Source organism: Neoarius graeffei, chromosome 15, assembly GCF_027579695.1.
Source record: "Neoarius graeffei isolate fNeoGra1 chromosome 15, fNeoGra1.pri, whole genome shotgun sequence".
Taxonomy (NCBI): Eukaryota; Metazoa; Chordata; class Actinopteri; order Siluriformes; family Ariidae; genus Neoarius; species Neoarius graeffei.
Genome location: NC_083583.1, coordinates 47,293,956 through 47,418,532, shown reverse-complemented (window position 1 = coordinate 47,418,532; position 124,577 = coordinate 47,293,956). Strand labels below are relative to the sequence as shown.

General features: G+C 41.3%; 1 protein-coding gene across 2 annotated transcripts; it reads right to left on the bottom strand.

Moving 5' to 3' along the window:
- Positions 1-29,757: 29,757 nt before the first annotated feature.
- Positions 29,758-123,210, bottom strand: kcnh1b (potassium voltage-gated channel, subfamily H (eag-related), member 1b). 2 transcript variants are annotated; one of them, XM_060940551.1, is made up of 12 exons: positions 123,048-123,210; positions 120,167-120,193; positions 115,750-115,873; positions 115,075-115,181; positions 113,662-113,790; positions 112,903-113,021; positions 107,395-107,787; positions 96,390-96,819; positions 59,492-59,691; positions 58,851-59,103; positions 51,315-51,511; positions 29,758-30,693 (listed from the first exon to the last, which is right to left on the bottom strand). In XM_060940551.1, the coding sequence occupies exons 1-12, from the start codon at positions 123,118-123,120 to the stop codon at positions 29,836-29,838; spliced, it is 2,910 nt and encodes a 969-aa protein (XP_060796534.1). In that variant the 5' UTR covers positions 123,121-123,210; the 3' UTR covers positions 29,758-29,835. The 2 variants fall into 2 exon arrangements, with proteins under 2 accessions (XP_060796534.1, XP_060796535.1); XM_060940552.1 differs by lacking the exon at positions 120,167-120,193.
- Positions 123,211-124,577: the final 1,367 nt, after the last annotated feature.

Here is a 124,577-nt window from a genome sequence, read left to right as displayed (position 1 = left end):
ATCCTGATCAAGTTTGATTACCCGTTCTACTTCTTGATAAACTTCGGAACCAGTCAGAACCAGAAACGAAATAAGAGAAACCTCGTTATAACTTTGTAGTATTGGAAGATAATTGGCAGATAAAAAGATAAACGAAATTCACCTCATGGATCGCCAAGGCTACTGATTCGATATCAAGTAAGTGGTGTTTATTTTAAGAAAATTTACCTTTTGATTACCACAGCTTTTGTTTGGTCCTTTTGAAAGGTGAAATGAAAGGTTTTGTAAGGTTTTTTTTTTTTAGCTTAAAATTTAAGATATTTACGCCAAGAATTCCAGCCATTCAACAAAAACTCAAGAAGGCAGCGAAGACAACGTTGGAATCTTTTGAGCGATCCGTTCGGTTTGCAATTACAAAAGTCCCATGTGGGAATAAATCAGCTCCTTCGTGAAAACTAAGAGTAAAAGTATAATTGGTCAAACTTCTGCTATTCGCTTTAATTTTTAAATTTTGTTTTAGAGTCTTTACACTACACTTGTGAAACAAAATGCGCTCATTAGTACTAAATAATGCTTCTAAGACAATTCGTGAACAAGTGCTTTCTTACTAATTTGAAAATAGATAGTTCACAGCACTGCATTTTGAACAAAACACAATAAACAAAATTGGTAACCAAAATACTACAAGACCTGATGCTGCTCACAGCTTGGTGATGCTTGCAAGAGATGAGGCGAGTATAACTGATAGCATGCTATATTTACTGTATGGACATGGTATCAGAAAACAATTTTATTTATAAGCAGTAGCCACATGTACCCATAGGGTACCTCCATCTATCCATCCATCATCTGTAGCCGCTTATCCTGTTCTACAGGGTTGCAGGCAAGCTGGAGCCTATCCCAGCTGACTATGGGCGAAAGGCGGGGTACACCCTGGACAAGTTGCCAGGTCATCACAGGGCTCCATAGGGTACCTATTTTTTTTTTTTTAAATGTGTCCAGTTATTGATTTGATGTGAGATCCATGTTTAAGCATTTTAAGAAGGAGAGCATAGACACAATAAATTCTTCAGGAGTCTTGTTAATTTCAAGACAGACATGAGGGAACAGTGCTTTACAGCTCATATACGTACAGTAAGTTATAACAGGGACGAAGTTGTTTTGTTGACATGCCAAAACATTAAATGTAACTATAATTTGCTGTACTTTAGGAGGATTAAAACACTTTGGAACATGACAGCGTGTACTGTTATAGGAAAATAATCAACTTTGAGAAGGTAATAGTAATTCTGCCTCACATTCATAACATCACATTGTTGATGAATTTCCCTACACCAGCAACCCTCCCAAATTTAGGTTGTCCATCACGGTTGGGGACACCAACCATGTGGTTTTCCATGCCTCCTCCTTTTCTTGTTTAAACCGATCTTAAAATTGACCATTTTTTGTTCTTCTGTCTTTCTTTCCTGTAATTCATCAGTCCTAATGTGCTTGTATTACTTTTTGTGACTATTCTTTTTTTTTTTTTTGCGCTATTCTGTGTTCAGACTATAAAAATTAAACAGATTAATTTATTAATTACATAAATTGCCTGTACTTATTGTCCTTGCAGGAATACTTGACATCATACAATGTTGTACACTATCCTAACAGACCCATCATACAAAAAAAGATTTGTATTGAACAGTACCTCAACCAGCAACACTCCCCACCTGAAGCGCCATAACAATAGTTTTAGACTCCTGAAAACAAGCACCTTCAGACCACAAGTTCTTTCCCTTTCTTTGCAAATAGCAGCCTTGTAGATGGTTTAGCACATTGAATAATGTCACTACATTTATATACGTGTTTGCTGTCCCAGCTCCATCAAGTTCTGACTGCTGAACAGGAAGGAAAACATAAAACTTCCAATTGTTCAACTTTTGCTGGTCATGCATGGTTCAACTAGCCAGAGAGATCTAGCAATGTTTAGATGTGCTACGGCCTTGCTGGAGCCATTGTTGTGACCCTCACAGGCTTGGTGGTAAATATTGTGACAGAAACATTGTATAGCAGCCATGTTGGGTTTTTTTTTTCCCTTGCCTGGGTCTACCTTTCAGGAGATGGTCTATCGTGAGAAAGCGGGTCAGGATGAGGTCAGGGAAGTTTATGGAGAATATTTCACTATTTGAGGAGATGTCAGGGGCGTGTATGTTGGATAATGAAAATGTCTTGACTATATTTAGCCATCTGGCTTCCTTTTAATTCCAATAAGTGTTTCAAACCCAACTAAGAATGCATGATGACATCCTTTCAAATCCATCTAAATTGACTTGAACAGTTAAGACGCTCTAAGCCAACACCTTTTTTTGGATCTGGTCCTGTCAGGACACATACATGCCCCCACCACCCCATTGCCCAAATGTAATGCCCAATTATTTGCCATAAATAATCTTATATCCTTAAGAAACGTATTACTTTTAATTATTTAGATCCCAGTAATATTGTTGTCTCTGCCTCTGTATATCACGTCTCCTTTGGAACATCTGAACACAAAACTGGTGCCAACATTTTTCAACCATACTGCCACGATGAGTCCTAAAATCTCTTCCATCTGGTAAGCAAGATAACTTAATTTCCTTGTTCTTATTGCTTTTTTTTTTAACAGTTTGCTCATTTATTAGCAGTTGCTTAGCAAAAGTATAGACCTGTCTACTCTTGGGGAAAAAAATAAATTAAGATGATATAAAGATATTATATGTCATGTTCATACTGCAAAACTGAATCTTCATATGCAAATTATTAAAAACAAAGATCAGGTCAATTGAAACAAACATGAAGCATTTCATGTAGCACCTCAAGCATTAAAAAAAAAAAAAACTTGGTTTCATATTTTTAGCAATCAGCAACTCAAACAGGATGATTCCATTCACTCAGATTGCATTCACACCTAATTTGAATTCACACTTTGTCACTTAATCAATATATACATATATTTGCAAATACATTGTATAAGAAACAGAAAATGGAAAGTAGTACATACCAATTGACCCCACACATTTGTTAGGTTATGCCCCCTGCGTCCCTGCTATGGCACATGTATGATCCTAATGGAGGTTTTTTTTTACTCTGTCACTAGAAAGTTCAACCAGGATGGAAAAAACAAATCTGCTGGATAATAGGAGGCCATGAAGTCCATGGGGTACAGTGGGGTGGATGTGGATGAGGGAGGGGGTGTCTTTGAAAAAGGAGGGTCCACTCAGCACTTCTCCCTGTGGGCGACAACAGATGATCCCTATCTCTCTACCAATCAGGCTGCTCAGCCCACCTGTTTCTATGACATCCAATATGGCACCAGTATAAAAATGCCTCTCTGTTCTGGCAGTGCAGAGAGGGGTTAGCCAAACTCCCAGAGTTCTACACAGGAAAACAAATTCCTATACGTACAGTGGGGAAAACAAGTATTTGATCCCTTGCTGATTTTGTTGGTTTGGCCACTAATAAAGACTCGATCAGTCTGTAATATTAATGGTAGGTGTAGTCTAACATGCTGAGACAGAATATCACAAAGAAAATCAAGAAATCGACTTTAAAGAATTTGTATTAATTTATTTGCATTTTATTGAGGAAAATAAGTATTTGAACCCTCTTGCCAAAAGGACTTAGTACTTTGTGGCAAACCCCTTATTAGCAAGCACAGAGGTCAGACGTTTTTTGTAGTTGATGACCAGGTTTCTGCACATATTAGGAGGAATTTTGGTCCACTCTTCTTTGCAAATGACCTCTAAATCATCAAGATTCCATGGCTGTCGCTTGGCAACTCTGAGCTTCAGCTCTCTCCATAGATTTTCTATAGGATTCAGGTCCGGAGACTGGCTGGGCCACTCCATGACCTTGATATGTTTCTTCTTCAGCCTTTCCTTGGTTGCCTTGGCTGTATGCTTTGGGTCATTATCCTGCTGGAAGACCCATCCACGACCCATTTTAAGCTTCCTGGCAGAGAGAAGGTTTTCACTTAGGATTTTACGGTACATGGCTCCGTCCATCCTCCCATTGATATGGTGAAGTAGCCCTGTGCCCTGTGCAGAAAAACACCCCCAAAGCATAACGTTACCACCTCCATGCTTGACAGTGGGGATGGTGTCTTTGGGGTCATAAGCAGCATGTCTCTCCCTCCAGACATGACGGGTTGAATTGATGCCAAAGAGCTCAATTTTGGTCTCATCTGACCATAACACCTTCTCCCAGTCACTCTCCAAGTCATTCAGATGTTCATTGGCAAAGTTCAGGCGGGCCTGCACATGTGCTTCTTAAGCAGGGGTACTTTGCGAGCACTGCAAGATGTTAGACCATTGCGGTGTAAAGTGTTACCAACTGTTTGCTTGGTGACTGTGATCCCAGCTGCTTTAAGGTCATCCACTAACTCTGCCCGTGTTGTATTAGGTCTATTTCTCACCGTTCTCATGATCCTGGAAACCCCACGAGGTGAGATCTTGTTTGGAGCCCCAGACCTAGGTCGATTGATGATCATGTTGTGAGTCTTGAACTTGCGCACAATTGCACCAACAGTTGTCACCTTAACGCCCAGCTTCTTGCTAATGGTTTTGTAGCCCATACCGGTCTTGTGCAGGTCTACAATCTTCTCCCTTAAATCCACAGAAAGCTCTTTAGTCTTTCCCATGTTGGAGAGTTTGGAGTCTGACAAACTGATTGATTCTGTGGCCAGGTGGCTTTTATACAAGTCATTAGTGATATCAGGTGTCTTCAATTTAGGTGACACGGTAATTTGGAGAGTCTAACTTGTCTGTATTAACAAGAACTCTTGATGGTTACTAGGGGATCAAATACTTCTTTTTCTCAATAAAATACAAATAAATTAATAGATATTTAAAAGTTATTTTCTGGATTTTGATATTCTGTCTCCACATGTTAGAATACACCTACCATTAAAATTACAGACTGATCAAGTCTTTCTTAGTGGGTAAACCAACAAAATCAGCAAGGGATCAAATACTTGTTTTCCCCACTGTATATAAAAATGAGTGTTTTCAGTTCTTCATATTCTGTTAGCATTCATTTTAACAGTCACATTTAGAGGTGGGTATAACAAACTACAATTACTGTATATTTTGTATCTGTACTTTTTCATCCATCTAATTTGTCCTTCATTTAAGATTTTGATTTCAATCAAAAAGAAAACCTCCTGCTTTTTCTCACTATATTTTAAAACACACCAGTACTGTGTAATCTACTAATATTTTAAACAACATTTTTTTTTTTTTTTTTTTTAATTTGGCCAGCTTCAGGCTATTAAAATTTGTAACAGATCTCATCTCAAATGATAGTAGGGATATATCTGAATAGGAATACATTATGAACAGATAATGTCTTCTAAAAAAATACAGATGGTCGCATTGCACTTCCATTTAACATACAGTACCAGTCAAAAGTTTGTACGCCCTTACTCATTCATAGGTTTTTCTGTATTTTGACCATTTTCTTCATTGTAGAACAATACTGAAGACATCAAAACTATGAAATAACATATAGAACATATATGTGGTAAACAAAAAAGTTTTAAAAATAAAGCAAAAATATGTTTCATATTTTAGATTCTTCAAAGTAGCCGGCGTTTACCTTGATGACGCTTTGCACACTATTGGCATTATCTTAACCAGCTTCATGAGGGAGTCACCTGGAATGCTTTTCAGTTAACAGATGTGGCTCGTCAAAAGTTAATTAGTGCAATTTCTTACCGTCTTAATGCGTTTGAGATCAAACAATAAATAATAAAAATACAGTAAATAGCCCTATTCAACAACTGTAGTAATCCGTATTATGTCAAGAACCGCTCAACTAAGTAAAGAGAAACAACATCCATCCACCATTGAATTAGAAGGTGTGTCCAAACTTTTTACGAGTACTGTACATGCAAGTGATCAGAAGGTAATGAGTTCAAATCCCAGCACCACTAAACTTCCCCTTATTGGCTGTCTGCTCCAGAGAATTTCATCACACTATATTTGTATATTCTGATAATGAAGACTTTTCTTCTAATGGCTTGTTCGTGCTAGCAAACAGTTGGATTTGTTGGTTTAGTCAGGGTCAATTATTGCATTTCACTTAATATATTTGTGAGTGTAAAGCCCATTTTACAATAAAAGCATCGTGGTCCGTGCTCTTCAGGCCTGGAGCGAGCATTTATTTCATAGTTACATTATTTGTAAATATTATAAACGTGTTACCACTCAATATGATCACATAAATGTGATTAAATGCTCAATATGCATATAACTACAAATCAAATTATAAATAAATGTTACAATCTCCTGCAATCCCATCCACATCCCAGGAGACCCCAAGTATCCCTTAACAAAAGACAGAACTGCCCAGTTCCCTAACAATTTCACTAGTCACTCTGACTAAATCTGCACTCATCTAGTGTTTCGCACTTACTGTATTTCAAAATAAATGTTTAAAAAATTCAGAATAATTGCAGCTGTAGTATATTCCCTTGACTGTAGGGGGAGATATAACATTAATCCACCACAGAAAGCCATGGCTCTGGGATGCTCCAGGGTTGGTCGCTCATCTGCAGCGCTCAAAAGGAACGAGAGAGAGGGAGAGAGAGGGAGAGAGAGAGAGGTACAGTGGGACATTGGCACTGCATTGCAGATCAACAAATGAGAGCAGGAGAAAGAGATTGCAGTCCTGAACATGGGGTCCTTCATGGGATTCTCTAAAATTCTTAGAGTCAAAGGGGTTAAGATTTTTAGAGAAAGGATTCACAATATATTTTTTTTATTCAGACAGATATTCCACTTACATCTGAGTGTTTTGTTTGTTTTGAATGGGGAACTACATATTTCTCTTTCACTGGTTCTCTGGTGGGCGGCACAGTAGTGTAGTGGTTAGCACTGTCGCCTCACAGCAAGAAGGTCCGGGTTCGAGCCCAGCGGCCGGCGAGGGCCTTTCTGTGTGGAGTTTGCATGTTCTCCCCGTGTCCGCGTGGGTTTCCTCCGGGTGCTCCGGTTTCCCCCACAGTCCAAAGACATGCAGGTTAGGTTAACTGGTGACTCTAAATTGACCGTAGGTGTGAATGTGAGTGTGAATAGTTCTTTGTCTCTATATGTCGGCCCTGTGATAACCTGGCGACTTGTCCAGGGTGTACCCCGCCTCTCGCCCATAATCAGTTGGGATAGGCTCCAGCTTGCCTACGACCCTGTAGAACAGGATAAAGCGGCTAGAGATAATGGATGGATGGTTCTCTGGTCATGCCTAACCTTGCACGAAAATGGATCTTCTATCTTCTACTAATAGAAAGTAGTAGTTATAGCACTACTATAGTCATAGTATATGCATTCGTGATAAAGTAATGAAAGGAACTAAAGATAGTTTAAAAAAAAAAACCTTTCCTCTAAGAATTTGAGTGAAAATGGAAATGAAGGCCAGTCATCATTTCAAATGATGGGGCTGAGGCAATCTCACTCAAGTGCTTTGAATGTCTCTGTGTTTCCTCTACGGCACAGCAATCACCACCATTAAGTCTTTTATTTGATGCAATCCACATAATATATAACTTTTGCATAATCGCCTGAAATTCAGATTCTGTTATAAAAACACAGTTTACTCTTACTTTCATTGTAAAATAAAAGTTGAACTGGATAAAACTGTTAAGAAGAAAAAAATAATTGTCGTCATGCTCTAGGTAGCAAAACCACTTTTCCTACATGGTGACTACAGGACTATGAAATATTTCAGAAAAGAATGTGAAATAATCAGAATCATTTCGATCTTGCAGATTATAGTTAAATATTTGCCAGTTTATTAGGAACAGTTGCCCATGACCGATGTTCTTTGGGTGGTGGATCACTCTCAGAACAGAAGTGACCGTGACATCAGGTGTATCATGTGCAACAACAATGCTGAAGTTTTTAAACACCTCACTTGCTGAGCTGAGAAAAAAATCTGTGCATGGACAAAATGTGTTGTAGTCTGAACACTTGTACACTCTGTACACCAAGGTGGACGAGTAAGTTAGATGTGTCAAATTGTAAAATTGTCCAGTGGTGGTGCTTTTTCACTGATGAATAGAGAAACAGGTGACTGAAAAATGGTGGATAGCCTAATAAGTACACCTAAATCTATAAAATGTGAGTTTAAAAAATCCAAATGGAGTAGATATTAGGTATATTGTACATATTGAGGGACCACCTTATCAAGGAAACACAGCAAACCAGATATTATTGGGGTGGTGGACCAACAACAAAGGCACTGACATTGACATTTGTAGCACGTGGTGCTGGTACAAGTGCGGGGCGGTGCGGGGAAGCCATGGCCTAAAGGTTAGAGAAGCAACTTTGGGACCAAAAGGTTGCTGGTTCAATGACCGGGACCAGCAGGAATAGCCGAAGTACCCTCGAGCAAGGCATCTAACCCCCTACTGCTCCCCAGGCTGCTCTGGGTATGTTGTACATCATTCTGGATAAGAGCGTCTGCTAAATGCCATTAAAGCTAGACGGCCTTTCGATTTCATAAAATTGGTGAAATTTAGTTCCCTCTGAAATTTGGTCATTGTGATATATGTTTATTTCTGTAATATCTCAAAAAAACAAGCCATTCTGTGGCTAGGAAGTTCTTTAATTTGAGGGGATTCCCTAGCAAATAATGTGCATGAAATCGTTCGCTTCGTGCAGTCAAGCAGACAGGGGAAGTCCGTGTGGTTTACCTTTTCTTCTTCTTCTTCTTCTTTTGAGTTTTACAGCAGGTGGTATCCACAGTGTTGCATTACTGCCAGGGCCGCGTTAACCCTTGCCGAGGCCCTGGGCAGACACCCTCCCGAGGCCCCACCCCTGCCTGTTGTCAACTGCGCTCAGCAAATTCACCCCTCAGACGTGCCTGTCTAACTAGACACAGAAACTTAAATAATGACAGTGGCACAATTAGAAATAATATTGAACGATAAAACTTTATATCCATCAGCACCTATTTAATCAAGAAAAAGCAATGGTGAAATATGCCGCTTTTCCACTACCAACGCGGCTGAGTCGGGCTGAGCCGTGCCGTGCTGAGTCGAGCTGAGCGGGCCTGTTGGAGTTGCATTTCGACTACAACCGCGCTGAACCGTGCTGGCTGGAAGTGGGTGGACACATTGGGTGGAGTTAGTGAAAGCGGGTGGACGTTAGGTGATGTCGTTAGGCGGCGCAAACAGTGACATCAGTGACCTTTTAAGCGGTAGTCTCACAACCCGGAGAGTAAACAATAAACATGGAGGACATGGAGTCGTTAGTGTTGCTGGTCTTGGTGCTGTGGCTTGTTGTCGCCGACAACGCAAACAGATACTGGCAAGAGCGTATAGATGAGGCGAGGCGCATAAGGCTTCAGAATTCTCGTAATTCTTCTTCCGGGTTTACGGTGTTGACAGATCCCAGCGTGCTCGCGGGGCGTGTGTGGGCATGTGAGGACACTCCTCCTCACCAATCAGTGCACAGGAGAGTGTCTGTTCACGCCCCCAGCCTCACTCAGCTCGGTTTGGCGCGCTTCAGCCCCACTCCAAAACCGTGCGAGTTTTGGGTGCTAAGCAGGGCTGAAGCGAGCTGTCGTGCTGTTCTTAGATAGTCGAAACGCGAGCCGTGTCGAGCTGAAGCGAGCTGAAAAAGGGTAGTGGAAAAGGGCCAATAGGCAACTGCATGGTGAAAAAATCCATCAGACATCACGGTTAACAAGTCTGGTTAACTAAAGTTTAGCCTCAAGAAGCCTTTGAATGAGTGAGTCAATGAACAACATGTCAAGAACATAACCTAGGCCTACAACAGTTTCTTTAGTATTCAGAACAAGAACATTCATTTGGTATAGAACCGTTCGTTTTCATTTTGGAATCCAGGCGACTTTTAACTTGTGAAAACAAAGAGCGATAACAAAGAGAGAAAAATATCTTGCTTCTCAGAAATAAATCTCAAAATGTTAGGCTATGTGAAACATTTCATCCTTTCACACACGTAATGTCCCAAACAGCAGTGGCACACAGCTTTGCGCATTCAGTTTGACAGCCATGGGTCAACTTACAAGGGCACTTTCCTACTTTTCTGGAAAGCGAAGTCATTAATTAAATCATTGAACTCAAGCTGGCGTAGCGTGTGAAGACATGGTGGACAGTGATCATATTGACAATGACGGGTGATTTATGCGACGGGACAAGGTGGGCTTCCTTACGGGTGACGAAATGCATCAAAAATGTTATCAATATGATCAAAACTTCTGAAAATATCGTTTCATATTTTCCGATCTCGCTACCTCCGAGGCCCCCTAGTGGCCGAGGCCCTGGGCAGCAGCCCATGAAGCCCATTAGGATAGTGCGTCCTTGACTGCTATCTACAGGTTTACCTTGACTGTGCACTGACAGTTACATCATTCTGTCACTAAACGAACAGCTGATCACACCGAGGTGCTCGCTGACCGCCGATATTTATTAGTTTGGTCCTGCGTTTCCTTTCCTTCACAAGATAATGTCTTTTTTTCTTCTCACTTTCCGTTACTGTAGTCGGTCTTTCACGTTTCATTCACACACTCACATCCTCCGTTTTTCTCTCCTGTTTGAAATTTGTATCCCGCAATGCCTTGCGCGAACGGGGAAAGCCCACCATGTGATGCATGACGTAGTATCTTGAATTGGGTCATGGTGAAGCAGGAAAAAATAGCAGAGAATTTAGGCCCATGTGGCTCTAAATTCATTAATGTTTCTATTTTTAACAAAAAAACGAATAAAATTGGAAGTCTGTGATTCGAATTCAGTAGCTTTCTGGCCACTAAACAAAAATAATAGGGTGTCAGGGAAAATTCTTTTTATGACCTACACTTGAAAAATCTGAAAGGCAGTCTACCTTTAATGTAATGTAATATAATGTACAAGTATATTAGCCACAGCAGTGATTATTGTAACCTCTATCTCTGTACATCTGCAATAATAAGCCTAATAAAATGGATGCTAGGCGGCACGGTGGTGTAGTGGTTAGCGCTGTCGCCTCACAGCAAGAAGGTCCGGGTTCGAGCCCCGTGGCCGGCGAGGGCCTTTCTGTGTGGAGTTTGCATGTTCTCCCTGTGTCCGCGTGGGTTTCCTCCGGGTGCTCCGGTTTCCCCCACAGTCCAAAGACATGCAGGTTAGGTTAACTGGTGACTCTAAATTGAGCGTAGGTGTGAATGTGAGTGTGAATGGTTGTCTGTGTCTATGTGTCAGCCCTGTGATGACCTGGCGACTTGTCCAGGGTGTACCCCGCCTTTCACCCGTAGTCAGCTGGGATAGGCTCCAGCTTGCCTGTGACCCTGTAGAACAGGATAAAGCGGCTAGAGATAATGAGATGAGATGAGATGAAAATGGATGCTAAAAAGCTGTTCTACTATTGTAACCTTCTACATACAGTATATTCACTAAAGGTTTCTGCAAAGGTATCACAAGCCTAAGAACCCTTAAGAGCTCTAGGTTTACCTTTTTTCCCCCTAACAGTTTTCTAACTACACACTTTAGCACACTCATGATCATGTAAACAATTATGTGACAAGTCCTGCGTTCTAGCTGTTATCACTCCATTGCTGATTTCCTCCTCCTGTCCTCTTGAAGAAATCCCCACATCCATTAATTCCTCCCAGTTGAATCTGATCCTTTATGTTATAAATATTAGGATATCCAGCTTATACGTACAGCTAATTTCAGTTACAAAAAGCATGGTACTTATAGGTTTTAGTGTCAAGACTATGTCCTAATGACAGTTCAGGATATTTGGCCTTTATATTTATTACTTCATGGAGTTAAATCCTGTTTGGCTAGTGTATAAATGTACAACCCCGATTCCAAAAAAGTTGGGACAAAGTGCAAATTGTAAATAAAAATGGAATGCAATGATGTGGAAGTTTCAAAATTCCATATTTTATTCAGAATAGAACATAGATGACATATCAAATGTTTAAACTGAGAAAATGTATCATTTAAAGAGAAAAATTAGGTGATTTTAAATTTCATGACAACAACACATCTCAAAAAAGTTGGGACAAGGCCATGTTTCCCACTGTGAGACATCCCCTTTTCTCTTTACAACAGTCTGTAAACGTCTGGGGACTGAGGAGACAAGTTGCTCAAGTTTAGGGATAGGAATGTTAACCCATTCTTGTCTAATGTAGGATTCTAGTTGCTCAACTGTCTTAGGTCTTTTTTGTCGTATCTTCCGTTTTATGATGCGCCAAATGTTTTCTATGGGTGAAAGATCTGGACTGCAGGCTGGCCAGTTCAGTACCCGGACCCTTCTTCTACGCAGCCATGATGCTGTAATTGATGCAGTATGTGGTTTGGCATTGTCATGTTGGAAAATGCAAGGTCTTCCCTGAAAGAGAGGTCGTCTGGATGGGAGCATATGTTGCTCTAGAACCTGGATATACCTTTCAGCATTGATGGTGTCTTTCCAGATGTGTAAGCTGCCCATGCTACACACACTAATGCAACCCCATACCATCAGAGATGCAGGCTTCTGAACTGAGCGCTGATGATAACTCGGGTCATCCTTCTCCTCTTTAGTCCGAATGACACGGCGTCCCTGATTTCCATAAAGAACTTCAAATTTTGATTCGTCTGACCACAGAACAGTTTTCCACTTTGCCACAGTCCATTTTAAATGAGCCTTGGCCCAGAGAAGACGTCTGCGCTTCTGGATCATGTTTAGATACGGCTTCTTCTTTGAACTATAGAGTTTTAGCTGGCAACGGCGGATGGCACGGTGAATTGTGTTCACAGATAACATTCTCTGGAAATATTCCTGAGCCCATTTTGTGATTTTCAATACAGAAGCATGCCTGTATGTGATGCAGTGCCGTCTAAGGGGCCAAAGATCACGGGCACCCAGTATGGTTTTCCGGCCTTGACCCTTACGCACAGAGATTCTTCCAGATTCTCTGAATCTTTTGATGATATTATGGACTGTAGATGATGATATGTTCAAACTCTTTGCAATTTTACACTGTCGAACTCCTTTCTGATATTGCTCCACTATTTGTCGGCGCAGAATTAGGGGGATTGGTGATCCTCTTCCCATCTTTACCTCTGAGAGCCGCTGCCACTCCAAGATGCTCTTTTTATACCCAGTCATGTTAATGACCTATTGCCAATTGACCTAATGAGTTGCAATTTGGTCCTCCAGCTGTTCCTTTTTTTGTACCTTTAACTTTTCCAGCCTCTTATTGCCCCTGTCCCAACTTTTTTGAGATGTGTTGCTGTCATGAAATTTCAAATGAGCCAATATTTGGCATGAAATTTCAAAATGTCTCACTTTCGACATTTGATATGTTGTCTATGTTCTATTGTGAATACAATATCAGTTTTTAAGATTTGTAAATTATTGCATTCCGTTTTTATTTACAATTTGTCCTTTGTCCCAACTTTTTTGGAATCGGGGTTGTATACAGTGTTTAAAAACTCCAGGAATATTTATACATACCTATACCATGGTGGCGCTTCAGTGGTGATCCTTTTACAGTAATGAATGAGAAGGATGAGCTGCCAAACATAGCAACAGATTGGTTATAGTCAGTAATTATAAACCTAAAAAGTGATCTATATTGTAGGTCTACTGCATATAGATAATGGAAGAAGTTCTTTAATGGACAGAGAGCTGGACAAATTATAGATTTATAGCTATTCTATCAGTCAAGTTAGTGCTCCACTGTGCTACCCAGTTGTATGTTATGTTCGCTCAGAAATGTAACTGATAGGCTGAAAAGTGGTAGCTAATATTAAATAATAATATACATACAGGATGGTTTTTTGATAGAATAAAAACATATATTCTGTGAGGGTGGGCTGAAAAGTTCATAGCCTGACTATGATGCAGTGATTGAATTTGACCAAATATGGTTTATTTTTCAACATAGTCACCCCTGTGGTCCACACACTTCCTCCATCGGTGTTGCAGCACTTGGATTCCAATGGTATAGAAGCTCTCATCCTGATGCTCAAAAAAGTCCTCAACAGCAGATATGACCTCATCATCGGTCTGATTAGACCCCGAAGCCGTTTGTTTTCAGGATAATGGCTGGCTGATGAAATTATTGGCTGGCTAGCTGACTCAGCCAAAACCTTAATGGCTGCTGCAGCCACCAAAATGTTTATGGCTACAAATGGCTGATACTGGACGTCACTGTGTGGCATATATCCGGGCGAACGGATCAAACAAATGGGGGGAATAAATAGCAAATTACCACAGGTCCCCTGGTCTCTTACTTCATTGTAAATATAAATCTAGCAAGATTGTAGTTCAATGCTAATAATAAGCTAATCTGGATTGTTCGAGGAAGGCATCTAGCTATCTACTCTCACTAGCAATGACCAGTGAAGGACTGGCAGCTATCTTACTATGATGAAAGTAGAGTGGTGGAGTACTTTTTTTTTATCAATCTCGAAGTATGTGAAACAAACAAACAAACAAAAAAAAATACCTTTACACTTTCCCTCAGCAGCGGCAAAGAATGCAGCCATCTCGTCGATATCGGAGTCGATTGATGCTCTGGGTGGGTTCCCGGGTTCCCCAGTGTATCGTGGTAACGGTGTGAGGGGCGGGAAGCCAGACAGGTAGTCACAACGGCAAGCTTGTGGTGGCTCTCTGTGCTGTGATATCAGTTCTAAATCTCTACAGTGTATGCCTATACGTCTCTATTGTGTTACTACTAGTGTGTACAGTTGATCATGTTTGTGTCACTTTTCTTGTAGCTCATGATGTGGATAAACCCATTATTTGATGTACACAATTCTTAGTGGCTCAGCCAAATTTTATTAGATAGCGGCTCAAATTGGCTTACAAAATTATTGGCTGGCGGCGGCTCAAATTCTAAATGGCGGTTTTAGCGGCGCCTAGATCTGATGCTGCTTCCCAGCCAAGTGTTTTTTCATGTTTGGGAACAGAAAATAGTCAGATGGGGCCAAATCAGGAGAATATGGAGGGTGATCGAGCAGTTCAAAGCCATAGTCACACACAGCAGCCATTGCAACCACAGACTTGTGAGCAGGCGCATTGTCCTGGTGAAACAGGACCCTCTTCATCAGTTTTCCAGGCCGTTTTGACTTGACTGCCTTTTACAGCTGCCTCAGCAAGTTGGTATAATATTCTCCATTGATAGTTTGGCCTTTCTGAAGGTAGTCAATGAACACAATGCCCTTTGCATCCCAGAAGACGGAGGCCATCACGTTCCCTGCCGACGACACACCCTTGGTCTTCTTTGGAGGGGGAGAAAACGGGTGTTTCCACTGCATGGACTGCCATTTGGTCTCTGGCTTGAAGTGGTGGACCCAACACTCATCTTGGGTAAGGAAACGTTAAAAAAAAAAACTGGCTGGATCTGCTTCAAAAAGTGCCAAGTTTGCCTGCAACTTGGCCAGTCTGGTGTGCTTTTGATCAGGTGTCAAAAGCTATGGCACCCACCGAGCGGAAACCTTCGACATCCCAAGTTCATTGCGCAAAATGTTCTCTACTCGTTCACGGGAGATGCCTACAGCATTAGCTAAATGACTAACAGTTAAATGTCTGTCATCCATCACCATGTGGTGAACAAAGTCGATGTTTTCTTGGGTGGTGGCTGTGGCAGGACGTCCGGACCTTGGATCATCTTCAAGGCTCTCCCTACCCCTCTTGAATTCAGCTGCCCACTTTTTCACAGTTGATAAAGCTGGAGCATCATCCCCTAATGTAGCAACCATGTCGGCATGAATGTCCTTGGGGGCTATCCCCTTTTTCTGCAGAAATTTGATAACACCATGGTGCCCAATTTTATCCATATTCACGAAATGTCTCTAGTACTACTTTTCAAAGTCCTGAATTACTTGTCCAATGTAGTTTTATCTAAAAATAAACAAAACAGTTAGCATCAGGAAAGGTTTATTTTAATGCATGCCATGTTTCATTTCTGTAGCATAACTCCTTCATCAGGCTATAAACTTTTCAGCCCTCCCTCGTATTCCCTTCTAGCAGGTTTCATTCATTTGGTTCGATAGCATGCAATATTGTTAGCATATCGCTTATCCTACATGTATTACATCACTCTACCCAATGGAGAATGAGTGCTGAATATGGTTTACGATGTTGCATGGTTGTCAAGACAACATGACATCACACGTCAGAGCTGATGTGAATATTCAATGAGAGAGTTTTCTGCTGTGCATGAGCAGAAGCATTTCTTTGTTTGCTAGCAGTGCCCACAGTAAACTGTCACAGTGAATTGAAAATGCCATAAGATGCGTATTACATGTAAATCAGCATTGGATATTGGTAAGTTACCCCCCGTTCTTAACTTTTTGTAAAATCTAATAATTGTTCCATCGAATGTGTATGTATAATAATAATAATAATAAGGCTGGCTTTCTTTTGTGGTATCTCAGACATATTCCATTCAGCTAGCATGATATTGAACTTGTCTTCGATTTGTTCTATATCATGCTAGCGGAATGGAATACATCTGATATACCACAAAAAAAAGCCAGCCAATATTATTTAAAGGATATATGGTGAGCTAGTTAACTAGTAAGGTACCTTTCACACAGACTAAGGCAACAAACAAGTATATGATTATTACTCTTCTAACAGTGTTTCTCATCGTGTTTTTACTCTTGATAAAATTCAGCTAGTTGTTGGCCAACATAAACTATGAGATATATATGTTATTTACCAGCTGGGAGGTCCATATCGTAAAATACCGTGACCAAGGTCTTGAAAGTACTAAGCGAGGCCCTCTGGTCCGAGGTCAGTATTCAAGGCCCAGGTCATGGTATTTCACCATACGGACCGACCTTAAGCTGGTAAATAATATATTTATTTTTTTCTTTACCAAATTCTAACAGAAAACGAGAGCGCCCGAAAGGGAAAACCGAGCCAAGCCGCCATTTTGAATCCTCATTCACGGCTGTAATGCAAATTGCTTCCTCCTCAGTCTACAAGTGCACTTCCATGGCAGGAGAAAAACTACATTTTGCCGCCTATGTAGTCCCCTATTTATACAAAATTGAGTCATTCAGGATTCAGACATGTTTTTGCTCGGCGTTAGCAACAGTTACAGGTTTTTAGCTTTCTCCTGAAATGCTTTCTTTTATTTCTTCTTCCTCAGAGTAGTAAAACTCACTTTCGCTGTGAAGACTGTCGTTATCGCTATCCATGCTGTAAAATTAATGCTATTCTCCTGAGAAATGCTGGCAAAAATTTATAAGATTTTTGATAATCTTATAAATAAATCTTATTAAAAAAAGATAAATATTGACAAAAAATGCTACGTTTGTTGTTGTTGTGAACGAGTGAGTCGCCAGAGATCTGTAACCGGGGTCCGTAACTGGGGTCCTTATCGTAGGATACGGACCCACTCGCCAGCCAATCGGAGCACAGGATTTGATGGAAACCGGACCACGAAGAAAATAGTGTTATCTTTGCATCAGACATAAAAGTTGGACTAGCTTCTTTATTTTTTTTCTTGACATGTTCAACCATGAAGTGACTGTTACTTACAGCAGGAGCCTTACAAAACAGCTTTGAGTTGTTTTTGTTGCTGGTGTGGTGGTTGTTGTTGTTACTATCAACAAGATTATGCCTTGGTCAGTGTGTGTAGTACAGCAGGCAGTAGGATTCAGAACAAGTAGCTTGTGCTATAGACAACTTGCAACCACGTGATCAAAATGTGCTACGTCATGAGCGTCCACCATGATGGTGGATATACAAAGCAACTAGGACGGCAGCCACTGAAAGCGTGTCTGTAAACAATGCTGAATTTTCTCACTGTTACTATGATTTGAACGCTCGAGCGAAGACTCGATACAAAGAGAAGATAGATATGTGTGGTTTTGACCCATATTATTTTTAAAAAGTCAGATTTTTCTGAAGATAAGACGCTTTTACCGACCATCGAGTACCCAGATATCGCGTTCTATCTGGTTCGGCTGCCGAAGAATCAAGTCCGACCTTGGACGAAACATCGCCCATTTTCTGAGTGGGTGCCCAGTCTGGATTGTTTCTATTGTACAATTTTGCTGGCGCTCCTAGAAGCGAAATGGTAATACACGTATTAAAATTATAACAACGACCAAGTGAACCACGACAAGAGAACGCTCATTTTATAGCAAAATTCTGGCAACAAGAAATAAAATACTTCCATGATATTATTGAGAAAGCTTTTGAATCTCACCGGAGATAAAATGATTACTGCAAACATGAGCTGTTTTGGTTTTAGCCTCTGTTAGATCAGCCCTGCTGATGTTGTTCAGCCGCGCTCGTCTCTTCTCTGTACTAAGCCTCAGTTTCCTCGCCCTCTTTCCGAATCACGGACGGAATTCTAAAAAATCAGAACGTGCCACGGTCACAAGTACTGTTGTGACCACAACCATATACAGCACAAAGATATGGCATAGCTAAAAGAACCCTTAAAGCAGTGGATAAACAAAGAGTTGCGCACGCGTGACTGTTTTGTATGGAATGTCGCTTGACCCCGCATTTGTATATCCACCAACATGGCCGACATCCGGGTTTCTATTTTGCTTTGATGTCACTTGCAAGTCAAGGATAGTTACAAAAATGACATGTACTACCCCTGCTAAATGACTTGTGGTGAAATATCGCTACTACATACCAAATGAAAACTTTTGGTAAGGAGTAGGGCTAGTCTTTTTCTGGTAGATGAATCTACAAAAATCAGGCGAATACAAATAATAAACCTCATGGAGACGATTTATCCATCCCTGAATTATTTAAAGAACAGCTTGATCGTTTTATATTAATATTGAGAGTCTGAGAATCTAAAGAAGGTCATCAGCTGCAGAGAAGTTATTAAGACGTAGACAGCAGAAAATAAATATCTTTCAATGTCAAAGTTAGGACATGAAATGAACCTTTGTGTACCGATCACTGCTTGTGATTTTCGTTTATCTTTCCATGAATGTAATTAAGGGAGAATTAAGACTGTGATAATTAGAGACAGAAAGAGAGAGACACAAGTGATTAGTATGAGACATCAACCCTTAGTTTAATCAGATGTCTGCTCCAGAACACTTGGCAGATGAGACAGGCTCGGTGGCCTTAATCAGATTACTGTAGCCATCAGAGAAAACAGAACTACGTAAACTGCCCTGACAATCACACAAGAACAGGGCAAGTGCAGAGACAGATACAGCACACCTGTTGGTGGACATAAATCCAGATTTAACTTTGATATTTTATACCACAGTGCTGTTGAATTCTCAAATCAAAAGGCGTGGATTGATTCCTCACAGCACGCCTCTGAAGGGATTTCTGGCTATTACATAAATGATAGGTTTATATTAATATGCTTATTTTAATGCATTATTTTTTCTACAGTGATGACAAATTCATAAGCACTTGTATTGTGAACACTATACAGTAATTAGTTGGGGGTTTTTTTATATTTTTTTGGGCTTTTTTCACCTTTATTGGATAGGACAGTGTAGAGACAGGAAATGAGCGGGAGAGAGAGACGGGGAGGGATCGGGAAATGACCTCGGGCTGCAATCGAACCCGGCTCCCTGGATTTATGGTATGGCGCCTTATCCACCTGAGCCACGACGCCCCCAAGTTGTTATTTAACAATAAAATTGTCTCATCATTGATACGGTGAAGCTTTCGGTTATGTACAATTTATGGAAGGAGCCTCCATTGTCAGTGTCTTGTAAGTTTTCCACCACAGGAAAATCCTCAGGACAGAGGAGTTTGAAGAGTTTGCACTTTTTGGTTTCTGTATAATATGACAAGCTGCGGCAGCACGGTGGTGTAGTGGTTAGCGCTGTCGCCTCACAGCAAGAAGGTCCTGGGTTCGAGCCCCGTGGCCGGCGAGGGCCTTTCTGTGCGGAGTTTGCATGTTCTCCCCGTGTCCGCGTGGGTTTCCTCCGGGTGCTCCGGTTTCCCCCACACTCCAAAGACATGCAGGTTAGGTTAACTGGTGACTCTAAATTGACCGTAGGTGTGAATGTGAGTGTGAATGGTTGTCTGTGTCTATGTGTCAGCCCTGTGATGACCTGGCGACTTGTCCAGGGTGTACCCCGTCTTTCGCCCGTAGTCAGCTGGGATAGGCTCCAGCTTGCCTGCGACCCTGTAGAAGGATAAAGCGGCTAGAGATAATGAGATGAGATGAGATGACAAGCTGCATTTTTTTTGTGTTATTAACTTCGAGAGAGAGGCTGGTTATGAATGTTGTTGTTCTGACAGTCTGGTAATGACTGTTATTCGTTGACGTAATTAATAACGGAAACTAACTTGTTTGATCTTCATTAAAAAGTGTGATGTCTTATAAAAATAGCTGTCATGCAGAAAAGCTAGACTTGGGGTTGTGTTGTGTTATCCCTTATGTATCGTCTTATTGCTATCCTCATAGAATAAAATGATTTTTTTTTTGGCTGTTAGAGTGGATACAGGATTGATATGTTACTCCTTTAATGAACAAATTCCAAAATACAAATCATTCATTTGAACATTTGACATTTTGTATGAACAATCCACAACTTTGTGCTTTTGGTTTATACATTTATAGACAGGTGAATGTGAACAGAAAAAAAAAAAAAATTACACAAAAGGATTAAGTGAGAATGACCTAAGATGCAAGAGCTCATGATAAGTCAATTCTTTATTCACAACACTGAGACGCATCACTGAATAAAAAGAGTGTGGAAAATGATGCAGTGATTAAGCTACAAGAGGAGAATCACATTCCTTTTCCTTTCCACTGTGTCAAAATACTCTTGAAATCTTAACATTGATATTTTGTATGACTTTATACAGTACGTAAGGTCATGCTCAATTGATCTTTTATAACATATTCAGCCTCATGTAGAGACATCTCAACTTATGCAAGTTATGGATTTTGAAAACACACCGAAGTGCAACTCTTTGGGTTCATTAACTAACAGTGTGGCATATTGATTTACAGTCTATAATGACTACAATTATGTTAATTTTATAATTTTGGTCTGAAAAATACATCAACATTTTACTCTCTGCTACAAACATTTCCTGAAACATACCTATATATTAAAATCATCTTTAAGATACCTTTCATGAAACAAAACCATATAGTTGTGTTTTACATTCTTAAACGTTGTCTGTGAAGGTTCTCAGTCATCCAGGTCATAGTAAACCATAAGTGCTAAAAAAGGCAACTGGACTTGCTTGAAATTCTTGAAGACGTTTCACCTCTCATCCGAAAGGCTTCTTTAGTTCTGTCTGACTAGTGAGGAGTTCCAGGTATTTATCCTCTAGTGGATCCATTGGAAGAATTCAATGCAATCCATTGGAGGAATTCAATCCAGTGAAGAATGCACAGACCTGTACACTGGGAAAATGAAACAACCGCTTCACAGGCGCATGGCTCAACACAGGAGAGCCAGTTCCTCAGGCCAGGACTCTGCAGTCTATCTTCATCTCAATAACAAAGGACACTCGTTTCAGGACTGCAACGTATGCATTCTAGCCAGAGAAGACCGGTGGTTTGAAAGAGGAGTAAAAGAAGCCATCTTCGTCAACCTGGAACGACCATCACTGAACACAGGAGGTACAATGCAGTCCTTGGCACACTTCCCAGAAAACTGAACACATCCACACTAAGGCTACATCCACACGACAACGGCAACGAGATGTTATTAAAAAAAATATCGCGTCCACATGGGCAACGGATCAGTAAAATATCAGGTCCATATGGCAACGCAACGCTTGCTGAAAACGATGCAATACACATGCCACACCTCTAGGTGCGCTGTAAGACGGTCCCTTCAGAGACACCAGAACAATAGAAGTAGTAAGGACGCATGCGCATAAACTATTATGCACGAGACTTCATATTAGCCACAAAGTCAGAAAAATCTGTTCGTAAAATTACATTATAATGACCAAATACAATGAAAAGTATTTTTCCAGTCTCACCTGTGAAAGGTAATCCCATGTGATCTCGTTTGGACGGCAAACCTGTTGGTACAGTTAAACGCAGCACATGAATGAGGCATCTTTATTCTCCGCTTTGACCCATCCAATATGGCGGTGAGGATGACGTATGATTCTACGCGGAAGGCGGCGTCTTTAATGGTCCAGAATAAATTGAATGCTACACGTTGATGGATTAATTTGTTCTTCTACGCCCTTTTTGAGGAACGTATTGTAGGACTTAAACCAACATCTGAAGAGGTGAGATCGCTCCTTTTTTTCCCTGTTTTTGCTGGCGGGATTGACTCTGCCCTAAGAGCTATTCTCTCTCTCTCTCTCTCTCTCACTTTGCACCATTACACAATAAATATTCACAGTGAAAATATTTTGTAAGCGCGTTTCATGAACTAAGTTACAGGATTTGTTGACAACTCGCATCGAGTTCGTTACACTTCTACCCGGCGTGAAGCACATGTGGTTGTGACGTCATCGTAAACAAATCCGTTCTACTCATCCAGACGACTTCGCAACGGCGCCATTGCCAGATCTTTCCACTCTGGAACCTGTTCTCAAAAGATTTCGTTTTGGGGTACCCAAAATGCCGGTGCCGTGTGGACGCCAGGCCGAAACGATAAACAATTTTATCGGATTCACTTGAATCCGTTGCCATGTGGACAGGGCCTAAAACTCCGCTGACTCCAACGACTCAAATGATGGCAGAGAGAGAGAGCCAACGACCCACAGATCATCCTAACAACCCTCTAGGCTGCTAACACCATTCACACCTGGCCTTCAGTGATCCTGACACCTACAGGATGCCTCAACAACTCTCCTTAGGGTTGCCTTTGGTCCATTAGAGGATAAATACCTGGAACTCCTCACTTGTCAGACAGAACTGAAGAAGCCTTTTGGATGAGAGGTGAAATGTCTTCAAGAATTTCAAGCAAGTCCAGTTGCCTTCTTTAGCACCTACCAATTCTTAAACATTGCTTTTTAAAACAGTAGTTCTTAATATCAGTTTTACAATTGTTCATTGAGGGTTCTTTGGATAGCTAATACTTGTAGATTCTTAAAAAAGAAAGCATTCTACTTGAAAGCCTCACTGACAAAAACATTTTGCCACTTGGACAAGCCAAAGAACTCTAGGTTTAACCTTTTGTTTTTGTTTTTTTCTACGAGTGTACTTGATTGCACAGTTCCATGATTCCCCCAATTTAACACACTCATGATCATGTAAACAGTCATGTGACCAGCCCTGTGTTGCAACACTGTTTAACACTCCCTTGCTAACTTCCATCTCCATTTCCTCTTGAAGGAATCCCCACATCCATTAAAGTCTGTTTAAATGTTTTATGATGTCTTGGCAGCCTGGGTGATCGAGTTTAGAGAGTGGTAAACTTCAGGAGTAGATTGCATGATGCAATCCTTTTTAAAATGCCAAAGACATGAAGGCCAGAGTTGTACGTATATGATTCTAACAGTATAACAATTTTGAGCTGTTGGAAACTGTGTTCAAATTTGACCGTCACACTTTACTTAAAGGATTTTAGCACCAATTTAAAAACAAAAAACAATCAAGTTGGCAGTACTTACTGCCATGTGCTTTTGCCTCATTGCATGTGCATTTACAGAGGGAGTCACTGGGTAAAGATTAACAACATAATAAACCACTTTTTCCAATTTAACAAGACTGATGACTGACATTGTGACTGCACACACTGTTTAACACCCATCAAATGTTTGTTATCTCCAAAAAGAGAGTATTTGGTACTGATACTCATAATGATTAATAAAAGACTGAAGTGAGAGTATTTTCTGCCAGGTCACATTATTATACATTTACTGGAGGAGGTCCAATCCAATTTGGAGCCCCAAACCAAAAGGTGCTCTTGGCCGCTGTTCCCTTTCTGGCTTCGGGTTCGTTCCAGTGTACTATAGCTGAGATTTGTGTAATAAAATTAAACATGAATTTTCCACTATTTCACAGTTTTCAAATGTATTCAGTCCTACAGACACAACTGCTATTTAACACACTATTTAATAATAATTTAACATTTACATCCAGATGTTCAGTTTGTTCAGACATAAAATAATATCAAATGCTGCAGCAGAATATAAGATTTGTACATTTATTCTATGACAGGAAATCATGCTTACAGTGGTGCTTGAAAGTTTGTGAACCCTTTCGAATTTTCTATATTTCTGCATAAATATGATCTAAAACATCATCAGATTTTCACACAAGCCCTAAAAGTAGATAAAGAGAACCCATTTAAACAAATGAGACAAAAATATTATACTTAGTCCTCCGGCTTGGAGGAATTTTAGCCCATTCCTCCGTACAGAACAGCTTCAACTCTGGGATGTTGGTGGGTTTCCTCAACTGCTCGCTTCAGGTCCTTCCATAACATTTTGATTGGATTAAGGTCAGAACTTTGACTTGGCCATTCCAAAACATTAACTTTATTCTTCTTTAACCATTTTTTGGTAGAACGACTTGTGTGCTTAGGGTCGTTGTCTTGCTGCATGACCCACCTTCTCTTGAGATTCAGTTCATGGACAGATGTCCTGACATTTTCCCTTAGAATTTGCTGGTATAATTCAGAATTCATTGTTCCATCAATGATGGCAAGCTGTCCTGGCCCAGATGCAGCAAAACAGGTCCAAACCATGATACTACCACCACCATGTTTCACAGATGGGATAAGGTTCTTATGCTGGAATGCAGTGTTTTCCTTCCTCCAAAAATAACATTTCTCATTTAAACCAAAAAGTTCTATTTTGGTCTCATCCGTCCACAAAACATTTTTCCGATAGTCTTCTGGCTTGTCCACGTGATCTTTAGCAAACTGCAGACGAGCAGCAATGTTCTTTTTGGAGAGTAGTGGCTTTCTTCTTGCAACCCTGCCATGCACACCATTGTTGTTCAGTGTTCTCCTGATGGTGGACTCATGAACATTAACATTAGCCAATGTGAGAGAGGCCTCCAGTTGCTTAGAAGTTACCCTGGGGTCCTTTGTGACCTCGCCGACTATTACACGCCTTGCTCTTGGAGTGATCTTTGTTGGTCGACCACTCCTGTAGAGAGTAACAGTGGTCTTGAATTTCTTCCACTTGTACACAATCTGTCTGACTGTGGATTGGTGGAGTCCAAACTCTTTAGAGATGGTAGCCATGATACACTTCCATAAACATGTGTTGTGAAGATCAGACTTTGATAGATCCCTGTTCTTTAAATAAAACTGGGTGCCCACTCACACCTGATTGTCATCCCATTGAAAACACCTGACTCTAATTTCACCTTCAAATTAACTGCTAATCCTGGAGGTTCACATACTTTTGCCACTCACAGATATGTAATATTGGATCATTTTCCACAATAAATAAATGACCAAGTATAATATTTTGTCTCATTTGTTTAACTGGGTTCTCTTTATCTACTTTTAGGACTTGTGTGAAAATCTGATTATGTTTTAGGTCATATTTATGCAGAAATATAGAAAATTCTAAAGGGTTCACAAACTTTCAAGCACCACTGTAAAACAGGTTTTTAATGCAGCAGTCACATGTTAATTAGGAAAGGTGTTTGTATTAATTTGGAGTTATGGTTATAGTCACGTGGCGGCACGGTGGTGTAGTGGTTAGCACTGTCACCTCACAGCAAGAAGATTCTGGGTTCAAGCCCAGTGGCCGGCGAGGGCCTTTCTGTGCGGAGTTTGCATGTTCTCCCTGACGTCTGCGTGGGTTTCCTCCGGGTGCTCCGGTTTCCCCCACAGTCCAAAGACATGCAGGTTAGGTTAACTGGTGACTCTAAATTGACCGTAGGTGTGAATGTGAGTTTGAACAGTTGTTTGTCTCTGTGTCAGCCCTGCGATGATCTGGCGACTTGTCCAGGGTGTACCCCGCCTCTCGCCCATAGTCAGCTGGGATAGGCTCCAGCTTACCCACGACCCTGCACAAGATAAGTGGTTACGGATAATGGATGGATGGAGTTATAGTCGCCTATTACATGCTGTATATGTTGCTAATATGTCTGTAATTGGTTTCTCTGAATAAAGGTGACCCTGAAAGATTAAACAATCCATTATTCAAAACATTATATAGCATTTAATTTAGTTAACATTCAAATTGTGTTTTACATTGTATCCACCTGACACTTCACATCGCTTGGTTCTTTGCTAGCTCGTTAGTAAGTTAGCTAGTTAATAGTTATTAGTATAAATATGGAGGTGATTAAAGAAAATCGCACACACTGATTCGTCAAGAGATTCTGACTGTTTCTCAATAATCACCTCCAGTGACTCGGCAAAATAGTGGCCAATCATTTTGTCACTGTAAGTGAGGAAGAATTACAAATTGTGAAAGAAAAAGCTGTTCCTAAAAGCACTAAAGATGCTACGAAGCTTGGTCTAAAACTCTTCAAAGGTAAGGTGGAATTGTGATTTATTTTATCGATTTCAAAACAAAAGTATTTTATGTGATTTGGCATAGATACTGTAAGTGATACAAGTTTGTGCACATGCCATCAGTCTACAAGTCTCTCATTACATTTGGATGCTGCTTTTGAAGTTTGAAATAAATGTTTTTTTATATGATTTTTTTTTCATAAATCACCTGTGCATTTATACCAAAACAATTATCCACCTCAGGTTCAGTGAATATCGGTGAATAATAACCTCGACTTCATCTCCGGTATTATTCACTGATATCCACCTCACCTTCTGCGAATAATTGTTAAATACAACTCTGTTTATAGCTTTAAAGAAACCGAGTATGCAAATCCCCAGGGAAGTTCCTTCAACTCAGTGCGGGAAGTAGGACAGTCAAAGTTCTTCCCACGTCATGTGGCGGCGCCGATCTCTGTTGCCCTCGGCCTCTTACACAGCTAGGGTTCTACAATGGGGGGCTAGTCCTCTGGTAACCACAAGAGTTTAAGGGCCTCTGCATGTTCTTGCGACAAGGCTTTCGCAGACAGCTTTTTGCAGACAGTTGTAATTTATCGTTGAGCGGGGAGTAATAGGCGTGCGCGATGTTATTCACCGCCACAACGCAAGGGGGCGCGAAGTCGCGAAATCGCTAGGAGTAGTTGGTGGGTGTGGTTAGTGGAGTGTTTATCCTCCGGTTACTTATAATGACTAGAACTGGAGTCGTATAGATGTACGTACTTCCTCACTTCCTCGATCAACCGCTGTTCGTGCTGCTCCATCTTCGCTCGTGTTTTTAAAAATGGCGGTCGTGAAAACAAAACAAACTGGGAAAGTAGGGAAGCGGAAGTGCGTGTACAGCGGATGTAGAGTGGACCAATCAGAGCCCTCTTGTCTGCGACGCTGTCTGTGAGGCTTGTGCGGTGGTCACAATTTTTGGGAGGTGCGCGCAGAGCGTCTGCGAAGGTGGGGGGGCTACGCAGACGCTATCTGCGATGCTATCTGCAAGGACTGGGTTGTCAGCATAAATTGGCCTTAACTCCCCACTCACATCTGTATTGCAGCGTGCCTTGCCAGATGGTAGTAGGTACCATTTTTATGATGGTCTTTGGTATGACCCGTCTGTGAATAGAACTCACGATCTCCCGATCGAGAGGCAGACACGCTAACCACTAGGCCACTAGCCGGTTGTAAGTAGGATAGTACTTAATATGTTTTGTTATTTTAAGTATGTAAAGTTTTATTAGAAGCATTTCTCAAGCTCTTGGTACTCTGCTTTACTTATGCTCAACCACCCAATAAATGGACTTCTTTAATGATTGTACATTTCAGTGTGGCACAACTTCAACACACTGATGAAACTGAAATGCAATGTGACAGGGAATTACATTCGCTTATGATGCAAAGTCAACGTTTCATTCTGAAAGCAATCATCTGCTAATTGTTTTTCACTGAGAGGTCAAATGAGGTGAGAGTAATGCAATGAAGGTTTTCCATTTCAGTTTGTCACATTTTCTGCAAGTAGGCAACACAGTTTGTGTAGTCTCTTTCAAGATTTTCTTCAGCAACATGATTACTTAAAGGGTCTTTCACTCTTTAAACGACTGAAATGCAGTGAAGTCCCATGAATTACTTTTAAAAGTAGAGTACATTCACTTCAGTTTAATTCTTAAAAAGCAATTTTGCTGATTGTGTTGCATTAGAGATTTCAAGTGAAGTAAAAGCAATCCAAAATGCAAGGTTTTGCTTTTCAGTGTGGTACGTTTTCAGCATGTTACTGTTCAAAAGCAATATTTTTTCTATTAAATGTTTTTTTTCCCCTCACTGGCATGATTGAATGGAATTCTTCCCCATAAAAAAAGAGGAGTACCAACATTTATTTTAATCACTTCGTGTTTTGCTTCTTGTTCCCAAAAGCGTTTCCATTGAAAGCTGCTACACCATTCAACTTGCACTGTAAAGGGATATTAAAATACCGTATTGGAACACGGCTGGTATGTTCTAACAGAGAACATTATGTGGTGTGCTATACGGTGAGTCACCTCGAGTTGCGAATGAAACATTTAAAATGTACAATTCAAAAAGTACCTTCGAATATATCTCAGTCAAAAGCAATAAAGACAAAATCAACAAACTGATAAATACACTTGATTTTCATGGTGCAAACACATTAATCATCATTTATCTGAATTATATAAAACTGCTCTAGATAGACTTGAAGTGCAAAATTAGCAATTTTCAAAAGCACTTAACTTTTTATGACTATCAATCAATATACAAATATGACTTTGAATTCGATAACCGAAAAAATGCATTTGAAAACTTGTGAAAAAACTAATATACTGTATAAAAGCACAGAATTGTGCTGGAGCTCATGGTGGGGGGCAGGGGAGGGATGGAGGGATGAAAGGGATGACTGGAAAACATGTTGATTGTGTTAGCATGTTAAAAAAGACTGAGTGCATAATTACAAATCACATGCGTATTTATTGTGAATACGTTAAACCTGATCCATGCATAGTTTCATTTCTGTTACCACCAGAGCATGCTCATCAAAAAGAATATAATCACTATATTGCTTATACACTGTATGATTTATTTTAATTAATGAATTAAATGTAATAAATTTATTTAATAGTGCATCTCAGATATTTGATATTTTTAAAATGATGAAAACACATTCAAGTACATTTTAGACGGGCTTATTAAACGTGTGTTGTAAAAAAAAAAATCGATCCAAATTTCAGCATTTTTGAATATTTAATCAAATGACGATGCTCTTTTTGTCTACATGATGTCATACAAGCAAACAATCTAAAGAAACTGCATAATATGAACTACAGAATCACATTTGTAATGTCTTGGAGGTTTGCTGGGTCTTAATACAATACCACCTCTTATATTCTATGACGTACCCTGAAAACTTGTTGTTTTGTTGTTTTCTATTAAAACTATTGGGGGAAAATGGCAATGCATTAACCATTTGACAATGAATGACATTCGTTTTTGCAACAGTAAAATTATTTTCACTGCAACACTGTTTACCTGCTGATAATATATGCGAAAATATTTATTTATTTATTAATAACCGTCTTTGGTTTGTTTGTTTGTTTGTCTGAATTATTATATGGGTTTCTTAACTGAACAGGTCCAACTGACATTGAAATACATTAAGCAGTAAATCAAAGATGCTGGAATGAAATGATACCTTGCATCGTTCCTAAAACAAGTGGAAAAAAATATGATTTGATATTTTAACCAAAGATTAACTGTTGTTGTACATTGTATGAATGAATAGTCCTGTAGATTCTTCTACAAACATAATGCCACTCAACAATGGCAAAAGAAAATGAAGGCCACATCTCAGTAAATAACTAGCATACCCTTCCAGACGTCCCCTTTGAAGAACACTTGGATAGATTTGAATGCTAAACTTGAACCATTTCAGCACTCACCCCCATGCGTCATACCTCCAAAAACACAGATACGGTGTCAACGCCACACCTTATTCACTGAGCTCCTGTTTATGAGAACATGTCGTTATCCTTGTCTGAATCTGGAGTCCCAGGTCGTGATATTTCATACAGGTGTGAACATCCTGAAGTCTTTCTTTCTTTGAGAAGTTGCAGCATCTCAGCTAGTTGTGCCTCCAGGACTGCCATGCGTTTGCTCAAGTATTGGATGTCGCCTCTCAGCTCCTGCTTTAGCTCCAGCAAAGAAGCCTGCAGGTTGTGTTCAGGAATGGGACAGAAAGTTCGCTTCCCCTCAGCCTGATTGGGGCTCCGTTCCTGAGGGGTTCGGACGCTCCCTTCCCCAACGTTATCCAGTCGTAGGTCGCTCTTTGTGATGCCGCTGTCACAGGAGTCTGTCTTCTTCAGTGACAGCTCTTCTTGCAACTTAGTCCTGTCTGGAAGAGTCTCCATGGACTCAGCTTTGGGAACAGCACTCCAAGAGAGATCTGCCTTCACTTTGGCATCCTTAAACCTACTCCAAGCTTTGGCTTTGGCTGGTTCAGTGGATTTACTTCCTGTTTGCTTGTCACCATGACTAACAGGAACATGAAGTTTGGCTTGGTTTGAGGTCCTTGAAGCAGAGGAGGAAGCAACATCAGGTGTTGCAGGACTCTCGGCCACTGTGATGATACTGGTTGTAGCATTGGTTTCATGGACCACAGTGTTCTCCATGAGGACAGAACCTTTCTCTATGTCCACTTCTCCCTGATCAGCTCGCTCTGCTGCCAGCCGAGCCTCCTTCTGCTGACGGAACCGCTGGAAAAGACGCCGCACTGGATGATCTGGAGGAAGGTTGAGAGGGGCTTCATCCTTCCTTTTTCGCATCTCCTCTTCCTCACGCTTCACATCACTGATCTTGCGAAAGACTATCTGCAGGACAGGATTAAAACAAGAAAATATCAGCAAAACATTGTTCTTGTTTACATTTACATGTACAGTTTAAAGGTGGTATGGGTGAAGCATTGGTACAGCAAGTAAAATTGCCACAACACAGGTCCAGACAGTAACACCTGAGCTCAGGGAACACTCTGTGGAGAATTTCTGTGCCAGTTCTCCCTGTGTCTCAATTGGTTTCCTTTGAACTCTCCAGTTTTTTCCATCGTTCCCAAAACACATCGTTGGTTAAGTTGTTGGATGACTGGACGGAAGGTCATAAGTTCAAGCTCTGCCATTGCTGGGCCCTTGAGCAAGGCTCTTAACCCTCAACTGTTCAGTTGTATAAATGAGATAAATGTAAGTTGTTTTGGATAAGGGCAGCTGCCAAATACCATAAACGTAATTGAATGTGTGAATGTGTATGTGCCCTGCGGTGGAATTGCATCTCATCCAGGATGTCATCCAATTTGTTCCCAATGTTCCCAGAATAGGCTCAGAATCCACTGCAACCCTGACCAGAATAATGTGGATACTAACAAGATCAACTGTGAGCTACTGCTCACTTACATATCCCCCCACTCTCGCTTATATCAGAATGCAAGCAATCGAAGGAATAGGACACTTATTATGAATGCTGACTTCAACAAATAATTAACCCTGAAACAAGTAAGTAAAGAGCAGTGTCTCTCGCCAGGGATTTCAAATAGCATCCTGGTAAACTGTCATTTGGAAATAGCATTTTGCTTCTTGAAATAGCATCAAAATCCACCCTATGTGTTTCGTAAATACATTCAGTCGGTAAACAGGAAGTCGATGTGCGACAGACCTGAAAATGGTATACATGGTATAGAACCCCAAGCTGAAGCTCGGTACCAAATATCAAGCAGTTTTGACTTGTAGCTGCTGAGAAAAGTGTTAGGAAAGTTTTGTAAATCCACACTGTGTTTCGTAAATACCTTCAGTTGGTAAACAGGAAGGTGATATGTGACAGACCTGAAAACGGTATACACAGTATAGAACCCCAAGCTGAAGTATGCTACCAAGCACCAATTGGCTATGATTTGTGGCTGCTGAGAAAAAGGGTGTTTTGGATGGACGGAGATACGGACAGAGGTAAACCAGTATACCCCCCTCCTTCAGAGTGGGGGTATAATAAAAAGATGAATGAATGAAGTACAGATTTGTACAGATTTAATTGACCGAGAAAGCAGTTTCTTCCATAAATACAAAATCTGAATTACTGCAACAGACATTTTAATTTGAACATCTATGCTTATCAACTAATTTTCTGAATTATCTGTACCTTGGTTGGGGCTTTAAACCACGTTGGGCTGTTTATCTCAAGCCGAGGCTGAAGGATAATGATGATAATGAAACCCACATAGCTACAGCATCATCACACTCATTCTAAAGCATATGAGATGGTGATCCTATTTCAATGAACATCTTGTTATCAGTGCACATCGCTGTGCTCTTGCACAAGTCTAAACCATTAGAGAGCCATACAAATAAAAAAGGCTGTGGTTATCATCTAGTAGCACAGTAAATGATGTGGAAAACATGTTCTTACACATGTACTGAGGCTATGTTTGTTAACTAGGTACTAACTGTGATCTTAACTTTATATATGTCTGTTCCAAGCAAATCATTATGCGCTTCCTAGTTATGGTGGACTTCTCAAGAGTGAAAAAGTGCATGTTAAGGCAACAGCCATAAAGGATCATAAGAAGAGCAAGTTGGAATATGTTGAAACTTGTACTTTCCTGCAGCAAACTACAGTGAGCATCAACTGTACTTATAATCTCACAAATCATATTTTCTATTCACTGATTCAGCAACATAAAGGATAGAACTAACAACCGAGTGCAAAAGTATGCATCCCTTATGGTTTCTAGGTGGAAAAAATATGCATGTAGATGTCTTGCAATGAGGATAAAAGATATAATGGACAGCAGAAAAGGCTGGGAAAACCAAAAGAAAGAATCGACAGTTTTGTTATAACCATTTCAGTCATCAGACATGATTTTGGAAAACGACATGCATAACTTTTTTTTTTTGGCAAAAGAACATGTTTACATGGAAGGAATTATGTAAAAAGGAGAGAGAGAGAGAGAGAGAGAGAGAGAGTAGGAGGGTGAATATTACAACTGATAGTGTTTAAAATTCAATAACAGATTAGATAAATTCATTGAAAAATACAAACTACTCAGTGATAGTCAATATGGATTTAGAGCAAATAGATCAACAGAGATGGCACTAATGGAATCAATTGAAGAAATCAGTAACTCTACAGATGATAAGAAATATGTCGCTGGGATATTTATTGATCTTCAAAAAGCTTTTGATACTATTAATCATGATATATTAATTAATAAGATGGAACAATATGGGATAAGGGGAGTTGTATTAAATTGGATAAAAAGTTATTTGAGCAACAGGACACAATTTGTGAAGTTGGGTGACTCTGTCTCAACTCGTTTGAATATTGATTGTGGTGTCCCTCAGGGGTCAGTATTGGGTCCTAAACTGTTTATTCTTGATATAAATGATATGTGCAATGTATCAAAGATATTTAAGATGGTATTATTTGCAGATGACACAAATATTTGTTCTGGAACAAATTTACATGAGTTAGAAAACATAATCTCTTCAGAACTGTGCAGGTTAAAAAGTTGGTTTGATAGAAATAAATTATCATTAAATCTGTCATCTCATCTCATCTCATTATCTCTAGCCGCTTTATCCTGTTCTACAGGGTCGCAGGCAAGCTGAAGCCTATCCCAGCTGACTACGGGCGAAAGGCGGGGTACACCCTGGACAAGTCGCCAGGTCATCACAGGGCTCATTAAATCTGTCTAAAACAAAAATCATGTTATTTAATAATTATAAAATAAGTAGGGCAATAAATGTACAGGTAGATGGTGTTGATATTGAAAGAGTTTCTAATAATAAATTTCTTGGGGTAATAATAGATGATAGAATTAATTGGAAATCACATATAAAATACATACTAATGAAACTATCAAGAAGCATATCTGTGTTGAGTAAAGCTAAGCACATCCTGGACTACAATTCACATTCTTTACTGTTCCCTGGTTTTACCGTACTTAAATTACTGTTCAGTGGTGTGGGGAAATACATATAAATGTTCACTTCATGCAATAACTATACTTCAAAAAAGAGCTATAAGAATAATTCATAGTGCTGGTTACCGAGATCATACTAATTCACTATTCTTAAATTCAAAATGTTTAAAATTCAGGGATATTATAGAATATAAAACTGCCTTAGTAATGTACAAAGTAAGGAATTATAAAGTACCAAGGAATATCCAAATAATGTTCTCAGATAGAGAGGGGGGCTATAATTTTAGGGGGAAATTGAAATTTTAAATTCGCAGTGCTAGAACAGCGTTAAAAATGTTCAGTATTTCTATTTGTGGAGTAAAGCTATGGAACAGTTTGAATGTGGAGCTCATGAAATGTACAACTATAAACCAGTTCAAAAAAAGGTATAAGGAACAGATCTTTATGAGGTATAGGGAGGAGGAATTACAATAACATGCTATTGATAATATAAGTGTATATATGTGGGTATGGGTACATACGGATATATTATATAAAAAGTGAGTATTTTTGTGTATACAGTATATATGTATAATTGTATATAATATATATGCATAATATGCATAATTATGACATGGGTGTCTGTATACGTATGGATGTGTATAGTTATAGGTATGTGTATATATATGTATGTACTGTATATATGTATTGTATGTGTGTATATATGCATAACATAAGTATTTGTATATATGATTAGATTTGGTCGATATTATACCATGTTGGTATGTCTTGGTATGTTGGTATGTTTTTTTTGTTGATTTTGCTTTCTTTTGTATATATAGTTTATTATGGTGGAAAGTGATGTTTGATTAGCGGTGGTATAGAGGGTTAGGATTTGATAAGTTATTTACTTCTTCCTAATCCTTTCCGAACATTATTATGTTATTGCCTTGTGGCTACGCTATTCTGTTTGTTTATGACGATGTTTTGATGATCGCATTTTTTATTTTTATTTTTTTTATTTTTTTTGTTTGTTTTTATATATTTTTTACTGTTCGGAATAAAGCAATCAATCAATCAATCAATAAATCAATCAACAAAAAAAACTGGAGGTTGAAGATACTATATGCCATTCAGGAAAGGGAAAACTCTTGAACTGATCTTTTGAGTTTTGTTCTTTTTTTTTCACTGAATAATGAATATATCATGACGTTATCGGAAAAATAATCAACACTGGGGTGGTGGGATGTGGCATGACACAAAACAGTTACTATTACCACCTCAAAGTTGATTATTTGATAATAACAGCAGAAAGACAATCTATTGATGTATTTTCTTCCTCTTACACCACAGCAACATCCCAATACCATTTTTAATGCAGTAATGAACAACACATCATACTTCTATCTATTTATACTTCTGTTCAATGATATGGAACATCTACAAAACATGTTTTTTTCCCTGTTATCACTTGTTATAGCAATTATTAATTCACCAACTGTAAATATTTTTCTTTGTTATAATCCACTATTTTTACTCACTTACAGTGGTGCTTGAAAGTTTGTGAACCCTTTAGAATTTTCTATATTTCTGCATAAATATGACCTAAAACATCATCAGATTTTCACACAAGTCCCAAAAGTAGATAAAGAGAACCCAGTTAAACAAACGAGACAAAAATATTATACTTGGTCATTTATTTATTGAGGAAAATGATCCAATATTACATATCTGTGAGTGGCAAAAGTATGTGAACCTTTGCTTTCAGTATCTGGTGTGACCCCCTTGTGCAGCAATAACTGCAACTAAACATTTCCGGTAACTGTTGATCAGTCCTGCACACCGGCTTGGAGGAATTTTAGCCCATTCCTCCGTACAGAACAGCTTCAACTCTGGGATGTTGGTGGGTTTCCCCAACTGATCGCTTCAGGTCCTTCCGCAACATTTCGATTGGATTAAGGTCAGGACTTTGACTTGGCCATTCCAAAACATTAACTTTATTCTTCTTTAACCATTCTTTGGTAGAACGACTTGTGTGCTTAGGGTCATTGTCTTGCTGCATGACCCACCTTTTCTTAAGATTCAGTTCATGGACAGATATCCTGACATTTTCCTTTAGAATTCGCTGGTATAATTCAGAATTAATTGTTCCATCAATGATGGCAAGCCGTCCTGGCCCAGATGCAGCAAAACAGGCCCAAACCATGATACTACCACCACCATGTTTCACAGATGGGATAAGGTTCTTATGCTGGAATGCAGTGTTTTCCTTTCTCCAAACATAACGCTTCTCATTTAAACCAAAAAGTTCTATTTTGGTCTCATCCGTCCACAAAACATTTTTCCGATAGCCTTCTGGCTCATCTACATGATCTTTAGCAAACTGCAGACGAGCAGCAATGTTCTTTTTGGAGAGCAGTGGCTTTCTCCTTGCAACCCTGCCATGCACACCATTGTTGTTGTGTTCTCCTGATGGTGGACTCATGAACATTAACATTAGCCAATGTGAGAGAGGCCTTCAGTTGCTTAGAAGTCACCCTGGGGTCCTTTGTGACCTCGCCGACTATTACACGCCTTCCTCTTGGAGTGATCTTTGTTGGTCAACAACTCCTGTGGAAGGTAACAATGGTCTTGAATTTCCTCCATTTGTACACAATCTGTCTGGCTGTGGATTGGTGGAGTCCAAACTCTTTAGAGATGGTTTTGTAACCTTTTCCAGCCTGATGAGCATCAACAATGCTTTTTCTGAGATCCTCAGAAATCTCCTTTGTTCGTGCCATGATACACTTCCACAAACGTGTTGTGAAGCTCAGACTTTGATAGATCCCTGTTCTTTAAATAAAACAGGGTGCCCACTCACACCTGATTGTCATCCCATTGATTGAAAACACCTGACTCTAATTTCACCTTCAAATTAACTGCTAATCCGAGAGGTTCACATACTTTTGCCACTCACAGATATGTAATATTGGATCATTTTCCTCAATAAATAAATGACCAAGTATAATATTTTTGTCTCATTTGTTTAACTGGGTTCTTTTTATCTACTTTTTGGACTTGCGTGAAAATCTGATGTTTTAGGTCATATTTATGCAGAAATATCGAAAATTCTAAAGGGTTCACAAACTTTCAAGCACCACTGTAGCTGACATGTTTATCTCAATCTGCTCAATAGTAAGCTGCTGAAGGTTATGGATCTTTCTCAACGACCTAACCATGGTAGCTTAGTGCTCCAGGGATTTAAACTCACAACCGTCTTATCTGTAGCTCAAAGCTTTAACCACTGATCCACCATTCCCCTTGCTTTTACAACAACAATGCACATATTAGAAGGAGGGCATTAATATAAACCGGTGATTTGACATACAGCTGGAGCTACTGTCAAAGTTGCTGTTATAGAAAATTAATCAAAACCCTCTAAACATTTTATTGTACACAGATTGTCCATTTATGCTATTTGTGATAAGGAAGGAGCATCCATGAAACCTAACATAATATATAAATACCTGTTCAGCACCACTTACATTTCTTTAGCTTTCCTAATTTTGTCCAAACTTTTGCAATTAATTGTACATTTAGTCTTTTCTTTTCTCAGTTGGTACTCAAAGTGTGGGATTTGGATGCACTGTTCATGCTAGACTGTTTAATTCTGATGAGCCAGGAGGAGGCTCAGGGGCACCCAGAACTTCACCCTGTGTAAAGAAGTCTTAATTTAGCTGTTTCATACCCTAGTTATAAAGTGAGGCCAAGCATGCTTAACAAAAAGAACAAGAGGCACACAAATCATGTCCTCAGAGATAAAAGTTAAAGTGCCTGTTACAATCAATTCATATAACAGCGGAGTTTGTAGATTTGCTGACCAGCATTGAAAATGTGATGAATAGAAAGCTACTCTACATAGTATTTCGCTCTCAGGTTTGGTTTCAGAGGGTGGCACGGTGGTGTAGTGGTTAGCGCTGTCACCTCACAGCAAGAAGGTCCTGGGTTCGAGCCCCGTGGCCGGCGAGGGCCTTTCTGTGTGGAGTTTGCATGTTCTCCCCGTGTCCGCGTGGGTTTCCTCCGGGTGCTCCGGTTTCCCCCACAGTCCAAAGACATGCAGGTTAGGTTAACTGGTGACTCTAAATTGACCGTAGGTGTGAATGTGAGTGTGAATGGTTGTCTGTGTCTATGTGTCAGCCCTGTGATGACCTGGCGACTTGTCCAGGGTGTACCCCGCCTTTTGCCCGTAGTCAGCTGGGATAGGCTCCAGCTTGCCTGCGACCCTGTAAAACAGGTTAAAGCGGCTAGAGATAATGAGATGAGATGAGATGAGGTTTGGTTTCAGCATGCAGATGATGACCATTGGTTTGACATCTCATGGGAAATCATATGATTAAAACCAAAAATGGGACATTTGTGTCAGACTCTGTCTCTTTGTCCAATCTGTTCATCCTCCTTACGATGTGTTCTGTTTATGAATGCACAGGCAGGGCTCTTGTGTTAATGAGGTTTGTGTATTCATTAGCTCCTGACCAGGGAATGACTCAGGCAGGATTTGCTTAACCCAGAGGTCAATCATGGCACTCAGATGCACCACTAAGAAATCTGCTTATACGCGGCCGGGGTGTGAAACGATTCGATTTTCTAAGCCATGGAATCAGCATACAGCATACTTACGCTGTTATGAACTGTCTTCTTCATTTTGTCCTGAGGGTGTGCAAATTTTTGCACTCAATTGTACATCCAGACTCTGAGGATGACACTGAATTTAAATGGGGCATGGCAGCTTTTCTGTGCTAAGTTGCCATTACCCTCAGTGATATTAGGTTCTTTTCTGGGAGTCTCATATTTCACTAGCGTCAGGACTAAAGATGATCCGATGGGGGGGTCGGTTCAGACAATCGGCGGCTGGCATTTTTAAGCCGCTGAAATGGCAACAAGAGGTTATAGCTCAGTGCATGCTATTGTATTCAGCAATAAATTCTTCCTAACACTATGAGACCATACTAAAGACATAGTCCACATTATATATCTGATTATGAGCTCCCTTTAAGGTCCATTTTTATGTTTGGCATTTGTGTTTTATCGAATAGAATTTCTTTGAATCAGTATATCCTGGGATTATTACTTCAAAAACACAGACACTCCAAACATGTCCGCTTTTTCTATTAGGCTCCGTGTTGTTCAGAATAGACAGTAGTTTAGTTTGTTTGGTTTTTTTTTTCAGTGACAAGGCATCTCGGAGCCAGGGATCAGAGCAGGTCATTTTGTGGGCAACAGTCTATCACGATAATAGAAAACAAAATTGCTTTTCAGCTTTTGAGGTGACAGCTGTCCTTCACACTTCCCTGAAAGACATAGTGGATGAAGAATCAATTACATGAAGTGAAACCCGTCTGTTGACTTTCCTGTGAAAAAAAGATTTCACTTTCAACACTGATGAAGAAACACAAGTATTCCCTACTTGTGTTTCTTCAGTGAAATGATACAAAATAAAAAATGATACAAATAAAAAAAAATATTTTCACTTAAATGAGGGGCGGCACGGTGGTGTAGTGGTTAGCGCTGTCGCCTCACAGCAAGAAGGTCCTGGGTTCGAGCCCCGGGGCCGGCGACGGCCTTTCTGTGTGGAGTTTGCATGTTCTCCCCGTGTCCGCGTGGGTTTCCTCCGGGTGCTCCGGTTTCCCCCACAGTCCAAAGACATGCAGGTTAGGTTAACTGGTGACTCTAAATTGACCGTAGGTGTGAATGTGAGTGTGAATGGTTGTCTGTGTCTATGTGTCAGCCCTGTGATGACCTGGCGACTTGTCCAGGGTGTACCCCGCCTTTCGCCCGTAGTCAGCTGGGATAGGCTCCAGCTTGCCTGCGACCCTGTAGAACAGGATAAAGCGGCTAGAGATAATGAGATGAGATGAGATTTTCACTTAAATGTTCTAATCATAGAACATGTCTAGATTTGGGATGAATATACATTAGCTAAGCTGTAATACATTGCACAAATACCATTATATCAACAACAGATCAAATCTATGCCATGACATCATATAAATCTGTATTCGCCTCACTTTCTAGGTGAAAAACCTTCTCCAAAACTGAATCAGTGACCATTTCAAAATGAAGCTCATCTTCATAAATTATTATCTGTGCTTACAGTATACTTCTTTTTATACTTTGGCAATGATTAATTCTAAGCATTTTATAAACTCTAATAATGCCTCATAAAGCTTTAAAAGTGTGCTATAAATAATTCCTTGCTAAGTCATAATAATTTTGTAACGTCACTATTCATTATAATGATGTGATGTAATACCAAATCTTTTTAACTCATAGTAACTGTTAGGACTAGGACTGTTTTGGCCTCTAGAGGCCGCTGTTATTTCCTTTTCATGTCATGTTTATTTTGGCCTCTAGAGGCCGCCACTGTTCCTGTGTTTTGTGTTTGTGTTAATTGCCTAATTATCTTCACCTGTGTCCTTAATTAGTTTGTCTATTTATACCCCTGAGTTCAGTCCTCTTGTCACGGAGTCTTTGTGCTGTTATGTTTATCTCCAGTTTCCTTTGTACTGTGTTTTTTGATCTTCTTAGCTTTTGAATTTTTGCACTTTGCTTTTCTTTTGGATTATACTCTTTGGTTTTTTTTGTCTTTTGTTTTGCCCTGTATATAGTGTATATAGTTTAAATAAACCTTTTGATTCTTTTTCTACTTCCGCCTCACGCCTCTGCATTTGAGTCATCCCCCTGGTGGCCTAGTGGGGGTTTGCTGGATTATCACACCAACGAACCAGGTTCGAATCCCAGCAAAACCCTAACAGAAAGACTCCGTCATGACCGACTCAGCAGAGGCTGCTTCAACTGTCTACCCGGCCAACCTTCAGGGAATTATGGCAGCTTTGACACGCTTCGGAGCGACCATGGACGCTCATGGACGTACGCTCACCAGCCAACGTGAGGCCCTCGCTCGCCACGAGGAACTGCTTCAGCAAATTGGGAAAACCCTGGCACAGCTGACATCTCTGCCTGCATCTCCTGCTCCTGATCCAGTTCCTGCTCCTGATCCAGCTCCCACTCCTGCTCCAGTGCCTCCTGCAATGCTGCCTTCTTCACCTCGCGAACCCAGCCTTCCTGCACCACAGAGGTATGACGGCAAGCACAGTGAGTGCCGAGAGTTCCTTACCCAGTGTCAACTCACCTTTGAGCTTCAGCCTACCACCTACACTACGGATCGCCGCAAGATTGCCTTTGTGATAACCTTATTAGCTGGTAAGGCGCGAGCCTGGGCTACTGCTATCTGGCAAAGACAGGGACCTGAGTGCTTTGATTTCCAGCTGTTTTCTGAAGAGATGCTTCGGGTCTTCGATCAGGCAGACATCAGTACCGACGCAGCCCGAAAGCTCATGTCCATCCGGCAAGGAGGAAGCGTCGCAGATTACGCCATCTCGTTCCGAACACTCGCAGCAGTAAGTGGATGGAACGAGACTGCCCTGGTGTCAGCCTTCCACCATGGTCTGTCTGACCCCATCAAGGACGGTCTGGCCTCTATTGGATGCCCAAGTGACCTCGAAACCCTCATCTCACATGCTATTCGTCTGGACAACAGGATGAGAGAACGCCACCAAGCCTTGAGCCCCCCCAGCCTCCCTACCTCTACCTGGAGACCGTCTACCTCCTTCAGTGACTGTCCAGAACCCATGCAAGTGGGTCGTACTCGCCTCTCCGCATCTGAGAGGGAGCGCAGAAGGAGGGACAAGTGCTGCATCTACTGTGGCAAGCCTGGTCACTTCCGAGCATCATGTCCCGAACTCTTGGGAAAAGGACCGCCCCGTCCAACCGAGGGAGGGTTGTGACGGGGCCTACCCTCTCTCCCGGACTCCCTGGCCAAGGAATCTACATCCCGGTCTCCATCTCCTGGGGTGAGTCTGTCCACTCTTGTCAAGCTTTGATAGACTCAGGGGCGGCTGGGAACTTTATGGATATTCACTTCTCCCAAAGCATCAATATACCTACTGCACCTCTTGAAGTCCCTCTGTCTGTGTCTGCCCTCGATGGCCAAGCGTTAGGTGATGGTAGAGTCACTCAAGTTACTTCTCCAGTCTTCCTCCAGTCTCAAGGTCACAAGGAAGAAATATCCCTGCACCTAATTCCTTCACCTGAGTTCCCAGTTATTCTAGGCCTTCCTTGGCTTACTCGCCACAACCCTCGCATAGACTGGGTAACAAGCCAGGTTGTGGAATGGGGCCCTGCATGCCATGCCTCTTGTCTGCTCTCTAGCTCTCCTGTGTCTCCTGCCGAGCCCCCTGATCTCACCGAGTTATCTCAAGTTCCCACAGAGTACTGGGATCTCAAGGAGGTATTCAGCAAGAGCAGGGCCGCCGTTCTTCCTCCGCACCGGGCCTACGACTGTGCCATCGACTTGCTCCCTGGGACTACCCCTCCTCGTGGCAGACTGTTTTCACTCTCTCAGCCAGATCGCAAGACCTGGAGCAAGGTCAGGAAGACCCTCATACAGACCTCCAGAACCAACCAGACTCAGGCCAACCGCCATAGAAGACCTGCACACGCTTTCCGCCCTGGGCAGCGTGTTTGGCTGTCCACTAAGGACCTTCCACTGCGGGTGGAGAACCGCAAGCTTGCTCCTCGCTACATTGGCCCCTTCAAGGTGGTGCGCAGGGTGAACCCTGTCTCCTACCGGCTCCAGTTGCCCCGGACTCTGAGGATCAACCCCACTTTCCATGTTTCCCTGTTACGGCCCGTACTGACGTCTACGTATGCCCCTGCCCCTAGGAACCCCCCACCCCCCCGCATCTTCCAGGGGCAGACTGTGTTCACTGTGAATCGCCTGCTTGACTCCCGCCGGGTCCGCGGCGGGTTGCAATATCTGGTGGACTGGGAGGGCTATGGTCCTGAGGAGCGCTGCTGGGTTCCTGCTCGGGATGTCCTTGATAAAGAACTATGTCGGGACTTCCATTCGGCCCATCCGGATCGCCCTGGGAACGTCAGGAGACGCTCCTAGAGGGGGGGGTCCTGTTAGGACTAGGACTGTTTTGGCCTCTAGAGGCCGCTGTTATTTCCTTTTCATGTCATGTTTATTTTGGCCTCTAGAGGCCGCCACTGTTCCTGTGTTTTGTGTTTGTGTTAATTGCCTAATTATCTTCACCTGTGTCCTTAATTAGTTTGTCTATTTATACCCCTGAGTTCAGTCCTCTTGTCACGGAGTCTTTGTGCTGTTATGTTTATCTCCAGTTTCCTTTGTACTGTGTTTTTTGATCTTCTTAGCTTTTGAATTTTTGCACTTTGCTTTTCTTTTGGATTATACTCTTTGGTTTTTTTTTTGTCTTTTGTTTTGCCCTGTATATAGTGTATATAGTTTAAATAAACCTTTTGATTCTTTTTCTACTTCCGCCTCACGCCTCTGCATTTGAGTCATCCCCCTGGTGGCCTAGTGGGGGTTTGCTGGATTATCACACCAACGAACCAGGTTCGAATCCCAGCAAAACCCTAACAGTAACCTGTGAATGTATTATAAACCAGCTGTAACATTTATTAAATATGCTAAACATCTTAAGTCAAATTAAGTCAATGGGATCAAAAGCTATCATAAGACCTAATCAGAAAAGGTTGAAATTTTTACAGAGCTAGAAAAGAGGATAATAAGAGAGAAAAGTGTTATTAACAATGAAAAGTATAACTCAGAAATGGAAGAAATGTAGACACAAAGACAGCCACAGTGTGAAAGAAAATCACTAAAAAGTCCTTTAAAAAAGACATATGGACTGTCCACATTTATACCACATTCATAAATAAAATGCTGGTTGTTTTACTATACTGTACATAGAGTAAACAGTGTATTTCACCTGACGTCACAGGGTCACGTGACGCCCCGGTGTCCGCCATTTTGAACGTCAAGCTAGCTAATGTCAACAACAGTAGCTGGTATGTTACTGTAGCAATGTTTACGTTCAGTCATTAGGATGACTGTTAAAACCTTTCAGTCTCAAGTTTTTCCTTTACTGGATTTACTAGTTTACTGAGCTAGCGCGCCGGCCGCCGGCAGGCTAGCGCACGCTAGCTCCCAGCTTGCCCGAGCGCGCTAGCTCAGTAAACTAGTAAATCCAGTAAAGGAAAAACTTGAGACTGAAAGGTTTTAACAGTCATCCTAATGACTGAATGTAAACATTGCTACAGTAACATACCAGCTATGATGTTGTTGACATTAGCTAGTGCTAACAGCTAGTTGCTAATACACTGCTACAACTACACCGACCCTAATAATACAGTTCTTGGTCATTGCCTGGTAACAGCAAATTTATAACGGGCCATGTCTCAACAGACTAAGAAGTTATTTCAATGACATTTAATAACATTTTGTTTATCCTGAGGACCGAAAGTAAATGAAAATGTGAACAAACCTTAGCTGTAATCAGATGGCGACCACCAGCTCCAGGGACGACCCGCTGATGTAGGCATGTTACCCAGCCTGACACAAAATATTTGTAGGTATCCAAACTCTTATACGCTTTCAGATCAATACCTGTGTATGGCGATGGGTTTTTAACGACATAGGTATACAGATCATGTGGGCCGAAGTCAGGTAAAGACGAGGGCTTCGTGTACTTCCGTACGTCAGTGAACAATCCTGGTGGAAGCAGGTAAACGTCGTTCTCTAAGCCTGCTAACCTCAATTTTTGCAAATACCTCTCCCTCTGCTCGCCCTGTAAATGCTCTACGTCGCTGGATAGTGAAGATGTTTTCTGCATCTCGCTCCTTTTTCTTTTATGTTTTTCGTTTGTCGCCTTCCTCGCATTCAAACTGATTCGAGCCGTGCCGTCCAAAATGGCAGCATCACATGACTTGGTCACGTGGGTGAAATACCTCAATAATCAGTGTCGTAGTTGAGCCACTACACCTCAAGTCTGAGTCCAGTCTCGAGTCCCCGGTGTTCAAGTCCGAGTCAAGTTCAAGTCATTAAAGAAAATTTCGAGTCGAGTCCAAGAACAAGACTGCAACTGCACCATTTGACGGTGGCTGTTGCTGCCTTTATGTGAAACCATCTCTGTTACTGTGTTGGACTAACGTTACTGCTCGACTGTCCCATTTTAGTTAATAGGCTACAGAGAAAAAGCTTGTTCATCACTCAGCAAGCCCCACCCACTATCAACAGGGCAAATAACATGAGAGGGTTAACACTAGCTAGTTCATCGCTCAGCAAGCCCCGCCCACTATCAACAGAGCACTGAACATAGCGTGTCACTTCCTTCTCTGGGTGGAGTCTTACCAAATGAGGATTGAAGTTCGAAGTTGTCCCCGTCGTCTCCTCGATAGTTCTTCTACATATGGAACACATAGCAGTGCATGTTTTCCCACTGCACGAGAAGTCTGTATAAGCAAAGCGGACAATCCTAGGCGCGTTCTCTCCAGGCGTTTTAGCGCCATTAACGTTAGTTTGTTCCTGAACATGATGTATGAACAGGTGAATGTGTATTCTCTTGCACAAAATTAGGATACAAATCAATGAAGATATAAATATCTTGTGCCAAATTATTATGGCATGTTACAAAAAATAAAGAAAAAACTTGAGTCCTCGTCTCCAATTTACGAGTCCGAATGCAGTTAATGCACGAGTCCGAGTCCAAGTCTTTAAAATTAGGGCACAAGTCGGACTCGAGTATGAGTCCTGGACTCGAGTACCACAAGCCTGCAATATATACTGTAACAATTAGAGGAAATTAAACCAGAAATGCACCAATTAATTATCTGTTAATCAAAGAAATTATTGTCAGTTTGTCCACCTTCTGCAGTTTTGAAGTCCCATCTTTAGGCTCTTAACAATTGAACAAATTGCATCTTGCTGATGTTTTTGAGGAGAGCAGGTGGACACAGTAAGACAGAGCCGTATATTATTCAGACTTTGTACATAGCTGGCAGGGTCACACACTTCACACTGTGCTGTCTGAACACATTTAGAGCACTCACACACGCTGACACACTCTGCAGTCTTCACCACAGATCGATAATAATGAAGCAAGCAGGTTGACAGAGTGAGTGAGGATGGAAGTGAAAAAGGATAGGTGTATCCTAAAGAGAGGGGAGAAAGCAAGGTGGAGAACAAAAGCGATAAAGAGAACAACAGTCGGATTCAAGAACAAGATTTGTCGGTAAAAGGCAATGGAGAGGGAGATTGGGTATCATGATACTAGAGATGAACAAGGAATGAGAAAGACTAATCATTACATACCTCATAAACCCATTGCTGAGACTCAAGCATATCAGTTTGCAAAGTAAAATATGAAAGTTGATTGTTTTCTTATAAAAACAAATCCCAAACTGTTTTATTCCTCTTATACGACAGCAATCTTACAACAATTGCATGTCATTTTTTTTTATCTCTTTATGATTGCATGTCAGTAATTAATTGGGAAACACATTAGTTCCTGACATCAGTTGTGTTATAACAACTATACACACTTATTCCTTTACTTTCTCATTAAATTAATATGCACGTACTCCATTGTCAGACTTTCCTGTCATGGAAAACATAAAGACTGTTAGAAAGCACTGACATTAAAGACTCTTTTACCATATCAACAATTATGTGGGGGGGTTTCTTGTTAATTAACTACATATTTTTATTCTTTTTATCATTCGATGTAGCTCAATCTCCACACAAGTCCTGTGATTTGCCTTGTATACAGAACTACTGTCAAAGCTGCTGTTATAGAAGATTAATCAACACCTTCTGACCAATCAGCTTTGAGGATTCAAGAGCGCTATAATTTAAAGACTTTTTCTTTCAGCTGGAGTAGTAGTTCACAGCAGCAGAGGAACCAGCTACTCCGTGTCATACCATACTATGCAAACCTGTTTCTTTGCTGGTTTCTGAAGGTTATCTATGGCTCCTCTTTCCTACTAATGAGAAACCGAGAAGCTGAGGTTTAAATATGGAAATCAGTGCACAAAATGGAGCCATCAGGGACTACCATTGGTACAGTTGCTTTAACAAGCAGCAACTGCTTCCTCTTTGGAAATTTTTCAGTAGAACCAAGTGTAGCTTTTAACATATGATCGGAGGTGGACAAAGTACCCAACTTCATTACTTAAGTGAAAGTACAGATCCCGCTGGTCAAATGTTACTCCGATACAAGTGAAAGTTGTCCAGTCAAATTTTTACTTAAGTTAAAGTACGGAAGTACTTGCTTTTAAAAATACTTAAGTATTAAAAGTACATTTTCTGTCAACGCATTGTTGTATTATTGCCACAACACTTACAAAACCTAACGTCTCTGAAGCAACCGACTGGATTTACTGACTAGCTTGTAGAACCTGTAGAATAAACACTTTTAAACAAATTTTGTAAATTCTGCTTATTTGGCAAGATTATGCTGAAACATATTTCTGAAAGGACTTCAGATAAGTTAACATTATTCATAATGGAGCGTAACTCCATTTTTACATGCTAACTAACAGTGTCCAAGTTAACTAGCTATGTGTTAATGTTAGCCGTGGACAAGGCTACGGCAACTTGGTGAGCAAATCCACAGAAAGTCATTTGACTAACCAGACTGCATAGCTATTGCAACATTATTGGCAGCTCTAAAAACACAGACAACTTCATTGCAAGCTTGGAATAAAACATTTACATACCTCAATATGCTTCCGCAGGTTGGAAGGTGAGTTCTTGTAGGCCGTGATATGGTTCGTTTTAGGCAAACAAAGCAAACATTTAAAACAAAACGAATCTTTAATCCTTTCAGAAAACTGAAACATGGGTTCTAGGTATGGCCATGGGTGTCTGCATTTCCCAGAAGAACTGCCTCCTTCCATTCTGCCATCAACTGATCGTGTTCAAATAATACTGCTGAGAAATCACTGAACTTGATTTTATACAGTCTATGGACGTGACGTGACCCTAGTGATTACTGATTGTTTTTTTCGCAGGTGACACTGAGAAAGCGTATCACATTTTAGAAAAGAAAAAACATCCACTTTCAAAGCTACTTCATAGTAACGAGTAACAAGGACATTGATAGAAATGTAGTGGAGTAAAAAGTACGATATTTGTCTTTCAAATGTAGTGAAGTTAAAGTTATAAGTTTAAAAAAAAAGATACTCAAGTAAAGTACAGATACTCAAAAAATGTACTCAAGTACAGTACTGAAGTAAATGTACTTCATTACTGTCCACCTCTGCATATGATTTACAGTATTGTATGTCATCTTGTGTGTGAGATGAAGTGAATGGTCCTTTATTATATTGTGCAGATACAGGCCAGTAGCTTTGGGTAACGTTCACATCTACCATCAGAATGAGGAACTAATGTGATCTTTGTGATTTTGACCATGGCATGATTGTTGGTGTCAGACGGGCTGGTTTGAGTATTTCTGTAACTGCTGATCTCCTTGGATTTTCATGTACAACAATCTCTATAGAGTTTACTCAGAATGGTGCAATAAACAAAAAACAGCCAGACAGGTTCAAGCTGACAGAAAGACGACAGTAACTCAGATAACCACTTTGTACAACCGTAGTGAGCAGAAAAACATCTTGGACTACACAATTTGTTGAACCTTGAGGTGGATGGGCTACAACAGCAGAAGACCACATCGGGTTCCACTTCAGTCAGCAAAGAACACAAAGCTGAGGCTGCAGTGGATAAAGGTTCACTAAAACTGGACAGGTGAAGACTGGAAAACTACAGCCTGGTCTGATGAGTCTGGATTTCTGCTGAGGCACACAGATGGTAGGGTCGGAATTTGGCACCAACAGCATGAATCCATGGACCCAACCGACCTTCTATCAACAATTCACTTTGGGTCCATTAATACCAATCAGTCAACGCTTGAACGCCACAGCCTATTTGAGTATTGTTGCTTACCATGTGCATCCCTTCATGGCCACAATTTACCATATTCTGGTTACTTCCAGGATGAGAACCATGTACCATGTCACACAGCAAAAGTCGTCTCAAACTGTCTGTGAAGATACTCAGTCATCCAGGTACATAGTAACTGTGGTTGGTAGAAGAGAGCAACTGGACTTGCTTGAAAAGTCTTGAAGACGTTTCGCCTCTCGTCCGAAAGGCATCCTCAGTACTGGAAAATTCCTTTGAGATTCTGATCCATGTTCAGATGATTGCATCACGTAATTCCTCAGATTTTTCAGATGTACTTGTACATCTATCGGCCACCTACAATGCAGCCATCAGCATTCTGATTCGGATTCTATGATGATCCATGAGAGGATAAATACTTGATACTCCCTATTAGACAGACAGAACTGAGGGTGCCTTTCGGACGAGAGGCGAAATGTCTTCAAGACTTTTCAAGCAAGTCCAGTTGCTCTCTTCAACCAACCACAGGTCGTCTCAAACTGGTTTCATGAACGTGACAATGAGCAGTTTTCTTCAGTGGCCTTCCCAGTCACTAGATCTTAATCTGATAGAACACCTTTGGGATGTGATAGAACAGTAGATTCACAGCAAGAAAGTACATCTGAAAAATCTGAGGAATTACGTGATGCAATCATCTGAACATGGATCAGAATCTCAAAGGAATTTTCCAACATCTTGTGGAATATATGCATGAAGAATTGAGGCTGTTCTGAGAGCAAAGGGAGGATCTACTCAGTATTAGTATAGTGTTGCTAATAAAGTGCTCAGTCATTGTGCATTACTACAATTGTCATACACTTGGAAAACTTGAAGGTTGTTGTTTTAGTATTTCTATTAATTAGGAAACAATGCATAGACTCCAGGGCTTAATTTGTACTCTGATGTTCAAAAGTGACAGACAGAACGTGGGTGGTGGGGGAAACGGTGACAGATTGTATCATGATTATGAAAACTGAAAGGAGATGGAAATTGAATTGTATGATGTTCAGTCGTACAGATCTTAAAAGGTCAAATTAATTGTGTACTGCTAAATTAATATAACTCTTTGACCTCTACATTAGCCGTGAACCTAAATGTGAAATCTGAATTGAATCCTTATACACTAGCAGTGTTTTATAGTTCATACTTTCTATCATCTCCTCAAAATACTGTCGGTGATCCGTCATTTCTCTCTTCATATCTCTTTACATGTAACACTTAAGACTTTGGTGTAAGTATAGCAAACTTAATATGATTATCTTCTTAAAAAGCACAGAGGATAATGTCATTGCATCTTTGCTAAGAGGCTTATGGAGGATTTTCTTATCTAAACAAATAAGACTATTACGTTGATGGCAACACAACATTGTGTACTGATAGGAAAAGTCTGATTATCTTTCCTTAACATGTAAAACATACAAATTTAAAAAGACAAATCCAGGCATCTTTTAAGAACAATGGATCAGAACAGTGATTATTCATCTCATGACAGGTAAAACAGCCTGTTAAGATTTGACTGATGACCGGCTGCTCAAGCAATTAAGAACGGGATAAAAATACTCTTCAGCATGAGCATGCTGTTTCAGTTGAGAGCCATTTTATGTTCTTGTATGTAAATTATTTTAGAATTTTAAATGATAAAACGGGGCGGCACGGTGGTGTAGTGGTTAGCGCTGTTGCCTCACAGCAAGAAGGTCCGGGTTCGAGCCCCGTGGCCGGCGAGGGCCTTTCTGTGTGGAGTTTGCATGTTCTCTCCGTGTCCGCGTGGGTTTCCTCCGGGTGCTCCGGTTTCCCCCACAGTCCAAAGACATGCAGGTTAGGTTAACTGGTGACTCTAAATTGACCGTAGGTGTGAATGTGAGTGTGAATGGTTGTCTGCGTCTATGTGTCAGCCCTGTGATGACCTGGCGACTTGTCCAGGGTGTACCCCGCCTTTCGCCCGTAGTCAGCTGGGATAGGATCCAGCTTGCCTGCGACCCTGTAGAACAGGATAAAGCGGCTAGAGATAATGAGATGAGATATGATAAAACGATTGAAATCTAAGTGCTCTGATACTTTCATGATGAGACTAATTTCATTACATTTACTTTACTCTCATACTGTTATTGTTGAGGTTTTCTAGAATATCACCATATGTGCCACTTTTGCACAGATGTTTTTAGTTAGATGAAAAACTTAAAAATGTCAAGGTGTAGCAGACTGCCTCAAACTGTCTGAAAGGCCCCGGACCTCTGAGTGTTAAAGCACTGAGGCAGAAGGTGCCTTCATAAAGAGAGAGAGGAGACATGAATTTCAATTGAGTTGTAGCCAACGTGCTGGGCACAGCTGGTCTAGCAGTGGAGAAAAAGCCAATAATCTGAGCTGAGAATATTTACAGTACATCGATATTGTAAAGGAACACCAAGAATTTTGTTGCAATTGATTCAACACCAAGAATTTTGTTGCAAAACCATGCAATAGATTAAGTAATTAAATTCTAAATCCATCTCCGGAGTGAAAAATGACCTGATTACATGATTTATACAGTGATAGAACGCTGCATCACAGTAAATTGTACCACCCACTGGGGGACTGTTTCACGTGATCAAACATTCAATGAGTCTGAAGGCCATAACAAAAAAAGAAAAGAAAAAAAATCAGCTCTGATTACAGCTAATAAAGCAAGGCCCATTTTCACAAACGCAGTTCTCAATAGACTCCTCACTCACCCTCTTCCTCAGATTGTAGGTGAGCACCAGGTTGCGTGAGAAGTGATTCGAGAAGGCTGTGTAGAACTCCAGGACTTTCTGTAAGGCATCACGTTTGATGATATGAAGATCACAGTAGGTTAGTGCTCGGACGTTGGCGCAGGCCTGCGCTAAGTTCAGTTCTTTCCAGAACACATCGCCAAACACATCACCCTTTCCTGAGAGAGATCGAGAGAGAGAAACAAACAAACAAAGAGAAATTAAATCACTGCATTACCTTCATGCATATACGCAAATGTTTCAAGGATCACGACAAACATGAACATGCACGAAATGTCAGCTTAGCACTTGTTTAATTAATGCTTTCTCACTTGGACTAAAATAAAAAGAGCTAATGTTAAATGAGATTAAATTGTAATGGGCTAAATCATAATGCAAGTCAAACACAAAGCATAGCCTTAAACACCGATTAATTTTTTTAACTACATATCACTAATTTTCTTATATAATGTAACTGTAGAAACATCTAGAACAGGAACACACCCAACAGAAAAGAAATCAGTTTTACACCACATACAGTACTGAGTCACTCTATGTGGAGATCAACGACTGCATGTTATTATTAAATGTATATTATCCAGTGCAAAAGTTTGACTGCTGTATGAAAATAATCCACCACAAAATAAGCCAAACTGTGTTATTCTTCTTATACCACAGTGATCTGCCTACCATTACATTTTTTCATTTATTAATGAACAACGCATCATTATTTTCACCCACTTAGCCCATGTTTACATTAGACCGTATCAGCGGATCATCAGATTAACGTTTTTAAAACGATTAGTGTGCACACAGCAACACCAATACACGATTTGCGTGCACACAGCAACACCAATACACGGATACGCTCGGCTCCGCAGGCATCCTGCGCTCCAAATCACTCCGCCCTGAACAGCGAGTGCCCTCTGGAGGGTGCGCACTCCGGCCCTGCGCAGCTCACAGAGCGCGCGAGTGAAGTGAACAAACTGATTCGGGACTGAGCCGCTGTGTGTGAGATCCCAGCGCACATCACTTACCACTTGCAAGTGGAAGGATGGCAAGCCTAAAGACAATCATAACTACACAATGGGCAGTATTTGCATCAGTATTTGCAGTATTTTCATACTTTTATACTCTTTAATGAAAGGTGATACAAGGCGGAAGTCCGCGCCGTTTTTCAGCAGTCGCGTCACATGACCAACGCCAGCGAATCAGGAAGGTGGATGTCACAGTGACGTTGTCCAATGAGACGCCAGCTAGAGCTCAGCACAGCGTATCCGCGTATTCTCAATGTTTACACAGCACCGGAGCTGACACGATTTGGATTGAATACGTGGATGCTGGCGGATTCCCGTTTCCCGGCGTTTTAATGTAAACGGACAGTGCATCCGCGAAGAAAACGAGACAGATACGGTCTAATGTAAACGTAGCCTTAGTTACATTCAGTGTCATGGAATGTCTGCAAAACTAGTTACTTCCTGTTATCACTTACGTTAAAACAGCTATGTATAAATGTCATTCCATCACCGGCTTCTCTTTCTTCTCTCTCGTGAAGTTAATAAAACAAAACTGTGAAGCCAGAAAGTGAAAACTCTTCTGCCTTTAAGACACTATTGTGCACAAAAAACACTTCCTGACCGTGACAAATTGCTGACACTAGAGACCCTTTCCATCAATGTAAAATAAACTTCTCCTTGCAGACCATATGAACATATAAAATATATATTTGTTAAATAACAGCGTTTGAAATCAGTTTATTGTTAGCCTTTGATTCTGTATATTTACCACGTTCACTGTTTGACTATGATTGTTACATTTTTGTGCCCTCTTAATGCTGTCCTGAGGGGATGCAAACCTGGCAGAAATCACTCAGCTGTATATACTCATCTCATTATCTCTAGCCGCCTTATCCTGTTCTACAGGGTCGCAGGCAAGCTGGAGCCTATCCCAGCTGACTACGGGCGAAAGGCGGGGTACACCCTGGACAAGTCGCCAGGTCATCACAGGGCTGACACATAGACACAGACAACCATTCACACTCACATTCACACCTACGGTCAATTTAAAGCCACCAGTTAACCTAACCTGCATGTCTTTGGACTGTGGGGGAAACCAGAGCACCCGGAGGAAACCCACGCGGACACGGGGAGAACATGCAAACTCCACACAGAAAGGCCCTCGCCGGCCACGGGGCTCGAACCCGGACCTTCTTGCTGTGAGGCGACAGCGCTAACCACTACACCACCGTGCCGCCCGCTGTATATACTATATAAGAAAATCAACATTTAAATATTGTGTTCAGGCGGCACGGTGGTGTAGTGGTTACCAATGTTGCCTCACAGCAAGAAGGTCCTGGGTTCGAGCCCAGTGGCCGATGAAGGCCTTTCTGTGCGGAGTTTGCACATTCTCTCCGTGTCCGCATGGGTTTCCTCTGGGTGCTCCGGTTTCCCCCACAGTCCAAAGACATGCAGGTTAGGTTAACTGGTGACTCTAAATTGACCGTAGGTGTGAATGTGAGTGTGAATGGTTGTCTGTGTCTATGTGTCAGCCCTGTGATGATCTGGTGACTTGTCCAGGGTGTACCCCGCCTTTCACCCGTAGTCAGCTGGGATAGGCTCCAGCTTGCCTGCGACCCTGTACAGGATAAGCTGTTATGGATGATGGATGGGATGGATATTGTGTTCAAACCATGTTCTACTGGACCTACTGTACAGTGCACTACTAAGTTTGAGGACTCTGTTGTGTTACACCCTATGGAATAAGAATATGAGAAACTAATGAGAAAGCCATTAGAGCAGCTTTCATTAAAACATTATTCCCACATGTGGATCAGTGGAATTACATTTTAACTTTCAGTGTTTTACACTACACTAAAATACAATTTTCAAGGGAATTAACAGCTGTCATTTATATTTATCAATGTTTTTTCTTCATTTTTATTAATTAAAAGACACTTCATGTCTTGAAGTAATGATGGATGTCATTTCTCTTTACTTAGTTGAGCGGTTCTTGACATAATATGGATTCCTACAATTGTGGAATAGGACTATTTACAATATTTTTATTATTTACTGTTTACTGTTTGATTTCAAATGCATTAAGAAGGCAAGAAATTGCACTAATTAACTTTTGACGATACACACCTGTTAATCTTCCGTTAAACCTGGCGGCCATGTTTGTTTACAAATTGTCACTGTCGCTCGCTAGCGCACAAGTTTTGCGTCTCCGACGCGTGATGTCGTGTTATCTTGACAACGTGCAATTTTGTAACAATATTGCACACTCATTCTCCAGTGGGTAGAGTGGTGTAATACATTAGGATAAGTGATATGATAACAATATTGCATGCTATCGAACCAAATGAATGAAACCCACTAGAAGGGAATAGAATACATGTTTTTATTCCATGGAAAGTGTCCTGTATCTATAATAATTAAATAATATTGGCTGGCACTGAGTGGTCTATCAGATATATTTCATTCAGCTAGCATGATACTGAATGAGTCGAAGAGGCGTATATAATAATTTCCGATATTTCACTATGATGACGCCACTCCCAGTGTTTTCCCGCTGACTTGATGCGCATTGTCAAAATGGCAAACTGATTCAAAATTAAAATTCTTTTGATTAACTTGCATATTTTTTCCTCCCTGGATGTGTCTATGTAATATAAAGAACATTTACATGGTTGCACAAAGATATGAAGTTTATCTTCTCATGTTGAAAAATTATATCACTCGTTTGCTTCGCAAACCTACAATATTAAGATTCAGAGCCTATGCATATGAAAATGTGGCTGTGCCTCCTGTGCGCATGCAGCTGGCAGCAGGACTGCTGGGGTATGACTGCAATTGAATTCATCAAAAGACCATGAAGCACATGTGACAATGAGAATCTGAAGCTGCCCCCAGTAACAAAAGACATTCAGTTGTTGAATCCATTGAGCTACAGGCTGTTTGTTTCATTATATGGGAAAATGCATTCATAATGCAGCCAAGCTCATGCAAGGTGCCATTACCAGCATACAGCATTCATCATCTTCACGTGCAATCTCAATCTGTCTCGCAAACAGCAATGACAAGAAAATAACCAGAGATTATTTCAGCATTTTGTGAAACCTAAGAGGCATGGCAAAGGGGACAAAACCCAAAAACTATCCAGCAGTGGCTCAAGGTCGCCTTTGTCAGTAATGGTGTTATGAGTCAAAACTCTAACCGAACTACAAACATGGCTTCCTAAGACTACAACGCCCAAAGTTCACATACCCCATCTCCCTCTTATTAAGTTCAGTTGACTATCATTAACTGTTAATCAGCAGTGCTACTTAAGGCTTTCCCTCGCACACCTTCAGTGCAAAGTATCATTCTGTGTTTACCCAGTCATACCGAGCCTTTCTTGTCTGCCTGCCTCTAGTTTCCTGAACCTTTGCTACATTTACCCAGTTAACTCTTTAGTCTGCTCTCTACCATTATGTTTGCCGATCGACCGACCCCTGCGTGCTTTCTGACTACGAGTTTGCTTACTGATTTGACTACGCTTCCTGTTTGCATGCATCCCCACTCTCCCCTGCACTTACATCCATGAGTGCCTGCAATGTGACACCCTTAAGTTTATTTTATCATTCTGACTACAGTTTTGACACATTCAAAGCCCAACTTTCATGAAGCACGACTTGATTATGATCATTACACCAGAGGCCAATTCACTGTAACTGGGTCCTGTCTTCCTGCTGCAGCAAGGGGGGATGTTTTTCATAAAGGGACTCCATTGAAGAGTTTAACTTCATATATTCAGTTAATTAAAAGGCAAATGGATCTCGTAATTCGACTATGTGAGAGTGATTGCTGCCTGGAACCCCAGAGGGTACTCATTTCATTATGTATTTAAGAATCCATATTTCAGGATCAGAGCTAAAGGAACAATAGTTAAATACTTTAAAAGAGATCAGATGTATAATGGAAAAACTGTACTATGTGACTGCACATGGCAGGGGTTGTATGACTTCAAATGTTTACTTGTCGACCACTAATTCAAAAAGCTGGTGACAAGACATCTTTTCTATAGTTAACGCAAAAACTGTTTCAGGACATCACTATTTTTAGGCTGTTTTATTGGTGCAGTAAAGAGCATATCTTACTGCTTCTAGGCTACAAATTCAATTTCCAGCTTCTGTGTTTTCTGGGTTACACTGTTAACAACCAAAGGAAATAAATGGGTGCAATAAATGTGCAAAATAAGAAATCTGTGTACTCTATTGCACCATTTAAGGATATACCAAGGCTGAGCTGAAATAGTTGAATTATAATGGATTTTCCGTGACCCCAAGCCTTGGTATTTTGGTTTCTACTCATTATGTACCATCATGGATGTAAATCCATATTCAGTAAATGTCTCTGCATGTTTTCCTATTCTTTTTCTTGAATCCTTTTGTTCCCAAGTCAGAGCTATTCAATGTTAATGTCATTAAGGAACTAGAGGTAGGTAGATGGATGGAAAATTTTTATTGCTGAACTCCTACACTAGAGCAGTGTTTCAGGGTAGCAAAACAAAATCATATCCCCCAGTTACATAAAAGTGTTTTCTTGTTTGCTCTTGCAAAATCCCAGACTTCATGTACTGCTTAAAGGGTAATTGGCAGTTGCATTATGAGAAGACCACTGAACCGTGCAGATAAGTAATTGTGTCAGTAAGCAGGCATCCAAAATGGCTTCCAATTTAATTGACATGAGGTTGACTAAGGAGACAATGCTTAGAACACAAAGTCAAGCTGCACAATCTGTGACGGATGCTGTCCAAAGCCATGCTTTTTCTTACATGACTTGAATGGTGTTCGATACAGAACACAATAATACAGGCTAATAGAGTCATTGTGCTGCTAGCAAATATGCTATTGAGCTTAATGTCAGTCACAGAAAAATAGTTTCTCTATATTACTAATGTAATATACAGTGTCTTGCAAAAGTATTCATCCCCCTTTGTGTTTGTCTTGTTTTGTCGCATTACAAGCTGAAATTAAAATGGATTTCTGGAGGGTTAGCACCATTTGATTGACAACATTCCTACCACTTTAAAGGTACAAATTGCTGTTTTATTGTGACACAAACAATAATTAAGATGAAAAAACAGAAATCTGGTGTGCATTGGTACTCACTCCCCCCTAAAGTCATTACTTTGTAGAGCCACCTTTTGCTGCAATTACAGCTGCAAGTCTCTTGGGGTATGTCTCTATTAGCTTAGCACATCTAGACTCAAACAGCTTTTCCTCCAGAATTGCCCTGTATTTAGTGCCATCCATCTTTCCTTCAGTCCTGACCAGCTTTCCTGTCCCTGCAGAAGAAAAATATCCCCATAGCATGATGCTGCCACCACCATGCTTCACTGTAGGAATGGTGTTCTCAGGGTGTTGGGTTTGCATCACACATGGTGTTTCCCATGATGACCAAAAAGATCAATTTTAGTTTCATTTGACCAGAGAATCTTCTTCCATGTGTTTCAGGAGTCTGCCACATGCTGTTCGGCAAACTCCAAACGTGTTTTCTTAAGCAATCGGTTTTTTTTCTGGCCGCTCTTCCAAAAAGTCCCACTTGGTGGGGTGTACAGCTTAAAGTGATCCTATGGACAGATACTCCCATGTTCGCTGTGGATCTTTGCAGCTCCTTCAATGTTATCTTTGGTGTCTTTGTTGCATCTCTGATTAATGCCCTCCTTGCCTCCTTGTAGTGGTACCATATTCTTTCCATTTTGCTATAACGGATTTAATGGTGCTCCCTGGGATATTCAAAGTTTGGGATATTTTTTATAACCCAACCCTGATCTATACTTCTCCACAACTATGACTCTGACCTGTTTGGAGGCTCCTCGGTTTTCATGTTGCTTGCTTAGTAGTGTTGCAGAGTCAGGGTCCAGAACAGGTTGATTTATAGAGACATCATGTGACAGATCATGTGACACTTTGAGCACACACAGGTGGCTCTTAATCAACTAATTATGTGACTTATGAAGTGAATTGGTTGGACCAGCTCTTATTTAGGGGTTTCATATGAAAGGGGGTGAATACCTATGCACACTCCAGATTTCTGTTTTTTCATCTTAATTATTGTTTGTGTCACAATAAAACAATAGATTTTCACGTTTAAAGTGGTAGGCATGTTGTGTAAATCAAATGGTGCTAATCCTCCAAAAATCCATTTTGATTCCATCTTGTAATGCAACAAAACAGGACAAACACCAAGGGGGATGGATACTTTTGCAAGACACTGTATATAGCGTATGCATGTTTTTGTCCATGGCAATCACTTACATCACAAGTTGGCTTATGCCATGAAGCATGAGCTGGTATTTTGCAACAAAATTTTCTCTCCTTGTTGTTTTCTTTCTGGCATTTTACTTCAATTCAGTTTTATCATTCAAAGCCAAGTAACAGCAAAGATATCAAACATCTTTACACAACTGGGACATTCCCAGAAAGGAATGTGAGTTGCATTTTGAGTCCACTGAGGTAATTTCAGATGAACGTACCCAATATGGCAACCACCTCATCATCTTGAATGACCTCCAGGGATCCCGATACCACAAAGCAGAGACTGTCCACACTTTCACCTGCGTGGTAGATGAGGTCTCCTGGAGCACTGTGGATGGTCTGAAACTCCATGGCAAGAGCCCTCAAACACCCATCGCTAGCCAAGCGGAACGCAGGATGCTCTTTGAATACCTTCCTGTTGAGATGGACACAAATATCCGCTCGCATATCCTTCGGGCAGATCTGCAACACCTGAAGGAAAACAGAGAAAAGGGCCAATCTTTCACCTCCAAAGTATCTCTGATGGATGTTTCTTTTTTGACTACTTTCTTTTGCAATCAGACAACTAAGGATAATGGATAAGACGTAAATCAGATTCGGCTCGTAATCCTTTTGGTACAATGGAAGTCATCCTAAAAGGACATCTGAACACATGCCAGACTTCTTGCACACTGTGATTTTCAGAAAGTTTAACATAACATTTTAAGTGTGATCTTGAACATGCAAAGCACATTTGTCACTTTGCTACGGATGTTATTGCAAAAAGATAACAAATGAGCCCACGTGACAGAGTGAATGAGTAATGAAAAACTCCTTGCACATGAATTATAGTCTCTTGACAGCACTTGGCATCAGGTACCTTGTCAGTGTCGATTCCCCTGGACATGGACCAAGTGGAGACAATGTAGTCCATGACTCTCTCACTCAGCCCTTTAGGGACCTGGTAGAGCTTCAGGAAATCTCTCACACTGTTCAGCATCTCATGGTAGCGGTTAGTGTTCGCGTACATCTGCTGGAAGATAGTGGTCACGTTTCCAAAGATGGTGGCATACAGTAGAGCTGGAAAGACACAAACAATGATCTTAAATCACAATGATTATAAATAATAATTATCATTAATACACAGTGCTTTGCATAAATATTCGCCCCAAGTGAACTTTTCCACATTGTGTAGTGTTAGAACCTTGAAATTAAATAAAGTTAAAGGAAAACTCTGGGATTTTTTTTTAACCTGAGCCCTATTTTCCTATCTCTTTGTGTCCAAATATTTACTGGGGGCAAAAATTATGAAAATTTGTCCAGTATTGAGTTAGAATGCTATAAATGGCAACCACAACACAGTTATATAGTGTAAATCTATGGGTCAATCATTCACGTCAAAGTAATAAAATAATGCTCATAATGCTTTTAATAAGTGCCTGACAACATGGAAATGATCCCTATAGACATACACATGGGTCTGTTTACAGTCAAGGGACTACTGCACTTTAGCGAGCGCTAAAATATGCGAAAAGTCACACTAACCCTAACCCTCAAACAACCAATCCCAAAGCACAGACAAACACCAGTTTTGATGACTTCGACATATAATAGAACAAGGTAAGCTTTTCTTTATCTATTATTGATAATACGGAGGCTGCCGCCCCCGAACCCCCATTTAAATTCGCTCAAACGCTGCTAGGCTCGGTAAAGTACAGCGTCCGCTAAAGTGCAAACTATCCACAGTCATTTTCTACAGTTTCTTTAAAGTTATTGAGTTTTTTTTTCAATAAACTGCTGAAAAAGTTAATGCTGGCTAAAACAGAAAGGTATCAGTATTAACTTTTTCAGCAGTTTGTGCTACAGTAGCTGTTCTGTAGGATTGGTCCATATGGGCTAGCCTTTATGCCTCATGCAAATTACTGAGCTTTCGACACCCATGACCCTGTTGCCGGTTCACTGGTTGTCCTTCCTTGGACCACTTTTGGTAGGTACTAACCACTGCATACTGGGAACACCCCATAAGATGTGCCGTTTTGGAGATGTTCAGACCCAGTCATCTAGCCATCACAGTTTGGCCCTTGTCAAAGTCGCTCAGATCCTTACACTTGCCCATTTTTCCTGCTTCCAACACATCAACTTCAAGAACTGACTGTTCCCTTGCTGCCTAATATATCCCACCCCTTGACAGGTGCCATTGTAATGAGATAATCAATGTTATTCACTTCACCTCTCAATGGTCTTAATGTTATGGCTGATTGGTGTATAATAACATTATGAACCTGTAAGTGGTGAAAACAAGAGGTTTACTTTGATGCCAATGATTTTCCCGTAGAATTACACTATACAGACATTTTTCAGTTATAATGCTCCAACTCAATACTGGAGTGATTTTAATCAATTTTGTACCAAATATATATTTGGACCCAAATAGATGGAAAATAGGGCCCGGATTTAAAAAATATATCCCAGAGTTTTTCTTTAATCTGGACCTTTACCCTTCAGTTTACCCAATACAGTATGTCTAACATTTCAGTGTTAAAATGTTTTTATATATTTTATAATTCTAACAACAACAACAAAAAAAAAACAGACATATGTTGGTTGCATAAGTATTCACCCTTACCAGTGTTTGGTAGAACCACCCTGCAATTACAGCTGTAAGTTTGTGTTTCTGTAAGGCTTTCAGCTTTGCACATCTGAATCCTGATAATTTTGCCCATTCTTCTTGCCCAAAATCAGACTGAAGTCTGGGCTTTAACTAGGCCGTCTTCTAATGTATTCTGGTTCTTGGGTTTCAACCACGCCATGATTTCATACTTGCAAATTGGAACTATTCAGACTACTAAATTCTCAATAAATGTTACAAAGGTTAAATGTTAATGTTAAGGGGAGGATTCACGGTCATACGTTTTCTTCGGACATTTGTATGAAATCAAGCAAAATCCAACCACATCACACGTGTTTGTTCATTCTCACCACTGAGTTCCATCTCTCTATGCTCAGAGTCCCAGTTCTGTTTTAAAGCAAATTCTATGTAAATTCCATTACAAATCTATTACTAGTCAATAAAATTGAGCTACAAACATATACTGCATGTTCAGCATTAGCCCTGCAGATCAGTTCCCTCACTGACAATTAGTCCCTACAGGTCAGCACTTTTTCATAGGCATGTCACCCTCTGTCCTCTCCAGATGCCCCTTTCCCAAGCCAAGCTGATACAAATCAATTCTGGCTCTGGCAACGCCAGTGACAGATGATCTTACTGGATCCCATTTCAAGTTAAGTAAAGCACGATGACTACTCTGCACTCTGCTTTAATGCAGTGGGCACTTGGCATGGTGCCAAATTGTTTACCTGCTCCCAGCATGGCATATCCCTTGGTGCTCCAGAGAACAGCACACAACCTTGCCAAAGGAAATTCACAGCAAAAGGTGTGTCTGCATGTTAGTCACAGTGTGGGACTAATGGCAACTTCAGGCAGACATTAAATATACACCAGGCAGACAGGCTGAGAAAAGGTTCTGTCAGGGCTTAAAACTGGAGGCGTTCATCACAGCCAAACAGCAGCATTGACCATCTAGTGAACTAGCACCTGACTGCATCAGCGATGACAGTTGTACTGTCGTTTTTATCCCAGTGTGATGCAAAAGCACCAGCTATGATGGATAAGATACATTCAAACAGTCAAATACAATACTATCATTACATAATATTATGGTTACTGTCATCTCACTGATCTCATCTCATTATCTCTAGCCGCTTTATCCTTCTACAGGGTCGCAGGCAAGCTGGAGCCTATCCCAGCTGACTATGGGCGAAAGGCGGGGTACACCCTGGACAAGTTGCCAGGTCATCACAGGGCTGACACATAGACACAGACAACCATTCACACTCACGGCCAATTTAGAGTCACCAGTTAACCTAACCTGCATGTCTTTGGACTGTGGGGGAAACCGGAGCACCCGGAGGAAACCCACGCGGACACAGGGAGAACATGCAAACTCCACACAGAAAGGCCCTCACCAGCCCCGGGGCTCGAACCCAGGACCTTCTTGCTGTGAGGTGACAGCGCTAACCACTACACCGCCGTGCCGCCCTCACCGATCTCTGAATGTTAAAAACATGGCAAGTTCAATTTCACAGGTCACATCCTTTTAAAAAAAATCTTTGTAAGATAATACATTTGAATAATGTTTTGATATGTTAAATGTCCAACGAACATGACCCAGGAACATCTCTACTTCATTAACCCTTTGATGCAAAACATATGCACACCCCTTCTAATGCACAACATGGGTCAAAAATGACCTGCATTCATTTTCCAGGTTATTTCATGCTGACTGAGTTTTTCTTTGCTCTATCTTTTGAAATCAATTTATTTTATGATTGAATATTCCAAGTATTCTTTAAATATCTTGTTTTTAATTACCACAAATCATTAATTTAATTTTTTCTTTCCTACTTTATGAACAAAAATACTTTTTATATTACTACACATGGGTCATCCAAGTGTGATTTAAAATTAAATGTCTTAATACTATAATAATAATAATTTGTTTCAAGTAATTACTTTAGCAGTGAATGGGGCCAGTTATTTATTTATTAACTATGTAGTTAGCTAAGCCAACTACAATAAAATTAGCTAACTAAAGTAGAATATGTCAACAGCTCGGTAGCTAATAGTAATTACTTGTAACTTTCTGACAAGTAATCTACTCACTCTCAAGGGAACCTAAACATAATCAATTTTTTCCTAAGGTAATGTTAGAACAGGGTGGCACGGTGGTGTAGTGGTTAGCGCTGTCGCCTCACAGCAAGAAGGTCCGGGTTCGAGCCCCGTGGCCGGCGAGGGCCTTTCTGTGCGGAGTTTGCACGTTCTCCCCGTGTCCGCGTGGGTTTCCTCCGGGTGCTCCGGTTTCCCCCAAAGACATGCAAGTTAGGTTAACTGGTGACTCTAAATTGACCGTAGGTGTGAATGTGAGTGTGAATGGTTGTCTGTGTCTATGTGTCAGCCCTGTGATGACCTGGCGACTTGTCCAGGGTGTACCCCGCCTTTCGCCCGTAGTCAGCTGGGATAGGCTCCAGCTTGCCTGTGACCCTGTAGAACAGGGTAAAGCGGCTACAGATAATGAGATGAGAGATGAGATGTTAGAACAATTGAAAAACATTATTTACATGTATTAGATGGGCAAAGGGCTCTGTGCTGAGCTGTGAAATGTCTGACACAAGCACAATTCACAGTTCCCACCAAACGCTATAGTAAATGCATGCGGGTCGTTTCTGACCCATGTGTGTAAACTTGATGTAGAATTACAAAAGCTGTGCTTGTTCATAACTTAAGAAAGGAAAAATAAAAATGATGATTTGCGCTAAACAAAAACAAGATGTTTACTGGATATTTGGAAAAGTAAATGACAAAACGAATTTATTTCAAAAGTATATCATAGAAACACTCAGCCATACATGAAATAACCTGAAAAATGAATGCAGGTCGTTTTTGACCCATGTTGTGCATTAGAAGGGTAGTGATACAAAAAGGGTTTTTATTCAAAAAGTAAGAAAGGAAAAAATAAAATAAGGATGTATAATGATCAAAAACAAGTTAATTGAGGAATACCTTGAATACTGAATGATGGAATTAATTTATTGCAAAGATATAGAAGATAAAAACTCAGCCGGGTCACTTTTGACCTATGTTTTGCATCAAAGGGTTAACTTCATTGAAAATGCCAGGATCTATGAACATACAACTATATGAATATAGAAATAGGTCAACATTCCCATGTTCTCCTTCCATTCATAAAACCAATTCAGCTAGTAAACTAGTAGAATTTGAGTATGCGTCTTGATTAGCATCAATGTTCTAATATGTTTTCAGTCCTGTAGTAACAGCTCATTCATAGGGATGTGTACATCAGACACCCTACATAAGCTAATGTTAATAAGAAATAGATTAAAAATGTGCTATTATTTAACAAAGAAAAATGTATAAATATTGATAATTTGAATCGTTCTGTTAATGTTTATGTAATATTTATGGAAGCAGTCTCCAGTGTCAGTGTTTTCTAATAGCATACTTGCCAACCCTCCCGATCTCGGCGGGAGGCTCAAGATTTTAGCCTCCGTCTCCTGCCTCCTGCCTCCGTCTCCTGTATTTGTTAAAAACTGGATGATCTCCCGGTTTGGGGAAATCCCTACTGCCAAGTTAAAAATACTCCCGATTATGTCCAATCAGAATCGTATGAGAAACACTGCTGATGTCAACTGATTTTTAACCAATCAATGAACAGAACAACAGTCACTTCCGTAATCTAGGATTCACCCAGGCTGTCCAACATTTTTTACAAGCAGTCATTCATCATGGCCACTAAACCCAATACCAAATGGCAAAAATATGAATGCAAATACCAGGTTGCATGGGAGAATGAATTTCCATGGATAAGCAAATGTTCGAGCAGCCAGTTACACATTTTAAGGTAAAGATACCTTAAATCAGAATATAATGGACATTTGAGTGTGAAATTAAACTAGTCTTGTGTACCATTTCAGAAACAAACTGTACAACTTCTAAAGTGTTTAGTGAAATTTTGCATGACAGAGAATGTGTTTGGTGAGTGTATTTGAATAGTGTCGTAGTGTCTTAGTGCTATTTTGAATTTATGTTTGAAAGTTTTAAGTGAAAGTTTACAAGTGAATTATCCGGAAAGTGATTGATTTTGATGGAGTTTTGAGGTTTTAAGTGAAAGATTACTAGTGAGTGTATTTTGGTAGAACTAAAATTTTGCATTCGAGTGAATTCCTTTGTGGAGTATATTTTGATAGTATGGTAGTATTTATAGTGCCGTTTTTAAATTTTGTTTGAAAACTTTCAGTCAAAGTTTGCAAATGAGCAAATTCCTTTGACGCATTCCGATAGGATTTTGATAGGATTTCTAGTGCTTTTTAAAAATTCTGTTGGAAAGTGTTTAGTGAGAGAGATGCATGTTAGTCGTACTAAGACAGTGCAGTATTTATTTAATTGAGTTGTTACTATTTTGGTCAAATCTTATTAAAATTTAATTTATATATGATATTATAGTTCTCTGTATTTTTACATGAGCTTACAGAAGGAAAACACATTTGATGCAATCCAATAATACTTTCACTCACTGTGACTATTTTAAGAAATTATAAACATTCTTCTAAAGCATCACTTGTGTTATTTTCTGTGTATGTATACAATATTCAGGCATGATATTTTTCAGCTAAAAATCTGATTTAAGACTTCCCTTTCATTGTTATTATATTAAAATTCAAGACAAGAGTATTATTTCAGATTTTTCACACTGAGCTCTCTCATGCCTGATACATGAATCCCATAACCTAGAGTAATGGATAGAACAAAATCAACAATTCAAAAACCCTTTAATTGTATAAATTTCAAATGGTTTGCAATTAATTGGGATCCACTGTTTTTATTGTTTCAACCACGCATCATACCCTCGTCCAATTGAAAATGTCGTTCACGCACTTTTTTCCCCCATGAGAATTTTGAAAAGTTGGCAAGTATGTCTAACAGTCATTAATTAAGTGTTATGCTATGGCACAGTGTTCAGGACTCACTAACATGGCAAGCTGCTTTTTTCTTAATTTCAGAGAGATATTGTTTGTAGCTGCTATAACTTAAGTGACAAGAATAACACCATGTTTATGATTATGGATTACCTCTATTTATCTCTGCTGCCTGTAATTTGACTCATGCTATGGACAGTGACTTTTGGATTTGCCCTAATAATAATTTAAACAAACAAACAAACAAACAAACAAACATTAAGCACATTATTTAAATGTGTACAAAAATAATTTGACTGTTTATTGGAGTCTGAGTTTTTATTCTTTAATATCCCAATGTTTTATAGATATTAGGGTTGTTTGTTTGTTTGCTTGTTTGTTTGTTCATTTTTTGAGGTAAGGTTTGGATTAAACACATTCAATTCAACCGACCAGTTAACCTAAAAACTATAAGAACTAAAAAATAAATATAACTTTGATATTGGGGGGCGACACGGTGGTGTAGTGGTTAGCGCTGTCGCCTCACAGCAAGAAGGTCCGGGTTCGAGCCCCGTGGCCGGCGAGGGCCTTTCTGTGTGGAGTTTACATGTTCTCCCCGTGTCCGCGTGGGTTTCCTCCGGGTGCTCCGGTTTCCCCCACAGTCCAAAGACATGCAGGTTAGGTTAACTGGTGACTCTAAATTGACCGTAGGTGTGAATGTGAGTGTGAATGGTTGTCTGTGTCTATGTGTCAGCCCTGTGATGACCTGGCGACTTGTCCAGGGTGTGCCCCGCCTTTCGCCCGTAGTCAACTGGGATAGGCTCCAGTTTGCCTGCGACCCTGGAGAACAGGATAAAGCGGCTAGAGATAATGAGGTGAGATGAGATATTTGTGGGTTGTTATTTTCACCATTGTAATAATCCATCCATTCATTCATCCATTATCTGTAACCGCTTATCCTGTGCAGGGTCGCAGGCAAGCTGCAGCCTATCCCAGGTGACTATGGGCGAGAGGCGGGGTACACCCTGGACAAGTCGCTGGGTCATCGCAGAGACAAACAACCATTCACACTGACATTCACACCTACGGTCAATTTAGAGCCACCAATTAGCCTAACCTGCATGTCTTTGGAGTGTGGGGGAAACCAGAGCACCCGGAGGAAACCCACACAGACACAGGGAGAACATGCAAACTCCACACAGAAAGGCCCTCGTCGGCCACTGGGCTCGAACCCAGAGCCTTCTTGCTGTGAGGCAACAGTACTAACTGCTACACCACCGTGCCGCGCCCATTGTAATAATTTATTTTTTTTTAAATGTCAGACCCCTGGCTATGCTTCACAGACCCTTGGGGGTTCCCTAGGCCTCACTTTGAGAATCATGACTTTAGACCATTTTTAAACATACAGAAAGTGTCATGGTCTGGTCTTAGTGCACAGTGCAAGTTACAGTTGGTGGTCATGGTGGTAAAACCATAGCGTGACTGAAAGCTGAAGGCAAGGAAAGTTTTGGTTCCATACTGAAAGTGTAACTGAGTGAGTCTTCTGCTGAAACTCAATATCCATCCATTATCTGTAGCCGCTTATCCTGTACAGGGTTGTAGGCAAGCTGGAGCCTATCCCAGCTGACTATGGGCGAGAGGTGGGGTACACCCTGGACAAGTCGCCAGGTCATCGCCAGGCTGTCACATGGAGACAAACAACCATTCACACTCACATTCACATTTACGGGCAATTCAAAGCCACCAGTTAACCTAACCTGCATGTCTTTGGACTGTGGGGGAAACCGGAGCACCCAGAGGAAACCCACACGGACACAGCGAGAACATAAAAGGCCCTCATCGGCCACTGGGCTCGAACCAAGAACCTTCTTGCTGTGAGGCGGCGACAGTGTTAACCGCTACACCACCATGCCGCCCCCATTGTATTAATTTATTTTTAAATGTCAGACCCCTGGTTATGCTTCACAGACCCTTGGGGGTTCCCTAGGCCTCACTTTGAGAATCATGACTTTAGACCATTTTAACTTATTCCCTACGGCAAGCCGCTGACTGCGGCTCGGCAAATTTTCCCATTCCCTACAGAAAGCCGGTACTATCGGCTTTGGTGACGTCATACGGAATTCCCTCGGAAACTCCCATAATAAAGCAGTACACGCGAATTTGACCAATCAGAGCCGTAGAGGACTGCACATAGACCACATTTGGATATTATAATTAGTGGGAAACCCCAGAAGTCATGTGTAGGGAAGGTTTATTATAGCAGGGATAGACTGATATAATATCATTATAGTATTATAATATTATAATATAATATTATGACTGATGCTTGTGAAACCTACCTACTTCAGAATTATACAAAAATACTTCCATATTTAGAAAGGATAGGTTTCAAGGACTCGGTAAATGTATACTTTTCTACCTCTAAAATAATTTGTTATGGAGATAGACACATTTACAGTGGGTCAAAAAAGTATTTAGTCAGTCACCAATTGTGCAAGTTCTCCCACTTAAAAAGATGAGAGAGGCCTGTAATTTTCATCATAGGTATACCTCAACTATGAGAGACAAAATGAGAAAAAAAGTCCAGAAAATCACATTGTCTGATTTTTAAAGAATTTATTTGCAAATTATGGTGGAAAATAAGTATTTGGTCAATAACAAAAGTTCATCTCAATACTTTGTTATATACCCTTTGTTGGCAATGACAGAGGTTAAACGTTTTCTGTAAGTCTTCACAAGGTTTTCACACACTGTTGCTGGTATTTTGGCCCATTCCTCCATACAGATCTCCTCTAGAACAGTGATGTTTTGGGGCTGTCGCTGGGTAACACAGACTTTCAACTCCCTCCAAAGATTTTCTATGGGGTTGAGATCTGGAGACTGGCTAGGCCACTCCAGGACCTTGAAATACTTCTTACGAAGCCACTCCTTCGTTGCCCGGGCGGTGTGTTTGGGATCATTGTCATGCTGAAAGACCCAGCCACATTTCATCTTCAATGCCCTTGCTGATGGAAGGAGGTTTTCACTCAAAATCTCACGATACATGGCCCCATTCATTCTTTCCTTTACACGGATCAGTCGTCCTGGTCCCTTTGCAGAAAAACAGCCCCAAAGCATGATGTTTCCACTCCCATGCTTCACAGTAGGTATGGTGTTCTTTGGTTGCAACTCAGCATTCTTTCTTCTCCAAAAACGACAAGTTAAGTTTTTACCAAAAAGTTCTATTTTGGTTTCATCTGACCATATGACATTCTCCCAATCCTCTTCTGGATCATCCAAAAGCTCTCTAGCAAACTTCAGATGGGTCTGGACATGTACTGGCTTAAGCAGGGGGACACATCTGGCACTGCAGGATTTGAGTCCCTGGTGGCGTAGTGTGTTACTGAGGGTAGCCTTTGTTACTTTGGTCCCAGCTCTCTGCAGATCATTCACTAGGTCCCCCCGTGTGGTTCTGGGATTTTTGCTCACCGTTCTTGTGATCATTTTGACCCCACGGGGAGTCAATGTTGCGTGGAGCCCCAGATCGAGGGAGATTATCAGTGGTCTTGTATGTCTTCCATTTTCTAATAATTGCTCCCACAGTTGATTTCTTCACACCAAGCTGCTTACTTATTGCAGATTCAGTCTTTCCAGCCTGGTGCAGGGCTACAATTTTGTTTCTGGTGTCCTTTGACAGCTCTTTGGTCTTGGCCATAGTGGAGTTTGGAGTGTGACTGTTTGAGGTTGTGGACAGGTGTCTTTTATACTGATAACGAGTTCAAACAGGTGCCATTAATACAGGTAATGAGTGGAGGACAGAGGAGCTTCTTAAAGAAGAAGTTACAGGTCTGTGAGAGCCAGAAATCTTGCTTGTTTGTATGTGACCAAATACTTATTTTACCGAGGAATTTACCAATTAATTCATTAAAAACCCTACAATGTGATTTCCTGGATTCTTTCCCCCCATTCTGTCTCTCATAGTTGAAGTGTACCTATGATGAAAATTACAGGCCTCGCTCATCTTTTTAAGTGGGAGAACTTGCACAATTGGTGGCTGACTAAATACTTTTTTGCCCCACTGTAACTGAATGTACCTATTAAATTCGTGATTTTCACAAAAAGTATTCCGTCAAAACCTGACTGAAAAAAATTGAAGTATTCCGTAAGTATTAGAGGGAAAAGAGAAGGAGCAGAATCATATCAAGAAAGCACTTCAGAATTGCGGTTATCCCAACTGGGCTTTCCTAAAGAGCATAAAAAGGAACATAACTGACAAGGATGATAACAGGAACAAACGCAAGAACACTGTCATTCCCTACATTTCTGGTCTATCCGAGAAACTCAGGAGGATCTTCTACAAACACAACATTCCGGTACATTTCAGACCCAGTAACACCCTAAAGCAGAAACTGGTCCACCCTAAGGACAGAATACCCAGACACAAACAGGACAACGTAGTGTATGCAATTCAGTGCAGTGATGATTGTACGGATTCGTATATTGGGCAGACGAAACAACCGCTATACAGGCGCTTGGCCCAACACAGGAGAGCCAGCTCCTCAGGCCAGGACTCGGCTGTCTACATTCATCTTAATAATAAAGGACACTCATTTCAGGATTGTAATGTACGCATTTTAGCCAGAGAGGATCGTTGGTATGAGCGAGGAGTTAAAGAAGTCATTTTTGTCAACCTGGAACGGCCATCACTGAACAGAGGTGGGGGTCTAAGACATCATTTGTCAAACATCTACAAGGCGGTCTTGGACACTCTTCCCAGACGGCTGGGTGTACGCCAGGACCCAGCTGTTTTCGGTGACTCACAGGAGGACAGAGAGAGTCAGATTGCCATTGATCACCCTAACGGGCAATCCTTTGATCACCCTAATGACTCGCCATTCACACCCAGCCTCCAGTGACCCACACCAACATGATGCCTCAATGACACCTTAGATGAGCTGGTCATCAGAATTTTGATTCTGATCCAGGAGAAGATAAATATCTGATACTCCCTATTAGTCAGACAGAACTGAGGAAGCCTTTTGGACGAGAGGTGAAACGTTTTCAAGAATTTTCAAGCAAGTCCAGTTGCCCATTTCTACCACCCACAGTTTACTATGACCTGGATGATTGAGAATCTTCACAGACATATTCCGTAAGGAATGAGTTAAACATACAGAAAATGTCAAGGTTTGGTCTTAGTCTACAGTGCAAGTTACAGTTGGTGGTCATGGTGGTAAAACCATACTGTGACTGAAAGCTGAAGGCAAGGAAAGTTTTGGTTCCATACTGAAAGAATCACTGAGAGGCTTCTGCTGAAACTCAACAATACATTCCAAACCATGCAGATGATTAACCCTTACTTTGGGGGCTTACCTTACTGCATAATGTACAACGCAGACTGGCAGTATAATTAGTGGTTTTGTTGCTCACAGATCAAACACTGTACTGAGTCATGGAGATACCTACTTTCACTGGGAGTAAAAGAATAATCCATTTGATTAATGCGTGTGTGTGTTCTCTGCTAGCACCTGACAGTTTTAGATAACCTTGCTGTCTGCAATAGTTGTGCTAATACAAAAGAAACGCCCCAGGATTGTAGCTGCTATGGTGATGTTAAACCTTTCCAAAACTGCATATGCATAGTTTTGATCTTGCAATGACTATTTCAAAATATCTATATCTATAAAGATATAGGGGATAATGATCACTGGAGGAGGAGTACCTTTCTGGCTGGCCTCAACACCTGGTGTCCCAAACTAGTATCCCCATATCCAGCACCATGTGATGTGCAAAATACAGCCTGTATTCCAACAAGTGGCCGCACCACCTAGCCTCTCATACACAACAAAATCCCCAGTGTTGAATTAACACCCAGATTGTTGCTTTAACACCCTACTGTGTTTATATTATGTCCAATTGGACACAAATTAACTCTGAAAGTGTTAATTTAGCACTGAGGGATTTGCTGTGTATGTGTGAAGACCACCGTGTGCCTCCCCATGGCGCCCCTGGTTTTGCTGAACACGCTGGATCTAAAGGAGTAAACCCCTGATATAAAATCAGAGTCAATCTTTGCTTGGGTTAGCCCATTGACTCTCCAATTCATGGCCTCTCTTGCTCAATTGTGGTGATTTGTGTTTCCAAGTGATTCCACTCCACAATCTAACCATTGAGGTACACAAGCACTGAAGATGGGCAGCCTGCTTGCTAGCAGCATGGGGCTAGCGTTCCCTTGCTGCAAAATTCTTACCCGCTACAGACCCAGAAAGATATCATAAGCAATACCAACAATGCTTTATGATCCAGGTGCTGGGAGAGGAAAGGCCTCACTATACGCACCAAGTTATCTGTATACAAAGCCATAGTCCTTCCATCTCTTCTCTATGGCTCGGAAACATGGCCCACCTTAGCCCATCATATACACCGTCTTGAGATGTTTCATCAAAGATCTCTCCGTCATATCCTAAATGTGAAATGGTTGCAGCGCATGACCAATGCTGAAGTGCTGCAACGGGAAAAAAGAACAAGAATAGAGATCATTCTCAGAGGCAACAGGATCCAATGGCTCGGCCACGTATCCCGGATGGATGACAATAGAATTCCCAAGCAGTTGCTGTTTGGAGAACTGAGACACGGCATACATTCTAGGGGAAGACCAAGGAAGAGATGGAAAGACGGCGCTAAAGAAGATCTCAAAATCTTTGGATTTGACAGCCAGTCCTGGTTTAGAACTTCCTTGGACCGCAAGGCCTGGAGATCGCAGCTCTATGAGGGAAAGCAACTCTGCAAAGCCAGGCTGATGTCTATTGCAGAAGAGAGACGCAAGAAGCGCCACCAAAGGGCTACACGGGCCCCCCATCATTGAACTGACGGGGACCATTGATGAAGATGAGAAAGACAACATACACCTACTGTATAAAGGAAAAGTGCAAGTTTTCCCATTTTTCTTCACCCAAATGCTATTATATCTAATGTAACTCATGTAAAAAGCTGTAAAAGGCTAAAACCTAGCTCTGTTAAGAAGCAAGAAACACACTGTCATCATATTATCAGTCCTCAAATGTGTTAGTGTTCTCTCTCATATTTGCTCAGTAAGACAGCCCTGCTTAAAGACATCTCATCTCATCTCGTTATCTCTAGCCGCTTTATCCTGTTCTACAGGGTCGCAGGCAAGCTGGAGCCTATCCCAGCTGACTACGGGCGAAAGGTGGGGTACACCCTGGACAAGCTGTCAGGTCATCACAGGGCTGACACATAGACACAGACAACCATTCACACTCACATTCACACCTACGGTCAATTTAGAGTCACCAGTTAACCTAACCTGCATGTCTTTGGACTGTGGGGGAAACCGGAGCACCCGGAGGAAACCCATGCGGACACGGGGAGAACATGCAAACTCCACACAGAAAGGGCCTCACTGGCCATGGAGCTCGAACCCAGACCTTCTTGCTGTGAGGCGACAGCGCTAACCACTACACCACCGTGCCGCCACTTAAAGACATTAGAGCTGCAAATTAAAGACAAGCGCCCCTCACAGCAGTTTGTAGCGGATCGTGTCAACTAAAGATCTGGATTTAGTATCCTGTCACTGACAACAGTTACAGCTCACACAAATGCCCTGCAAAGCATGCTGGAGCATTTTACAGCTTTCTCATAGACACATAGATGCTGCGCCCATGACTATATAGTTTCTCCTCTTATAGAAATAAAAGAGAAATGTCTGCTTTAGTTTCCTCTCTCAGGTTTTTCACCTCAGACAAAAGAGCCCAGTAATCTCACATACATCTGCTTTTGAGTCTCAGTAGCGATGTCAGCAACGTCATATGGTGCCCTCAGATCTGCCAATTTAATTATGGGTCAAGTTCATTACTACCAAGTTTACTATAAGCATGCTAATTTACTGTATATTTGGTAATTATTTTTGATATACAATCATATTTCAGTATATTTCAAGAGAAGTATATTAGTGTACGTTTTGGAGAAAATTACACTCCTGTACTTTTTATTTTGCTTTGCTTTACTTTATTTAACACACAATACACATTAATTGACATCAGTATTTATGATGTAAATGTGTCAGATTTGGCCATTTTCACCTGCTATCCCTGGAACAGACAGTAAAGAAAGAAAAAAACTCACAAAACAATATGGTTACATAACACAAGTTTTTATGTGAGTAACTTTTAATCCATTAATAAGAAATTTTTCTCTGAGTGGCAATTTTTTTTCTGAAATACTGAAATATTTGATGGGTTCTTCCATATTTTCAATAACGCGACATTCCAAGTGTCGTGTTAAATATGTTATGAAACATATTTCAGATTTATGACCCTCTATGCCTCACTAATTCAGTTTCGCATTGCCCTGAAGCTCCACACTTCTCATACAATACAGCACATCCTTTCCATTTTCTCTATGGGTTTGCTGTTGTAATTAAATAATGATCGCTCTAATGGGCACTGTGAAGTCATTGAGGTGTGGTGAAGTGTTTGCAATGTAGCCATCCAAGTCTCATGGGTGAGGAGGAGCAGAGCGGATGGTTTACAGACAGATGCCAAGGGAAATGACAGGCAGTACTGAGACTACATGAGCCAGAGCTTTATCAGGCTCTCTCCTCCACTGCCATTTCTGCCACTTGAGCACCAGACAGACCTGCCGCAGCAAAACTGCATGGTAATACACACCATAGTGCTTGTTTTTTGTAATATTAGACAGTGTCAGAATGTTCATTTTATCAGTTATCTTTCCATTGATATAAGACATAAAATTCAATTAAATTGAGATGGAGAAATAGGCCTATTATTATTATCATCACTGGGGTGGCACGGTGGTGTAGTGGTTAGCACTGTCACCTCACAGCAAGAACGTTCTGGGTTCAAGCCCTGTGGCCGGCGAGGGCCTTTCTGTGTGGAGTTTGCATGTTCTCCCCGTGTCTGCGTGGGTTTCCTCTGGGTGCTCCAGTTTCCCCCACAGTCCAAAGACATGCAGCTTAAGTTAATTGGTGGCTCTAAATTGACCGTAAGTGTGAATGTGAGTGTGAATGGTTGTGTGTCAACCCTGCGATGATCTGGCGACTTGTCCAGGGTGTACCCCGCCTCTCACCCATAGTCAGCTGGGATAGGCTCCAGCTTGCCCACAACCCTGTACAAGATAAGCGGCTACAGATAATGGATGGATGGATGGATGGATGGATGATTATTAGTAGTAATAGTAATACAGTGCTTTTAAAAAATATGCTGATCTGGGCGGCACGGTGGTGTAGTGGTTAGCGCTGTCGCCTCACAGCAAGAAGGTTCTGGGTTCGAGCCCTGTGGCCGGCGAGGGCCTTTCTGTGCAGAGTTTGCATGTTCTCCCCGTGTCCACGTGGGTTTCCTCCGGGTGCTCCGGTTTCCCCCACAGTCCAAAGACATGCAGGTTAAGTTAAAGGATATGGGACATGGATTTTTACCTGGGCATAATTATGTATAAAGGACATAAGAAATGCCATCTAAATCACTGCAGGGCGTCAAAAATGTGAAAATCATCACATTATTCAAGTTTTTCTATACATCAGCGTAAAACAAGGATTCGTTAATGAGCTAGGTGGTCACGTGACCCGTGACGTCACAAAAACTTTCCAAGGAGCCAGCACTTGGGAATCTAATGTAAACAGGTTACCGACATGGACACCATCGACAGTGACATTCCCGATGTTTCACAGAGATGTGAAGTTAGACCCTATCAATTCGAACCGATAGCTGGAAATTCACATGAACATGGATCTTGTCTTTACTCTGACGGGTCAGATGATTCTGAGAGTGAGAGTTCATTCAATCCCCATGAAACTGAAAGCGGTCGGCTGGATAACACTTCCTGGTAAGTTAAAAACAATTCTGCTCAAAGGCTAATGATCTGTTGAAAGAAGTATTATTTTTGTATCATTGAAAGTTCATCATAGATCTAGCTAAAGTCCGTTGCAAGCTAGTTTTTTTTTTTTGCTGATATTTTTCAAGATTGATTGAGATACAATGCTTCCAGAGTCCGAGATGAAAACATTCAAAATGGCGAAACGAGTCAGAATTATGATAATCAATAATTGATACACCCAAAATTATAATACTAATCCTTACCTCGGCTTTCAGTCGCTTAGCGCAGAGGTCTTCAACAGGGGGGTCGCGAAATCGCACCGGATCACTCATATCAACAAAAATATTCCTGCCCTGTCCCCTGGCCTCCGTGCAGGGATGCAAACAGCGCGCCTTTCGGCGGATGCCGCCTTTTTCATGGCTGAATCGCACAGATCCGATTAAAAAAAAAAATAGCGATGTTGGTTCATGGAGCATGAGGCATGAAGTGTAAGGATGAGAGAGAGGTGGTTTGGGTTGGGAAGCTGCGCGCATTTGTGCAGCCTGGCGCAGGTGTGCGCGGCTTCCCGATTTTAACTGGTTTTTTTTTCTCATCCTTATGCTTCCTGTTTCATGTTTCATGAATTAATATCGCTCAGTACCTGAGTATTAATGTTGAAAGAATCCTCAGTGAAATGGTCCGAATACAGTTTGTGGGAAACAGTAGGTGCAAAGTTTTTTCAACAGGTGTTCTGTAAAGTTGTCCTACCAAGCCTACTGTGCATGCGCGAAGCCTACTGCGCAGGTGAGCCCACACTTTCCTCAGCTTCGGGTCCTTGGGGAATGCAAAAAAACTTACTCCAGGGCATTTCCCATTGGAATTATTGCAACCATAAGCAGCACAATACACCATGATGTCCAATGTACTTTAAAGACTATAAAAACAATTTTCTTGTCATCCACTTCTCCATTCATCTACCCGCTTGTGCTGTGCCCGAAAGTTTTTGTGATGTATGATCACATGACAGCGGCTCTTCCGGTTGCAAAAAATGCATATCGGAAGTCGAGCAGAAATGCCATATAATCATCACGAATATAACGATTTTGCTGAATTTAACCTCCTAGGGCTTAGCGGTCACATGCGTGGACAGCACTTTATGGAAATTCGGAACAAGAATCCACATATGTGGACATACTTTTTCTCTAAAAGTACATCTTATCAAAAGATGATGCTTAGTTTTTATTCTAATCAGGTTCTAATAAGCCCAAATAGCAAAGAGAAATAAAAAATGCATGTAAAAAAACAGCTTGGGCCTTAGGAGGTTAATAGATGATTTTGTATTTGTTGATGCAATTAATTCATATTTTTAATGGAAAGAAACTGATATAGCGTGCTTTTATGTTTCATGTCCCATATCCTTTAACTGGCGACTCTAAATTGACCGTAGGTGTGAATGTGAGTGTGAATGGTTGTCTGTGTCTATGTGTCAGCCCTGTGATGACCTGGAGACTTGTCCAGGGTGTGCCCCGCCTTTCGCCCGTAGTCAGCTGGGATAGGCTCCAGCTTGCCTGCGACCCTGTAGAACAGGATAAAGCAGCTAGAGATAATGAGATGAGATGAATATGCTGATCCTGGTCATGACATACTGTAAATAGACAAATGCTGTGTTACTGTGTTTTCAGCTATCATTTTCATCATCAATATACTCTATCATCTTCAGTAAGCACTTTAACCTGATCAGGGTTGTAGTGGAAGCAGAGCAGATCTCGGGAATATAAGGTGCAAATACACCCTGAATGGGATACCACTATGAACATGCACACACAGACACACACAATTTAGCATGACTAAATAGTATACAGACTGTACATGTATACTTTTTTTTTTTGGTGGGAGGAAGTGGGAGAGCCTTTACACAATAGCCTCACTCTGCACTAACGCTAACCTGAGCTCTGGATCAACACACATCCTAGGCTACAAAAAAACTTTATTAACCATGAAAAATATACAGTATAAAGGCACCAGGAGCATCATACCACAGACTAAAGGAAATTGAAGAACCCAGATGTAACCCATGCGGACATAAGGAGAATATACAAAACTCCACACAGATTGCAACCAGAGCTCAGATCTGAACCAGGAACCCTGGAGCTGTGAGGCAGCAACATTACCCACTGCTACTGTAATAAAATCACCAAGTATGTACAAATTAAGAACAGCGTAAAGCAAGAATGATTTTTACTGTTAGCAGGCCTAAAGGTGACAGAAATGATTTGTTTTTTCTGTATGGTGACTGACCAGGAGGCATCATCTGCAAAGTTTCCCACAATAATCTCAAACAACAAAACAGGGAAATAAACAAGCATTCACTTTATCATAAAAAAGGGATTTGCATGCAAAGGCCACTGACTTGAGTTTCCTGACATTTCCGCTTAGAACCAACATATGCTCTTCACAAAGGAATTAAAACAATTAAAAGCATTTTCCTCGCAGCCTTCAGCACATACTATGGATACTGTAAGCATTAAAACATTATGAAAATTAACAATTAGAGAGTAATAGCATGTATTTTCCATTTTCTCAAATTGTACAGCAATAAGTTAAACAACTTAAATAAATTAAAGTTACCATGTATTCTCATTAATGATACAAATGGCATGTGCTAAAAGTAAGATAAGATACAATATGACCAAACATTATTCATCCCGTTTGCTACAAAGCTGGGAGGTCCGTATCGTGAAATACCATGACCAAGGTCTTGAAAGTACTGAGCGAGGCCTTCTGGGCCAAGGTCAGTATTCAAGGCCGAGGTCACGGTATTTCACCATACGGACCGACCTTAAGCTGGTAAATAATATATTTATTTTTTTCTTTACCAAATTCTAACAGAAAATGAGAGCGCCCGAAAGGGAATCCTCATTCACGGCTGTAATGCAAATGGCTTCCTCCTCGGTATACAAGTGCACTTCCATGGCAGGAAAAAACTACATTTTGCCACCTATGTAGTCCCCTATTTATACAAAATTGAGTCATTCAGGATTCAGCCATGTTTTTGCTCAGTGTTTTTGCTCAACCAAAGTTATACAGTATTATGACCTTTATATTGCATAAATAAAGCCATTTGGTGAAACTTTGAAGAAGAGATTGTACTGGTTTAAAGTTTTTACCTAACATAATATTATGTATGATAACATGGTCCAAAATGGGCCTCATTAACTAATGAGATCAAACTGTTAGCAAGTTAGAGGTTTTTAGCTTTCTCCCGGAATGTTTTCTTTTATTTTGTCTTCCTCAGGGTAGTAAAACTCGCTTTCGCTGTGAACACTGTTGTTATCGCTATCCATGCTGTAAAATTAATGCTATTCTCCAGAGAAATAATATATTTATTTTTTTCTTTACCAAATTCTAACAGAAAATGAGAGCGCCCAAAGGGAAAACCGAGCCGAGCCGCCATTTTGAATCCTCATTCACGGCTGTAATGCAAATTGCTTCCTCCTCGGTATACAAGTGCACTTCCATGGCAGGAAAAAAACTACATTTTGCCACCTATGTAGTCCCATATTTATACAAATAGGAGTCATTCAGGATTCAGCCATGTTTTTGCTCGGTGTTAGCAAATTACAGTTTTTAGCTTTCTCCTGAAATGTTTTATTTTATTTCTTCCTCAGGGTAGTAAAACTCGCTTTCGCTGTGAACACTGTCGTTATCGCTATCCATGCTGTAAAATTAATGCTATTCTCCTGAGAAATGCTGGCAAAAATTTATAAGATTTTTGATAATCTTATAAATAAATCTTATAAAAAAGATAAATGTTGACAAAAAATGCTACTATGTTTGTTGTTGTTGTGAACGAGCGAGTCGCCAGAGGTCCATAACCGGGGTCCATACCGTAGGATACGGACCCGCTCACCAGCCAATCAGAGCGCAGGATTTGGACGGCGAAAAAAATAATAAACATTATTGCAACAATGAAATATTTAATTGTTTGTGTAATATGGGCTATTCCGGAACATATACAGGAACATTTCAAAGACATTGCTTATGTTTAGAGAGATTTAACGCCAAAAAGAAGATGAAAGCAATGCAGCTACACGATTGATTTGTGTAGGCATTTCTTCAAGTAACTGTCTATGGACAAATTTTCATGAAATAATATGAAAATTGCATTGAGTTTTGTTTTGTACTTCAGTGTAATCTTCAAGAGCGGTCTTCTGAAATATTATCAGGTTCAGAAACAGGGTCTGAGAATAGGACATGAGAATTAATGCGAATATTGCAGTAGTCTATTGCAGTAGAGACGAGTAATAAAGTGAACAGAGCCAGAGGCGTGACGAGCTCTGCATTCCCAGAGACACAAGTGTTAAGTGCCTTAGCACTAAGGGAGGCAAAATTTTAGACTGTATTGATTCACTGATACACACCGAAGTCCAGTTGTAGCGCCTTGTTTCAGCTGTTCTTACTTACTACCCTACATTATTCACACAGTATCAACCAACAGACAGACTAAGAGCAGCCCTTAGATCCATGAACACACACACACACACACACACACACTGAAGAATATTGCCTCACTGGCAACAGCTACAATACACACATTGCATGACTAAGCTGCATGCTGCTGACTGAAGAGGTGACAGCCGGAGCCCCAGCTGATGTCCCTGTGGTACAGCAGCTCTGTCACAGCATGATCCTCTGGCTTCCTGTCAGTCTCCCCTCCTTTCCTGCCAGCATGTATCAGCATCAGCCCCAAGCAGGAACACACAACGCGCCACAAGCACCCAAGAGTAACAACCAGGCCAACACATTTACACACACAAACATGCACACATATGCAAAATAAACTGCATGCATGTGCAAATATACATCCAGATGTGTGCACACGCTACAGTCACACAAACACAGAGACAAAAACAGATGCATGAGCTTGAACAGATCATTACAGCTCAGAATGAGTTTTGTGATCCCGGGCATTGCACCCATTTCTCCTTGTCCAAGCACTTCTTTCTGGCCCAATGGATCTTGAGGCTGCATACATTCTTACACTCTTTGCCACAGATGCATCTAGTTTCCATCGCTTGTCCATTAGCCTGGGTTGAAATCCTTGATCCATCCTTTTGAGGCTCTCATCCCCCCCCCCCCCCCCCCCCCCCCCTGGGATCCCTTGGGGGTATACAGTGGTGCTTGAAAGTTTGTGAACCCTTTAGAATTTTCTATATTTCTGCATAAATATGACCTAAAACATCATCAGATTTTCACACAAGTCCTAAAAGTAGATAAAGAGAACCCAGTTAAACAAATGAGACAAAAATATTACACTTGGTAATTTATTTATTGAGGAAAATGAGCCAATATTACATATCTGTGAGTGGCAAAAGTATGTGACCCTTTGCTTTCAGTATCTGGTGTGACCCCCTTGTGCAGCAATAACTGCAACTAAACGTTTGCGGTAACTGTTGATCAGTCCTGCACACCGGCTTGGAGGAATTTTAACCCGTTCCTCCGTACAGAACAGCTTCAACTCTGGGATGTTAGTGGGTTTCCTCACATGGACTGCTCGCTTCAGGTCCTTCCACAACATTTCCATTGGATTAAGGTCAGGACTTTGACTTGGCCATTCCAAAACATTAACTTTATTCTTCTTTAACCATTCTTTGGTAGAACGACTTGTGTGCTTAGGGTCATTGTCTTGCTGCATGACCCACCTTCTCTTGAGATTCAGTTCATGGACAGATGTCCTGACATTTTCCTTTAGAATTCGCTGGTATAATTCAGAATTCATTGTTCCATCAATGATGGCAAGCCGTCCTGGCCCAGATGCAGCAAAACAGGCCCAAACCATGATACTACCACCACCATGTTTCACAGATGGGATAAGGTTCTTATGCTGGAATGCAGTGCTTTCCTTTCTCCAAACATAACGCTTCTCATTTAAACCAAAAAGTTCTATTTTGGTCTCATCCGTCCACAAAACATTCTTCCAATAGCCTTCTGGCTTGTCCACGTGATCTTTAGCAAACTGCAGATGAGCAGCAATGTTCTTTTTGGAGAGCAGTGGCTTCCTCCTCGCAACCCTGCCATGCACACCATTGTTGTTCGGTGTTCTCCTGATGGTGGACTCATGAACATGAACATTAGCCAATGTGAGAGAGGCCTTCAGTTGCTTAGAAGTTACCCTGGGGTCCTTTTTGACCTCGCCGACTATTACACGCCTTGCTCTTGGAGTGATCTTTGTTGGTCAACCACTCCTGGGTAGGGTAACAATGGTCTTGAATTTCCTCCATTTGTACACAATCTGTCTGACTGTGGATTGGTGGAGTCCAAACTCTTTAGAGATGGTTTTGTAACCTTTTCCAGCCTGATGAGCATCAGCAATGCTTTTTCTGAGGTCCTCAGAAATCTCCTTTGTTCGTGCCATGATACACTTCCACAAACATGTGTTGTGAAGATCAGACTTTGATAGATCTCTGTTCTTTAAATAAAACAGGGTGCCCACTCACACCTGATTGTCATCCCATTGATTGAAAACACCTGACTCTAATTTCACCTTCAAATTAACTGCTAATCCTAGAGGTTCACATACTTTTGCCACTCACAGATATGTAATATTGGATCATTTTCCTCAATAAATAAATGACCAAGTATAATATTTTTGTCTCATTTGTTTAACTGGGTTCTCTTTATCTACTTTTAGGACTTGTGTGAAAATCTGATGATGTTTTAGGTCCTATTTATGCAGAAATATAGAAAATTCTAAAGGGTTCACAAACTTTCAAGCACCACTGTACTTCAGAAGGTTCACTTGTAGCTTGCAGGGGTTTCTTCCTCATGAAAGATGCAAGCCAGGGTGCTCGCCCAACTTTCCCCTGTCACTGTCCTTCTTTGCTGTCAACTGCCTCTCCAGTAGTCACCAATCTATTCTTGGTTGTCATCTGGTGTGTTCCCAGATGTCAGTGGTTAACCCAGAGTATGAGATTGCAGGATACATAAAGTTTTCTGCAAGGAAATGTTTATTTTGCATTTTTACCTTGCCTGTGACGGAGTAAGCAGGATGAGGTATTGTACTCAGTGCGGTGTTTGTTTGTGTGTCTGTCTGTTAACAATCTAGCGTCTAGACGGTTGCACCAATTGACTTCAAATTTTCAGGGTAGGTGGGCAATGGTCCATAGATTACCTGATTAAATTTTGGGGGTAATCGGGTCAACGTCACCAGAAAGGTCAACCTTCCGGTCAAAATAACATTTTCCATAATAACTCAAAAACGGTTGCCAATAAACAAATGTTTACTATTATGAGCAAATAGGAACTCCCATATGGCCTTTCATTTGGCACCATGATCTTTGACCTTGAGTGACCTTGAAAGGTCAAACTCAAGGTCATGGATTTTCATAGGACTATAACCTGACAGCTTCAACATATCAACATATAGGTATAAAATAAGTGCTGCCGGGCAAGGTTTGTTTTGCCTGGCAACACTTGTTGGAACTAGTCTCATCTCATTATCTCTAGCTGCTTTATCCTTCTACAGGGTCGCAGGCAAGCTGGAGCCTATCCCAGCTGACTACGGGCGAAAGGTGGGGTACACCCTGGACAAGTCGCCAGGTCATCACAGGGCTGACACATAGACACAGACAACCATTCACACTCACATTCACACCTACGGTCAATTTAGAGTCACCAGTTAACCTAACCTGCATGTCTTTGGACTGCGGGGGAAACCGGAGCACCCGGAGGAAACCCACGCGGACACGGGGAGAACATGCAAACTCCGCACAGAAAGGCCCTTGCCGGCCATGGGGCTCGAACCCGGACCTTCTTGCTGTGAGGCGACAGCGCTAACCACTACACCACCATGCCGCCCTGTTGGAACTAGTGTCCAGTGTAAATTGTAACCTGTGTCTCCAGGTAAGTGTACTGATAACTGATTAGCTATGAATTAAAGCTGGGCTAACATCAGAAAACTCTAGGTACGACTACGGAGCCTAAAATAATAAGAGGTCAGCAGAGAACAGACAATGCAGAGCAGGTAAGTTTGAAAAATGTATTATCCAAAATTATAGACAGTTATTCACACTTCCTACCTATCTAAGCCGGCTTCCTGAGTGCACAGGCGCACATTAAAGGGCCCCAAAATAAATAATTTCAAAATAAAATGTCCTTTTGTGAGATTCTTATTGGAGTTAAAGGAAACAAAGTTGGTCCATTGTCTCTAGTTCTTAGTGTGTGTTTCTTGAAGTATGTATGTTCTTCTACTACCCAGGTAGGTTTACATGTGATCTTATCTGTATCTCAAATGAAGGAGAGTGATAATGATGGTTCCAAAGATGCCACGGCTGGCCACACCAGGCTCTTGGTCCGTTCAATGTCGACTTCTGCGGTTGGCTCACCACTGACCGCCAGGGTCAGGTTCAAATGATCTCTCTCTCTCATCAAAAAAAAAAAAATCAGAGATATCTTGAGGAGCTCGCAGATTCATGCGGCTCAACTCTCTCTCTCACAGCTTTCAACCAGTAGTTCTCAGTAGGATGACTGTGTGCTCTCGGGCAATGTCTCGATCCAAGAGAGTGAATACGGGCTGAAGATTTTCTTTACAGTGCACGTGCCACCTGCTGGCGGGGCAGAGGATTGCAGTACCTCACAAAAGCAAGCTCTGTAACCTGATGTGGGTTACACTCTCCCCTCCAATCTCATGCATGTCCCTGTGCATGACAATGTTCAGATGGTTAATACTTGAGGGGACAGGGCAGGGGAATGAGCTGGCACTTCACTCTCGCTTATGATGTCATTCCAAACAGCATTCAGCCCTTGGAAGAAAGACTTCACCACTGTGACTAAGGGGTTTCCCAGTTCGGTATAGTCAAGCCGCCTAGGTGGCTGACGATTCCTCTCAGATCTCCTAATGGGGTCATCAATGTCTGCTTGCTCCTCCGTCTCCTTAATCTCCTCTTCTCCTTCATTTTCAGGGACATTTGTCTCGTCACATTCTGGCATGTCGGAGAAGAATGTAAGTTGTTCAGGATAGTCCTCATCTGACAAGTCCTTCACAAGGCTGTCATTGTCAGGTAAGTTTGTCTCCCTTTCCGCAGGTTCACTTCCAGGTAATTTTGGTTTTTCCATAGGTTCATTTCCAGGTAGGTTTTTCTTTTCCACAGGTTCATTTTCAGGTAGGTTATTCGCACTAGCTGGAACATCATCGGTCACCTTGTTGGGGTTTGTTGTCAGGTTCTCTTTAGAATGGCTTGGAACACAGTGTCTTGGAACATCTCGCGAGACAATACATCTAGTTACCTCTGGAACTGGTTCTTTTTGGGACCAGGTAACAGGAATGGTATCATCCTTATCTGAGGATTGATCAACTTCTCTTGGGTCACTGCGAGTGTTCTGGTGTGTCTTGTGGCGCTCGGGTGGTTTGGGTTGTGTGCACTCTTCCGTTGTTACAGAGAGGAACCCACATGGGAGCAAGAGGTCTCGATGCAGCATGCGCCAGAGGCCTTCTCTGGTCTCTGGTTTGACTGTGTACACAGGGAGGTCTCCAGCTTTCCTCACTACCACATGGACAATGGACTCCCATTTATCAGTGAGCTTGTGCTTTCCACAAATACGTACGTTCCTGACAAGTACTCTGTCTCCAATGTCCAAAGCAGAAGGAGTCACACGCTTATCGAACCTTGTTTTGTTCTTTTCAGCTACCTTGGCAGCACTCCTTGTAGCTATTTTGTAGCTCTCCTCGAGGTGGGATCTGAGGTGTTTTACGTACTGCGAGTGTGACTTCTGTTGCTCTTCTTTGACAGGTAAGCCGAATGCAAGGTCGACCGGCAGGCATGGCTGGCATCCAAACATTAGCTCATACGGTGTGAACCCAGTCACTTCACTTCTGGTACAATTGTATGTGTGGACCAAAGGCTTCACAAAGTCCTTCCAGTGTGACTTATCCTGGTTTTCCAGAGTGCCAAGCATGTCTAACAGAGTGCGGTTAAAATGTTCCACCGGGTTACCCCTTGGGTGGTACGGGGTAGTTTGAATTTTCTGTATGCCTGCAACTTCACACAGTTCTTTGATCAGCTGCGACTCAAAATCAGGACTTTGGTCACTGTGCAGTTTCTCTGGAATGCCATAATGGATGATGAAATTGTCCCATAAGCACTTTGCAACCATTCGAGCCTTTTGGTTTGGTGTTGGGATAGCCACTGCATATTTTGTGAAGTGATCTGTGATCACGAGAATGTCCTTTGTGTTACTTCTGTCCGGTTCAATGGACAAGAAGTCCATGCAGACCAGTTCAAGCGGTCGTGTTGTCATGATGCCTTTCTGTTTCTTCACGTGCAGCAGTAAAAGACCTCGGAGTGATTATTGACCCCAGTCTTTCATTCGAAACTCACACTGATAACATCACCCGGATAGCTTTCTTTCATCTCAGAAATATTGCAAAGATAAGAAATTTAATGTCATTGCATGATGCAGAAAAACTAGTCCATGCTTTCGTTACCTCCAGGTTGGATTATTGTAATGCCTTACTGTCTGGATGTTCCAATAAGTGCATAAACAAGCTCCAGTTAGTTCAAAATGCAGCAGCAAGAGTCCTTACTAGAACTAGAAAATATGACCACATCACGCCTGTCTTATCCACACTGCATTGGCTCCCAATCAAATTTCGTATTGAATATAAAATACTACTATTGACCTTTAAAGCACTAAATGGTCTCGCACCACAGTACCTGAGTGAACTTCTGCTCCTCTATGACCCACCACGCCTACTTAGATCAAAATGTGCAGGCTATCTGCTGGTACCTCGTATAGTGAAGGCTACATCAGGGGGCAGAGCCTTTTCTTACAAAGCCCCACAGTTATGGAACAGCCTTCCAAGTAATGTTCGGGAATCAGACACAGTCTCAGCATTTAAGTCTAGGCTGAAAACATATCTGTTTAGTCAAGCCTTTTGTTAATGGTGTTTATGAGGTAAAGGAGTAGATCTGGAGGGTCCTCAGACATAGAGTGTTTTGGTAAACTGGGATGTATGGATGCTGTCAGTCCCCACTCGCTTGCTCACTCGAGTTTGTTGACGGTGTAGTGGCTGGCTGCTTTATGTCCCGGGGCTCCCTCATGCCTGTGTTACCTTCTGGCTCTCTCCTTTTAGTTATGCTGTCATAGTTAGTTGCCGGAGTCCCTGCTTGTACTCGGTGCAATATGTATACTGTTCCTACTTATTCAGGTGACATTGGGCATACCTAACCACCTGTGTTTTCTTTCCCTCCCCCCCACCCCAAATCTGTCCCTCTGAGTTACATGGAGTCAACAGGAAATCTTTTGGTGGAGACGGTGGAGACCTCGACTGGCTATCGTAGCCTGCAGGGAATCGGCCGTCAGACATTCTGTCGCATGTCCCAGACCCAGTGAAATGTAACTGAATTGTCTTGGCCAGCCCTAAGGGTCCCATCTGCATCTCATCATTGCTGAGGAGTGTGCTCCCATCACCCAATCAAGCATCCAGCCAGAGCAGGTCATGATATATTTTACCATATTAACATGCCATTGTGTGTTATGCCTGATGTAAAGACTCTCGTCTCTGTGAGCCTACCACACAGATTTAATACTTGTCATTTTTAGGGCATACCTAACAATGTGTTTTCTTTCTCTCTCTCTTCCCCCCCCATCTGTCCCTCTGAGTTACATGTTGATCCTGGGATTGAGATGCTGGCCTCTTCTGCCCCTCGGACCTGCTTGATCCATCCTGGTGCCCTGTGTCTGGTCGGAGTTTTATCGCCCCACTCCTGTGAAGGACGGCCCCATGAGGACAGTTGAGGGTTATACCTGTTAAAACTGTTAATATTATAGTCAGACTGTCTGTTGTTGCCCAAATGAGGATGGGTTCCCTTTTGAGTCTGGTTCCTCTCGAGGTTTCTTCCTCATGTCGTCTGAGGGAGTTTTTCCTTGCCACCGTCGCCACAGGCTTGCTCATTGGGGATAGATTAGGGATAAAATTAGCTCATGTTTTAAGTCGTTCAAATTCTGTAAAGCTGCTTTGCGACAATGTTTATTGTTAAAAGCGCTGTACAAATAAACTTGATTTGATTTGATTTGATGATGTTCACTAAAGGTGCGGCCCTCTCAGGTAAGGTTTTCCTGCGCACACACCTGTTACATGTCTTGACTTTCTTCTCAATGTCAGAGGCCATCCTCAGCCAGTAAAATCTGGCTCTGACCAACTCCAGCGTGTGGTCTTGTCCCATATGGCCCATGTTGTCATGCAGGCTCGTTAAGACCATCTCACGAAGTTCTTCAGGTAAGACTAACTGGTATTGTGTGTTGCCTTCTTCTTGGGGTGTTCTATAGAGGATGCCGTTTCACAGTTCAAGCCTATTCAATTCTCTCAACAACAGAGATAGGTCTGGAAGCTCAGTTCTCACAGCGGGCAGTGGTTTCTCGCCACGCTCAATCTGGGAGATGACATGTTCAATGCACTGGTCAGCTCTGTTTGTCTCTGAGATCTGCCTCTGATAGGTGCAGGATGATGGGAAGTCCTCCGAGCTCATCTTCCTGCTCAAAGCTGTCAGGTACAGCATCTCCAGAGATGGCAAGGCTCTCGACGAGGGAGATACTTCCATCACTGCCCATTCCATCATTGGCACAATAGACAAGTTGTCTCTCACAAATGCCATGAACGACCCCATGGTCCACGGCCTCAATGTTATCTGGATCCGACAGATGATGTTGTGTGAACTGGCGGATCCTGTCCCACTCCTTTTGAGATGAGGGGTCATCACGCAGGTCGCCATGGGGACATTGCGATAGTGCGTCAGCATCTCCATTCTGCTTCCCGGAGCGGTACTGGAGCTTAAAGGAGAAGGTAGAAAGGGCCGCTAATCACCTGTAGCTGATTGCGTCGAGTTTGGCTGAGGTAAGTATGTAGGTGAGAGGGTTGCTGTAGGTGACTACTGTGAACTGGTTGCCATAGAGGTAGTCACTGAACTTCTCTGTTACAGACCATTTCAGCACTAAAAACTCGAGCTTGTGAGCTGGATAGTGGGACTCACTACGCGATAACCCTCTGCTTGCATAGGTAATGACACGCAGCTGTCCCTCCTGCTCCTGATATAAGGCCGTTCCGAGGCCGGTGGAACTCGCATCCGTGTGAAGGATGTAAGGCAGTACAGGATTTGCGAAGGCCAGGACTGGGGACGTTGTCAACTTATCTATGATCATCTCAAATGCATATTGGCAGGCAGGAGTCCAACAGTTCAGAAATGGTTATTTGGGGTGATAGTATTGTCCACTCCTTTCCTTGGACTTTGGATGCTTCCATGGAGGTGGGTAGCCAGATATTAAGTCATTCAGGGGTTTCATTATACTTGAATAGCCTTTAATGAACTTCCTATAATACCCACAGAATTTGAAGAAGGCTCTCAACTCTTTTAGATGCTGAGGGACTGGCCAGGTCTTTAGTGCTGCAATCTTTTCCGGATCGGTCTCCACTCCCCGCTCCGAGACCACATGCCCCAAGTGCCGGACTGAGGACTGAAAGAATTTACATTTCTCTGGAGACAGCTTTAGTCCATACTCCTTCAGGCAGTTGAGAACCTTGGTGAGTCTGGCTTCATGATCTTCTAAAGTTTTCGAGAAGACTATCAAGTCATCCAGGAAAACGACAACTTCCTTCAAGTTCATGTCTCCCATGCACTTTTCCATCGGTCTCTGGAAGGTACTTGGGGCGTTTGTCACTCCCTGAGGCATGCGATTAAATTCCCAGAAACCAAGTGGGCATACGAAGGCAGTCTTTGGCTTGTCAGCCTTGTCAACTTCGATCTGATAATAGCCAGACTTTAGATCGAGGATGCTGAACCACTTGGAACCGGAGAGTGCTGTGAAGGTGTCATCCATCCTCGGGAGTGTGTACGCATCTTTCACCGTCTGCAGGTTCAGTTTCCTGTAGTCAATACAGAGGCGTACCTGTCCATTCTTCTTCCTGACTACAACAATTGGGGAGGAGAATGGAGACTCACTTTCACGGATCGCCCCAGCGTCGAGAAGCTCTTGAAGATGTTGACGAACAGCTTCTACGTCGTGTGGGTGTATCGGCCGAGCTCTGAGTTTGAATGGTGTCTCCTCGGACAGTTTGATGTGATGCTTGACTTTGTCTGTCCTTCCAAAATCAGTGTCGTTCAGGGCAAAGACCTCAGGCATGCTGCTCAGTTTTTGAGTGATTCTGTCTTTCCATTCTGGAGGGACTGGGGACTCACCAAAGTCAAAGGCTAGGTCAGCTGCTTTGGAGTGTTCTGATTCAGATGGCTTGGTCATGCTCTGTTTGTGGGACAGAATGGTTTGGATTACACTAAGCTCTGCAATCACAATCTTGGCTGGGATGGTAATGTCATGATCTGACTCATTGTAGATGACAACTGGTAGTTTGCCTGGCTGCCTGCTTGGTAGATCAACGAAACAGGGCTTTACTAGCAGTCCTCCAGGGAGAGAAGACGATGAAGGGTACTCCACGATGACATACCTCTCAGTATGGAACTCCTTGACTGACACCATTCCCTCCAGAACGACTGTTCCTCCAGCTGGAATGACTTTTCTATCTCTGCCTTGCATCCTCACCAGTCCGATGTTACTGTCATGGCTTTGTTTCCGTCGCAGTTGAAGTACCTTCAGCACTGTCCTGTAGCTGTTTGGGACAGGATGGTGGTTTGCTGAGCTTTTCTCTCTGCACATGCCATACACTACATCGAGTGTGTTTGTACCGATCAGTACGTGGTACCCTGAAGTGCCGCTGTCTGGAACAACCAAGGCCAACGTTGGGACTTCGTATTCAGCTCCAAGGAACTGTTTTGGGAAGATGATGGCGACTTCAACATATCCAAGGTAGGGCACAGATTAACCATTGGCCCCTTCAACTTCCAGGTTATAGAGTGGTTCGATCGGTTGCTCAAGTAAGTATTGGTCGTAGAAGGACTTCGTGACTGTGGTTACTTGCGAACCTGTGTCAAGGAGACAGCTGAACTGCTTGCCATGAATTGTGACTTGACCTGTACTCTTCATGCCAATCAGTTTTTGCAGGATTTTGAAGGGGTGTTTTCTGATATTGGATTGGTTCAAGGCAGCACGGAACTTGGGCTTAATATCACTTTCATCTTTAGCAGGGCGTTGGTGAACTGCTCCAGTCTCAGTTTGCCCTGTAACTGAGACTCCATCTAAAAATCCGTATTGTCTGGTGAGTGTTATTGGGCCTCCCAGAGGCACTGCTTTTCTCTTAACTGATCATTGACAAGAGTAGGGTTTGGATTGTTACTGCAAGCTGAGGAAATGTGACTGTCCTCGCCGCACTTGAAACAGTACCAAGGTCTCGGCTGGGTGCTTGTCTTTGAGTTGGTAGGCTTCCAGCTTGATGCTCTAGGGTCAAGTTTAGATGGCGCTGGTCCGCTTGGTCGTTGTTCAGAGCTCACCTTGGGTGTCGGGGGCTTTTTGGCTTTCTTAGACATAAGCGTGGTGAGTTGGCTCTGCAGAGATACCACCTGCTGTTTAAGCTCTGTCAGTGGGTCAGAATCAGGCTGGAACACTGCTTGTTGACTGCAGGCGCATGCACTCTGAGAGCTTGCCATAGCCCGCTGCCGGTGTGAGCCAAGGTGCTTCTTCATACGCGTGGCTTTAGCTGCCTGCCTATCTTCTTCAGTGTGGATTAATAACAGGAGCTCTGAAAATGCTGGAGGGTGACTTTTCTTCAAGGTTGAGGTCAGAGAGCAAGGTGTTGTCCCAACACCCATGACAAAACTGTTTGAAAGTGTGTCTATCTGCTTCTCCAGCAGCAGCTCCTCCTCTCTTCACAGCAAGGTTCGGGGCAGCTTGAAGACGGCAGAGGTAAGTAGAGGCCTTTTCACCAGGATCCTGAAGAGTATTCATAAACTGGGCGAAAAGCTCTTCACCATCCTCAATGGTTCCAAAGGCTGCGTCCAGCAGTTGAAGGTAGGTTTCAGGAGTAGCTTCAGGGCTTAATCTTTTGACAATATCTGCTGCAGGGAAGAACAAACTTTCAAAGATTTTCCATGATTTCTGAAGACTAGACATGGTGGGGTCTTTCCTGAGAAGCTCAACATGTGAACGCCATGTGTCATAGTCTGTCTCACTATTGGGTCTGGGGATCTTTCCTGAGAATGAACGAAGCTTGATAGGAAAGTGTGAATGTGTGTTTAATTCATCTCTCCTCACAATATGCTTGACAATGAACTTTTGAATTTCAGGTGGATTCAGGTCGCTCTCCACACTGGACAGACTCTACCTCAAATCAGCTGGTGGACATGGCTCAGCACCACTGTGAACGAACCTTACCTGAGAAGAACCTGGGAGCACCTGGGGGTGTGGGGGTTCAACTGTGTCAAGAGATGTGTTGAGCTGTTTGGCTCCAGACTCATTATTACCACTGCCATCAGTCTCGATTGCCTCACTGATCTCTGACATCATGTCTTTCATCACTTCTTCGAAGCCTCTTCAACTCAGTTTCACTAACTTCTTTATTTCATCAAGGTAAGTTTTGGTAACACTGCAGCCAACTTTAGTACTGTACACACTTACCAGAGCTTGAACATAGTATTTTGTGGGTGGTAGAAAAGGGCAACTGGACTTGCTTGACGATTCTTGAAAATGTTTCACCTCTCATCCAAAAGGCTTCCTCAGTTCTGTCTGACTAATAGGGAGTATCAGATATTTATCCTCTCCTGGATCAGAATCAGAATCAGAATTCTGATGACCAGCTCATCTAAGTTGTCATTGAGGCATCATGACACCTTAGATGAGCTGGTCATCAGAATTCTGATTCTGATCCAGGAGAAGATAAATATCTGATACTCCCTATTAGTCAGACAGAACTGAGGAAGCCTTTCGGACGAGAGGTGAAACATTTTCAAGAATCTTCAAGCAAGTCCAGTTGCCCTTTTCTACCACCCACAGTTTACTATAACCTGGATGATTGAGAATCTTCACAGACAACATAGTATTTTACATCTGGATTGTCTTTAAGTTCATGTGTGTAGGGCAGAAGAGGGGCTAAGGCTTCAATGGCAACACCATCTTGATACTCAATAATCAGATTTTTATAAAACTCTGAGTTAACATCAGTGACTGGGACAAGTCTCATGGAGCCATACTTCTTAAGGAAGTCTATGATCTCCCCATCTTCTGGTGATTCAAGCAAACCACTCACCATCACTGTATTGGGGACTTTGATACCTGAGCTCATTATGAACTCCATCTTTAGTAAAGAGTAACTTATACACAGATAACAAAGAACTTACACACTTGTAAATTGTTTCACACCCTTGTAATGTGGTTCACTGCTGATACATAACTAGGCTCCTGGCTGGCTCGCCACTTGTAACCCATGTCTCAAGGTAAGTGTACTGATAACTGATTTAATTAGCTATGAATTAAAGCTGGGCTAACATCAGAAAACTCTAGGTACGACTACGGAGCCTAAAATAATAAGAGGTCAGCAGAGAACAGACAACGCAGAGCAGGTAAGTTTGAAAAATGTATTATACAAAATTATAGACAGTTATTCACATTCCCTACCTATCTAAGTCGGCTTCCTGAGTGCACAGGCGCACATTAAAGGGCCCAAAAATAAATAATTTCAAAATAAAATGTCCTTTTGTGAGATTCTTCTTGGAGTTAAAGGAAACAAAGTTGGTCCATTGTCTCTAGTTCTTAGTGTGTGTGTGTGTGTGTGTGTTTCTTGAAGTATGTATGTTGTTCTACTACCTGGGTGGGTTTAAGTGTGATCTTATCTGTATCTCAAATGAAGGAGAGTGATAATGATGGTTCCAAAGACGCCACGGCTGGCCACACCAGGCTCTTGGTCCGTTCACTGTTGACTTCTGCAGTTGGCTCGCCACTGACCGCCAGGGTCAGGTTCAAATGATCTCTCTATCTCATCAAAAAAAAAAACAATCGAAGGTATCTTGAGGAGCTCGCAGATTCATGTGGCTCAACTCTCTCACAGCTTTCAACCAGTAGTTCTCAGTAGGATGACTGTGTGCTCTCGGGCAATGTCTCGATCCAAAGAGAGTGAATACGGGCTGAAGATTTTCTTTGCAGCACACGCACCACCCGCTGGTGGGGCAGATGATTGCAGTACCTCACAAAAGCAAGCTCTGTAACCTGATGTGGGTTACAAAATGCTTTATAACAGTTAAATGTTTCTTTAAGTTATTTGACATGGGAAAGTCTTCACAACAGAAGCAAGGAAAAGGACTGCTTTATGGTTTCTCAGTAACATGACAAGCTGCAGTTGTTTGTCATTAACTTCACAAGAGAGAAAAAAGAGAGGCTGGTGAGGGAACCGACTATTATAACTGCTATAATGGTATAGTGCTATAACATTAATTGTTAACATTAAGTTGATACAGCATACTTTTAATAAATAAAGATTGTGGAATAAAACACTTCAGGATGTGCTGTTATAAGAAAATAACCAACTTTGGGATGATAACAGCAAGTCCTCTTTGTGTCTGGCAGCATCACACCACACCATCATTGATCATTTTCATATAATAGCATACCATGTTGTGTTCTGTTCTTAACTTAATCACTCATTTCAAAGAATTTAAAACCGTTTCACTGCTTGAGACAAAGTTTTATCAAAATTGTAACCTTTGACAGGTTAACACTTTTACTGGCAGAGTCCAAAAATCCAACTCCCTACAAATATTTAATGTAGGTCAGCCCTATCATCATGCAAGTACTGTATAATAATATGCATAATCTAAAACTAGGGGTACTTGTATCCCAGACAATATACCCAATCATAAACTAGAGATACACCCTTGCTATCACCTGTTCCTTGTTTCACAGTGCTGTAGTGCGCAGACAAGAGAAAATATCATCAGAAGGGTGCTGTCTGTAATCTCGCAAAAAGTGGAAAGACAGAATCCTCTCAAAAGCCAAACCCGATAGTGTAATCCATCACGGCTGCTCCCAAGGCTTTATTTTGGGACAGAATGCAATCTAGTTCACTTCTATATAGAACCAATGCGCTACAAAAAGCCCTTGCAGAAAGTGAATTAATCATATTCTTTATACAGATAACACACCCACTGTACTAGACGGCAACAGGGGAGAACACAACAAAGTTCAGACTGTATTAATAGGTAACTGTTCTACTGTTCAGTCACATTTCGTTTGCACTAGTTTTATGGGGCTGTGTTTAAAGTTCAAAGACATGTGGTTAGGTTAACATGAGGCAGCCTTGGGCTGACGTGCCCTTGAGCAAGGCACCTAACCCCCAACTGCAACTCGGGCGCTGTAGCATGGCTGCCCACTGCTCTCACTTGTGTGTGTACACGCATGTGTTCACTGCTTCAGATGGGTTAAATGCAGAGGATGAATTTCATTGTGCTTGAGTGTGCATGTGACAAATAAAGGCTTCTTCTTCTTTTAGATTATGTGATAGATACAAAGGCACCTAACCCCCAGCTGCTCCCCGGGCACTGTAGGATGGCTGCCCACTGCTCTGAGTATGTGTGTGTTCTCATTGCTCACTTGTGTGTGTGTGTGTGTGCGCGCGCGCGCGCATGTGTGTGTTCACTGCTTCAAACGTGCGTGCGCGCGTGCGCATGCGTGTGTTCACTGCTTCAAACGGGTTAAATGCAGAGGATGAATTTCACTGTGCTTGAGTGTGCATGTGACAAATAAAGGCTTCTTCTTCTTAAAACAGTGTAGAATGCCAGTTTTAATTAATGTAAGAGTGCAACCTGATGTACTCGATATTGCCAAACAATCCTAGTGAGCCAAAGCACTTGGCACACTTGTACAAAGGACAGAAGAACATAATCCTAAATAGGTTTATAATGCAAACACAAATTGTCAATCTTGTTTCAACCTGATTGTAAACCTATGTACAATCCAAAGGCATCAGCAAATGCTAGATGTCTTCTGTGCTGATGTTCTACATGTCATGAAATGCAGCTGTTTTCAGTTTCTGTTAGATTCAGGGGCTTTTTTGCTCTTAGTAAGTGAATAGAGTGATTCAGATCAGTGATATATGTAATTAGTGTGGGGGGGGGAATGCACATTTTATCCTCAATAGCACAAAAGCAGTTGTTTTTGGAATGGGAATATTTTTAATCTCTAAATTAATGTACTGGTTTGTCTGTGGAGTCCCTCTGGTTGCATGCCATGTTTTTATAGCCACAATCTTATGATCTTACGATCTTATTTCCACTACTAAGTCAGAGCAATGCATCATTTTTATTAAGAGTGGATTTGTCACACAATTGAATTCCTCTCACTTTGATTGAGTTATGAGCTCCAATATAATTGATTTCTTAGGCAAGATTTACAATCTGCCACTGATTCTTAACCCAGATAGAACCTTATAATACAAAGGTCACAGATTCTGACAAAGCCTGTGGTTCTTCTTATTAGAAAGCAAACATATCTTCAAGAATCATACTCACATCCAATCATCATCATGGCCACAGCAAAAATCTTCTCCCCATCCGTGGTGGGGGCAATGTTGCCAAACCCGATGCTGGTCAGGCTGGTCATGGTGAAGTACAGCGAGGTGATGTAAACTGAGTCCTTGCTGGGGCCGCCCTCCCACTTGCCTGTACCGCTGGTGTTGAAGCGGTATGGTTTGCCCACTGACTCGCCCAGCAGATATAGCCAGCTGTCGGTGCGCACCACATTGGCCTCTTCGTCAATGACCTCGTAGTCACCAATGCTGTACCAGATGCAGGCCAGCCAGTGGGCGGCCAGGCCAAAGACACACACCAGCAGCACCAGTACTGCTGCTCCATACTCAATGTAGTGGTCCAGCTTGCGGGCCACACGGCCCAAGCGCAGGAGTCGCACCACCTTCAGAGAGCTGAAGAGACTACTAATGCCCTGTATGTCAAACAATAAAGGGAAAATAAGATGTAAGCCTTTTGTGACAAATATTTTCCTGCCTTGTATCACTGGACATACAGTGTAATATACTGCAAAGCTTTTGGATTCTCAAATCTGATTAGTCAGAAAGTGTTGATTAAATATCCGTAACAGAAACTCTGACAACACTGTGAGCTGTAAGGTTTATATTAGTGCATTTGTTCTAATATGTTATCATTTCTATACTAACAACTTGCACAGAGAATTGTATGGAGAATGCTCCACATAATCTAAGGCTAATAATAAACTGATTAAAAGGCATGCTGTTATTTAATAAAGGAAAAATTTATAATCATTGATATGATGAAGGCAGCACAGTGGTGTAGTGGTTAGCACTGTTGCCTCACAGCAAGAATGTTCTGGGTTTGAGCCCAGCAGCCGATGGGGGCCTTTCTGTGTGGAGTTTGCATGTTCTCCCCGTGTCTGCGTGGGTTTCCCCCACAATCCAAAGACATGCAGGTTAGGCTAATTGGTGGCTCTAAATTGACCGTAGGTGTGAATGTGAGTGTGAATGGTTGTGTGTCTCTATGTGTCAGCTCTGTGATGATTTAGGCCAAGTTTACATTAGACCGTATCTGTCTCATTTTCTTCACGGATGCACTGTCCGTTTACATTAAAACGCCTGGAAACGCCGGGAAACGGGAATCCGCCAGCGTCCACGTATTCAATCCAGATCGTGTCTGGTCCGGTGCTGTGTAAACATTGAGAATACGAGGATACGCTGTGCTGAGCTCTAGCTGGCATCGTCATTGGACAACGTCACTGTGACATCCACCTTCCTGATTCGCTGGCGTTGGTCATGTGACGCGACTGCTGAAAAATGGCGCGGACTTCCGCCTTCTATCACCTTTCATTAAAGAGTATAAAAGTATGAAAATACTGCAAATACTGATGCAAATACTGCTCATTGTGTAGTTATGATTGTCTTTAGGCTTGCCATCCTTCCACTTGCAAGTGGTAAGTGACGCGCATGCCCGATATGCACTGAGATCACACACACAGCGGCTCAGTCCCGAATTACTGTTCGTGCACTTCACTCGCGCGCTCTGTGAGCTGTGCAGGGCCGGAGTGCGCACCCTCCAGAGGGCACTCGCTGTTCAGGGCGGAGTGATTTGGAGCGCAGGATGCCTGCGGAGCCGAGCGTATCCGTGTATTGGCGTTGCTGTGTGCAGGCGAATCATGTATTGCCGTTGCTGTGTGCATGTTAATCGTTTTAAAAACGTTAATCTGATGATCCGCTGATACGGTCTAATGTAAACCCCACCTTAGTGACTTGTCCAGGGTGTACCCCGTCTCTCATCCATAGTCAGCTGGGATAGGCTCCAGCCTTCCTGTGACCCTGAACAGGATAAGCGGCTACAGATAATGGATGATATGGTGAAGACTTCTGTAAGGAAGTGTTTGCTTAACATTTACAGAAGGAGTCTCCAGTGTCAGAGCTTTGCATCAGTCTGTAAATTTTCAAATGTGGGACAGAGAAGTTTGCGTGTTCTGATTTCTCAGTGACATGACAAGCTGGATTTTTAAAACTAACTTATTTATTTCAAGACAGAGAAAAAAGGAAGGCTAGCCTTCTTGTTCTTCTTCTTTCAGCTGTTCCCGTTAGGGCTCGCCACAGCGGATAATGTCCCTCCATCTCCTCCTGTCCTCCGTATCTTTTTCTGTTACACCAACCGTCCTTATGTCTTCCTTCACCACATCTATAAATCTCATCTTTGGTCTTCTTCTTTTTCTTCTACCTGGCAGCTCCATCTCAACCATTCTTTTCCCAATATACCCTGGATCTCTCCTCTGCACATATCCAAACCATCTCAATCTCACCTCTCTCACTTTGGCTCCAAGCTGTCCTACATGTGCTGTCCCACTAATATTCTTATTTCTCAACCTGTTCAATTTTGTCACTCCCAGTGAGAATCTCAACATCTTCAGTTCCACTACCTCCAGTTCAGCCTCCTGTCTTTTTATCAGTACCACTGTCTCCAAACCATACAACATCGCTGCTCTTACCACTGTCTTGTACACTTTCCCTTTCACTCTTGCTGGCAAACTCCTGTCACAAATCACTCCTGAAAAAGAAAGGCAAGTGTGGGACAATGACTGTTTATTGTTAATTTTGATATAACGTTTAGGCCGGGTTTTTGCAGTCAGTTACCATATGGCCTCTTCAAAAATCTGATCATTAACCTTTGAAATGCTATATTATACATATATAATGTACTCACACCTTTTTGTACCATAAATGAAATGAAGGAAACGTACAGTAATAACTCCAGGAATAACATTCAGTCATATGATGATAAAATCTGAAGCTCAGCAGGAAATGGTTCTTTCACTCTGAATTTTCAGATCACTGAAATGTTCTGTCAGTTTTGTTCAAGTCTCATATGTGGTGCTCATTAAAATGTATTGCCTTCACTCGAGCAAAGTAAATCAGCAAAAGCATATTGACTAGCAAGGTAAAGAAGTCATGCATGACAGTGGAGAAGCTTCCTCTCTCGGTACAACCTTTTTATAGACACAGGTTTGGGCTGAGTTGTGTTAGCATGCTTACAACACAGCAGCAGAATGAAAAGGTTGGATAACCGGTGTTGACAAGTCCAGCAAAGGCAGTAGCCTCGAAGCTTTGGAGGGTGGAGACTGTGCAAGCAACATTAATCTTTATTTACACCACTTCACTTCACCACTAACACACACACACACACACACACACACACACACACACACACACAATACCCTGACAGCGTCACAAAGCACTTTAAGCACTTTTTAAAATTCTTTTCTTTTAGATGGGAGTAATTTGAGTCGGCATTTTCAGTAGTGGTAATATGATTATGCAACAGTGATGATATTACATTACAAAATAATAAAACCTTTACATGTATTTTTAAAGCAAGTTACACTTAACAGTATCAAATGAAACTTTATTTTAACTGCTGTATGGTGAATTTGAACAACAATTCATCCAGTGGGTGGAGAGCCAAAAACATTAGACATATTCTCTGAGTGTCAATGGACATTTATAAAATAACAAGTGTTCAGTCATTCTTGATTTAGCTTCAGATTCAGGATATATTCCATATACATGAGTAATGTGTTGTGACTTATGTGACGGTTCCACACGTCAGTGTGGTACAGAATGGTTAATATAACTAGACATATTTCTATCACGGTTGAGTATGTGTGTGTGTGTGTTTCCAATCACAAGTTGTTACCCATGAAAAAGGAATTGTTCAAACAGTTGTGGATGTGACACACTTTTCAATGAAACACTCATGTTTATTTTTAAATCTTGCGACAATAAAGGATTTAATTTGATTTTTACTCATCTTTTGGTTTGAAGTGAAATAAGTTTGGGTTGATTGACATTGTTATGGGATTATTAGGGGATACCAGGCTTGTAGTACTCGAGTCCGACTCGTGCCCTAATTTTAAGGACTCGTGACTTGACTTGGACTCGGACTCATGCATTAACCGCATTCGGACTAGTAAATTGGAGACGAGGACTCAGATTTTTTCTTTATTTTTTGTAATGTGCCCTAATAATTTGGCGTAAGATATTTATATCTATAATTTTTGTACTAATTTCGTGCAAGAGTGTCACACCTGCATGCCTTGGTGTGTGCATCAGATAGACTCTCGGGCTCCGGACAGCGCGCGTGCCAAGCGGACTCTTGTGTGCGTACCGTAAACAACTTGCACCTGCACAGGATTAAGGCGCAATCAGCGCACCTATATAAAAACTGTGAAGACGCACTTACTTTGCGAAGTATTGAGTTGCATTGCTGACACGTTACCAAGCCTTATTTCCTTGTTTGGTTTCCTGATTTCCTCTTTCTCCTCTTTGATTCTGCCAAGTCTGCGATAACCTGTTTGTGCCTCGCTTGACCTATTGCCTATTTCACTGTTTTACGATTTTGCCTGCTATTCTGGATTGTTTACCTGTCTTCACTTGTATTAATAAACACACCTTCTGCACTTACATCCATCTCCCAACCATCTCTGACAGAATACTTCACACTCCCTGACAAAGAGAATGCACATTCATCTGTTCATATGTCATGTTCAGGAACAAACTAATGTTAAATGCACTAAAACAGCCACCGTCAAATGGTGTGGTTGGAGTCTTGTTTTTGGACTCAACTCGGATCAATAGTGGACTCGACTTGGACTTGACTCGAAATTTTTTTTAATGACTTGGACTTGAACACTGGGGACTCAAGACTGGACTTGGACTCGAGGTTTAGTGACTCGACTACAACACTGGGGGATACTTGTCAGTTCTGTCAGTTGGGTGTGGCATGGTGATGTAGTGGTTAGCACTGTCACCTTACAGCAAGAAGGTTCTATGTTCAAGCCCAGTGGCCAAAGGGGCTTTTCTGTGTGGAGTTTGCATGTTCTCCCCATGTCTGTGTGGGTTTCCACCGGGTGTTCCGGTTTCCCCCACAGTCCAAAGACATGCGGTTAGGTTAACTGGGTACTCTAAACTGTCCACAGGTGTGAATAGTTGTTTCCCAAGCCTGGAAATGGGAGGGTTGCAGCAAGAAGGGCATCTGACATAAAACTGTGCTCCAATTAATATGACATGTGGATCAGTAGGGTCCACATGGCAGCAACCCCACACACATAAGTGGGACAAGTTGGAAGGAGTGAGTGACAAATTACTTGTCAAGGCTCAAGGCTTTTTTTATTTGTCATTTCAACCATATATAGTTGGTACAGTACACAGTTAAAATGAAACAACTTTTCTCCAGGACCATGGTGCTACATTAAACATCACAGGACTACATATCTACATATAACAACATAAAGTGCAAGAGTGCAGCGAGTGCAAACATTGCAGACAATAAACGACACAAACAACATAAAGTGCAGAGTTGAGTGTACATATTGAGGTAGTATATGAAAAGGGAACAAATAAATGTAAACCTTGTGTGTGTACGCGAGAGACATTGTAAGCAATAATGCATTATTGTCCACTGTGCAAAGATTACAGTGGAACTTGTCAGTTCATCAATGAATGCTACTGTATACTCATCCATCTATTATCTATACTGCTTATCTATCAGTGTCACAGGAGAAGCTAGGAAGCGAGAGGCAGGGTTCACCATGGACAGGACGCCAATCTATTGCAGAGCTAACACAGAGATGTACAACCATTCACACTCACACATATGGGCAATTTAGAGGAACCAGTTGACCTAATCCACATGTCTTTGGACTATGGGAGGAAACCAGAGCACCCAGAGGAAACCCATGTAGGCACGAGGAGAACATGCAAACTCCGCACAGAAAGGCTCGGTTGGTCACAAGGTTCAAACCCGGAAGCTTCTTACTGTGAGGCAACAGCACTAACCAGTGCATCACCATGCTGCGTTACTGTGTCTATCACTGGTGTTATTTTTTCCTTGCAGGGGCATGGAGTGCAGATTTAATTACAGGTACAAGTTTTGCAGAAAATAATTACAGTGCTGCTTGAAAGTTTGTGAATCCTTTTGAATTTTCTTTATTGCTGGCTGCATAAATATGACCTAAAACATCATCATATCTGATATCCTAAAAATCTACTAAAAGTCCTAAAAGTAGATAAAGAGAACTCAATTAAACAAATGAGACAAAAATATTATATCTGGCCATTTATTTATTTTGTAAAATGATCCCATATTGTGTGTCAGTGAGTGGCAAAAGTATATGAACATCTAGGATTAGCAGTTAATTTGAAGGAGAACTTGGAGTCTGGTGTTTTCAATCAACGGCATGGCAATCAGGTGTTGAGTGTTTGCCTTGTTTTATTTAAAGAACACGGATCTATCAAAGTCTGATCTTCACAACATGTTTGTGGAAGTGTTTACAGAAATTTATCTGTCCAAGTATAATAAATTTCTCATTTGTTCAATTGGGTTCTTCTTATCTACTTTTAGGACTTCATGGAACACCTGATGATGTTTAGGTCATATTTATGCAGAAATGTAGAAGATTCTAAGGGAATAGAGCCTGAAAAGACTTTCGGGCACCACTATAATACCCTGTCCACACTAGGGATTTTGTACCTATACGATACTACTTTCGTACCGCAACACCTATCCACACTAGCAACTATACCGGTACTATAGCGGTATAACTGTATCGGTATGAAACCCACAAATGTATGGGTTTCGTACCGGTACAGTATCGGTACTGTAGCGCTTCGCTGTAGTGTGGACAGATGAAGCGGTTCTGTATCGATACAAATATAATGCGCATGCGCAATGAACCATTCCTACTTCTTCCAGGTTATTCATACAATATGCACGTGCTTTCCAGCTGTAAATAAAACGTCAAAATGGCTCTAAACGACCGTGGAGCTACATGGAGCAAAGACGAAGTTATGTGTTTGTTGGAGAACGGAGATTAATTTTCTTTGTTTCTTTCTCAACTGCCTCGCGCATTTTATACGAGTCGACCGAATAAATGACCACCAGAAATACAGACTCTACATTGACAACAAAAAGCACACACACGTTGCTTCATCCGCCATATTCTCGGAAGGAAGTTACTCGGTAACCACGGAAACATTTCGCACACGCGCATTTCAACTACCGTGAAAGAAAACCGCAAACATTTCTCGCTAGTGTGGACAGATGCACTAAACTGTACCGGTATACTTTGTATCGATACAGTTATACCACTTTCATACCGGTATATATGTGAACACAGCTTTAGTCCACTGGATCTACCAGCAGAATCCTGTAGGACACTTTGAATCCTGTTAAAAAGCCATCTGTCACAGGTGACATATTCAATGATTATGCAATATCAACCCATAGTGAAGATAAAATGCCATCACTCGCAATTCTACTGCAAAAACAGACAGAATCAAAAGAAATCTGAAATGTTTTTTCTAATATGTGGTATTATGCTGTAACTGCATGTAGGCCAGATTGCTGATAAGCTACATTTTTGCTGATAAACTGGTGCAATGACAGTAGAAAAACATTTTTTCATTATGGTAGGTGAAAATGCAAAACTGAAAACGTTGCTGATCCACAGTATCACCTCTCAGTTATCATCAGATAATGTAGCGAAAGGGGAGAATGGATAGGACAAGAGGACACAGGACAAGACCAAGAGGGAGAATATTCAGCTTTCAATTATGTTAAACTCTGCACCACTCTTAGTCTGCATCATCACTGCTTGATTAAAGGCATTGAGAGATTCTCCTCTTCTTCAAATCTTCAACACATCTCTGGCGTAAACAGCTCTATCATTGTTTGGCTAAACAACTGCCTCACTAATGCTCTCAGCAAGAAAAGATTGCAATGAGGTAGACCATAATGAGTACTCCAAGCCTGCATTGCTTTAGAGAGAGAGAGAGACCCAACAGACATCCATTCTCGCCCCTAAATGTATAGAAATAGAGGGTAAAGTTGAGTGAAGTCTTGAGTATCTTTTGTTTTGAATACACAAACTGTGTACAGATGGCATTACAGTTCATCAAGATGAATTGGTATGTTTCACTGGCAGAAGTTTACAGGAGCTCAGGGACAGCACATTAATGCAGCTGCTTCTGCATGTACCGTAGTGTGAATGTGGTACGCTCCCCTGGGATGGACTGAACTCCCCTGAGATATCTGCAGTTGGCACATAAAATGCCACATTGAAAGCCAGTTGGATGGTTAATCAGTGTTTCCCGATGTCTGGTCTGACACTAGGCAGCTGCCAAAAGTAGAGATTAAACGCTCAAGTGCACTCAGTTTGACAGAATCATCATAACAACATGGACAACTACTAAAAGCACTCATTAGCCATGGCTGCGCATGACTGCTAAAAGATGTGCGTTTAGGTGCAGTGAAGCTGAATTAATAATGGATGAATTCAGTGGTGAACTGTTTGTGTTGCAGTGCTGGTTACCTTGTGTGGAGATATGCTCTGCTGATTACAGAAATACACAGTAGTGTTATGTAACTGATGTATTCATCATCTGCCACCTCAGGCCATGCCATGTGTGTAAACCTCTGTCACTCCAAACAACATCTCATTGTGCTTGTACAATGGCAACAAAAGTATCTTGTATCTTGGTAGGACTAAATGATTCTGTGAGCATAGCCTACGCACGACAAACCCGTTCACTCACCAAAATTATCCACAGAGTCCAAAATGAACTATTTGCCATACTTGAGTAAAGTGCTATTTTGAAAATACTGCTTTAGTACAAAGTATTGCCATCAATGTTGATTTTCAATACAAGAGCAAAGCAATTTCACCACTCAGAGTGCTGATTGTGTAATGCAAAGAAAAATCTCAAATAGTGTACAGATAAAGATATTTCCACCAAAAATCTGACAAGTTATAGAAGTTCCTAATCTTGGGAGAAAGATTTGTGTGCAGACCACAAAACAGAGTGGGACAGATAGAGCGAATTTTAAACTCATTCACAAAAATGCAGCTCAGGAAATTTTTATTACTACAATTAAAGAGTTTTTTTTTTCTTAAATATCCTATCATCATCTTCTCCAGCACTGTTGTCAGGTTGGGGTCCATGTGGACCCTGTTGAGCCACGTCATATTAATTGGAGCATAGTTTTATGCCGGATGCCCTTCCTGCCACAACCCCCCTGTTTCTGGGATTGGGAAACAACCATTCACACCTATGGACAATTTAGAGTAGCCAGTTAACCTAACTGCATGTCTTTAGACTGTGGGGGAAGCCGGAGCACCTGGAGGAAACCCACACAAACACGGGGAGAACATACAAACTCCATACAGTAAAGGCCAATTTATGCTGACAACCCAGTCCTCGCAGATGGCGTCGCAGATAGCGTCTGCGTAGCCCCCCCACCTTCGCAGACACTCTGCGCGCACCTCCCAAAAATTGTGACCACCGCAGAAGCCTCGCAGACAGCGTCGCAGACAAGAGGGCTCTTGGCCTCTGCATGCTCTTGCGACAAGGCTTTCGCAGATAGCTTTTCGCAGACAGTTGTAATTTATCGTTGAGCGGGGAGTAATAGGCGTGCGCGATGTTATTCACCGTCACAACTCAAGGGGGCGCGAAGTCGCGAAATCGCTAGGAGTAGTTGGTGGGTGTGGTTAGTGGAGTGTTTATCCTCCGGTTACTTATAATGACTAGAACTGGAGTCGTATAGATGTACGTACTTCCTCACTTCCTCGATCAACCGCTCTTCGTGCTGCTCCATCTTCGCTCGTGTTTTTAAAAATGGCGGTCGTGAAAACAAACCAAACCGGGAAAGTAGGGAAGCGGAAGTGCGTGTACAGCGGATGTAGAGTGGACCAATCAGAGCCCTCTTGTCTGCGACACTGTCTGCGAGGCTTCTGCGGTGGTCACAATTTTTGGGAGGTGCGCGCAGAGCATCTGCGAAGGTGGGGGGGGCTACGCAGACGCTGTCTGCGACGCCATCTGCGAGGACTGGGTTGTCAGCATAAATTGGCCTTCTGATTGGTCCACTCTACATCCGCTGTACACGCACTTCCGCTTCCCTACTTTCCCAGTTTGGTTTGTTTTCACGACCGCCATTTTTAAAAACACGAGCGAAGATGGAGCAGCACGAAGAGCGGTTGATCGAGGAAGTACATACATCCATAGACATAGGATGTCTATGCGTACATCTATACGACTCCAGTTCTAGTCATTATAAGTAACCGGAGGATAAACACTCCACTAACCACACCCACCAACTACTCCTAGCGATTTCGCGACTTCGCGCCCCCTTGCGTTATGGCGGTGAATAACATCGCGCACGCCTATTACTCCCCGCTCAACGATAAATTACAACTGTCTGCGAAAAGCTATCTGAGAAAGCCTTGTCGCAAGAGCATCCAGAGGCCTTGAGGCCCCCATCAGCCACCAGGCTCGAACCCAGAACCTTCTTGCTGTGAGGTGACAGTGCTAACCATTATACCACCATGTCGCCTTTAAATATCCTATCAAGTGAGCCTATTTTAGCCATTCTCCTTGCATTAACAGTAAATATTATGAATATTTATGAATATAAATATCATCAATAAATATTGCATTGCGTTAACAGTAAAGATTATAAACTTTTTTATGAATATGGCTTGAAAAAATCCTCTCAGAAATTCTGTCTCAAGATCATGTTAAACTACTGGCTAGCATTAGCAGTAAATTTTATACATTTATAAATGAACATTTATAAATATACATCCCAAAATCAGAAAAATTTGTGAAGATATGTTGAAATTGAAATTAAAGCTGAAAACAATGATTTGTAAATAATCTTTGATAGAGGAAGCCCATGCAGGCATGGCAAGAACATACAAACTCCACACAAAATGGCCTCAGTCAGCAATGAGGTTCAAACCTAGAACCTTCTTACTGTGAGGTGATAATACTAACCCACTGCACGACCAACAAATTAGCAAAACACCACTCATATTATCACAATATTCTATTCTGAGATTCAGCCAATCCAGTTCTTTGAAATCATTCCAAACTTTCCATTGATATTCCACTCATTTTATGAACTACTCCCGAAGGTAGAGTCCAAAATCATGTAGTCACTTAGTTAAAAAAATTCTTACCTCATCTACGTTCTCAAAAGCATTAATGACATCGTAGGGCAGGCAGGAAAGCAGGTCGATAACAAACCAGGTCTTCACATAGTTCATGCGGATCAGTTTCGGGTCTGATATGACCTCCCCAGCTGGTCCCACAAACGTCGTGTGGAAATTCAGCACAATGTCCACGAGGAAGATGACGTCCACGATGCTGTCCACCACCAGCCAGGTGACGTTGTTCTGCTTGGTCTTGAAGGAGACATTGTAGGGTACCATGATAGCCGTGTAGAAGGTGAGGATGAGGATCACCCAGTCCCAGGTGGTTTTAAAGGTGCAATAATGCAGAATAATGTGGGGTGGCGTCTTGGGTGTCTCTTGTTTGTACTGGGGGAGGATGTCTGATCCCAACTGCAATACCTGACAACAAATGCTGAATGTTTTTTTATGCCATATTTATTTTATACCATTCACTTACTGTATATGGTGTACATTATAGATTAGACGGCATTGGAACAATTCATAGACACCTTTATGGAGCCATAGTGCTCATCCTCTCTTGATAGTCTCTGTCTTTGTCTATATTGCATGACAGTTTTGTATGGCACTGTTCTGTATTTTGCTCAGGTTTTTCACTATGTCTATATGTGCGTTTCTAATTTGTAAATATTTTGCCACCATAAAACATGAAGCAACTTGAACATTATGTGATGTTTTAACATACAGTGGTGCTTGAAAGTTTGTGAACCCTTTAGAATTTTCTATATTTCTGCATAAATATGACCTAAAACATCATCAGATTTTCACACAAGTCCTAAAAGTAGATAAAGAGAACCCAGTTAAACAAATGAGACAAAAATATTATACTTGGTCATTTATTTATTGAGGAAAATGACACAATATTACATATCTGTGAGTGGCAAAAGTATGTGAACCTTTGCTTTCAGTATCTGGTGTGACCCCTTTGTGCAGCAATAACTGCAACTAAACGTTTCCGGTAACTGTTGATCAGTCCTGCACACCGGCTTGGAGGAATTTTAGCCCATTCCTCCATACAGAACAGCTTCAACTCTGGGATGTTGGTGGGTTTCCTCACATGAACTGCCCGCTTCAGGTCCTTCCACAACATTTAGACTGGATTAAAGGCCATAGGCAAGGGTCAGAGGTGAAACGTAGAATATCAACTTTACTGTCGAGAAGAACGACCCAAAAAGCGAATTCAATTTTCCTAGTGTCTAATTTGCACCCTAATATTGAATAAAACGGTTAAAATATACTGGTTTGCCCAATTTCTGAAGGGTTGTTTACATCTTACTTACACTACGCGCACTTTCACCTCCAGGGGACCGTTGTTGTGACGTCATTTAAGCCAAACAGACTGGGAGCAGCTCTGTGTTTACTTGCGAACCGAGCACATGTGTACGGACTTTGGTTGTGAGAGGTTGTGTAAAATGTCTGAAAGCGATAGCGAATTTGAAGTAGGAACTCTCCAAATTAAATATCGAGAGGTGAAACCATACATGTATGAACCTATGGCCGTTGCGAAGCAATCAGTGAATACGGCTCACTGGTTTGACCGTGCGGCCTCGGAATCGGACAGCGACTCGGACAACTCTGATCGCGCTAACCCCGGACCTCAACAAGACTCGCACCCAAACGATTTATCCTGGTAGTTATGATAAATTCCTACTTTTGTTGTAATACTAAATAAGAGTCCTTTTGAAGAATAATTAAACCGTCCTCCCTAGTGGATATAGGTAATGATTACCTGACAGTGCGCCGGTAGGCCATATTAGCCTGCCATCCATGGCATTATACTATTTATAGCCGACTGTAAGCGAGGATATATCCCTTTGTCTCATTTCCACAATGATTGTACAGGATCCCTCAGAATTCTTGACTTGTCAATTGTAAGCAAAAGTAAAAATGTTTACCTCCAATCTTCTCCTTTTTGCTTGAGCGTTGCTGGTCCGTTTCTTCTTTGACTGCTTGATTTTATTTCACGTGCACAATCCACTCTCTCCGCCTCGTCTCCTCTTCCGGAAAAAAAAACCAACCCTCTGGCATCACGCGCACAATCCACTCTCGCCGCCACGTCTCCTCTTCCGGAAAAAAACAGCCCTCTGGCTTCACGCGCACAATCCACTCTCGCTGCCTCGTCTCCTCTTCCGGAAAAAAAACAACCCTCTGGTTTCATGCGCACAATCCACTCTGTCTGCCTCGTCTCCTCTTCCGGAAAAAGACAACCCTCTTGCTCCGCCGCTTCTCCTTTTTCGGAAAAAGCCAACCCTCTCACTCCGCTTCTTCTCCTCTTTCAGAAAAAGCCAACCCACTCGCTCTGGCTTGTCTCCTTTTTTGGAAAAAGTCAACCCACTCGCTCCACCTCTTCTCCTTTTTCGGAAAAAGCCAACCCACTCTCTCTGCCTCTTCTCCTCTCTCGGAAAAAGGTAAAAACTTCTTCCTGAACTGGTCCCGTTGTTACAGTTCACTGCACAACAATAAGGCATGGTTTTTCTTTGGAAATTCCCGAACGCATGTCTGCACTCAAGCCAAACGGCAATGTAAGTAAACATAAGTGGACTCAACTCAAGCGGTTTGTTTGGCTTAAATGACGTCACGTGCCAAGTGGTCACGAAAATACCCAAACAGAAATTTGCCACAATCAGCGCTAACTTATTTTAATTATTACTTATTAACAATACTTCTTGGGACCAGAAGAAAATTACAGAGGTTTTTTAAACATATAAAGTTTCAAATGTGCATAAAATTAAAACCATTGCCTATGAGCTTTAAGGTCAGAGCTTTGACTTGGCCATTCCAAAACATTAACTTTATTCTTCTTTAACCATTCTTTGGTAGAACGACTTGTGTGCTTAGGGTCGTTGTCTTGCTGCATGACCCACCTTCTCTTGAGAGTCGGTTCATGGACAGATGTCCTGACATTTTCCTTTAGATTTCACTGGTATAATTCAAAATTCATTGTTCCATCAATGATGGCAAGCTGTCCTGGCCCAGATGCAGCAAAACAGGCCCAAACCATGATACTACCACCACCATGTTTCACAGATGGGATAAGGTTCTTGTGCTAGAATGCAGTATTTTCCTTTCTCCAAACATAACACTCCTCATTTAAACCAAAAAGTTCTATTTTGGTCTCATCTGTCCACAAAACATTTTTCCAATAGTCTTCTGGCTTGTCCACGTGATCTTTTAGCAAACTGCAGACGAGCAGCAATGTTCTTTTTGGAGAGCAGTGGCTTTCTCCTTGCAACCCTGCCATGCACACCATTGTTGTTCAGTGTTCTCCTGATGGTGGACTCATGAACATTAACATTAGCCAATGTGAGAGAGGCCTTCAGTTGCTTAGAAGTTACCCTGGGGTCCTTTGTGACCTTGCCAACTATTACACGCCTTGCTCTTGGAGTGATCTTTGTTAGTCGACCACTCCTGGGGAAGGTAATAATGGTCTTGAATTTCCTCCATTTGTACACAATCTGTCTGACTGTGGATTGGTGGAGTCCAAACTCTTTAGAGATGGTTTTGTAACCTTTTCCAGCCTGATGAGCATCAACAATGCTTTTTCTGAGGTCCTCAGAAATCTCCTTTGTTCGTGCCATGATACACTTCCACAAACATGTGTTGTGAAGATCAGACTTTGATAGATCCCTGTTCTTTAAATAAAACAGGGTGCCCACTCACACCTGATTGTCATCCCATTGATTGAAAACACCTGACTGTAATTTCACATTCAAATTAACTGCTAATCCTAGAGGTTCACATACTTTTGCCACTCACAGATATGTAATATTGGATCATTTTCCTTAATAAATAAATGACCAAGTATAATATTTTTGTCTCATTTGTTTAACTGGATTCTCTTTATCTACTTGTAGGACTTGTGTGAAAATCTGATGATGTTTTAGGTCATATTTATGCAGAAAAATAGAAAATTCTAAAGGGTTCACAAACTTTCAAGCACTACAGTAAATATGAAGTACGTAATTGCTTTGTGAAAGTCAGCAGTGTGTTTTTTTCTGTCTCTGGTGGATGAATGGGAGAAAAGAGGCTCGTAAATGTTATTTCAAACACTTACTAAACTTACTTGTCGAAGAAGAAGAAGAAGAAGAATGACCAACTACAAATAAATTTTTAAAAAAAGTAAAAGGGCACATCATCTGCTAGTCCTGGGTGCCTGAGCTTGCAACTTGTCCACTTGTAAGTCTAAATAATCCTTGTACAAAGTGTATCAAATAAGAGTAAAGATATTCATGAGCAAGTTTGGATCATGACCAAAAATGTGCAATGTCACAATACTCGTCCCACAGTAAGGGATTTATGATACCCAGACAGTAATGTCTCATTATAAGTCTTATTTGGCACAGCTACTTGCAGCTGAAGGCACATTGATCCAAAGTACTTATAAATCTCAAATAATTTATAACCCAAAAGACTGCAGGCTAATGCTGGGATGTACAAATACTCTCGGCTTTAACTAAAAATTACCATTTCAAATTCTAATACAGAATAAATAGTAAGTGGACAAACAACAAACAGTAAGACTTTCAGAAAACAAAGCGGTCCTGCAAAGAATAATACAATAACTTAGACAAATGCAAAGGCGTGTTATCCTAGGTATTATCTGAAGAGCTACGACCTTTGGATAGGGATAAGGATTAAGCATATAATCTTTTAATTAGACAGAACAGCCACTGAATCTCAAATGGTTTCCAAATTGTCCATGTTTTCAATCTCAATATTTGGAAAGATTATAAATTGTATTTTTCATTCTTAGTGTTTTTGGTTGTAACGGTTTGTGGCTGAATAAGAAGGGTGTTTTATCAACATGGCTCTTAAATTGGATTGTGCAAAGCATAACCAAGAGGTCCACGATTTTTGTATTTTGTTACAGTGGTGGAAATCACAACCCACCATTGTAGAAGTTATAAAATCTAATCAGCATGGGAAGTTCACGTTCAATCAAAAATGAGCAAAATATTATTGTACATGTTTAAATAATGTGCCTATTTTTAATAGTTTGTTTGTAAAGTAAGTTTGTACTGAAGGGGTCCATCTTATTTAACTTAAAGCAGTCCGAGATGTAAAATGGTTTAGAAACCCTGCTTTATGGTACATCAGCATGACAGATCACAAACACAGGAAGTAATAACATCTTATTAAACTAGTCATTTTGCTGTTTTTTATAAACAGGATGCACTTAACACCTCGGTAATATGGCACAGCTGTTTTAAATGTGATTTAAAATTTGAAATACAAAGTTTTTGTAAGCAAAACAAAAAAAAAATGAATGGACTGAGCTGAACTATTCAGACAGAGTTTTATTTGAGCAGCTGCCTCAAAAGTAGAAGAGATTTATCTCTAGGAAGCAGAGGAGCTGCGAAGGTTGGCACAGACATTCTACTTCCTTTGGCCAGGAGTGCTTGAGGAAGAAATAAGGGTTGAAACGGCCTTTGATGAGAATTGAACACACATATGCACACACGCACGCACGCACACACTCGCTCGCTCACTCTCTACCTCAGCCAGACGAGAGTGCTTGTGGACGTTCTCTCCCTTATGAACAGTAGGAGCCAGCTGCTGAAGGACGCCACGGCTGCTCGTCAAAGCACGAGTGAGACGGGCAAACTTAGCCCACCCTTAGGGAAATAAGTAAACACAAACGTGAGAATTTCATCCTCTGTGGAGGTTTAATTAAACTCAAACATATGCTCTAAATTACAGGCTCTCAAACTCTGCTCCTTGTGTCCACCCTGTCCTGCACGTTTTAGTGTTTTCCCAGCTCCCAAAACACCTGATTCAACTAATCAGCTAATTAGCAGTCCTTCCTGAGGTGGCATGAGTGTGTTAGAGCAGAGAAAACACTAATATGAACAGGACAAGGGGTTCTCCAGGACCAGGGTTGTGAACCTCTGCGCTAAATATTAATGATGGCCATAATAATGTATGACCTGTGCAAACATTTACATGAGCCAAGTGGCATATCATGTTTGTTTTGTCGTGGACATTCAGACAACTGGACAAAAAGCTGATTCACTTTTTTATGGGATTTCAACGTCTCCAAGCTATATTTACAGTCATATGTTTTTGAATATCCTACAATTTAGCATTTTTGTTGTATTCTGTTTGGTCTGTGCCAATAACATTAATTAATCTGATACAACACGATAAACACGTTAAAAAAACATGCACCAATTACTTCCTTTCTCTCCCCTTAAAAGCAACACCTTTACACATAACACCCTCCTGCCATTAGACATTATATGTGGTTTCACAAACCTTTAGATGAATCATCTTCGATTGGCTGCTTAAACGCTGTGATGTCATTAAACGTGCACAGGAAAAGCACAACTTTGTCCTGTTCATTGCGGATGGGGGCGATTTTCACGAAGAACCACACAGGCATACCTGTTGAAGGACAGGACAGTGAAATATGATGAGCTCCATCACATTGTTTCGACGGGTATGTCATACTTACTTACAGAGGTGGACAAAGTACCCAACTTCGTTATTTAAGTCAAAGTACAGATCCCATTGGTCAAATGTTACTCCGATACAAGTGAAAGTTGTCCAGTCAAATTTTTACTTCAGTTAAAGTGCTGAAGTACTTGCTTTTAAAAATACTTAAGTATTAAAAGTACATTTTCTGTCAACGCATTGTTGTATTATTGCCACAGTGCTTACAAAACCTAATGTTGTTACTAAAGACAGAACTGTGAATTCACAAAATGAAACGTTAAGCTAGCTAGTCAGTGAAACTCCACCTGACATGCTAGCAAACTCTTTTCAAACTCAAAATCATATTGGGTAGCTAACGCTACTAGAAAAGAAAGCTTTCTACGTTCTGTTTATTTGGCAAGATTATGCTAAAACATACTTCTGAAAGGACTTCAGATGTTAATGTTATTCATGTTAGCGTAACTCCGTTTTTACATGCTAACTAACAGTGTCTAAGTTAACTAGCTATGTGTAAACGTTAGCTGTGGACAAGGCGATGGCAACTTGGTGGGAAAATCCATAGAAAGTCATTTGACTAACCAGACTGCATAGCGATTGCAACGTTATCGCTAGCTCTAAAAGCACAGACAACTTCGTTACAAGCTTTCTCTTGGAATAAAACGTTTATATACCTCAACATGCTTCTGCAGATTGGATGGTGAGTTTTTGTAGGCCGTGATGTGGTTCGTGTTCAGCAAACAAAGCAAACATTTAAAACTAAATGTATCTTTAATCCTTTCAGAAAACTGAAACATGGGTTCTAGCTATAGCCATGAGTGCATGCATTCCCTAGAAGAACCACCACCTTCCATTCTGCCATCAACTGATCGTATTCAAATAATGCTGCTGAGGAATCATTGGACTTGATTTTATACAGTCTATGGATGTGACGTAACCCTAGTGATTACTGACCAGCTGTCTCAGTGTCACCTGCGAAAAAACCATCACGTTTTAGAAAAGAAAAAAATATCCACTTTCAAAGCTGCTTCATAGTAACGAGGACCTTGACAGAAATGTAGTGGAGTAAAAAGTACTATATTTGTCTTTCAAATGTAGTGAAGTTAAAGTCATAAATTTCCAAAAAAAAATACTCAAGTAAAGTACAGATACTCAAAAAGTGTGCTTAAGTACAGTACTCAAGTAAATGTACTTTGTTACTGTCCACCTCTGCATACTTAACAGTTGTCTACTTACGGTTCTTCTTGTACATGAGAATTTCAAAGGAGTTCATTTCATAGCTCTCAAAGGTCTGGCACACTTTCTCACACGTCTCCTTGTCAGTGAGCTCCCCATACATGAAGCTGAGAGAAAAACAAAATGGTAATCAACCACACACATTTGTTTGCAGCATCATAGCATGTAGTTCTTCTGGGATGCAACAGGAATGTCTTAGCTATAAAATGTCAGCCACAGGGCATGCTGTTGTAGGAAAATAATTAACAATGGGATGGTGTTGATTATTTTCCAATAACAAGACAACCTGAAGTGTTTTATTCCTCTTATACCACAATTTCTCTCAAATTTACCAACTATTACTTTTTCTTTATTTATTAATAAACAACATCTCATGCTTTTTATCTGTTTAGAGGAAAATGATGCAGATCAGTTTATTATTAAGATTAGATTATGTGGCGCATCTGCCATAAAAGTTCTTGTGAAATAGTGCTAGCATATTAGAAATGAGTGCATTAACTACATAAGGTACCACCATTAGCACTACTGTTATAGAAAATTAATCAACACCTTCTGACCAATCAGATTTGAGAATGCAACAGCACAATGGTATAAGACTGTATATGGTGTAAGATGGTATAACTCTTGGTGTATGTCTTCAAACTGGACTAAAAAAAAGGACAAAAATTTCTGAACCTGCAAGTGCTGCTCTTCTGCATGACTTCAGCTCGATGGTAGCCTGAGAGCTTGCAGAATCCATCGTTACTGTAGACAATGGGCCAATCCACAATCTGGGCGTTCCCCAAAACAAAATTTGTGTCTGGCATGAAACATAAAAAATTAGCAATGTAAAAGATTGAAAGGTTTATGTTCAAATCAGAGCTTGCAAGGCACATTAAGCTGGGTGTTTAGAGACAGGTTAAGCCTACTCTAAGACGTGAAACACTTTAGAGTAGGGAATTCTGATTGACCTCACAGAACGCTCAATGATAATCCAGCGTATGTCTTCATCCTCTGGCTAGTTGTTCATTTAAAAAGAAAACAAACCTCTCAGTCATGCAATGACTAATGCTAACAGTGTATTTGATTGGGCACTTACACTACCAGTCAAGGTCTGGACAAACTAGGTGTATATTTATATATTTACATATTTAATGCACACTGTAAAAAATAAAAAAAGACTAAATTGCCCATAGGTGTGAATGGGTGGGAACCACTTTGACGTCCAACCTGGGTAGCTCTCCTGAGCTAGCTAACAAATCTGCAGTAAATGGTCAACTATGGCCTTGCCTAATAGCCCCCAAGAATTACTACATCATCACTTGTTTACCGCAGTGCATTGTGGGGAATAGCTGGGGTCAGTAGTTAAGCGATATGACGGATGTCATGAGAGCGATGTGAGAGGACCGATTTTGCCATGCTCTATCATGGAAGACAATGAAATTGGTGATCTAAAGAGGTGGAGAACATGTCAAGGGTTTACAGCAGGAAAATCGGAATCCAAATCAAGCTTCGTGAGAAGGTAAGAGTCTAGACTGAGTCTACCACACTGTACAACAACGTCAAATCTCAGAATGTCTTATTTCTGAGGATGTATATTGGATCACGAAGCAATCTTAGACTTAAGTCTAAATTTGTTTCTTTTAATCTTCAGTTATTCCTTACCATTTTCTAAGAAGCAATCTTAACCTTGTACTTAATCTTGATCCAGCACAATGAAAGTTACAGATGCAGTAAGGGAAACTATTATGAAAAATCAACTGTTGACTTAAGTCTAAGATTCCTTCATGATCCCGGGCCCAGATGAACAGCATCAAAACATTTACAAATGAGTGATTAGTTAAATAAAACTTGATATCAGAAAACATAAAAAAAAATATTTTTTTTGGAAACCCACTGATCTGCCGTGTCATGTTCAGTAGAAATGCATTTTCTTCAGTAAATGCCACTAGTGAAGTACACTGAACATTATGCATATCCGAAAGAGAACCCTCCGTGGTTTGGGAGTTTTACTGGTCCGACAGGTTCGTTCGGCTGCCGAGTGCTTCGGCACGTTGAGAAGCAAAGCCCAAAGAATGCTTCTGTGTTTTACAGGCTTTGGAATATTGCTAGTTTCAGATGATGAACAGTGTCGATTGTTATAATCATCTATAACTGAAGGCCATTCCACAGACCATGGAAATATTGCTGGGTCACAGTTTAAGTACATCTTTTTTCCACCACAGAAATGTAAGCTACAAACACTTGTCCATTTCGATTCAGTTCGAAGGTTTTCGTTGCAGATTAAACTTATCCATTTCTTTCTTCTCTTCTTCTTAACTGGCAGCTGATAAAAGCTCAAATTAGGTGTTCTCTTTGTTGTGGAGACACAGTAAGGCACACAGCAATTCACTTTAGGCGGCATGGTTAAAACTGGTTAGACAGAACAATGCAGTGTTTAACAAAGGCGAAAGTAAACAATACAGCGGAGCTGACCCCGGGTATCGCCCATAATGTGTTGCGGTAAACAAGTGATGATGTAGTTATGGGTTAGGGTTATTGGATTGCACATAGCTGATATACAAGAAGAAGAAGACTGGGCTGCCTTAAAATTTTGAGTTCATGGAAACATATAATAAGTTAGTACAAGGAAGTAATCAATTGAATTTACTATATGAGTTTCAATGAACTCGGAATTTTAAGCCAGCCTGGTTACTAACTTTTTTTACGTTAGACCAACAATTTTTTTTTTTTACATTTTTGTCTTAAAGGCATTTTGATAAAGACTTCAATGTAAATACTAAATTTAATGCTAATGTATCATTTAATTTCTGAATCAAAATGTTTTATATATGTATTTTTTCGTTTAACAAGTATTTGTTGTTTAAAATTGAATTGTTTTTCCCTCAGAAAAGTAGTTTTTATTATTTTATTAAAAGTAGATATTAGTTTTTGTGTCTATTTGAAAACTTTAACAAAGGCCTCCTAGGTGACGCTTCCTCATGAAGGTGGTTGAGAAGATTCCCAGATTGTGCAATGCTTCATCTGAAATACTGTTAATTATTTAACATATAAAACAGTTTGGATTTGTTTCACATTGTTCTTTAGTCACTGCATAATTACATATGTATTATTTCATAGTGTTCATGTTTTCATTACTATTCTAAAATAGTTTTTAAAAAGAGTAAAAATGAATAAAACCTTTCTATAAACAGGCATGTCCAAAATCTCACTGGTAGTGTACAGTGGGCCATCATAACACATTTATAAACATTTTTCTCACAATGTTAAATGAATTATGAAAGGCTTATGTTGAAATTTGTGAGGTGATATTTTATATAGTGTGATTTTTTTTTCCTATGACACAATTTTCAATATGAATTTTCATTATAAATAAACTTAAAAATAAACTTACTGTACATTTTTAGGTTCTTCTGATGTATTTACAAAAACATATATTATTAAAGCTTTCAGACATATTCAGTGATGTAATCATTTGATAATTGCTATTCATTTAGTGGGCAGCACGGTGGTGTAGTGGTTAGCACTGTCACCTCACAGCAAGAAGGTTCTGGGTTCAAGCCCATTGGCCGGCGAGGGCTTTTCTGTGTGGAGTTTGCATGTTCTCCCCCTGTCTGCGTGGGTTTTCTCCAGGTGCTCTGGTTTCCCCCACAGTCTAAAGACATGCAGGTTAGGCTAATTGGTGGCTCTAAATTGACCATAGGTGTGAATGTGAGTGTAAATGGTTGTTTGTCTCTATGTGTCAGCCCTGTGATGATCTGGCGACTTGTCCAGGGTGTACCCTGCCTCTCATCCATAGTCAGCTGGGATAGGCTCCAGCTTGCCTGTGACCCTGCACAGGATAAGCGGTTACGGATAATGGATGGATGGATGTTCGTTTAACCAACATGAGCTTCTTAAATAAGTGAAGCTGTCAAAATTACACATTAACGCTTCGTAGCAGTGTTATAAATACTGTCACCTCACAGCAAGAAGGTTCTGGGTTCACAGTGGCCAACGAGGGCCTTTCTGTGTGGAGTTTGGAGTTGAGGAGATTAAAATCATTCATTACAATGATATATGGTTTTGGGTTTTGTTTTGTTTCTATTTAATGGAAACGGACCACCAGTGGAGTCGATGGAGTAAATACACTTTCCAAATGCAAAATGACATCGATACTTCATTCAAGACATCTTCAGGCTTAATGAATGTACCACTTGCAAAGATAAACTAAAAACTTGCAAAATTAGGGCCAAAAACAGAAACTATAACATTATTAAACAAGCTACCCAGAGTTCTTCTCACTTTCATGGAAAGCCTAAGCTACAAAAAAAAAAAAAATCAATGCCACCTCCTGAGACTGGATATAAGCCTTACAAAAATCCTCCAACATTCTTGATAAAAGAATGATACCATGCTTATGAATGTGTTATGAAGCCTGCATGTTGGTACCCTTCAAATAAAGTATTAGTGGTCGAGCCTGCAGGTGGCGAGTGAATGAAAATGTCATAAAATTACTGCAAGTTTTTACTAGCCTGTTAACATAATGGAATAAAATTAAGTTAATCTTTATATTTCGGAATCTTTCACTTGGATGATTCTACAAACAATCCTCCAGAGAGAGGGACAGAGAGAGTCCAAAATCCCGCTGAAAGCATGGCTGGCTGTACAAATTTGGGTAATTTTCTTCAGTCTTCAGCACAGCACAATCCCCAGTGTTAAATTAACACCTGCAGTGTTTATATAAATTCATCTGGATACAAATGAACAGTGGAAGAGTTCATCCAACACCAGGGATTCATTTGAGTAAATCTAATCCGTCTCCACATGGCAAGACACAAAAACAGGAGGTTACTGGAATGTTACAGATTAGTAACTCTGGGAAAGTTGTGACAATACAGCGGGCTACATGGTTAGTGCTCACTTCTACTTCAGGGATTAAACACAGACAGGAAAATGTATAAACAAGGTAGAAAGTGGTTAGAAAAGTGACTTCTAATAGCACTATCTAAACCTACATGATAGCAATATTTGCACAAAAAATGTTTCTAAATGAGCAGAAAAGTCACAACAGAAGCGGATAAGCTGGATGGAAGAACAAGGGAAAAAAACGTCTACATGATTTTGGTTATACCTGTCTGTCTATGGGATAATGTCCAAACTGAAACATTGAAAAGAAAAAAATGTGTTAAAGCAATTAAGGAAAGGCAGCACAGTTGAAGCAGGATTGTATACAGTACATCGCTAAATCCTCAGTGCTGAGGTTAACACCTACAGGGTTCAATTCAGTTGTGTTGAATTTAATTCACATGTACATGTTGTAGGTGGTAATTCAGCACTGAGGATGTTGTGTGAACTAAAGCAAGCAATAAAATCATTACAATGAAAAAGCATTCATGAGCTGCAATAAAACTTTGGTTATTGCATTGCAAGCAGATACAACAAGAATGTGATCTAAACTAACTGAAATATTACATAAATAATGAAAAAATATTTCTTGTAGTGAAGTGAAAACCCATTTGAACTAATATTTATTTATGCTTAAAACAAATTATATTCTGGTTGAGATGAAAATTACTGCAAATAGGTAGTGTCACCTTCTGTCCATCACTGACTACAAGTATATTTACAATTAAAGCATAATATATATATATATATATATATATATATATATATATATATATATATATATATATATATATATATATATATTACAATGCTGTCAACCAAAAATGGCTTCGAAATAATGAAATGAAATGTTTCAACATTAAAAAAATACTATAAACAACAGTAAGTCATAATAAACAAAACAAAGTCAATATTTGGTGTGAGACGACCCTTTGCTTTAAAAAAAATAGTCATCTCTGGTACAGTGAGTGCAGTTTTAAGCGGAAATGAGCTGTAGGTTTTACTGAGCATCTTACAGAACCAGCTACAGTTCTTCTGGACACTTTGTCACACTCGCTTCTTCATTTTGCACCAAAACCCAGCAGCCTTCATTATGTTTTCTTTTTTCATCTGAAAAGTGCTCTCTTATGTAATACGCTGCTCAGATACCAACTTTTATTCTGTAACATTTAATTTTGTGCTGGAAAACAAATGTTCTGACTCGATAATGTAGAAATCATAAAATAGAAATCTATAACCAAGTTTGTTTGAAAAAAAAAAATAGGGTGCCTGAGACTTTTGTACAGTACTGTATATAAGACAAACAATATCACCATAAAGGTGCAAAAATGTAAAAGTAAAATGAAGTACAGAAATGACAACAAAGAAAACAGGAATATAAAAATATCAAGGTTTGCTTTTAAGGTTTTGCTACATCCTAAACCATACATATGTTTTCGTACCATCAATACTGATACTAAATAGCATGTTTGTTTTTTTGTTTTTTTAAAAGAATGACATTTACAGTAAGTGGCATGGTGGTGTAGTGGTGCCTCATGGCAAGAATGTTCTGGGTTTGAGCCCAGCGGCCAGCGAGGGCCTTTCTGTGTGGAGTTTGCATGTTCTCCCCGTGTCCGCGTGGGTTTCCTCCGGGTGCCCCGGTTTCCCCCACAGTCCAAAGACATGCAGGTTAGGTTAACTGGTGACTCTAAATTGACTGTAGGTGTGAATGTGAGTGTGAATGGTTGTTTGTCTCTCTGTCAGCCCTGTGATGACCTGGTGACTTGTCCAGGGTGTACCCCGCCTCTCGCCCATAGTCAGCTGGGATAGGCTCCAGCTTGCCCGCAACCCTGTAGGACAGGATAAGCGGCTACAGATAATGGATGGATGGATGGATGGATGGATGGATGGATGGACATTTACAGTAGGCAGCATGGTGGTGTAGTGGTTAGCACTGTCGCCTCACAGCAAGAAGGTTCTGGGTTCGAGCCCAGTGGCCGACAAGGATCTTTCTGTGTGGGGTTTGCATGTTCTCTCCGTGTCCACGTGGGTTTGCATGTTCTCCCTGTGTCCATGTGAGTGTGAATGGTTGTCTGTGTCTATGTGTCAGCCCTGCGATGACCTGGCGACTTGTCCAGGGTGTACCCCGCCTTTCGCCCATAGTCACCTGGGATAGGCTTCAGCTTGCCTGCGACCCTGTAGGACAGGATAAGCGGCTACAGATAATGGATGGATGGATGGATGGATGGATGGATGGATGGATGGATGGACATTTACAGTAACACTACTAATTTGATCAACGACATAGTGTGATTTGGGATGGAGCTGAAATCACACTACGTGTGATACCCAGGATAGCGATGATTATTCAAGTGCAGCTAGTTTAGAAGATGAGGCCTACATTACAGTCAAAAGGTGTCTCATTAATCCTCCTCATAAAAGAAGAAGAAGAGTTCAACTTATGGAGAGTGAGCAGGGAAAAAAAATACACACAGGACAAATGACTCTTCCAAGAACTAGACTGCTATCAATCACTACAGAATAATTTATGCTGTGTGAGATGTTTTGAGATGTGTAAATGGGATTGAAGTGTGAATGATTCCAAAGTGCTCCAGAGGGAAAAATATCCAGGAAAAGGAAAATTGATTGTGCATTAAGTCATAAGGAACACAACCCTCCTAGTGACCCTCCTGATGTTTAGTATTGATTTGTATGGTCGTGTTGTTCACCATGAACATAAAATATACTGGAACTAAGTTAGATGCTGAACACAAACAAATAGAAAAATACAGTCATGCAGTGCACAAAAAAGCCCATGCTGAAATAACACCTGCACCAGCAAGGCTGAATGAATGAATGAATGAATGAATGACTTCAGGTTGGAATTGTTGAAATATTTTCAGCACTGGGAATTCTGCAGTCCAGCCTGAAAACACACCATTTGTTAAAATCTTATTTTATTCCAGCTGAGGCTCCAGGAAAAACAGAACAGGCTGATGAATGAACCTGAACCCCTGACTGTCCATCACTTCAGTATTCAGTTTTGAAGGTGATGAAATGAACTCTTAGAGAAAGGAGAGGAAGAAGAAGAATGCTGGATGTGGTGTAAAATGAGCTTGCTGTCTTACCGTTGGACCTCCGGACGATATTCTCTAGAAAAGTATTCTGGGGGGCCACGAGTCCTCGGCGACCCCCAGCCATGCTCTCCTCCTCCTCCTCCTCCTCCTTACTGGGACACTGGCACTGACAAACGATTCTAACCAGTGAGTCCTGCTTTGGAGTCTACATGATTTCAGATGCTGTAGGGACAGAGAGATGAGGCACTGTGATTGTGATGCACTCTGCTGTCCCTGGGCAACACCGTGTGTGTGAGAGAGAGAGAGAGAAAGAGAGAGAGAGAGAGAGAGAGAGAGAGAGAGAGAGGGGGTCCGGACTAGATTCACTGCCCCGGGTCGCACCGCCCACATCAGCCGTGGTAATGGAGCTGAACGGCTCAACCAGAGACGCCACCTTCTGTCAGTCGGAGGAATTGCATGATTTAATGGACAAACTCGACTGGGAGATGATCATCCATCCATCCATTATCTCTAGCCGCTTATCCTGTCCTACAGGGTCGCAGGCAAGCTGGAGCCTATCCCAGCTGACTACGGGCGAGAGACGGGGTACACCCTGGACAAGTCGCCAGGTCATCACAGGGCTGACACATAGACACAGACAACCATTCACACTCACATTCACACCTACGGTCAATTTAGAGCCACCAGTTAACCTAACCTGCATGTCTTTGGACTGTGGGGGAAACCGGAGCACCCGGAGGAAACCCACGCGGACACGGGGAGAACATGCAAACTCCGCACAGAAAGGCCCTCGTCAGCCACTGGGCTTGAACCCAGGACCTTCTTGCTGTGAGGTGACAGTGCTAACCACTACACCGGAGATGATCAAAGAATTCTTTATTTTATATCTTCTACATTATTGAGCCAAACAATAGTTTTCCATTTCAAAATGAAATGTTACAGAAAAACGTTTGTATATCAGTAAAGAAACCAGCATGTTACTGTAAGTCAGAGACCACTTTTCAGACAAAAAAAAATAGAATTAGAATTAGAATATCTTTATTGTCATTGTAACATGTACAACGAAACTGGACTGCAATCCTCATCAGTGTAAAACAAACTAATAAAAGGATTTAAATTAAGCTCAAACTTAAACTATGTAAAAATTATTAAAAAAACAGTCAAACTCGGGGTGGCACGGTGGTGTAGTGGTTAGCGCTGTCGCCTCACAGCAAGAAGGTCCTGGGTTTGAGCCCCGGGGCCGGCGAGGGCCTTTCTGTGTGGAGTTTGCATGTTCTCCCCGTGTCCGCGTGGGTTTCCTCCGGGTGCTCCGGTTTCCCCCACAGTCCAAAGACATGCAGGTTAGGTTAACTGGTGACTCTAAATTGACCGTAGGTGTGAATGTGAGTGTGAATGGTTGTCTGTGTCTATGTGCCAGCCCTGTGATGACCTGGCGACTTGTCCAGGGTGTACCCCGCCTTTCGCCCATAGTCAGCTGGGATAGGCTCCAGCTTGCCTGCGACCCTGTAGAACAGGATAAAGCAGCTAGAGATAATGAGATGAGATGAGACAGTCAAACTCAGAGACAACAGTAAACTAACG

Coding starts and splice junctions, on each gene's coding strand:
- kcnh1b (XM_060940551.1), bottom strand. CDS start 123,120: ATGGCTGGGGGTCGCCGAGGACTCGTGGCCCCCCAGAATACTTTTCTA. Junction 115,182..115,749: donor CAGAAGAGCAGCACTTGCAG/GTTCAGAAATTT, acceptor TTTTTCTCTCAG/CTTCATGTATGGGGAGCTCA. Junction 107,788..112,902: donor AGCACTCTCGTCTGGCTGAG/GTAGAGAGTGAG, acceptor ATTTGTTGTCAG/GTATTGCAGTTGGGATCAGA.